Here is a 123,395-nt window from a genome sequence, read left to right as displayed (position 1 = left end):
TTAATATAAATTTTAAAGGACAAATTGGGCTCTCTTTTCATGCCTTATATGTATATATAAAAACACAATATTAGGTATGAATAAAATATTAACTTGGGAAAAACTATTAAAAAGGAAAACCTTTTATAATTTCTATATCGCAAGTGCAACTAAAGAAAAATAATTCAAAGTACATTTTCTTATTATTCCGGATTGCTGCATCATATGTCCAGCATTCTAATAAATTTTTTGCAGTTTTAGGATAACTATTGCAAGGAGTGCATTATTGTGTTAAAACTAACAAATACTTGAAAATATTGGATGGCTGAGACTACAACCTTAATAGCAGAACCCACACCCATTACAGAAACATTTATTTTGATAGAAGGAATGGTATTTAACCAAGAGCATTTTGACACTTTCAAATCTAACTTTCGACTACACTCTGCAAAATATGCTTGTTATAGTTATACTTTTGTATAGTTTTTACACACCTTTTGTTTTCAAGGGAAATTTCACACACCACATGGGAATGCATCCCATATTTATAATCTTCTAGAGCACCCAAGTACAACAATAACCCACATGTGCCAAGTCTTTGAGGGACTTGTTGTGTCAAATAAAAGACATGCCCTAATTTTGATAGGCCCCTTTCCTTTAGTCCCAGAGATGTTCGTTAGTAAAGTGATACTATATATCTGTGTCACCACACTGACTAGCATCATAGTTTGATACCATTTCTAACCCTAACCACCCCTAACTGCGCGCAGCATGAGCGTTTAGTCTGGGGCCACTAAATATAGCACAAGCTGACAGAATGAAGCTCCAAGTATCGTGTAATATAACCCCTGCTTGCAACTACACTGTAGGATGTGTCCTAAGGATACTAAGGGTTTATATTACATATTTTAAATATTATCCTCAGATCACTAATCTGTGACAGCTTTCAATACAGAAAAGCTAATTTGTTAATATAAAATATCAAAACCCTCTTCAGCACAACTTTGTATGTTCTCAGAAATGGGTGCAGTCTTTTGGCCGCAGCTAATTTGGTCTGAAAAGTTTTAAAATAGTATACATATTTCGGCACGGATGTAAACACCAACAGAGGTCTCCATTTTATATTTTTGTAAAAACTTTTCAAATCTATTGCCCCCCCAAAAAATACTTTTCAAATTATTTATCTTCATTAATCACCATTAAAGTCTATGGGAATCTTTGTAGATAAAGTGTTCTTGTCATTTAAAAACAAAAAAACAAACATATCCACAAATATTAAATTTGAGATTTAGTGTCAAGACATTTTAAATTTGAAAGGGTCTTAACACATACCACCATTCCAATTTACCTTTAAAACTACTTCCCACCTATCGGAGATAAACCCTAAGCCAAGGCCTTCCACCTAGCCTCAAATCTACACTATAACGCGATAATACAAAATATCTTATTCCAATATTTGACAAATGCACCAAAAGAAATAAAAAAATATTTTCAGATTCACGTACTGTTGACAAATATATTCATATTATATTTGCTTATACTTTGACATTTCTATTCGCCAATATACATGGGGACATAATACTTGGAATATGGGTTCATAGACTTAACAACCAATGAGGTATCCTGAAGTGTGGGAGGAACCAAAATCACATAAACAACATGGACAACAAGGGAAAGTCTCATCAGGTAATGAAAGAGGAAATATTTTGGAAAACATAAAAGACTACAATGTGTAAGGAATATTTATTTTCACTGAGATGATAAGGAACTGGCAGTAAGGGAGATCACAAAGACAAGGATTTTGTGGCCAGCATGATTTCGGATTAAAACTGCTCGGAGAGCAGGTCACATAATCTCTGGGACACCTCTTCTTTACTTGTGCGTATTGTAAGCCGGTACATCTGTGTGGAACAGAACAAAAAAAAATAAAAAATTATTGATCCTTTTCAACACCCATGCCTACCCGTAGGTCAAGCAAAATTGTAACAAGCACCTTACATATCTTCTGAAAAATGTTTACCTGAGCCTGCACATTGGGTTCAAGGCGCAGTAAGCATCCCACTTGTCGTGACTTTGTCTGGATGATTCCAGCTGCCACATAATTGGATGGGTTCGGATCGACATTTTCTAACAGAGCAGGACCAAATCCAATGAGCTATCGAAAGAGTGTCAGAAAACAAAATAATGAACTCTCAAGTATCTTAAATAAGTGATTACTACATTTTACAAATAAACACTATGCACATTCTGCACAGAAGCTTCTCAAAGATACCCTAGCCACTGCTGAAAAGGTATTTCCTTGTTGTAGCAGATTATACACACAAACTTGTCCAACCAATGAAGTTAAACATTTAGGCTAACTTTAAAAAAAAAAAAATGAAAATTAGAAATTATAAAAGCCGAATACATTTTTTTTTTATCTATATAGACATCTCCAATCTAGGCAGCATTATGCACTAACTGACCAGTCATTGACCTGTGAAGGCAGCAGAGAGTGGAAACAATATCTGTCTAATAATAGCTCTCACCTCCCCCTATCTCTACCTACATCGATATTAGTCACATATGATTTGGATGGACAAGGTAGCCTCTCATCACTGGCATTTCCTACAAAGATCCCCAGTCACTTTTTAAATGAACAGTACTTAGTAATCCTGAGCTCATTTTGCAACTATGTGAATTACATATTTACATTAGATACAGTGCAATGTGAAGTCAAGCTACATTTAAAGGGACACAGTAGGCACCCAGACCACTTCAGCTCATTGAAGTGGTCTGGGTGCAATGCAGGATGTCACTTAACCCTACAGTGGTAATTATGGCAGATTTTGAGAAACTGCAATAATTACCTTGCAGGGTTAAGTCCTCCTCTTGTGCCAGTTTACAAACAGCCGGCTGACGACGGCAGGGGACGAGCGGGGGCGGAGCTTGACCCAGCACCAAGGGACATCTGCGCTGGATACAGGTAAGTGACTGAAGAGGTTTTAATTCCTTCAGCAATGTGGGATGGGGGGTGGGAGGGAGTGGGGCACTGTATGATTCTACAGTGCCAGTAAAACTGGTTTGTTTTCCTGGCACTAGAGAATCCCTTTAAATGTAAAATGGAAAAAAAGACACAAATGTTCCATTGCATATTATGGTCTGTGTTTTGGGTGCATGGTACTATATGTAAATGCAGGATGTATAAAGAGCCCACCTTTGCCTTTGTGATTTCATTATCCATCGGATGATTTGCCTTAAATATATTCTGAACCTCTTGGTTGGGACTGCATGAGAAATTGCAAATAATAAAATCAAACAACATTTATACATACTTATGTATTCATAGTAAAATGAAATTACCAAGGTATAAACATGTACCAGTAACCAGTCTTTCTTGCCGAGTTCTAGTTGTATGTGTTAAACTGCCAAGAAGCAGGAAGTTCTTATAAACAACGTTTTCAAGCAAAGTTGCTCAAATTAGTTAAGCAGACACACAAACACTTGAATAATGAGTAAAATGTTTTTGGTTTCGTTTTGGTTTTGTTTTATGTCAGTGTGTATAAAAACCCCATTGATGGAAAAAAACAAGGCTTGTGCAAAAAATAAAAACCCCAAAAATTACATTATTTTTTTTTCTTTGTTATTATATGTGTTTTGAGCTCTTATACATTTTAGTGAAATAATTGTTACACCATACTGTTTCCATCACCTTCGTCTTTCCATCGCAGTTTTACACTATTGGAATTTCTTTATTTTATCTGCATGCTTCCACATCATCTGGATACCTGACTCCCTCGGATCCTATAAGGCCCACCAATTTTATTTCTCTCTTCAATCAAACTTGGACTATGGTTATTCACACACTTTTTATCAGGACTCTTTTCCATTTGTATTCATTTTATGTAAGTATGCATTGTTTTTATTATTTTATAATCACTCCTTGGCACGACCTATATTCTGTTTTTTTGCACCATACTTACTTGTTTTACTCTGTATATGTTGTGCAAAAAAATTAGTTTTAACTGGTTATTGCAACTGAATTTTTTTTTAATCTACAGCTGGACAAAACAATTCATCAAGAATTGTCCTGTGCAGTCTTATTCAATGAAAAAGACTCCACAGGTAAACACTGCGCTAATTGATTAATTTGGAAACAATCTCTTGCACAAGTCTGAAAATATCCTTATTTTTAACAGTGTTAGTTACAAAATTATTAGAAGGGCTATAAACATACATACATATATATATATATATATATATATATATATAATTAGTTTGTTGGTTAATGAATGCTTGCTTTAATTCCCATCATTGAGAGTGAAGAAATTAAAGTGGTCACACTGTGTAGGTTTATTAGCAAAAGTGACATCAACTCCTGTGTGCTGGGAAATAAATGCAGACCATACGGGCCAAATGATTATTGTGCAGGACATGGAAGGCTACCTGCTGAGCTGCTTCCAGCGCTGAAAGAAATCCTGAGCCGTCATTTCTGTAGGTTGAAAAAACTTGTTCAGAGTGATGGGCAACTTGACAGAAAAATTCTGGAACGTTCCTCCATATCTGGGGGTGAAGTTAATAAAAAGAAAGAAGAAGAAAAAAAAAATGCATGTTAAGAACGAAAAAGCAATAATGGTGAAAAGTAAAACTGACATTTCAATGTAAATCTTATAGAAATTGTAACAGGTGTGATCAGATAAAATGATCAATAAAATGGGATCTCATCTGCATTAACCTTTAAAATTTTCTATAATCGAGCACCATGTTCTCCACCATCGTAAAGCATTACATACTGGTTCTTTATTAGGAAGAAGAAAAAAAAAAAACAACAATGTTCTTTGTAGGTCTTTCACATGCTGATCGGCGATGATTCAGTATTATGTTAAACATAATTGTCGTGATAACCAATTTGAAACACAGGGGGAGATTTTAAAAACGTGTCGCCAAAGTTAAGTTGCAATGTGCTAGTGATATTACTTACACAAAACAATCTCTACAAATTCAGTTGGTTTCCATGATCATAGCTTTATGTTTAGGACTTTATCCAGTTTTGCAACACTATAATATTTCTCCCAATGACCTATTTTATTCTGTCAAAAAATAGGATTCTGTACCTGAACTGGATATTTAGAACAGGAACTTCCAAGAATTCTTGCACACATTCGATGTTAACCACTTGCTGCACCTGAGCCCCTCCATCAACGGTGGGTTCAACTGGTTTAGACTGAAGATTCAGATGTGAGTGGAAGTCAAGGAGAAATGAGCATAGCAAGTCTAATTTCCAAAGATTTCTTCTAGTTATTCACTTAGAATTTCCATATACAGGATATTTAACATTAGACTTCTTGCCTAAAGGGCTTTACAAACAAGCATGACTTACTAGTAGTTGGTGATTGCCCCTTCAGACATGTTTTTTTTAATAAAACCTAAATATAAAAATGCTTTTAATGTTTGTAAAGATCTCAAAGTGAGCAGTTATTGAACAAGTCTAAGATTTTTTTTTTTTTTTTTTAATTACCAAAAATAATCACACAAGGAATAATACTAACATTATAGTATAAAGTGTTATCCCCCACACGGCTATTTGTTTTTGAATGCATTAAATATATCCCAATTACACTGGGGCAATAGAGTATTACATAGGGATAAGCCAATAAAAAAAGGATATTGGAACTCAAATCATCAGAACATATTAAGGTAGGAGTGAAGTTCTGAAACTGAGCTGACACCTTGTTGCCATAGAAGATAAACATACGACCTGTAAAGGATAAAAAATTTAAAAAGCTCAACTTGAGATGGAAAAGGAAGACAAATCTAAACGCATACAAAGGAACAAGAACGAAAAATACATAAGCAATTTACTTGAACCATGCTCAAAATGCATGGGAGCTTGGCTTGTAGTGCATATGCTTAAAGGGACACTATAGTCACCAAAACAACTTTGGCTTAATGAAGCAGTTTTGGTGTATAGATCATGACCCTGCAGTCTCACTGCTCAATTCTCTGCCATTTAGAAGTTAAATTGCTTTGTTTATGAACCCTAGTCACACCTCCCTTCATGTGACTTGCAGAGTTTTCCTAAATACTTACTGTAAAGAGTCATATAATGTTTATCCTTCCTTTAGAAAGTTTCTATTTAATTTTAATGTTCATATCCCCTATGTTAATAGCTTGCTAGACCCTGCAATAGCCTCCTGTATGTGATTAAAGTTTAATTTACAGAAAAAGAGATACAATTATTTAAGGTAAATTACATCTGATTGAAAGTGAAAGCAGTTGTTTTTTTCATGCAGGCTGTGTCAATCAGAGAAAGGGGAGGTGTGACAAGGGCTGCATAAACAGAAAAAGTGATTTAACTCCTAAACGGCAGTGAATTGAGCAGTGAAACCTGAGAGGCATGGTCTACACACAAACTCTGCTTCATTAAGCTAAAGTTGTTTAGGTGACTATAGTGTTCCTTTAAAACGAATAGACAGCTTCAACACCAAAACCAGAGTCTCTCAATTCAGATCTGTAGAAAGTGTGTAAAATAGGAAGAGGGAATAGCGCTTCGAAAAATTTTTTAGATAGGTGCTTTCTCAGAGGTAGGAAAATATGTGGAGACAGAAGAATACAGTAAAATATAGCGTAGTTTCTCAATTCGTATCTTGCAATACTTTTTTTTTATTGGACAAACACAGGGCTCAACAAATTCCTGAAATCCCTAAAATTGATCCTGGGATTTGCAAGCCTGTTCAGCCCTTTAGATTAGAGGCAGGCGGTCTGCTCACGAAGAACTGAGGCGGGCAGGCAGTTGGACAGTTGACTCATTGAGAGCTGGAGGAAGGAGGCGGGTGGGCGGGCAGCTGTATGAGCATGTGTGCATGTGTGTATATGCTGTATATAGGCCTTCATGCATATTCTGGAACTCTTGAATGTGAATACATGCATTCTTAGTCCAAGTTATTATTCTACTCTCCCTTTCTAGTTCCATCTTCTGCACGGTTTGCTTGTTTATTTCCCTTATTATTTCAAGATTAAACCATTGCAAAATACTTTAAAACTCAACCCTGATAACAGCTTTAATTAGCTGAAGTTGTTGGGTGGTGGTAGTTTTAGTTAAAAGGGATATAAATCCAACAGCTATATCTGTATGGAAAAAAGATCTAAACATTGATATGAATATGAAACAATGGGGTTCTTCAATGATGGACGTTATGAAGAATATACATTCATTAAATTTGTTAGAAACACACTTTAAAGTCCTAAACAGATGGTACTTAGTACCGGATAAATTAAATAAAATATATTCCTCAATAAATCCTGTTTGCTGGAGATGTAGATATTCAAGAGGTAATTTTAGACATATTTGGTGGGATTGTCACAAACTAAGAAATCTTCGGTTGACAACACAAAAGTTTATATCTAAAGATCTAAAACTCGAGTTGAAAATATCCCCAGAGGTCGTTTTGTTACATTTAAATTGGCCATCTACGTTGTATGAATTAAAAGCAATTCTTATACATCTTTTTTTAGCTGTTAAAATAGTTGTTGAGATGGTGGAAAAAAGATCTAGAGGTCCCGTGGAAGAAAGTAAAAAATCAACTCGAGTTTCAGATAAAAATGGAGTTGATGTTGAGTAAACAAAAATTAAGTAAAAAAAAGTATCTGTTTGGTTGAAATGTTTAGAACTGATTAATTAGTACAGGAAATACTAGATAAGTAAATCTCTATTAATTGGAAGTAATACTAACAAATTGTGCATACCTTGAACATTGAAAATATATGAGTCATATTTAAAGCTCCTCAACCCTACTTAAGCAAAATTTTCAATTATGCTGCAATGCTGTCTTGTGTTATATTGCAAATGTGTATAATATATGTACTATTAGTTATGTAATGATAAATCTCATATCTTATAGAGGCCTCATTTTGTAAAATTTGTATGAATTGAATATTGATTATCAAAGTATAAATAAAAAAAAAACACACTTTTTTTTTTTTAAAGGGACACTATAGTCACCTGAACAACTTTAGCTTAATGAAGCAGTTTTGGTGTAAAGAACATGCCCCTGCAGCCTCACTGCTCAATCCTCTGCCATTTAGGAGTTAAATGTTTATGAACCCTAGTCACACCTCCCTGCATGTGACTTGCACAGCCTTCCATAAACACTTCCTGTAAAGAGAGCCCTATTTAGGCTTTCTTTATTGCAAGTTCTGTTTAATTAAGATTTTCTTATCCCCTGCTATGTTAATAGCTTGCTATGCCCTGCAAGAGCCTCCTGTATGTGATTAAAGTTCAATTTAGAGATTGAGATACAATTATTTAAGGTAAATTACATCTGTTTGAAAGTGAAACCAGTTTTTTTTTTCATGCAGCCTCTGTCAATCATAGCCAGGGGAGGTGTGGCTAGGGCTGCATAAACAGAATAAACAGAAACAAAGTGATTTAACTCCTAATTGACAGTAAATCGAGCTGTGAAATTGCAGGGGAATGATCTATACACTAAAAATGCTTTATTTAGCTAAAGTAATTTAGGTGACTATAGTGTTCCTTTAAAGCAAAATAAAGATGGACTTTAAATTCATATATGTACTGAAATAGTGTACATAACCGCTATGTATCCAAAATTTTGAATGTAGAAATAATTGTTACATTTTCCAACTTGATGAATGTGCATCTTTCTTCTAGGTATTTTAAGTTACAACAAAAAACTCAAAGTATAGAAATGTCAATTTATTAGGTAATAAGTTAAAATATAAATCAGGAGGGGAAAAAAGAAAAAAAATACATAAATGTAAATAACAAAAAAAAAAAAAAAAAGGAGGTGATCGTTTGATGTACACTCAGAGGGGAAAGCTACTATTTAATACTAATGAGATACAGTATTAATAGTTTGGCCTGATATCTTCAATGCACGGCCATTGTCCATTTAAAGAAGGGGAGACCGGGTGGATTGTTGTCACGGTGTTTAAATTCCCAACCAAGTTGCTGTGTGAGCCAAAACGTGCATTAAACTGTAGCCTTTTATTTAATTTTACTTTCACAACTATTAGGTTGTAATTCGGGTTCATTTTAGTGGAAGGAATTAGTATGGTGGGCGGTCATGTGTTGTTACGGTGCTCTATATGCATGTGTAGCAGAGCAGTTAGGGATAGAGTTTAGACGTTCGTTCAGGAATAGATAACTTTTCCTTTGACTTTTACGCTTGCATCTATTTTACTATGAGAACTGTTATTTTTAGTAATTATATTTGCTTCCGCTCAGTGACCATATCCTTTTACAATTAACGTAGCTGAGATTTAGCATTTCTTGTTAGCGTTATGATTTAATTTTTGCGTCTACAGTCAGCTGTGCCATTTCAATTTATATCCTAGATTTACTTTTAAGCATCAATCGTTTTATCATATCTGTATTCTTCCTAAGCTTTACATAGCTTTCTTTTGGACAAGTATTATAAGTTACATTGTTGCCAGTGGTTCAACACCTATACACTGTCAGCTTGTCAATCCTTTGAGGCTAAATACTTTGTAATTGTAGTCGAATGCTACATTTGCTGCCTTTCAGTTAGCTGAGCCTGTTATAGTTTCTTTTTATACATAGAAAACTTGTTCTCTCTAATTATTCGTAGAGTATATCATTACTATTAAAGAGTAACTTTTCCCTCTATGAGTGTATAGAACATGATCACTTCCTTTTTGCATTATTCACATTTATGTATTGGTTTCTGTTTTTTTCCCTCCTGATTGACATTTTAATCTATTACCTAAAGTGACGTTTATACTTTGATTTTTTTGTTGTGTTGACTTCACTTAACTAACTACCATTATTTAGTTATCACATTTTCTAGCTAATACAAGATTACTAGCTTTATAACAGTTACTTGAAATAAACCTTTATTTTTAGCATGAAGGCGAAAGAATGAAGGAAAGGAAAAACAATTAAAGGGATGCTATTCACATATAATGCTTTTAGTACAAACCGCTGCACCCCTTATCTATGATATAACTTTATTTGGTAAGAATACAAGATAATATATAAGTGTCAATGTTGCTAAAATGTTACGCTTACTTTTTCTACAAACAGAACTATCATGAATACACATTGGCACATAAAAGATTGTGGTAATATGGAAATGCAAACAATGCAAATTCAAAGTATTTTAAACCCCTACGGAGCACATTCTTTTAACCCATATGGCACTTGTTAATATCTGCTAAAATATTCCAGCCATATCACCATGCACATCCCCAATGCATTTTAATAAATGGAATATAAAAAAATAATCTTACCCAGATTTTGCCGAAATTCACATTTCAGTCCAATTTGGAGCAGCTGATTCTCAAATAGAACACCGTTATTCTTACATATAAACCTTTGTGAGGAGAACAGATTTAAACATGAAAATGGGGAAAGAAGAAAGAAAATGCAGAAAATATTAAAATAACTAAAGCAGTAAAATAGATAGGGGAAAAGGTGAACTATTTAAGTAGGGTTAAACTTACTCACAAATACAATTTACCTTAAATTAAACGACAGTGGTAAAATAAGATGTTTATGCCAATGAATTAACATATTCACTGCCAGAGGCTCCAGCACTGCTATGTTTTGTACTATGCAGGTCTGTATCGTGACATAAGAAAGATGAGCCATTATGCAGTGAGCATGTTGAATGGTTGGGTATAGCACACTCGAATACATAACACATGCAGGAATCATCACAGTGGTCCGGGGGCTGACCAATGGCATTGTATTCCTGGTCTATGATGAACGGGGGTGGTATGGATAGATTGCTAATTTTTGCATGTGAGAGATTGTCTGGTTAAAGCAGCAGTACATTGTCATAGTTTCTAAAACCACAAAACGTAAGAACTGAAAGGAGTTCAAGAGATGAAGAATTTGAACAATTTAAATTTGTTAAGTTCTTTACAGTAGTTTTTAATGGAGTTCAAAATAGAATATACCTACTTTGCTACAAATGTGTGCAATGTTTCCATATAATTGCATAGTTCTATTACGCAGATTAAAATAATGTAAATTAACTAAAATAAATTAGTCTTATATTGTTGCTGTGAGCAGCCATATTGCTTGTCTAGTAGTCTAGACAAAGGTGTGAAAAATTTGGTACTATCACAATTTACCCAGTAATTATTTATTTTGATGGATTTTTGTAAAATACTGCAAATATTAAAATGAAAAATTCTGAGATTATACTGTTGACTATACTGTATACAGACTCATAAAAGCTCTGCTATTTACCAAATCATAGATGATTTTAAAGATAAGTGTGCTTATGTGCCTATAACGAATATCCATCATTATACATTTTCAGTGCCATATCCATTTAAAGATGTATTTACTGAATTTAAAAGCTTCAATAAATTAGCATGCATATGGGATAAATAATGGTCACTCAATTCTAATCAGAATATGAAGATTGGCCAACAAACGGATCTCAAACACTTGTGTAATGAATGGCGATATTTATCAAGGCAAATAAAATATAGGTTCAATCACCATTGAAACAAACATTTACCTCATCATCTAGTACTTTGTTCCAAAACTGCTACAGTAATCTCTTGATATAGTTTCTAACAATATTTAGTGAGAGGAGACCAAGATAATGTGAAAATGGGAAACAGCAGTGTCACCCCAGTTTAGGCTAACCTAGTAAAACCTCCACAGAATGATTTAAAGCCAATGACAATTGTTTGAACTTGCCTATTCATAAACTAATTGATATCATTTGAAGACACTGTATAAATGTAAAGATCATGCAGATGAAGACATAGCATTTTATTTCCTTTTATGAAAAATTGACAATTTCTGTCCAATTTTAAAACTTGGACAGGCTGCTGCTTTAATGCCACATACAGTTGTACAGGATGAGGAAGCCAGACTATATAGGGCACAGGAGAATGGTGGTAGCAGAAATCAGGTAGTCCTCTCAGCATTGGAAGGGTTTGCTTACTTGTGGAAGAAATCCTCTCCATCATGCACAGAGGAGTCCGAATCCCCTGATACCCCTTCTGGGGGAGTTTGGACATCACTGTGCAGGGCATCGGGAGGCAATGGGGAAACAGAGGGCAGGGGAGAGGAGGCAGTAACATTGAGCAACGTTAGTCCCCTTATCCCAGAAAACAGTTGAATAACATTGTAGCTGTAATATACTTTCCTAAAAATCTGAAGATAGGGGTAAGATGGTGCATTTATGTTCTAGAACAGTTTGTCACACAGTTTTTAAAAAGGACTTTTTAATATGAATGTAAAAAAAGGATTTGATAGATTTGGAAAGCCTATCAATGTAAGTTGAATATGGAGGGGGGGAAATTAACATACCCAAAAAGGTGTAATTGGCTATCCAGATACAAAGCTGGACTATAAAAATGGAATCAGCATTACACTATTAAAAAAAACAAAACAAAAACCACTTTTACATCATGGACTATACAATCACACAAAAATAAATTCAGCGCGGAAGCAAAGTGATAATAGTCCAAAAGCAGCTGGAACACCAATACAGAGTCTCTATTTTCCGATCAGAAAATAAGATAAAAACAGGGCGGTAGGTGCAGCGCTTCAATAATCCTTGACAAGGTATATGTGAAGAGAACCAGAGAAGGAATAATAGTGTAGTATTTAAAACTGTAGTGGTGATAAATAAAATAAAAGATGTGCACTCACACTTTCCTGGAGCTTCAATACAGCTCCATTGTATGCGCCTGGGCGGAATAATCCCCGCCTACGGATCAAGTGCAGAGGCAATTCTTTGAAAATTTTTTCCTCTGCACTTGATCCATAGGCGGGGATTATTCCGCCCAGGCGCATACACTGGAGCTGTATTGAAGCTCCAGGAAAGTGTGAGTGCACATCTTTTATTTTATTTATCACCACTACAGTTTTAAATACTACACTATTATTCCTTCTCTGGTTCTCTTCACATATACCTTGTCAAGGATTACTGAAGCGCTGCACCTACCGCCCTGTTTTTATCCAACATCATGGACTATAGCTAAAGCTATAGAGTATATATATATATGAGTCAAGGTCTAAGGACATGCTAATAAAAAGTGTTTACGGATTACAGAATGTGAACAAACATGAGAGAAGTCCAGATCAGAATGCCCGATGTTTTTCAGATTTTGCACAGTCCTTGAATGCTTGAAGCTTTCTTACGAGTAAAGACTGACTAAAGTCAGAAATACATTGTCTGGATTTTATGGCTGAATAACTTTTTTTTAATTTTTTAACCTATTGTTGCCTGTGTGTAACCTTTACTTGCATAAGCACTTTCACACCAGGCACCTTGTGGAACATCCTGGGTAAAAGTTTCATGTCATATCTTTATTGTTTTATAGGTAGTATGCATGCCTATATTTTACTGTATGTCATCGCTAAGAAAAAAAAAAAAGTAGCTAACCAACTTTAGAGAACAATGCTTGGCATCCACAATTGAAACTCAGACAAGCTAAAGGGACACTGTAGGCGCCCAGACCATTTTAGCTAATTGTAGTGGTCTGGGTGCAGTGTCCCTTTGCACTTCGTGCTGCTATGTGCAACATTGCAAATCCAGATAAACTGCAATAATTACATTGCAGCTCTAAGTCTACCAGACAGCGACTAAAGAACTTCCTGAATCGAAAGGGACCTTTGGTCTGGTATCTGACGGTGGACGTCCTCCCGCCCTGCATGAGGACATCCAGCGTCAGATTTAGCACTGATTCAATGCTTTCCTATGGGGAGGTCTAACACACGCTCTGCAATTGCCACTCAGGCACGTTAGCACCCGCTCATCTCGGGCACTCGTAAAAGGTAAGTATATATAACCCTTTATTTACTAGGGAGAGTGGCACGAGGGAGGAGGGAGGTAGAGGGAGCTTTAGTGCCAGGAATACAGCTTGATTTTTCTGGCACTTATAGTATCCCTTTAAGCTACATTAGGAAACAAACACTCAAGTAGCAGACAGTCGTTATGGATGTCTGCCGTTAAAGAAAAATTGCCAGGTCGAAAAATGTTAAATGTACAATAATGCCTTTAACATAGAGAATAAAGACTTCCTTTGAGATTCCCTGATCAAAGAGCCACGTAGCAAGACACTTTTCCATGGTGTGAACTGAGATACATAAAATAATTTACAATACGGTCTTTGTGATACTAAGCAAATACAAAGGTAACGCATTTGACAATACATAGGAAAAATAAACAAAGGATAACTCCACAAGGGAATTTTTAGTTGTGGGAATTTGAGTTGGTTGTATTTTCTCTCATTTTTACTTTTCACCATATATTGTCAACGGGGATACTTTAGTTGCATCTTCAGGAGTTATTGGTATAGCTTTTTTTTTACTCAGATTTAGAAATTAAGCACTCCGTAACCAACATGTCTGCTTACTTTTTAAGGGAAAAAGTGTTTAGAGTGTGTAATATAGTTAGGAGAACAATATACCACCAGGGGAATAGGAAGTATTCCCATATATTTAGCTCACTCAGGAAGTAACTTTAATGCCAACATGGTAAGAACAAATAATCTAGAATCCCCAAAGTGCTAAAAAAAAAAAAAAAAAAAAAAATATACAGGCTAAATTAATTAGTTAAATTAATTGAAAAACAATACCTTGAAAAGTTATCTTCTGCACCTGAAGAAACAGCAGCAACAGGTAGGGAGGCATCAGCGAAGACATCGACCAATAACCCTGCAGCAGACGACGCCACAGGACTGGTAGCAGAAAGAGCACCCAGACCTAGAAGGTCAGCTGAAGGAGATGGAGTGGACTATGGAAAGAAGAGAAGATGTGTAAATATTCAGAGCTAAGACACAACTTGAACACAAAGTTAGAATATGAGAATAAACCTTATTAATTTACACTGCAGCATGCGGACAACAGTTCTCTCAACAATTCATTTTTCATGCATATGGCTTTCAGCAAAGCACTGGATGGTCTCACTGGCAGGCAATTAACTGTCGAGTCTAAAGACTTTACAGATACCATAAAGACTTAATTATGTACAGTTAAAATCTACCTGTGATCACAAAAAGAAAAGCCAATACAATACCAAAACAGTGGGTATATAGAGAGTTATAAAAGGAGTATAAATAGAACTGGGTAGAGAATGCCTAAAGACCATCCCAGCTTATAAGAAAAGAAAAAAATAGCAAAAAAATAAGAGGGTAAAAATGCAACTCTAGTAATATAACACTTGAATACCCTTAAGATACCTCATAACAAGGTAGAAAACAGGTTTGAGTAGGTATATATAAGGGACCACCTAAAATCATCCTCGGCTCATTAACAAAATGAGCTTGATCATAGCAAAAAGTAAAGAAATCCTAGTCTAAATACAATATGCAAGTATCCTAAAACTACCTCAGCAAACATTAAGGAAAGTGTGTGCCTACATAGCCAAAAAGAGAATACCCACTGAAGGGAGCAGAAAGAAAATAAAGGTGCTAAGTGCTACCCATGTGCATATGGAAACACACAACAACACTAGCAGTGCGACACAAATTTCAGTGTGCAAACAAACCTTCGTCAGTGGTAGTCAAAAGGTTGGCATTCACATGGCTTGTATTTAAAACTGGTGTTAAACAATTAGCCACATGTGCCAATCAATGATCAGTGTGAGAAGGCACAAATGCACCTATGAGTAGCAGGAAAACATGCTTAATAAGCATAGTCAGCTCGGCAGAGTGTCTAAATACTGGAACAGATACAGTTTAGGTGGTAAAATTAACATTATACTTGCAAATTAATGACCAATATTACAAATGTATAATGAATTTTCTTTAGAACACTATACAACGTTGCATAACATTTTCAATCAAAACCGTGCCTCCTAGAAAGAACATAATGCTTCACCAAAGCAAACAAATATGAGCAGGACATGCTGATGACAAACATATCATCCAGCTTAATAAACTGCTCAAAAAAGCTATGGAAAATTAAGAATAATGTAATCCACAGTATCTGTTCTCCCAGGCTTCATTAAAAAGGTAAGCATGCACTGGTAAGGAGTTCCATAAAGCTGAAAGTCAAGTCCAAAGCAAAGATACATAAAAGTATATTCACTTGTCTCGGTTATATAAACACCAAAAATAAAAATAAACAAAAATATAAAGAATGTGTTACAAAATATTAGAAGTCAAAATAACAAGCACACACAGGTTACTTGTACGGATAAACACAGGGTATTTGTACTGATAAAAGACCAGGTTATAAGACAATGTTAGTCTATGATCACAACATGCTTCAACTAAATAACCATCAGATGCATTAAAAAGGTGGATGCATTCTAACACCTCTTTCCACACCTACAGTCTAAAAAGAACCTGGAAGATTGGTGGGGTTGCAACAGGTTGATTAATGCCAGAAAGTGGGTAAGGGACACTCGAAGCCATGGAGGCCAGGAGAGATAATGGACGTGGACGCACTGCACATAGTAGCTGATCTTCAAACACACTGAAAGGAATGGAGCGTTGTTGTTGCTGTCAGGAAAATGAAGGAAGAAGAGGTGGGAAAAAGAGGGACAATTCATCTTTTTTTTTTTTTTCATGGGACATAAACATGACCAAGCATAACCATAGATATGTAACTCCATTCTGTCTTCTGGGATGGAGAGATACATTAGGGCTACATCATAATCCAAATTTGTTTGAAGGGAAGATAAGAACATATGTCAAAGTGGATGTCCGTATCAATATGGATGCCTGTCTATACCAGCCCAGTAGGATGTGGTCAAAGCATCTCTACCATGACCAGCAAGAACATCCCATGGAAAATCCAATCAAGCGTTGGCTCTAAAATGGCTCCCTCGTAACTGTGTGTGTGTGTATGTATATATATATATATATATATAATTAATCTAGTAGGATATAAGCAACATACAGTTTGTCACTCTGCATTACAATCTAACATTCCCTGCACGCCTGAACATCGGGCAAATGACCATTGGGCCACAATGGCACTGGGCTGAGGCCAAATGGGAAGATCAGAGGACCTCCCCTGCTGGCCTTTCTGTATGCCATGATGGGCAGATCGGGAGATCAAAGATGTCCCTCATCGGCCCACAGGAACATCACTGTGTCAGAGAGGAGTGGGAAAGGGGATCCGGGGGTTGTAGCCTGTAGCCTGCAGCTCTGCATGTTCTGGGACGGATCTTGCAAGAGTGAACTAACATTCACAAACTGCACACCTCACATACAGTGCACCCCTACACACACACATTCACCTCTGATTCCCAGTCCAACCCAGATTTCCTGAATATGCTCACTTAAAGAAAAATGTAGTATTAGAATAAAGGCACACTTTAGACATCTGGCCTATAACAAGCATCTCATATACACCTGCAAAAAATAAATATGTGATTTATTGAATAATGTCAAACACAAGACTGCAGCAAACTGTAGCAGAATCCAAAACTCTTGATATCAGTTAAACACAAACACATGTGCAATATTTCCCATTTAATGGAAAGCAAAAAGTGGGAGAATGAGCATTGCATCTCATTCACATGAACAAATAAAAGTATACATCACAGAAAAACAGGTGATTGAATATTGACAGTTTCATCAAGGTTCAGAAAATAACAGAAAAAAGGCCAGAGGGACATATGGTTCTGACAACCATTATAGGGGTTGAGTACACAAACGTCCGCATTTACTACATTGATTTCATGCAACCTGGATGGAACGGTTTAGCTGCGAGTGTTGGGTTGGGCTAATAGGTTTTAAAATTAAACTAGGTGACTGCACCTATAGAGTCTAAGCAACATAATCACTACAGCGATGTGCAGCAATGCAGCTATCTAGCAATGCATAACTGGACTGAAATAATGCATTGCAAGTGTTGAAAATGCACCCTGGATTTTGTGCCTTTAATGTCTGGTTTTACTTTAATTTTCTTTGACATTTCTATCATATTTCACTTGAAATATTTGAAAATAGTTAAAAGCTCAATATTGTAAACAGTGACAGTAGACAGAATTTCACAGGTACCCCCGGCAAGCAAACTGCTCCCAACAGATTCCTTTACACCAAATAATATGGCACGCAAATATACATACTGTGATTACTGTGTAAACATCAATATAGACTGCTCCAGAACCTTTCATATCAGACTCTTACCTAGCATTTCTCAGCAAGCGATCATTCTCAGAGTGCATCCCATGCTGGGATCTCTGCACAGACATACACAGCATTAGTAATGGTTATGTGTCTGCACTCCAAGCCTCTACTCACATACAGAGCATGTGAGTGAACGGAAGACTTGTGAATGTGAATTGGCTCTTCAGGTTCACCTGGTACTAAACACCTTCCACAGCACTAAATATGTAAATTATCATAAATGTAAATGGTAATTCTGTGTGGTCCAGGATTCCTGCTGCTCTTCACTCTAGCGTCGCTATTCTCAGCCTTGTCTGCTAAGTTTAGCCCTGTTTGGGTACCATACCTACATACATCACAACATATAAATTAAATTTCATGGGTTTTAATATAAGACAAAAGCATTTGTACCACGAAAGTAACACTTTTAGTGCCGCTTCCAATAAGAAATAGAGGGGGATCCCTCTGTCCCTCTTTTTTCTTATTGGAAGCAGCACTTAAAAGTGTTACTGTCGTGAAAAAAATACTGGCAAAAATGTAAAGGGACGCTATAGGCATTATAACGGCTTCATTTTACTAATTGGCTGAGAGTAAACATCGTCCATTGCTGGTAAGAAATTGTATGGCTAGAAGGAAGTGTGTAATCAATGACTAGCCATACCTTTAGTGGGGCTGGGCTGTGTGTGTTAAACCGCTTGAAAATGGTTCAACACTGAAGAGAGGGAAAGAGTTTGAGGACTCCAGGCAATATTTCCAAGCCAATAAGATCAAATAGTTATAGTGCCTACAATAACATTGCTATATTTCTATGCTATATAAGAAGTAACATTTATTTTAGATATTAAAATAAAGATCTGTCATTTAAAAACAGTGTAACAAGAGTAAAATAACTTTTTATTAAATACATAGCAAAACTGTAAAAACTGGCATTGCCCTTAAGTTCCAAAATCACCCTTATCACCAAGGGACAAGAGGAATTGCAACTAATCAGTTGTCTGGATGTCATTACATTTTGGTTCCTATTTTTGCACATCCACAAGACTAAGTGTAATGTAAAATGTTAAAAGTACTGTGTTTTGCTCTGCATTTTTTTTATTTTTTTGTAATTTGGAAACATTAGACTGTTTATCTGACACCACTATGCAAATTGCACAAGTCGATTTATTTTGCTTGCCTTTCATTAATAAAGACTTGACGATACAATGTATTTTACCCTGCATGCTAAATTGACGAAACACTTGAACTGTCAGAACCAAGACATATGATTTGATAGAAGCTTTCCACATATCTGCTGGGCTTTGTGAACAGCTCAGCCAGATTACAGATTTTTGACCATGGAATTCAGCCTATCCAAGTCCATTGTGAACTTTCATTCATTCCATATTTACCATCTATTACCCTATATAAACGATTTGGAAAGATAAAAAGGGTGCAGTATCAAGATGTTAGCACTTTGACACACACATACATACAATATATTATGTATATAGACATGGTGCCAATGGGATTACACATACCGCTGTGCTGGTAGGGGCGGGCTCAGTGCCCCCATTCACATCTGAAGTGCTTTTCTCCTTCTTGATTTCCTCTAAGTCTGTCACTGTGCTGGGTCCCTTCTTTTTCTTCAGTTTTGCCAGGATAGAAGATTCTCTTTCAGGGAAAGGGGGCATCTCCTCCAAAACAGTGGCCTTGGAAAAATATAAAAAGTCAACAAAAAAATGTGCACGGATACTTATTAACAAAGTGAAAACGCTAAGAAAATTCAGAAAATACCAAAACCATATAGCACATGCAAGTCCACTTCTCCTCCCTGAAGAAAAGAGCGGTCTGCAAATAAGGTGACTTCTGCTGAGAATTCATCAGTCCTCACAGATCATCATAATAATGGTATTCACAAATGTATACTTTGTGCAATCAGACAGTCATGGTGTTAAAAAGGATTACGCACAGGAGAACAAAAGTACTCCGTAATGCAGTTGTCCACAGGCAAAGGAATTTGGAACACTTAATATATTGCACTTTTGAATATAATGATTGTGGTGGAGTCCCATTTATTGTATGAATAGCGTGCCCTCGTGATGGAGAAGCATTGTCTGAGCAGGAAATCCTCTTAAAAACAATGGCTGCCTGAGGGTGCAAAATATAAGTGAATGTGAGGATGATGAATAGTGACAATAGTTGGTTAAAATATAAAAAGCACTTCATTTACTGGTGGTTACTTTTGAGCTTTGGCATGTAGAAAGAAATGCAGGACAAAAGGGTAAGTTGGAAAGTAATCACAGAATGCTACACTTAAAAGTATTATGGTACCAGACACTACCTGTGAATCAGTAAGCATAGATGACTATATCAATTTTATACTTCAAGCATCAACTTAATTAGTGCAGCCAGTTGAATGTTGGATCGAAGTTTGGAAGGCAAACGATCGGTTACTCCGAAATCTTTGTCATTTAATAAAGTGTGACCTGGCATTCATGAAAACAATACAATCTCTGGAATGTCAAATTTGACACAAACAGCATTGACAATTCACACTGTATTTAGCTTAAGTTAGGTCTCTGAATTTAGAAAATATGGAGACTGCTACACGAGAGCACAAAACATTTACATTATTAGTAGTTCTAACTAAAACCTACACTTAAGGGAAGGTTTTTAGCATTTAGTGAAAAAAGAAAGAAGTCAGTCTGCAACATTTTCCTTATTAATGTGGTTGAGCATCTTTGCTGGTGGGTTTGAGGTCAGACCTCACAAGACTATGAAAGCAGACATTAAACCACATAAGTGGGGGGATGGTTTTAATTTCTGAACTTCCGAGTGTGAAGAGCATGAAAACGTTTAATACTAAATATTCGCTATAAAGTGATTATTTCTAGGGTTCTATATTGGAAAATGTACCTTAGTCTGACAGTTCCCAAATGCCAGTAACATTATTTGAGATCAAGGTGTATACTACACAATCATTAACAATTTAATTTTTTTTAAGACAAGCACCATAACTACTACCGTTTGTGTTGTAATGCTTTTAAAGTTATTTGGCAAAAAAATAAATGGACTGCCTTTATCATAATTCCTTGTCAAATGCAGAAATTAAATTTTGTATTACCATGTCCAACTTTGGATGAGTACTTATCTAATCCAACAAGCTCATTGTAGTGGTTATGGTGTTTACATTTAATGGCTGAGACAGGCTCGACATTCACACCAAAGGACATACCAGAATGTCATTGCTAGCAATTGAGCTGAGACGCAGATACTCTACAGCTCTTTGCTGCAGTTCCACGTCGGCGTTCCTGAGCTGGCTGTCACTGCGGAGCACATCCTGGATAGTCTGCTTAATTTCAGGAAACAGGTTGATAAACTTGATATAAGCAGAAAGGAGCAGGGCCCGGGTGGGAACACTGCAAAGGTGGAACTTGGAGTGCAGCAAGTTAAATTGAATCAGAGGACTGGTTAAAAAAAAAAAAAAAAAAAAAAAAAGGTTGATTTTGAATAATTGTTATCATGACCTTGTTCCAACAGAGTCTGCACAGCATACTACAATACATCTATAGTTTTAAAGCCAAACTAAATAAAATTGACTTTTCAAAGTCTTTAAAATTGATGGGTGGCTATCTCAACATAGGAATGCGGGGTAAAGGCTTCCTTTTGAAGCCCGGGACCATAAAATAATGGATGGATTATATTGCATATTATAAGCTTGAACAAGCAATCAATTGGTGCCCTATATAGCCTGCCAACGCATTGGGTAGTTGTACATAAACTGGGGGACTACAATTATCTACTCCTGATACCATAATTCACAAAAAGGACGAGGTATGCCTGTTATCCACCATGTAACACACAAAAAGTAAAAATAAAGTTACTTGACAAAAACCTATGCCAATATTTCCTGTGATTCTATCTTCGTAAATACATGATTTGATAAAATAGTTTGACAAAAATGAATCTGTTCCTACCTAGAACGTGGGTCACCAGCAATGAGATTACCAAATTCCCCCAAGATGTATCCTCCAACCTTAACAAGATTTTCATGACATGCAGGAGCCTGAAGAGCCTGAATTACAATTTAAAGGAATATGTAAGCATACAGTGAAATTAGAGCGTCTCCTTACATACAAGGTTAAACACAAAGTGTATTTTGTATCACTTAATAACAGACCTCAAACACAGTCTTGGCAGCATATCCCTGCACATCATCTCTGTTGATAACAATCTGGATGACACGGTACCACACCTCCTCGCTTACATAGTCGCCAGCAATACGGATTAGGTTCAGGATTGTGTCCACATACCAGGTGTAATCTACAGCATACTTTTCCGCCAGAATTGCTACTTTTAGTACCTGTAAAAAAAACAAATACATTTTGTTTCTGAACTAGTTCTTTTTCGATACCTATTTACGGTCAAGTCGTACAGTGGAATGGTTTGTAATTTAAACATGCATGTATAAAATAAACTCAAACTTATGTAAGATATCATCATCATCCAGCAAGAAGTGCATCTACCAGAGATCTTGTGAATAATATGAATGGCTGTAGGTTGCAGTTAAGGATATCTATGAAACAGATAAGGCAGGCACAATTTCTCTATTGATGTGATACTTACAATCTCCTCTCTGATGGAGTAATCTGCAGTCTCCAAATAGTTGAGCATTTCAGCCACAATCTGCTGAGCATTGCTTCGGTCACACATCGCATACAAGAGATCCACCGCTCTCTGTCTCACACTCACATCCCGCTCTGTCTGCAAATAGAGATGATAGATAGATTTTTAGTACAATGATTTACGCATAAGATAACAGTTTCAAATAATGTGGGGCAAGAAAAAAAAAAATATGTAGCTTAACTGGTAAAATGAAATTGCAAAGAAAAACATATCTGTATATAAGTGTAAAAGACAAAGTGTTTCTAAGGTGATATACTAAATATAATAAAAGGGGGGAAAACATTACTGTATAAGGGAAGTAGGAAGATGAGCTAATGAGAACAGATTGCCATCAGAAGCACAAAAGTTATTTTCTGCAAATGTATCATTTTCGACTTGACAAAGCAGTTGTGCCAATAGAGTGCCAAGATCAGCTGAGCCAAGTCAGTCACTAAGCATGGGCGGGTCAGCTCAAGATAAACGATAAAGAGATACCTCCAGGGTTAATCACAGATAACATGAAGAGAGTGCACTGTACCGATGCTCAAAAGTTTAAAGTCTTAAAAAGAACTAATAGATCGACAGGTTCTGCACTTAATCTTTCAGTCCGTAAAAGCTGGTTGCGGATTTAAGATCAGGAGAGAGTTGTTTCACATCTCAACTTGAGCCAGTAAGACACACTGCAGCAGCATAGTGACAACATTAAGGGGATAAACGGTTTTTCCATTTTACTGAAAAAGCAATTATTAAACCTAAAATATGAATAGTTAAAATTGGGCTTTGAGCTCATTAGTCCTATGAAAATCAAAACTTTGGTAAATATGGTAAATATGTTGCTAGCATAATGTATATAACCAATTCATTTATTAAATCAGTAGAAAAGGCAAACATGGAAACCAAAAACAAGCTTAGATAAAAAAAAATTACATAAATATTCATACACAGGTAGCGCGTGATTTTATATATTTTTTTTTTATAATTCTCTCTTTTTGCAGTGTATTTAATAACAGATATGCCATTGTGGCCAATAGAGGATATATATAATCAAAATACTTCAATACAAGTGTGGTGGAATCTCGGTAAAAATAAATTTAGTAGGCCGAGATTACCACGTGGCATGTGTACGTGCATATGCTGACATATCGATCAGTTGGTTGCACGAGGCAAGATACGATCAGTAGTGTACGGAGCATGTGCAAGAATACAGGATGTAGTATTCCCCCTCCTCCATTGTGCTGGACAAGCCATGCGGTCAAACAGGAAGTTAATTCTTATTTGTATTGATTGGTCAAGAGAATGTGCGGGTGGAGCTTAATATGGGAGGAGTTATGTGCCTATATAAGGAGCCTGCACTATTGTCCGGGGCTCAGAACTTGCTGTATTTTGGTGACGCTAGTCCCTCTGAGTCCCGATCGGTGATCCAATAAAGAATCTCTTCCTTCCTGAAGAAACCTGTGTCCATCTCTCTGTGCTTTGCTTCCGTCAGTTTCTCCGGTATCATTTGGTGCATTGGCCGGGAAGCTCATCGTTCAACGGTAGCTGAGAGGCAGAGGCGTGAGACGGTCTATCTTTGCCCACGTTCTCTACGGCTGCACCCCTGAACTTCTGCGTGGACCTCCCTTCGTCTCGGCGCCACTGGTCTGTTGTCCAGGAGATCATCGGCCTCTACGTAAGAAGTGCTGGGGTGTCCCCGTCGATGAGTGTGAACTCAGGTTCAGGAACGAGGAGGTAAGACAACTGCTGTTTTAGACGGCAGAACCCACTAGGGGTATACCGATTGTGCGGTAGGCCCAAAGGGGTTTAAATCTGTGTATCTGCCCCCTCTGTCGGAGGGAAGGAGCGAAGGCGCACCGCTCGATCGAACGCTCTTTAGTCAGACCGTTTGATTTTGTTAGTCAGGCGGGGCTCTGGTGTAAATAGCCCTAGCCGGACACCGGTGTCTTGTCTAGACTAGCGTTCTAGGGTGTATATTTTGTTCGCTAGGTCGGAGGGACCGGGAGACTAAGCGGCGTCTGTGTAAATTCGGTTCGCTAGCTCTCATCCTATCTGGGCTAAGTGGGAAGGCGTGTAAATTTGGAACCCACTAGACTTTTGATAGTTATCGACTAAGAGGCGTCTGTGTAAATTCGGTCCTCTAGCTCGCTATATGTGGTGCTTGGGCAGTGTGGCTAACCAAAACGTATGTAGATTGTTTTTAGGTAGTCCATCAAGGTACTGGCCAATAGTTTAGTTGGGAATTGTAAATGTGATAAAGATTGTTTAGTAAAGTGTATATCTTGTTAGATAGCGCAAGCTCAGCCGTCTAGCGAGAGTGTTAATAGTGTGTTGCTGTATTATAGTGCACGGTACCATAACCCTGTATATTTACTGACACTGTATATAAGTACTAATCATTGTCGTCCATTGCATGTTTAACACCATAACCACTAATAATTGTATTGTGACCTTAACTTGTGCTTTGACCTATGCTAACCGTACTGTAACCGCTATTTGTAAAAGACGATGTTACTAGGGTGTGTTATAGACGGGTAATTCATATATAGAGAATTATAGCGTGGGTGACTGTATAGTTACGCCAAAGGGCATAATATTGATTATTTAGTGACTGGTGTAACAGCTGTGTGTGTACGGGAATTCCCTGAGTGTTTATTGTGTTATTGTATACGTTTCACTTGGTAACTGTACCACGTGGTGCTGTTGCCAGAGGAAACGGGTGTGACTGTTGAATAGTACGCGTGCATAGTATTCGTTGTCGACGACGTTCCATTGTTAAGTATGGGTGCGTCGCAGTCAACGATTCCGGATCCCTTAGGTTGTATGGTGAAGAATTTTAAAAAGGGATTCAAGACATGTGATTTTGGGGTTAAAATGTCTCCTGTACGTTTGGTCACTTTGTGTACTAGGGAGTGGCCTACTTTGGTTGCGGCATGGCCGCCACGTGGCAGTTTGGATCCAACTCTGGTACAGCGCTTACACGTGGCTGTATCGGGTAGGCCTGAACTTTACGGCCAGTTTCCTTATATTGATTGTTGGAGACAGGCCGTAAATGACTCGCCAAAATGGCTCCAGACATGCCACGAGGAGCAATGTCGCCTCATGGTAGCTAGGACTTGTTTGTCCACTAGGACTGGTGTTAGGCCCATTTTGGACACGCCCCCTGAGTCCGAGATCCCTTTGCCGCCCCCTTACTTTCCGTTAAGAGGAAGTGACGCAAATGCAGGAAGTCCTGCAACCCTCCCCTCATTACCCTCATCCACTTCCGCTTCCTCCTCCAGTACAGGATCCACCCCCCCTCGTACTAAATCTCCCCTTACGGAATCAGAACCAACCCCTATTAAAACCGAATATCCTGATTTGGCGCCACTTCAGACTTCCGGTCAAGCTTCTTCTAGCTCGGCTCGAAGTGTTTTATTTACAACCTTTTCCCAAAACCAAGCTCCCATATCCCCATACCCTATTTCTCCCCGACTGGAACCTATGACTGACGCCCCTCCACGTAGCCCCATACAGACCCGACAACTAACCGGTGCCCAACAATTAAAACACTATCAGATGCCTCTTCGTCTGAATCCTGGGCCAGCCTATATCGATGCCGCAGGCCAAATGGCACATGCTGACCCAGTCTTTGTATATGTCCCATTCACGACAACCGATCTCTTAAATTGGAAGACCCACAATTCCTCGTATACTGAGAAACCACAAGCTATGACTGATCTGTTCACCTCAATAGTACAGACACATAACCCGACATGGGCTGATTGCCAGCAGTTATTAATGACTTTGTTCAACAATGAGGAAAGGACAAGAATTAATCAAGCAGCCATTAAAGCACTAGAGGATAAAGCCCGTACTTTAAACCAAGCCAATCCATCAGCATGGGCCGCAACACATTATCCCAACACCGATCCCGATTGGAATGTAAATGGTGCTGATATGGTTCAACTCAGAGCCTATAGAGACGCTATAATTGCTGGCATGAAAGCCGGAGGAAAGAAAGCTATTAATATGTCGAAGACAGTTGAGGTGATTCAGAAAAGTGATGAAGCGCCCAGTGTCTTTTATGACCGATTATTGGAGGCGTACCGCTTGTATACCCCCTTTAATCCGGAAGATGCAGATAATTCCCGAATGGTGAACTCCGCCTTTGTCAGCCAAGCTTACGGAGATATTAAGCGCAAGCTACAAAAGTTAGAAGGGTTTGCAGGTATGTCTATCACCCAACTAATGGAGGTAGCAAATAAGGTATACATGAATAGGGAAACAGAAAGTAAGAAAGAGGAAGAGCGCAAGATGCGTAGAAAGGCAGACATGCTAGCGGTAGCGATCGCAGGCGTAGATAGACGGGGCCCAGATAGAGGCGATAGTAAGTGGAATGAGGAACCTCTAAGTAGAAATCAGTGCGCATACTGTAGGGAAGAAGGGCATTGGAGAAATGAGTGTCCTCGAAGAGAACAGTGTGAGAGAGACAGACCTAGGACAGGTTATGGAAACTTTAGAGGCAGAGCGAGAGGTAGAGGAGGCCCCGGAGGGAGTAATGGGAACAGAGGAAGTGTTAGGGAAGATAGGTATATCCCAGCAGCGCAAAGGTCCCGCGATAGAGAAGGCAGGGACTTTGTAGGATTGGCTGACACGGTCATGGAGGACTATTGATACCGACCGGGCTCCATCCCCCTTGGTCGAGCGGAGCCTATGGTCGATGTATCAATAGGGGGAAAAAGGAGTGCGTTCATGATCGACACTGGTGCTGAACATTCAGTGGTGACTAATCTAGTTGCTCCTCCATCTGGAAGGACTATTACTGTAATAGGAGCAACTGGAAGAAGTGCTGAAAAACCGGTTCTTAAAAGTCGACTCTGTACATTGGGAGGCCACGTAGTAAAACATCAATTCCTTTATATGCCTGAATGTCCAGTCCAATTGCTGGGACGTGATATGCTATCAAAATTACAAGCGCAGATTACGTTCCTACCAAATGGAACAACATCCTTAAAGTTTAATGGACCTTCAGGTATCATGACATTATCCGTACCAAAGGAAGAAGAGTGGCGACTTTATACAGTGTTGACTAGCCAAAACCCTAGGAGTGATGAGTCTTTATTCAACATACCAGGAGTTTGGGCAGAGAACAACCCACCAGGACTGGCCCGCAATATTCCACCTATTAAAATTGAACTAAAACTTGGGGTTTATCCAGTGAGCCTAAGACAATACCACATCCCGCAGAAGGCTAAGAAGAACATCCAATCTTATCTGGATAAGTTCATACGGTATGGTATCCTAAAATTCTGTACTTCCCCCTGGAACACCCCATTGCTGCCTGTTCAAAAGCCCGGTACAGATGAGTATCGACCTGTGCAGGACTTGAGAGCAGTCAATGATGCGGTTGTTAGTATACATCCAGTTGTACCCAATCCATATAACCTGCTTGCTTTAATTCCGGGCGGGGCTACTTACTTTACAGTCTTAGACCTCAAAGACGCCTTCTTTTGCCTCCGAATTGCCGCAGAAAGTCAATGTATTTTCGCTTTCCAATGGGAGAACGCTGTAACGGGCTCAAAACGCCAAATGACTTGGACAAGACTGCCCCAAGGGTTTAAAAATTCACCTACCCTATTTGGTTCAGCCCTAAGTCAAGATCTACTGGATTTCGAGTCCATCCCAGGAGAGTGTGTATTGTTACAGTATGTAGATGACTTGTTGATAGCAGCAGTTACAAAAGAAATCTGTCAGCAAGCAACGCACGATCTACTACACATTCTCTGGAAGGCAGGATACAAGGTGTCTAGAAAGAAGGCTCAGTTGTGTTTGCCAACTGTCAAATATCTGGGATTCCATATCTCTGAAGGTCAAAGAATTATGGGGCCAGAGAGAAAAGAAGCTGTCTGCCAAATACCGATACCCAAGAATAGAAGACAAGTGCGAGAATTCTTGGGGGCAGCAGGCTTCTGTAGGATATGGATTCCCAGCTACGCGATACTGGCAAAACCTCTGTACGCAGCTATCAAAGGTACAGAGCACGACCCCTTCTTATGGACTCAAGAACAGCAAACGGCATTTGAAGATGTGAAGAAGGCTTTGATGAGTGCCCCAGCATTAGGTCTACCTGATCACACACGACCATTCTACCTGTATGTACATGAGCAAAGAAGAATGGCTGTGGGAGTATTGACACAGTACTTGGGATCATGGCAAAGACCTGTTGCCTACATGTCTAAGCAATTGGATGCAGTGGCCAGCGGACTTCCACCTTGTCTAAGAGCTGTAGCTGCAGCCGCCCTGCTAGTAGCTGAAGCCGATAAACTCACTCTGGGTCAAGAACTTTATGTACGAGTCCCACATGCAGTACAGACGTTGTTGGATTACAAAGGAAATCATTGGTTTAGTAACAGCCGTATGACCAAGTATCAAGCAATGTTGTGTGAAAACCCAAGAGTGCATTTAGAGACTGTAAATACCTTAAATCCAGCTACCCTTTTGCCACAACCTACTGAAAGTCAACATGATTGTTTGGAAGTAATGGATGAAGTATTCTCAAGTAGACCAGATCTTCGTGATTTTCCCATCCAGAACCCCGATGTTCAATATTACACCGACGGCAGTAGTTATGTGAAAGAAGGGATCCGCTATGCAGGATATGCAGTAACAACAATAGACAAGGTGATAGAAGCTCGGCCACTGGCGAAAGGAACATCAGCACAAAAGGCAGAATTGATAGCACTGACACGAGCGTTACAATTGGCTGAAGGTTTAAGAGTGAACATCTACACGGACTCCAAATATGCGTTTTTAACCACTCATGCCCACGGAGCTTTGTATAAAGAAAGAGGACTACTGAATTCAGAAGGAAAAGAAATCAAATACGCAGCTGAAATCCTACAACTATTGGAAGCAGTGTGGGAGCCGAAAGAAGTCGGTATCATACATTGTCGAGCGCATCTGAGAGGAGATGGTGTTGTAACCAAGGGAAATCGGATGGCAGATAGTGCAGCCAAGCGTGCTGCTGAATCAGGAAGACAGGAGTATGTGGGGCATATAGCTGCTCTTATACCAACTCCACTGTCCCAATGGACTCCAGTTTATACAGCTCAAGAAGAGGAGTGGTTAAAGACTGAACAAGGAAAGTATTTGGAGAACAAGTGGTATCAGCTAGAAGATGGAAGAATAGTCATACCAGCATCACTAGCGGTAGAAATTGTCCAAAATTATCACAACGGGACACATTCTGGGAGAGACAGCACTGAAGAATCTCTCAGAAAACATTTCTACATACCAAGATTGTCCAACTTGACTCAGGCCATTGTACGAAGATGTGTAACGTGTGCTAAAAATAATGCAAGACAAGGACCAGTAAAGCCACCAGGAGTCCAGTTTATGGGGGGACTCCCCATGTCCGATTTACAAATTGACTTTACAGTGATGCCTAAATCGGGTGGACATCGTTACCTGCTGGTAATTGTGTGCACCTATTCAGGCTGGGTAGAAGCATGTCCTACTCGTACAGAGAAAGCAGGAGAAGTTGTGAGATTCCTGCTACGAGAAATAATACCCCGATATGGACTACCCTGTTCTATAGGATCGGACAATGGTCCAGCTTTCGTTCATCAGTGCCTACAACAACTGACTCATATGCTTGGTATAAAGTGGAGGCTTCATACGGCATATAGACCCCAGAGTTCTGGTAAGGTAGAGAGAATGAATAGAACTATTTGGAACGTTCTCCTACCCATAGCTTTATTGCGAATCCGCAGTACCCCTACCAGAAGGATGGGCCTCTCTCCTTTTGAAATCATGTATGGGCGACCACCTCCCGTACTTGGTAACTTAAGGGGGGACTTGAGTCAGTTGGGAGAAGGAATTACCCGGCAGCAGGTTGTAGAGTTGGGTAAGACTATGGAGGAGGTACAGAAATGGGTACAAGATAGATTACCTGTGAATATTTATCCCCCAATTCATAGTTACCATCCAGGAGACCAAGTGTGGATTAAAGAGTGGAATAATGTACAGTTAGGGCCCAAGTGGAGAGGTCCTTATGTTGTTCTTTTGTCTACCCCTACAGCGATAAAAGTAGCCGAAGTGACTCCGTGGATACATCACTCCAGGGTTAAACCAGCAGCAGTCGATTCTTGGCAAGTTACAGCAGATCCAGAGAATCCCTGCAAGATCCGATTAAAACGCACTACTCAGTCGGAGTAACGAGGAACTTTTGTGGATTACAAATTTTATTGTTACAGGGATTTGGTGAAGTGAGTGTTTTTAGACGCCCATAATAAAGCCTGTCCGCTCACCGACATATAGTGTATAAGCCAGGGAAAGTCTCGAAGGGACTCCTGTGAAGACGAGCAGAACTCCATTCCCTGCAGCCCTTACATCCTGGAAGCTGAGGTGCCTTCGCACAGACGAAGACTGAGGATGACGGCGAAAGATGTGTTGATGATAGTGTTTATTTATGTGTATTTTTATATTCAGGAAGGTAGAGGTACCGACACTCCTAGCTGTGAGGTATGCATTAAGACTACAAGAACAGGTAACCATATTTCCCAAACCCTAATTTGGCATTCACAATACGAGTGTAAAGGAGATGTATCGAGATGTAGATACCTAAATATAGACTATAGTGTGTGCCATTTAGGAGTAGGAGAACCTAAGTGCTTCAGTCCAGAGTATCAACCTCGTACAATTTGGTTGACTCTCAGGAATGGAGATCCTCAGGGGACCCTAATTAATAAGACAGTGTTAGAATCCGTACATTCTTCGGGTGTTCTGCTATTTGATGCGTGTAAAGCAATATCAAGTGGTAGAAAGCCGTGGAATGTATGTGGGGATCTTAGATGGGAGAGGACGTATGGGTCTAATGATAAATATATTTGTCCCAGTAGTAAAAATAAATATGTGAGTCCTAGATGCCCAAATAAAGACTATAACTTTTGCCCATATTGGTCTTGTGTGGGGTGGGCGACTTGGGGACAGACAGTAGACAAAGACATGATAGTGACTAAGTTGCCTACCAGCCCATATTGTAAGTCTATGGAATGTAATCCTATCCATATACTTATAAATAACCCCGATAAGTTCTTAGACAAATATGGCAATTTATTTGGGTTTCAGATATACGGGACGGGTTTAGATCCTGGGACAGTATTGTTTATAGGGATAGAGACTGATACGGTATCCTCCCAAACTCATCAAGTATACCATTCCTTTTATGAAGAGATGAGTATAGATAATAAGATCCCCCATAATGCTAAAAACCTGTTTATTGATTTAGCCGAAAGTATTGCCGGTAGTCTTAATGTTACCAACTGCTATGTGTGTGGAGGTACTAACATGGGAGACCAATGGCCTTGGGAAGCAAAGGAGGTAATGTCCGGTTCTGAGGCAGTTGACCAACTAATATCTACACAAGCCGATTATCATATGAGTGTTAGAGGTAAATCTGAGTGGAGATTAAAGACCTCCATCATAGGTTATGTTTGCATAGCAAGGAAAGGAATAATGTATAATACTTCTGTAGGAGAATTAACTTGTCTAGGGCAAAAAGCTTATGATGATGATACAAAGAATACAACCTGGTGGTCGGCTTCAAATGTCTCAGAACCACCTAACCCGTTTGCTAGATACGCCAATTTAAAGGATGTGTGGTTTGATTTATCCATCACATCTACCTGGAGAGCCCCAGCAAATTTGTACTGGATCTGTGGTAAGAAAGCCTATTCGGAGTTGCCACAGGACTGGGAAGGGGCATGTATGTTGGGTATGCTCAAACCATCCTTCTTCTTGTTACCTATTGAAACAGGTGAGACTTTAGGTGTTAAAGTGTATGATGTGAATCATAGGAAGAAAAGGGGACCCATAGAGATAGGCGCCTGGGAAGATGATGAATGGCCTCCCCAGCGTATTATAGATTATTATGGGCCAGCCACGTGGGCAGAAGATGGTACCTTTGGTTATAGAACCCCTATTTATATGCTCAACCGTATTATAAGATTACAGGCGGTGGTTGAGATTATTACTAACGAGACATCACAAGCGCTCAATCTTCTAGCGAAGCATAATACCAGGAGGAGGACAGCAGTCTACCAAAATAGATTAGCCTTGGATTACCTTTTGGCAGTAGAGGGAGGTGTATGTGGGAAGTTTAACCTGAGCAATTGCTGTCTTCAAATAGATGACGAAGGGCAAGCAATAGCTGAGCTTACTAGCCATATGGTTAAACTAGCGCATGTGCCTACTCAGGTATGGAAAGGGTATAATCCAAGCAGTTGGTTTGGTAGCTGGTATGAGTGGTTTGGAGGGCTTAAGGCAGTGGTAGGTGGAGTCCTACTGATTTTAATGTTGTGTCTACTCCTGCCGTGTCTTATACCCTTAGTAGTTAGGTCTGTGCAAAGCCTGATAGAAAATATAGCAGAGAGGAAGGCTGCTGCACAGATAATGGCAATTTATAAGTATAAGGCTCTAGATCAGGGAGAACCAATGCAGGAAGATGAGTGTTGAAGATTCACATCATAAGTTAAGTCTGGTCTGGTTCAAGGTAACTTGCGGTGTATGCAAACTAAGGTTAAGTGATGCCTCAAGTAATTGTGAAATATCAAGAGGCATCAAAGGGGGGAATGTGGTGGAATCTCGGTAAAAATAAATTTAGTAGGCCGAGATTACCATGTGGCATGTGTACGTGCATATGCTGACGTATCGATCAGTTGGTTGCACGAGGCAAGATACGATCAGTAGTGTACGGAGCATGTGCAAGAATACAGGATGTAGTATTCCCCCTCCTCCATTGTGCTGGACAAGCCATGCGGTCAAACAGGAAGTTAATTCTTATTTGTATTGATTGGTCAAGAGAATGTGCGGGTGGAGCTTAATATGGGAGGAGTTATGTGCCTATATAAGGAGCCTGCACTATTGTCCGGGGCTCAGAACTTGTGGTATTTTGGTGACGCTAGTCCCTCTGAGTCCCGATCGGTGATCCAATAAAGAATCTCTTCCTTCCTGAAGAAACCTGTGTCCATCTCTCTGTGCTTTGCTTCCGTCAGTTTCTCCGGTATCACAAGTGGTTATTTATACTTACTTGGCATGTGATGAAATTGCCCTTTTTTTTAGTTAATAAACATAAAAAACAGTAGCAAGTCAATGGCGTAAACTGAACATTTCACATGTGAAGAATTTGTACTGAACATGTAGTGTGAACTGCATGCATAATCATTGCAGTTGAGAGGGTGGTCAGTAGCGCGTGATTTTAACTAGGAACCTAGGGTAACAGGGATTCTTCAAATATAGAAGAAGTAAACACATGGCAGAACAAACACTCCATCACAAAACAGTTATTTTCTAGCTATGTGCACTATTGAAGCGTTATAATATTTATCCTTTATTGCTTACACCTACCTTCCTCTTGTCTTGATCATCTGTCCTGTGTCATTTAAAGCAGGCATTTGGAAAATATATGTTTAATCTTTTCAGTTTTACTATTAGATCGTATAGAAGCTTCTCACCTTTAGTGCATTGATCACTGTTTCAATGTGCGTCTTGACTGCCTCGTGAGAGAACTCTGAACTGGCCAGGGTGCACATGCTCTCCAAAGCTAAATAACGGAGATTGGTCTCCCGATGCTGCAGGAACTGGCCAAGTTGGTTACACGCTCGGACCAGCAGGTTGGGTTCACTGCAGGGCAGGGTAGAAGAAATGCAAGGGCCTTCAGAACAGCAGGGAGAAACAGTAAGTATACAGAAACACTAAGTATGGAATGGAACAGGCCTACTCAGCAGGTGACTACAGGCCAGATGTGTGAGATTTTAACCTTCTAGGAAGATAATAGCAATGTACTAGATTCATGTTAACTATAATGAGAACAATAATTTCCTCTTTAAAACTGCACTGTATTATAAGTCTGTGGTCAATGGTTAAGGTTAGTACAATTGGAATAGTAAATCAGTACATATGTTAGCAGCATCGAAAACAACCAAAAACAATTAACAATAAACAGAGTATACAAATACTATACTTCTACTAAAATGTCATTAACCTGCTCACCTGTCATGGTAGATAATAAGACTGATAGCCTCAAACAGAACTGCGTTCTTGGCATTTGAATGCTGCACCTTCTTGGATTTTGGTGGCTCTTGGGCCTTATTTAAAATTGTCTCCAAACACTCTGTTAGCCGGCCTCGAACTGCAGGGTCCTCTAAAAGACAATCGTGTTAAACAAACATAAATTTTGTGTTTAAACACACAAAAACCAAACACTATCGTACATCCTCAGAGATCCTGCAGCATTCTCCTTCAATCTAGTAAAATATCAATGCTGTCCTGAAAAAATGAAATTCAGCACTAAATGTACAAAGCAACGAAAGGCTTAAGACTGGCACAAACAACTAAAACTGATATTTGAGACAAAACCTTCAAAGTAGAATATATTTTTTTCCCATTTGAGAGACATTGGTCCTTAAAGGGACACTATAGTCATCTGAACAACTTTAGCTTAATGAAGCAGTTTTGGTGTATAGAACATGCCCCTGCAGCCTCACTGCTCAATCCTCTGCCATTTAGGAGTTAAATCCCTTTGTTTATGAACCCTAGTCACACCTCCCTGCATGTGACTTGCACAGCCTTCCATAAACACTTCCTGTAAAGAGAGCCCTATTTAGGGTTTCTTTATTGCAAGTTCTGTTTAATTAAGATTTTCTAATCCCCTGCTATGTTAATAGCTTGCTAGACCCTGCAAGAGCCTCCCATATGTGATTAAAGTTCAATTTAGAGATTGGGATTCAATTATTTAAGGTAAATTACATCTGTTTGAAAGTGAAACCAGTTTTTTTTTTCATGCAGGCTCTGTCAATCATAGCCAGGGGAGGTGTGGCTAGGGCTGCATAAACAGAAACAAAGTGATTTACCTCCTAAATGACAGGGGAATGATCTATACACTAAAACTAAAAGTGTTCCTTTAAGGGATGACGATAACCTTTTCTCGTTTGCAGCGCCAGTCTCGGCGCTGCCATTCTTCCTCCTTGGCTGAGATCACAGAGATTGATGTTCTCAGCCAATCCAATACTTTCCCGTAGGAGAGTATTGGGAAGCTGGCAAGCATAAGCTGCAAAATTCTGAGACCATCTAACTGAGATATAGTTTTACTCTGCGTTTTTGGAGGAAGTGGCTCTAGTGGCTGGCTGAGTGACAGCCATTAAAAGCATTTTAAACCCTGCAATGAAGACATTGTCGTTCTGCAGAAAGAAAATATTTTCAGATGTAGGGTTAAAACAAGGGTGACCCTTCATTGAGATGAAGTGGTCTGGGTGCCCATCGTGTTCCTTTAAATGGAGAATTTAAATGGAGAAGTGACATAGAAGAATTAAATAAGATTTTTGGAAATGAATATCTGAAATGAACAGTAAAAGAATGTGTGCGAAATATAAATATAGGAAATTAAGTTTTGGAGGAAAAATTATAAAATGTAGCATATACAATTACAGTTCTTGCAATACTAATTTATACATGGCCATCTTTATCCTCCTTTGTCTATGCGGATGACTTATATTTGTACTTTCCCATTTGATGTAAAATACATGGCAAATTAATTTAGTATCCTTGCAGTAACACATTTACTGTCAGCAGAATAAATTCTGCATTAATTGCACAGTGAGTCAACCTGCAATTTCCCTTGGTATCTGGCAGCGAGCTACATACACAACATTACCTGGGGGAGGATAACACTGTAACAGCCTTAGCAGCTTCACAGACAGCCAAGGAGCAGGAACAAAGTAGTAAGTGTAATCTTGCAAATCTGTAGAGGCTGAAGTGACAATCTGTGCACAGGAAAAAAAAACATTTGCATATTAATCTATAGGCAGAAGAAACGTAAGAATAAAGAGGTGTGACAGATAATTCAGTGCTGTTCACAATAGTTCTAGAATTTTACCAATATGAAACGCAAGAAAAACAATTTAAAGGGAAACTCCAGTGCCAGGAAAACATTCCGTTTTCCTGGCACTGGAGGTACCCTCTCCCTCCCACCCCCTAATCCCCGGTTACTGAAGGGGTGAAAACCCCTTCAGTCACTTACCTGAGGCAGCGACAATGTCCCTCATAGCTGTCTCCTCCTCTGTGCCGCTCCTTCTACTGTCTCCGTCGGCCGGTGGGCGAGACTGATCCCGCCCACCGGCCGAGGAGACCTAATGCGCATGCGCGGCAATACCGCGCATGCACATTAGGTCTCCCCATAGGAAAGCATTGAAAACGAATTTCAATGCTTTCCTATGGGGAAATGAGCGACGCTGGCGGTCCTCACACAGCGTAAGGACGTCCAGCAACGCACTAGCAAGGAAAATCCTTGCTAGAAATCAGGAAGTGACCTCTAGTGGCTGTCTAGTGGACAGCCACTAGAGGTGGAGTTAACCCTGCAAGGTAATTATTGCAGTTTATAAAACACTGCAATAATTACAGTTGCAGGGTTAGGAGTAGTGGGAGTTGGCACCCAGAACACTCCAATGGGCAGAAGTGGTCTGGGTGCCTGGAGTGTCCCTTTAAGCATTGGGGTGATTGCTGGAGAAGTATCTTGCTTATCTAGACGGTAAAGAAAGAATTATACAAAAAACAAACTATATTAGACATACTGTAGGAAAAATTATAATAAATATATTTTTACTTTTAATTCAATAAGGAGAATATCCTTATTATGGAATTGCAAACAAAAATCTTGTTTTTCTACAGTACATCTTTAATATACAGTTAAACGGTCCCTTTCTCGAACAATTCGAGTCTAATAAAAATGTTGAGTAAAAAATTTCTTGGTACACGAACGATCTTCGGTACACAAACAAATCATGCCACAAAAATGTTCAATTAGACAGATTTTAAAGGCCAAAAGAATAGTTACCTATCCCCATCCTATCTTCTCCTTTCCACGTACGCCATCACCTCTCATCATTACAGGTAAATTGAATTAACAGTTTTATTTGCTGTACATTGTGTTTATTATTTTTTTCCTTTTCTGATTTTATGCATGTAAGGCATTATTAAACTGTAAAATTTGTGTTAAAATGCAGTAATTTGGGGGGTCTGGAATAGATTAATCAAATTTACATTAATTCTTATGGGAAATGTTGATTTGTTTTTTTGTTTTTTTAATAAATCGGAACGCAAACAGCCTTCTGGAACGGATTAAGTTTGAGTTCCGAAGTTCCACTGTAGTTTGATTTTTTTCCTTTTTATTACTTTACTATCTAAATTGTCTGTGGTTATCAATTCTGGTAAATATGTTGGCAAAACTAGACAAGAGGATATTACAATTAAAGAATTTAAAGGACCACTATAGTGCCAGGAAAACACTTGTTTTCCTGGCTCTATAGGGTCATTGGGTCCCCCTCACCCTCTGGGTCCCCCTCCCGCCGGGCTCTAGGGGGAGGAAAGGGTTAATCCCTTACCCTTTTTCCCTGCACCGGGCTCCCTGGTGCTGGGGACTCTCCTCCTCCTTTCCCGTCATCGGCTAAATGCGCATGCGCGGCATGAGCCGCGTGCACATTCAGCCAGTCTCATAGGAAAGCATTCTCAATGCTTTCCTATGGACGCTGGCGTCTTCTCACTGTGAAAAATCACAGTGAGAAGTGCGGAAGCGGCGGTCAATGAGATAGCCACTAGAGGCTGCTATGAAACTGCTATGTTTACAGCAGAAAAGGTTAATCCTAGAGGGACCTGGCACCCAGACCACTTCATTAAGCAGAAGTGGTCTGGGTGTCTATAGTGGTCCTTTAACGTTTATTATTAGTGGAGCATGTAACTATGTTAACTAGTAATTATCTAAAATTGTTAAAAATGGCATTATTCACAAATAATTGTGGAGCATATACACTTATATATACACACACACACACACACATATATATATATATAAACTATATATACACTTTAGCAATTTTCTTAATGCAGTAAAATTTAGAATTTTAGGAAAAATGAAAATAAATACGCCTTAATTTAATAGGCTTTTCAAATTACTTAATACAGTTAAAAAAATAATCTAATTATTTATCTACAGAAGTTACTACTAAAGTCTATGTAGATAAAGCATTTGTAAAGCTTATTAAATTGAGGCCCAAGGTACATGCAACCTCTATAACAAGATACAGTTTGTACTACCCTGCTCAGTCGTGAGACAGCTAGGGATACAGAGGTCTTGAACTCTTCAGGATTCTTCTGTGCCAATGTAGTGATAAGACTGGTTGCAGCAGTTACTACACCCTGGGTGACAAAAGGAGTATTGTTAATGAAGCCAGTTACAATAAAGAGCTACTTACAAACTAAGTCAAGCCTAGTACTGTGAAAATAGCCTTCTACAGAAGAATGGTAAAAAAAAGAACAATCATAAATCACATTATTGAATAAAATATTGAAAACAAATTACCTATAACTTGTAACTGTTTCCCCCCATTTGATCCTCTTATTTTTTTTTATTTTTTTTTAAATGTATCTTAAACCCTTAGCAATTGACACCACAGTTTAGTTCTGGCACTGTTAAAGCAGACAGTTTCTGCGTCTGTCTATGCCGACAGGTGCAAAGGGTAGAGTTTACAACAATGACTAATAAGGAACTATGATGGAGGGACTCCAACCCAGGTTAGATGGAAATGCAACAATATGGCTTTCTGCATTTATTTTTAATATTCAGACTTCATAAGTACGTTTAGTAATATGAGAGATAAGTATTTTTAAAATTCTAATAAGTAATAGTTGCCCTTACAGAAATTAAAGCATGGCTTAAGAGCTGTATTTATCAATAACTGCTTCTTGAACATTTTATTTATTTATCAGTAGGACAACGGCTTTATTTTAATATTCAATGTGTCATGCCCAGCCATTTTCTCCTTCAATAAATCAGGAAGAAACCTAGTATTTCTGTTCTTTGATACATTTTCGCATTGTGAATTTCGTCTAGACAAATAAGTGCAGATAAATACAATGCAATCCCCACAAAAAAAAAAATACAAATCTTACCAGGTGCTGATCATTAAGAAGATGCACTACTCGTGACGTCCATTCGCTTGTGAGCACAAGGTCAGGTGAGGTGCGGTACAGACGCAAAAGACAAAGGGCTGCACTCTGTTTAACACTGTCCATCGTGTCCCTAGTGCACAAACATTGAAAAGAGATTAAAAACGGGTACATTATATCATAGGCAAGTAAAAACTACCATTACAGACATAATACGTTAAGCGTAATTTAGATAGAAAAAAAATATATAAAACAAATGCTGAAATGGCCTTTAAAAACATAAAGACAAAGGTAGTCTAGATTTATAGACATGAATAACTGTTTGCATAGACAGATGACCTGATCCCAGATTAGAAACTTTAATTTAAGCATCCTGAGCGTTTAAAAGACAATACCATTGAAATAAATATATTAATATAACCTTTATGTTGCATATAAAATGTTGGTTTTTTTTAATTTAAAAAAAATAAATAAAAAATGAAAAGACCTTGAGATCCAAAATGGAGGGTATAGCTGAAAACGTCAATCTCTGCACGTAGAAATGAGTACCCAAATGAACTTCATAGGCATCCCATAATCCCTAGCATTTGGGTGCAAAGACTTTTAGAAGGTAGCCTTATTACATGGAAGTAGCTGTTTAAAGCCTATAGCATAGCAGTAAATTCAGGAATTCCAAAATTATATACACACGCAATTTAAAACTAAAGTCAATAGCATATATTATATAAGTTTTAGAGAGAGATAGATGATATGCTATTGACTTAAATTGTAAATAGCTATGCCTACCTCCATGTAATAAGGCTACCTTCCAAAAGACTACCATATGTATACATACATGTACCCCCACCCACACATTACGCTACTTAAAAAGGCAACACATTAGGTTTAGGACAACCTAGCAAAAACACCACACACAAAAGTGCTACTTTATATGATTGCAATATCTAAATTACAGGATTTGAGGAGTTCATTGTAAAATTAATGACGTTCCCGGTTTATCAAAAGTTTCTATTGAGCACTGTACTTGCAACACAACTAAATGTGCAGCCTTACCCAGCCACCAGAACTCTAGGGATTTCACCAGCAAAAGCTTCAGCCATTTCTCGACTGCCCACATTTGCGATGCAGTGCAAAGCCAGGCCCATGAAAGTGGGGTTTCGGCTGGATAGGTCATTCTTTATGGCATTGTTGATGAGTCGAATCAGCTCACTGTTTGAGTTCACTAGTACGGAAATGAAAAGGTAACCCTGCGAAAAAACAGTTAATACAAAAGAATATTTGAAGACTGAAATTTATTTTAATCAGTAGAAATTTAGCTGTCTGAACCCTGCAGTTTCAAAACTGAAAATGTTTTGATGTTAGTTTTACTTTTATTAAAACCGCTAACCTACATTGCTATGCTCACAGCATTTTTTTTGCCCTGCTCTGTGTCACTGTGAGCTATCAAATGTATGTACTGGTAAAATATCACCTTACGGTTAAAGTGTAAGCAGGCCCCCTTTTTAAAGAAAAAAAAAAAAAAATTACAATTAAAGACCTCATATTTTTGCCGAGGACATCAAAGGAGTCAGCAATACTTGTTGTTCTACCCACACAAATACTTTACAATGGAGCACACAAGTCCCTACCTCACCTAACCAGTGTGAGTGCACAAATTATGGCTGTAGGTATAGGCAGACCATGAGCATGGTCATCAAGGTAACTAATCTCATGAAACAAACTGTCTGGGGCTAAACTACATATCCCAAGCAGCTCTGTCTAGCCCTAAAGCATGATTTCAAATTCCATAGAGCTGAAGAACCGTAATAAGGAACGTTGAGTGGCTACTATCTTGACATTTTACTCTGTATTTTTTTTTAATGGATTATCTATATGTTAAAATAAACATTGAGGGTCATGTCCAGCCTGGAGCACCCATTTAATGTTTCACCAACTCCTTTGATGAATGTGAATATATTCAAAAGGTTATCTAGGAGTTTTAGCAGAACACACTTAGAATTACATGTAGAGGGTTTTTTGTCTACATGAGTTTAGGACTGCTTTATTGCTGCTCTATGGGAGGAGGAGGATTGGATACTGTAACGGTTTTAAGAAACATGATTTCTGGGAGGGAGAGATATGCAGCAAACCTATTCATTCATAAGGAACTCATCACTGAGGGTTTTTTTTTTGTTTGTTTTTTTTTAAAGCAGGGAAGAAGAAAAAAAAAAAAAAAAAAAGAAGCCACAAGTCAGAAAGGTCAATTTTGAAGTGTACAAAAGCTAGTCTGCTGAAAGAACTACTCCAGGGCTATAAAATGAGTGTTTGCTTTTTGTTAAAGCATATCAACAGAGCAAATAGTCACAGAAGAGTAATAGCATTGGTAAACACGGGTTACAGTGACGCCTAAAAGGGACAGTTTACACTCACTTGCAAACTATCTTTAATGCTCAAAAGTGTCTGTATTTGGTGGAGGCTTCATTTCCACATTATCTACACATACTCCAAATGTAGCCGAGGTGAACGTTTTGCGTGTTGATGAGAGACCCATTATTTTGTTAAAATGCTCAACAGTTTGACAAATACTGAGGGGTCAGCACACCCTGACTCCTTGAACCATAACCCCCACAATAGCGTGTAATAGTTCTAGAAATTATAGTAACATTTTAATGACAGCAAAACTTCTCACTTTAGACTTTTAGAGCCTGAATCATTCACATCTCTTAATACATATTCTTATCAGTTGCACTTCTGAAATATTACAACCACTATTCAGCAGGAACATAGCACATACCAAATTATGTGTTATTTGCTGGAATAAAAACACAGAGGCAATCAAAAACATGGCACAGTATAACACGTTTAACAAAAAAAATATATATATATATATATAAACTCACAATCTGTTTCTCTGTATACTTGTTGGAGCTCAATAGGTTCACGGCTTCCATGTGACCAAAGTCGATGTCATGGCCAAGTAAGAAGATGAAGAGCAGCTTGCAGACATATTTCTTCTTGCTGTATCCATCCAAAGCTTTGTCTCCTTATGGTGAGGCAATGGGATACAATATGCATTGATGAAGGCATAGTGTGATTTAAATAAAAAAATGAAAAAAAGTAAAATAAAAAATCTATACAAACAAGACTCTTAATGTGCGTTTATAACCTTTCTTTTAGATATAAAAACATAAAAAAAAATTCTAGTGTTCTAAGAGCACTATATTAGGGGAATAAAGCATTATATACAGCAGTACGCCATCTTAATTTAATAGGGTTTCATCAATAAACAGGAAATTGTATCTTCTGGTTTCTAAAGACCATTTTTCTCCAGTCTTCCTCCACGCAAACGATGACAAAGATTAGTCATGATCAAATACTGCAGTCATTTCTTTATTCAATTATATTTTGTGGCTGAAAACATCCAACATATTTTATTGACCGAATGCTACAAAGACTGATGGATAAACTGAAATGGTTACCAAAATGTTATATAGCAATTCCTCAATAATGTATTGCTATTTGTGTTTAACCCCTTAAGGACACATGACATGTGTGACATGTCATGATTCCCTTTTATTCCAGAAGTTTGGTCCTTAAGGGGTGAACATGGCACTCATCTGGAAATTAGCTATTGAATAAAACATTGAAAATACGTAACAATGTGTGTGTTAAACCTTTTTTTCTACTTTTAAATGTATATTTATGAGCATAGTCAGACTCTGCAAGTATTTTGCTGTAAACATTGCCTTTTCAGAGAATAGGCAGTGTTTACATTACAGCCTAGGAACATTTCTAGTGGCCACTCCTCAGACAGAGGCATCTCTAGTGGCCTCTCCATGCTCATTGTACAGATGATCTCCAAGTGGGCAAAGCAAAGATGTAGCAATGAGTCTCTTTTACCACTGAATTAGAGGCAAGTAACAGTTTTTCATGAGGAAAGAGTGGTCCGACAATCTCAAATAACAGTCCAAAACACTCCGGAGTATAAAAATGTATTTATGTGTAACCCGGGAGTGTTGCTTTAAGTAATATTTTGTTTTAACTGTTTTTTAATTCTATTATTTCTTTGAATTTTAAAATCAGACAATCCACAAACAGTGACTGACAAGAAAACAAAAATAAGTCAAGCACTAAAGTAACTGAGCAGCAAACAACCCACAAATATTACTACAGTACAAAAAAGATAAAAGGTAGTAGCTGCATCATACAAGGCTGAACAACCATAAATTGGAAATATGTATGTAGCATAAGAAAATATATGTGGATCAAGGGGTACATAAATTACAATAAAGTGGAGACATTTCTTTAGTGAAGACCTTGGACTATAATCTTCAGCTTTTTCTTCCAAAACAGTCTTATGATGCTCCTCAACATGATATTACACGATAGAAGCCTAAAACAGTAAAAGTGAGACTTATTGTGTAGTGTCAGTATTACCAATATACTACACCAGGCATAGGCAACCATCGGCACTCCAGATGTTTTGGACTACATCTCCCATGATGCTTTGCCAGCATTATGGATGTCAGAGTATTATGGGGGATGTAGTCCGCAACATCTGGAGTGCCGAAGGATGCCTATCCCTGTAACTACACTATAGGTCTCCCTTTTGTAGTTTATGCTTCTGTCATTTTTAAATCAAATTGTGGATCATCGAAAATGTGCTCCTTTACATACATGCCTAACGGCACTAAAAGCTCTGCTTTGCTACAGAGGAAATGTACACTGCTATTTTTACAAAGACCTAGAAGGAACTCTAGGCACCATAACCACTACAGCTTATTAATATGGACATTGTGCAATGGACCCTGGGGGTTAAAAAGTTTTTAAGCAGCTTAACCAAGAATGTAAAAAAAAAAGTCCAACTAAATGTTAGGCACGTGTTGCTTCATGCCCTCGATATGTTCTTTACACATATAGACCACTGTTTTTACTGGAATCAAGGGAGAACATCTGCTATATCTTTAGAGAAATTCCATTCTAGAATTCTAGAAGTGAAGCCTGGATCTTAATGCCTTAACACATCACAGACATCTTATTTTATACTGTGGTGGTTACAGTAACAAAGCAATGTTTATTTAATTTATTTTTTGTTTTTCAAATCAAAGAATAGTATTAAAATTATCTATTTTGGAAATCTAGATAAACTTAAAAAAATTGCACTAGATTTAGGGCAGTGGACAAAACTTCTAGCAATAACTTGTCAAAAAAACATTATGTTAGAACGACAAACTACACCACTACAAATACAAAATGAGCACAGCAAAAAGTATGAGAGAAAGACACACACACACGTACGTGGACTTGTTCGTTCTATTTCTCTGGAAGACTGGAAGCAGAGATTATAAATTCCTCTACTTCAGTCGTGGACCTCCACTTGAAATGTTGTTACGGTTTTGTGAAAGCAAAGAATTTGCTTCACTTACACCTGTTTACCTGTAATTGTGACAAACTGTTTTGACTTTCACTGACCAGGAGTTCTAGTAAATTATATAAACAGATGACAACTCATTTATTTGCCATTTTTTATGGGAATAGCAAATATTATGTGATTTGTATAACATGATGCAAGGATCCCAAGATAACTGACTAGCTAAAAGGTTGCCTTTATCATTACATGCAACCTCTTCTGAGTTATAATCAAACCAGTATCAATAGAGATGACATAGAGCATATAACTTCAAAATCAAATGTCTATGTATCTTCACCAAAGCAGACATTGTAATTTACATTAAAAATAATAATTAAAGAAAGCCTCATTTTTAACTTGTGACAGGTCTGTTTTAAAATATGTAAAATGCATATGTGCAATTCTGAAAATTGTATACCAATTCAAAGTATTTATTGTACAATGAAAGAACATAGCATTTATTTTTAAAAGGGGAAGCATTTGTTGAATTCTGGCCAAGTGAGGCTGAATCTCAAATTCCTAACAGCGGGGAGGTTATCCTGGTGACTGAACAGAAATAATGCTGACTTTCTTCTTCCAGCAGCTACATGCTGCACAAAAATTTCGATTACCATTATTGAAGCTGCTGTTTAAAATCAACAAACAAAAACAAAAAAACTATTCAAATTATATTCCACCTATACTGCCCACTTAGTAGCTAAAACCATGGATATGTGTGCAATTTGCTTCACACAACTGTGTGCTAAATGTGAGTATTTATGCCTCGTATCAGAAGAAAAACAAAAACAACAAAACATTATGTACTGTAGAAGAGACACAAGAAATGGCTAAAAAAAATAAAATAAAGGAATTTAGTTTCTTGAGAAATTTTGCAGTTGTGACATTAAGAAGTTAATTCCCTAAACAAGTACTTACCGGTATATCGGTCTGTCAATTACTTGCTGTGATACAGCGGCCTTTAATGCCTGAAAACGCCTGCAGGGACTGTCTATAATCACCAGAACACCTACAATGAGCTGTATTTGTCCCTTTAATAAATGCTTTTCCCATAAACCTAAAAAATCAGCCATACTGCGGTAAGTTTCCATTTACACATAGCCTGGCCATCTATACAATAAATCCACAGATGCATCTAGAGTCTATCCCTGTTCTCTCCATTTTCTATGGGAAAGCAAAATATAATATCAAGTACCTTCATACTCCCTAATTGCAAGCTGTAGTAAAGGACACTTCACACCACTACCATGCACAATGGAGCTACCAATATCAACGCTATCACTAGAAAAAAAGAAAATCAAGCTCCATATGGATGGTGACACCGTTTCATTCAAATGTAGGAGATATTTACATTTCACCTCCATTCATTTTTTTTTTTTTTTTTAATTTTTTTTTTTTTTTTTAAATATAGGGGAAAGGATGGTCTTTTTACTACAGAATGCTACTAGATATGGAAAAAGTAGAAATGCAGCAGGGAAACTCATTTATTTAAAATGAAAAAATAAAAACACATCTGGAAGAGAAAAAAAAAAAACACATCAACAACACACATCATGATGTATATATGGCCCTGGTGTCTCCATTTATCTTGGAGGGCATCCTGTTTTTAGTTTTAGGAGTATTATCTCTGAGTTGTATTGTGATTTCTGCTGCCTCAGCTGCCGGAATGTAATCACGGTTCCCCCTGACCCCTTTCTCAGCAGTTCCTGCAGCCCAATCTACAGGCACACCCAGTGGTGTTCATATCCCTTCCTTAATTCTCTGCTGAATCTCGATTGTGAAATCTACTTTGAATGGTTTCCACTGTATTGATGTTATATGACAAATAGGGAACTGAGGAGTGTTGCAAAGCAGGTTAGGTTAGAATTATGTATTCAATAATGCACGCATATTACATATATATGAGATCAGTTCACACTAGATGTACATGGGTTAATACAGTTTTAGATTAGTAGAAAATTCCATGCGATATTACTAGAGATTCAAAAACCATAGCAACAGCAGAGGATGTGAAAGCACAAACATCGCTGCTGTTCGTTCATTTAGAGCTGCATTTAAAGACGAAAAAAAAAAACTACTGAAATTCAATAAATTCTCTTATTGGCAGATATAAAAGATAACATTTATATATTTTGTAGACCATTTAACAGCAGATTAAGGAATTCTGCCTTGCGTTCATTTTCGTAAAATAAAGATAAAAATATCACAAAAACAATGTATTTCATAAACAAGCCCCTGAAGTAGTTGGTATTGAAGCACTTATTACATATCAGTGATAATAAAACCGGTAAATAAATAAATATATATATATTTATACACACACACACACACACACGCATATATGTATATATAATTTATTAACAATTAAAAATAGTCTTTAACAAAGGGAAAAAAAACATGTTTAAAAATCTAGCATAGGGAAAAGTAACACCCTTTTTACTTACCCTTAAATTTGGAACGTATATTAGCCAGCTCTTTGTTTATCCTCTTTATTTCAGCTTCCTTGCTTTTACCTGTAAAAGCAAAAAAATAAATAAAAAATCCGAAATGCATCTTTAAATAGTGTTTTTTTTAAATGTGTTATAAAATGAAACTAAACAAGAGACATCATTGCATTACATATCTACTTGCACTCTCACTCCTATTAGCAACAATTTATTTCCGACTGGTTTAGACCCAGTTTCTAAGGGGAAACTGAAACCCCTAGTTCATTACACATTTAAAGGAAAAATCCAATTACTTGCAAAGCAACGCTTTTTTTTTTTTAATTTTATTTAAATGTCCATTAAGACACAAACGTAAGGTTTTCTTCTAATAGAATTAGCTGAAACTATATACATACATGATTTTAGTGCACATTCATTATAACAATCATCCGTACAGATTGCACGACAAATGTCCACTTTAAACAGAAAAAAAAAACAGACTTCTAAAAAGCAGCCCATATATTTCACTTCCTATGGTAAGTGACTTGATAAATACAGCTCACGAACCACAGTACACTGTATGTGCAATAGCAGTACTATCCCAAAGGAACATAATATATGTATCAATCATCCACAGCCAAACTGTGCAGTGAGGAGGAATCTACGGCATCCAAGCAGATAAGGTGAGAAAATAGGCTACACTGCCACTTTTATTTAAATATCAAAAACGTATAGAAGTGTGAAATCGTTTCCCAATCTTTATGCATTTCACCTATATATATCTATATATGCCAATGGGACTCAATAATATGGCAAACACTAACAACTCCCATTAGTTTGTATCAAGTTAAAAGAATCACCTAAGAAAATTGTCGCTCTCTGGCCAGTAAATAAAACACAATGCACGTTTTAATGGGATGCCCTATTAAAAAGTTAGAATTGTATTTATTTTATTGCATGTGCCTTGATTGAATTTAGCTTTCTTTCTAAACACTACATTGACTCAAGCCTGGAGAAACTAAACTTAGTGGAACCTGAACAGTTAGATCAACTAAGTCATTGTGAGCATATTACCAAGGTGTGATTCATTTAGATGGAAGCGAGAGATTAGCATAGGGCTTGTGTTTTCGTATAGCTATATCCTGTGAGTTTGTCTCCAGCACCACGTTCAACAGATACAGGACGCTTGGGAGGTATAACTGTTTTCAGTCGATAAGATTCTGTAATTAGGCCCATCATAATTGTCAGCACCAGGCCCAATGGGCCCCTATCTGGTCCTGAATTAAATGGATAAATGTTTTTATTTGAGGCATACTCAATTGTTTGTGGGCAGGTTTTATTGTAGTGCTTTTGAATTACTGACCAACATTTACAACCTCCACTGAGAAAACATAAGTATTTCTACTTGCTATGAAAAACAAATTGTGTTTGTTTTTTGGTAGCAGGACAACTATTTCATGCTGAAATGAAATGCTGCAGCAAGCATTCATATACTGAAAGAAATAAACTGTGCTTTCATTACAATTCATTCCATTATTGTTATCTCTCCTGCAGCATATGAATTAAAACCAAGCTCACGCAGTACTAGCTGAACACTGTATAACATTTGCAGATCTATTCAAAATTAAAAAGAGCGTTGACATTTCAACAAATAGAAACAAAAATTGGGTTAACAATATACATTTCATTTTTATACGTAACATCAAGTAGATTAATATGAACCCTGTTCATGCTATCACACCGTGTAATCAAGTTAAGAAGCAAAAAATAACTATCAGTCCTTGTTTTCATGATAAATGCACCCAGCCTGGCAGGTAATGTTGTTTCAATCAACTTGAAATGGGATTATCTGCAGGGATTTATACACCCCTCCCTGCCTTATTATGCCCCATGCACAACATCTGACCAGTACCAATTTAACATTTGATACTGCTAGCAAACTTATGGAGCTTCTTAAACTCCACATAAATGATGTCACAGGATATTCTCTCGGTCATTCCATAGCATAAAATGTTTGCCTATCAGCATTGCAGGATAAGTGTTCAGCATAAAAGGAAAAATCCTCTTGGGGGTGGGTGGTTTCTCCTGGTTTCTTTCAATAACAATGGCATGCATGCATTCATAATCAATGCATCAGGCAATATCTGCAATTGCTCAAGCGAGGACCAGTTGAATGACAATCAGCTGTCACTCTGTGTGCCTTGCTTGAGTAAGCATTTCTAAGATTCCCAATGTTGGGAAGTAGAATAGGAATTGGGAATGGGTCAGAAGAGAGAACATGTTTAACAGTATTAACGGAAGCACAACAGCTGACATAGGACTGTAGAGGGAAACATGTTTAGATGCAGCTTTAAAATGAGGCAATAAATGTAAACCTGTAAAACAAGCAACCTTGACAGGTTTCCATTTAAATCGAGAGAGAATATGAACTAAAGTGTATACAGAATAGGTAAATTTATTTAAACCTAAAGACAATGTACAAATACTAAGACAGTTATATATGAGCAGAGCCAGATTACCCACTAGGCACCCAAGGCAGCAACCTAAGGCCCAAGCTCAGACAGGAAGCCACTGAGCTGATGTCTGGGCCTGGAACTCAGACTCTGAACAAGCCCTCCTTGAGCCTGCAGGAAGATCAAAAAATCTCCCTGCACAACCCTGCAGTCCCTCCCTTCATTGAAGGAGCATTGTAGTCTGTACCAATATCAGAACGGCAAGGGCACTCTTAAAAGAGTCTATTCCACTGTCCTTTGGTAATGGTGCTCCCAACTTGCACCATTACAGTCGATAATGAATGCGGGGACGAGGCTCATCTTCCTGTCCGCCCGCACCTCCCATGCCTCCCCCTTCTGTCAGTCCCTACATTGGCTTCCTATAAGATATAGAGCTCAATTTAAAATTCTGGTTCTTACTTCAAATCTCTACATAATGCTGCTCCCACCTATCTATCCTCCCTTATACACAAGTATGTCCCATCTAGGCCCTTACGATCTGCTGAATACTTACTTCTATCTTCGGTCCGTACTCCCACCTCTGATGCTCGACTTCAAGATTTCTCAAGGGCTGCACCGTTCCTGTGGAACCTGCTCCCTCCTCCGTTAGATGCTCACCCAGTCTCCACTCCTTCAAAAAAATCTTTAAAAATCCACTTCTTCAAAAAAGCGTTTCAATTAAACTGTTAATAGCTCCCGACTGACTCCTCTTCTGCAACTGTCACTAGTCTAACACTATCCTTACCTTTTTGTGTCATTTTACCCCACTCCCTCTAGCATGTAAGCTCATTGAGCAGGGCCCTCAACACCTCTGTTCCTGTGTGTCCAACTTGTCTGGTTACAACTACATGTCTGTTCGTCCACCCATTGTAAAGCGCTGCGGAATTTGATGGCGCAATAGAAATGGCATAATAATAATAAAAAGTGATACCTGATATTGGCACAAATAATTAAGCTCCCTCAGTGGAGCACAAGGGATCCAGCTTACCTTCCACTGGGGGACAATGGAAGGTAAAGTCAGCTCCATTTCCCGTGTCAAGGAGAAGGGAGAATACTTTCTCCGGTAGAGCAAAAAAACAGGTGCAAAGGAGTACTGAGAACGGACAACAGCTCAAATAGGCTGCCTTTCAGTGGGTCTCCGCTCAGATCTAAAGCTGGTTTTATCTCATCTTGTGCCATTACAAAAAGAACCAAAGAACCAGGGCCCTTTGCATATCAGACAGATCCCACCCAAAACAGCGGTCCATATCCGAGATGCAGGCCGGCTCTATGCACGAAAGATACAGCAACCTCAGATGATTGTTTCAGCCTTGTTAGGTGTGGCAAAAGCCACTTCGCCACTGGGGATTGGAGGGGACTACTTGCCAGCCGTTTACCCTGTGACTATGGCCCCTTTAATTTATTATGGTTAAAAAACCCTATTTGTACTTATTATGCCTTTGGACAATAATTATTCAAACTTTTCATGCCAAAAATAGTTCCAGGGCATTCGCGGCTAAGTCCCCCTGAAATCTATTCGCGGTTTTGGTCCATGCAAACAAGATGGCCGCCACCACATGGTCGAATGGCACTTTAAATGGCTTCGGGAGTTCAAAGTGCCGTTAGACTAACCAGGTACATGACCTCCTGTCGGTCGGTATCCGAGTTAGTCGAGTAGCACACCCACAACAAGCAATTGCTGAACCTGGTGATTTCTGTAGTCTGTCTCTCTCCTATAGCCAGCATTACAGCTGCGTAGTGGGGGGAGTTAGTTCCTGGATCAAGGACCAGAGGAGGGTAGAGGCCAACTGCGCTCTGCACTGTTGCCAGTGCTTCTGCTTGGGTAGCCTGCAGGTAGCCAGGCCCTGGACAAAGGGAAAGGGGAGGGCAGAGGCCAGCAGCACTCTGCCCTAATGTCAGCTCTTCTGCTGGAAGGGTATGGTAGTCCCATCCACTAACTCCAGGGGCCGGCATGGGAATTGGCTCCGGAGGGGAGAAATTGCTTACCCCTTCCTCCTGGTATCCCTGCGAGTTTAGTTGGGGATCTGGACCGGTCGTCTAGCATCCCTGTAGATCCAGTACAGAGACCGCGGTCCTATCTGTACTATTGAGGTCAGGGTTGCTGTCCCCCTGTAGCTGGGGGGGGGACGACCGACTGCCCCTACTCCTTGTAGCTCGCTCTGCTGCTGGGGAGGGAGACAGATTGTCTCCACCCCCTGTAGGATACGCTGCCGCTGGTGAGAAAGGCTGGTTGCCTCCTCTCCCTGCAATTACACTGCCGCTGGTGAAAGAGACCGGTTGTCTCCTTTCCCAGAAACTCACGCTGCCGCTGGGGAGGAAGGATGACACCTTCTGCTCCCTGGGATGCACACTGCCCTGGGATGCACTCTGGGGAGAGAGGCCAGCTACCTCCTCTCCCTGCAATTTACACTGCCACTGGGGAGAGACCGGTTGTCTCATCTCCCTGAAACTCACTCTGCCGCTGGGACAAAACTCAATGCTCCTGGTGGTATACAGTCCATAAGCCCCATCATGTCAGACAGGTGGTGTTACACTTTTGAGCAAGCGAGCATAGTCATGTTCAAGCCCGCTCTCCAGGCAGGACAGATCCAGTTGTAATTCTGCCACCAATGTAAGCCCCAAGCTGTCTTCACGCTGGTCACGAATACACCCGTAGCGGGTACTGTCCAGGTTTTCAAACCCCATGGGATCCTCAAAGGCCTCCCACAACAGCCCAGGCCTGACATAGTCCTTTCCTATGAAGAGCTGGCAGGGGAGAAGAGCTGGCAGGGGAGTAGCCCAGGGTAGAGGTCATCTACATGCCACCGTAAGGCCCAGTATGATTCGTCTACCCATACCTCTATTCCGACCAACCACTGTAGTTCTCTTACCCACTCCACTAAGGGCTGCTCTCCCAGAAATGGCACCCTCAGGTAGAATTGGTCCTATCTGCATTGGTTGGAATCCGGGGAGATTTCTCCTAGGGCCTCCACCCAGAGTTCGGTTTGAAGAGTCACCCTCGATTCCAATTCTTCCTCCGCTGAGAGAGGGTAATCCAAACTGCACTGAACTTCCTGTAACCGCCGCCGAAGCTGGGTGTTGATGCTGCATACTGCCCGACGATACTTGCCTCGCATCACTAAAGTAGTGCTGGTTTTCCACGGCTAAGAAGCCATCCCATCGCTGCAACCAATATGACTGATCACCTGGCACTCCGACTGGGCACCTCCGCCAACAGATGCTTCCTAGCGGACGCCAAGGACCATAAGCACCGCACACAACAAGCACCACAGACTCCACAACCAAGCTTAGCTGGAATCTCACCGTGTTCCTCCCACCCAGGACCAACCTCTGATATCGAGGACCGTGTGGGAACGACCTCTCCTATTCCAGAGTTATAGCCGAGATCCCTCTAGGCACAACGACCAAGGGGTACACATCTGGATTACCCTTTTAATTTGGGGAGAGCAAAAAAAAAAAACAGGTGCAAAAGAGTAGGGAGAACGGACAACCGCTCAAATAGTCTGCCCTTCAGTGGGTACTTGCTCAGATTTCTGACACAGAAAATGGAACTGACTTAAGCTCCTCCTTTTGTCAAAGAAAGTCAAGCGTGTCCCCCCCCAAAAAAAACATCGTAAACCCTACTTTATCTTATGTTTTAAAGAAAACTAGATCAGATATAAATAAAAGAACAGATTGTGAAAAAGAGAAGAAGAAACAATAGAAGAAAGGTAAGTTCGAAGAGACAGCACCACTTTAGCTCCGCAATCTAAAAATTCAAGTTTCTACTGAACTTCAATATTTTACATTGCAGGATTAAAAGGACATGAAAACCTCACCCAGACTACTTAACCCCTTAAGGACACGATGGAAATATTCCGTCATGATTCCCGTTTATTCCAGAAGTTGTGTCCTTAAGGGGTTTTAATTGTGGTGAAGTGGTCTGTGTGACAACAGCAGTGTTCCTTTAATCTAGTTTTGTGAGATATTTTTTGAGATATTTTATATGTGTGTGTGTGTGTGTGTGTGTGTGTATACACACACACACACACACACACACACAAACACACACACAAAATATATTATATAATACATGAGGTCAATTATCAGTTAAATGTCTTATTGCATTAAATGCTTGTTAGCACAGAGTTTGCTTCTCAGGAAAGCAGAACTGTCACACATCTGTCAGGTGGAAAAGGTGTAAGCTCAGCTAGATTAGACAACCCTCAATCTGTACAATTTGGATGCAGACAAAAATACATTTCACAAAATGTGCCAGAATTAAAGTATCTGCATAACAGAAAATATAATAGAAATATCAATAAATGGGAGCAAAGGAAGCATAGACACGGAGAGCAGTTATAAGGGGTTTAATGCAATTAAAACAGAACTATACCAGACAATGAGAAATTAGGGAAAAAATCTGGGTGGAGAACAAATTCTTTAACTGTGTAATATAGTCCAACGGGCAGATTAATTAGTTGGAATTTGTGTTTGGGGAACAGTTACAGTACAACCAATAAAGGACTGTGCAAACTACTCAGCCATTCTACTGGGTTAATAAATATGAAAGAATTTAATTAGTATATCAATATTCTGGTCCTCTCTGGGCCTGTAACACCATCCTGAGGTTTAGAGATATAACCACATGACTGAATATTCACAGTGATATATGTATTTAGCTAAATTATTATTAAAGTTTCATTGAACATCATTAAGAGCCGAGGAGAAGGGTGAGCGAAAAATGTACCATCGTCCACAGTAGCCTACAAGCGCCATCCATTTTTTCGACAATTCAAAATATTGTGCTGTGAACAAAAAGTGACAAAACCGTAAACTCTTAAAGACACTAAAGTGTTAGGGATACAAATTTATATTCCTAATACTATATAGTCTTTGCATTTCTAGTTTGACTTAAAAAAAAAAAAGTTATTTACCTTTTCTACAGCTCACAGTTTACTTCCTCACATAATGTCATCCTGGAGGCATGCCACCCAGAGGAGCCATGCTCCCAAAGGATTCAGATTCTGCAGGTGCGCATAACATCTAGGTATGCCTGTGTCAGGATTACAAGTTGATCCAGCATGCAGGACTGTGTCATACCTAGGACTAAAGCTAATTTATAACCGGACCTTAGAATGGCCGGACTTAACGTCTCCAAGAATAGTCAAAATACTAGCCGAGGTCAGGGACACAGAATCAGACACAAAGATGAAGGAAAGCCAAAAGTCAAGGATACCAGATTTCAGGGAAGTCAAAACAAAGCCAAAGTCAAATACCAGAAAATCAAGATCAGGAACGCACTGTCGGATAACCATAAGCATGAAACCCCGACAGGGCAATGAGCAAGAGGAGAGTTGGGTATAAATACCCCTCCTGTGGATCCGATTGGCTGTAACCGGCCTTTTACCCAAAAGGCTGGTTTATTTCCATGAGCTTGATTGCTGCTCGGCACAACATCTCCTGTCAGGACAGTAATGTTGCTTAGCACAACTTTTCCTATCAGGACAGTAAATGCCATTAACCACATTTTTATGTGCGGATGAATACGTGACAACCTGGGTATGAGAGCCAGGAAGTAACAGTATCCAGAGGGCTTGGAGGCATCTGTAGGGATGTCTTGAAGCCGCCCTTTCAAGCCTTCTGAGTAAAATAAAAATATTTTGGAGGCTAATTCAAGGAGGGTGGGGGAAACTACTGTAAGCAGTGTAGTGAATACAGTGTTACTTTAAAGGAAGCTCCATAATCATTACAGCCTGCTGTGGTGATTATGGTGCCAGCAGTGACCAACTCCCTAACGGGGCAAGTAGTCAAAATGTTAAACTGATTGACAAACTACAGTGGGCTAACTGGGTGTCCGTCAGACGATCCGCTGCTGCCTCAAAGCTGGCTGTACAGGGAGGTGTGTTCGTAGGCTGAATGAGCCATCAGCGAATGAGCTGCCTCTGCACAAAAGCTTTTTGCAGTAAGTAGTCAGACTGCCTGGGGCTGTAGTAGTTATGGAATGTTCTTTTACATATTTTGTCATGCGTTATCTACTACTAAAGAAAAGTCTTAATCTAAACAAATAAAAGTAGTTTTATTTTTATTCCTCCTCTATATACATGCATATAATATGCTTACACACAGCCTCAAACTCCTCAATGCAGACACTCCTGTTTAATTTAGCATCTTGAGATTTTAGTTCTTGCCAATATCTATGGAGATGATGATCCCTTCTGTGCAGTTACAGATAGTTGTATTCACACCCATAGCTACTATAGATAAAAAGGACTTCAACTGACATATTTGGAGCGTAGCCAACTCAACTGACAATGTAACAAATTGAACAAAGTAACACTTCCTTAGCACAAGCAAATAAACTTGTCTTTCAAGTTGGCAAACACGAATATCATATGTAGCCAATGTACCTAGTACACCAGTACCAATGTCGATCTCATCACTCATTGAAACAGATTGTAAACATTTCCACCCCAGTTCCTCTAAAAATTTCTCTAACAAACATGTAAACGGAAAAGAAAGGATGCACTGGGATCAAGAGGTAAAAATTGAATAGTTCCTGTTTGAGTTTTATAAATAAATACCTGTTGATTGTCTCAGTTGTAGTTTGTGACCATTTTCATTTAATCCTCTGTATTCCAGTGCTGCCATCAGAAGGTGACAACCATGACGGTTGTCACGGGTCTGGCGGTCCTGAGGGGCCCAGTTACCCAGGCCCCACATTCCCCATCTGTAGTGGCGGAACTGCACCGGGGCCGTGCACTAATGTATATTTACTGTACGCTGCAGCAACTATATTTTTAATACATAACTATATTCCAAAAAATATCCACAAAGCACAATTTATGGCTCCACAAGAAAAGCAGTTGCAAATTATGTAACTTCAGAACAATAAAGCTTAAAGGGACACTATAGGCACCCAGACCACTTCAGCTTATTGAAGTGGTCTGGATGCAGTAACTGTCAGTTTAACGCTGCAATAGTAATTATTCCAGTTATCGAGAAACTGCAATAATTACATTGATTCAATGTTTTCCTAATGAGAGCGCCACGCATGCACATTAAGCCCCAGATGTCGGGGGAAGAAGAGTGGAGGTGGAGCCTGACCCAGAGCCAAGCAACATGAGCATTAGAGTCAGATAAGTGACAGAATGGTTTTTAACCCTTTCTGCGCTGTGGGAGTTCACTATAGTGCAAGGAACACAACTTTGCATTCCTAGACTATACTTTCCTTTTAATTTAATTGTTCTGGTGAGTATAGTCAGTCCTTGCTATTTGCTGTAAACAGTGCCTTTTTACATTGATGCCTAGGGAGACTTCGAATGGCAGACACTCAGATGGCCATTAGAGGTGCTTTGTGGGTCAGTGCAGCACTGTCAGTGTCTCTATACGCTCTGTATGGAGACTCTGAACTTTCCTCATAGAGATGCATTGAGTTAATGCATCTCTATGAGGAGATGCTAATTGGTCAGCATGGTGCTTGGCTCTGCTCCCCTGCCCCCTCCCCAGTCCCATTGGCAGAGACTTGAAGATCTCAGTCAATACAAAGCTCTCCTAGGAAAATCATTGGATCAGTTGAGATCATCAATTTTGATGTCGACCAAGGAAGTGGATCAGGGGCAGAGATAAAGATAAATATACAAATATAAAGATAAAAATTACAGCTTTTTAAGAGGGGGGAGCTATAGTTTTTAACACTATATGGTCAGGAATACACGTTTGTAGCCCTTTAAAATGTAGAAGATTGCCTTTTGCCCATAGAGGATTTGTACAGATTCCAGACCTCAAGAATTGTGTTTACTCACTTTAATACCTAGCATATTAAGCAGATCCCACAGAAGATAGCGGCTGCTATCTTGGACAGACAGCTTCAGATAAGTAAAACCTACCTTTCACTGCATCCCCTGGCAACCACACCGTATGCGATGATCACACCATCAGAGGTCTTTGCAAAAGACCAGATTTCAATGTAGAGCTCTTGAATGTGCAAGAAGACACATGGTAACCAATAATGCCAGAACATAACCACATGTTTTTCTGTTAAGCAGTTTCCATTTAACTCTAACTAAATTTTTGGAGCTTATGATTCATAGGAGAAAAAAAAATAAAAAAAGGAAAACGCACACACTGGTTAGGCCCAGCCAAAAATCTGGCTGTAGTGATCATACAATTGCAATTCTGTTAAAATTTTCACTCTGCTTCAAGGAAGCAAAGTGTAATTGTATTTTCTGGTCTGCTGCAGCTTCATGCGTTCATGGTTTAGCCAAATTTCAAATTCTGTTTATTTCTGTATAACGTTTGCACAAAATTGGCAGAAACACAGATGACTGTTAGAAGCATCGCACAGCCTACAAAATGAGCAATAGAGAATAACCAGGATATACAAGCACACAGGATTACCCTGCATAGCTATAAAAACACAAAAAGAAGAAGGACTTACTAGAGAAGATTAAGGCCAGATATGTATTACTTTCCATTCTGAATATCTCAAAGGATTGCTAGTGTTTCAGGGCCTTCAGTTAATTTCATTCACCCTCGTAAAAAAATGAAATCTCGACTCTCGTTTCTGTGGTATTTCAATACAAAAATCACCCAAATAAAATGTAACAGAGAGTCCTAGTTTCAAAAATAGCCTTATAAAAATTTCCAGCATGTTGCTGGGAATCAGTATTATATACCAAGATGTCAAAGTCCCTAGATGACATTGCACAAAGGAAGAAAAGGTAGGAAGTTTGTGGCACTCCTTGCATTATTGAATCTAAAATTCACAGGCACATCAAATACGGCATCTTGGAAAGGTGGGCCATCAGCAAGTTTTAAAAGGCAATACAGAGGCAATAGAAAGGACAAATCGATAGCAATAATCTTTAGTGTAATAAAGCAATGGGTGTTGAATTTGAATGCAGAAGGGCACACAGAAAATAAACAGGCCAATGCCCATTTATGGAAAACAAAGTCTGAATTTGTGTGTATAAAGGATTCACAACCATATTTAAAAGGGATACTATATGCATGAAAACAACTTTAGCTCAATAAACCAGTTTTAGTGTAAAGATCCTAGTTTCTTGTCAGATATTTTTTATTGAAAGGTTTTCAAGAGTAAAAAGAAAAGGCACAAACTACAATCCGGAAAAAAAATCATCATAAAGAGTTTTTTCGTTTGATATTGTCCTCCCAGATGTTCCAGTGATAAGTTAATGACTGAGTTGTGTTTGATGGCAATATGAGGTGCATCTCATAGCACGTACTCCCTAAGGCCAATGTTAATACTTTTTTTTATTAGAGGAATTAAGTCAGACCTCTAATAACGTGGTATTACTATAGTGGTCGCTATGAAGACGTGGCCTACCATTATCTTATCCACTTTGCTTTCGTTTTCAGGAAATGACTTTAATAAACATAGTTCTGGAGTCAAAGTCACAACAGAAGGTGATTATTGTATGTACGGTACATTCTTCCAAAAAAATTGTAAATGTGGACAATGCCACCACATGTGGAAATATGTGCCTGTTTGCCCACAGCCACACCAGCAGAGATTTGCAGAATTGGGGTATATTTTCTGGAGCCTGGATGGAGTCCGATACCAGATAAGGCTTTTGGTTCTCCAAATGAGCCGAACACTGGGTGATACCTTTCAAATTTAAAGTAATAGCCAACCAGTCATCAAGAGACATTTCTCTCTGGAGTTCCCTCTCCCATGCGACTATGTAATCCAATTTGGTTTGGGGCCTAGCATCAATATAGGAATAACAATGATTATAGTACGTTTCCTTCCTGGGTTATTAAAGGAACACTATAGTCACCTAAATTACTTTAGCTAAATAAAGCAGTTTTAGTGTATAGATCATTCCCCTGCAATTGCACTGCTCAATTCACTGTCATTTAGGAGTTAAATCACTTTGTTTCTGTTTATGCAGCACAATTGACAGAGCCTGCATGAAAAAAAAAACTGGTTTCACTTTCAAACATATATAATTTACCTTAAATAATTGTATCTCAATCTCTAAATTGAACTTTAATTACATACAGGAGACTCTTGCAGGGTCTAGCAAGCTATTAACATAGCAGGGGATAAGAAAAGTTTAATTAAACAGAACTTGCAATAAAGAAAGCCTAAATAGGGCTCTCTTTACAGGAAGTGTTTATGGAAGGCTGTGCAAGTCACATGCATGGAGGTGTGACTAGGGTTCATAAACAAAGGGATTTAACTCCTAAATGGCAGAGGATTGAGCAGTGAGGCTGCAGGGGCATGTTCTATACACCAAAACTGCTTCATTAAGCTAAAGTTGTTCAGGTGACTATAGTGTCCCTTTAATATAATTTTATTCTAGTTGGGACTCTAAAGGAGTATATTTTTGGTCAAGTATTGAGACTTCAAATATCTTGCTTAATCTAGTAACTACAATCTCGTATTTAGTGACATCTGATCTTCTAAATCATGTTTTAAACTAAATCTGTCAAATGGTAACAATGAATTATTTGAGAAAAAATTGTTCAGATTTTGTAAAGAGGGACCCCCAGAAATCAACATCAACCCCAGGACTATCATATTTTAAAATGGACACTGGCACGGCCCTGGACCACAAAACCGTTCCCTTTATCTGCCTAAACATTCTAACATTGTCCTGGTTGTGGGAAGTAATTTCCTGTTTTTTAGGGAGCAAATTGTGAGGTCACCATAACAGTTCTTTAATCGAATATGGATGTAACTTTTCTTTTTCAATTAATAACCACTGAGGTAGACCGGCAGTCAGATTAAACTTAAAGGCCGGTGCAGCATTCGTTGCAAAATAATAACTTTGAAAATCAGGTACACCCAAACCATCATTCGCCGTGAGATGCTGCAGTATAGATAATGTGATCCTACTAGGTTTGCCTGACCAAATATATTTTATTATAGCCAAATTAAGTTTCTTTAAAAAAGGAAAGTGGGATGGACAGTGGGATGGTGTCAGGGTTTCTTTGCTGTTTTAAACAGCAACCCTTTTCAGTTTCAGTGATTGAGTTTTCAGCTGCAATTACTATGAGCTCCTTCTGCTTGTTGCCACGGTTACTCACCTGTGAGTAGTAATCAACCCTGCTGCTAATCATTTCTGCCTATTTAAGCAGCTAAGCCCAGAACCTCCTTGCCCTTGCGTGGTTTCCTGTTTCCCAGAAGTCTCCTTGTTCCTGTGTTTCCTGTTTGTTCCTGGTTCCTGACTCCGGCCTTGTTCCTGACTCCGCTGCTCTCCGTGCTCCTGATCCCTGGCTTGTCTGACTACCCGCTCTGGTGACTGACCCCTGCTTGATTCCTGGACTTTGCTTTTTTTATTTATTTGTTATTTATCAATAAAGGTGTGTTTGCATCTAGTTCCGTCTCTGTCTGGTTCCTGGTCCCTGACATTACGCAAGGGCCATGAATACAGATGGTACAGGCAAGACACCTATACCTAACCTACTTACCCGGAGGGACCAGCAGAACCACCATTTGGACCAGTATGCCCATCTGGATCCAGTACCCGGCCAGCCTGCGATTGCGGCCGCCTCTGCCTCACTCCCTGTTCTAGCACCGGTTGTAGCCTCCAAACCTGTAGCGGCTAGAGAAATGACTGGGTCTGTCCCGCTCCCTCAGTATTTTGGGGGCAACCCAGCTCAGTGCAGAGAATTTATAAATCAGGTTAAAGGATACCTTGAAATCCTGCCCCAGGCATTTCCTACAGACAGTGACAAAGTTCACTTCATGATTTCTTTGCTGTCTGAAAAGGCCCTAGCTTGGGCAAAACCTCTCTGGGAGGCAGAGAAGCCTATTATTTACAATTACCTTGAATTTGTTGCGTCCTTCAAAAGGGTTTATGATATTCCAGCTCGCTCCACCCCTACTGCCGAACTACTCTTGTCTAATGCTCAGGGCACAAAAACTATTGTCGAGTATGCCAGTGAATGGTGGCTGGAACAACGAGACTCTCGTGGCTGCCTTTGCACAGGGTCTCTCCGATGTGTTTAAAAATGAGATTGCAGCCAGAGAATTACCTAAAGATCTCGAGGAACTGATATCATTTGTCACCCTCATTGACATCAGACTCCGAGAGAGATCCTCATCCAGGGAGCGCCTGCGGAGGCCTCTTGTAGATTTGGCACCAAGCTTTTCTAACCCACCCAAACCTCCCTCACCACCTCCCATGCCTCCTGGTCCTGAGTCCTCTGTCTGTGTGGAGCCAAGGCGGTTAGGCTTCTCACGCCTCTCGGTCGAGGAGAGAGCCTTTAGGAGGAGGGAGGGTCTGTGCCTATACTGCGGACACCACGGTCACATGTTAAAGTTTTGCCCGATTCGTCCGGCAAAGGGCCCGCACCCAAGATACTGTCAGGGGCAGATCTTGGGTGGTCTTTCTGCAGACCCAGAGATATGTGTGGGCAAACCCTTGGTGCCTATTAACCTCTCCTGGCCTGATTCATCCATTGAAACCCGGGCATTTCTTGATTCTGGGACCGCAGGCTTGTTTATAGATTGTGCATTTGCAGCAAAGCACTCTATACCCTTACAGTCTCGCAACTTTCCACTAGCCTTCGAAGCCATCGATGGCAGACCAATACAGCCAACCCACGTGACCCAAGAAACCGTGCCCATATCTCTGGCTGTAGGGGCTCTACATCATGAGACGATCCAATTCCAGGTCATTTCCTCTCCATATTACCAGGTTGTTTGGGGATACCCTTGGTTACAGAAGCATAACCCCACAATTGATTGGCGCAAAGCTGAGATATTATCATGGTCCCAGCAATGCACATTGTCCTGTCTCCAGAAACCGGTCAAAGTTTTGGGCGCATGTTCTGCCTCTTCCTTACCCGCTGAGTACCAAGAATTCCAAGATGTATTTGACAAAGGTCAAGCCAGCGTTCTGCCACCACACCGTCCGTATGACTGTGGTATCGAACTCCAACCTGGTGCCAATCCTCCCCGTGGCCGGATTTATCCACTGTCTGTAGCAGAGAATCGAGCCATGGAGGAGTATGTTACCGATGCACTGTCTAAGGGTTTTATTCGGAAGTCATCTTCTCCTGCTGGGGCCGGCTTTTTCTTTGTAAAAAAAAAAAAAAAGATGGCGAGTTGAGACCCTGTATCGATTATAGGGGTCTCAATCGCATTACTATTAAGAATGCCTACCCCATTCCATTAATCACGGAGTTATTTGACCGCCTCAAGGGAGCAACGGTCTTCACCAAACTTGATCTGAGAGGGGCATATAATCTCGTCCGGATAAAAGAGGACCACGAATGGAAAACCGCATTTAACACCAGGAGCGGCCATTACGAATACCTAGTAATGCCCTTTGGTCTTTGCAATGCTCCGGCGGTTTTCCAAGAATTTATAAATGACGTCCTGCGAGATATGCGGCAGCAATGTGTGGTGGTTTATCTTGATGATATTCTTATCCATTCCACATCTCTCGAACCATCACGCAGACGTTTCTCGTGTTCTACAGAGACTTAGAGAAAATAATCTGTTCTGCAAATTGGAGAAATGTGAGTTTAACTGCAAACAGGTCACATTCTTGGGATATGTTATCTCAGATGCTGGATTCTCTATGGATCCTGAGAAACTTTCGGCTGTACTAAAATGGCCTCGACCTACGGGTCTTCGCTCTATACAACGTTTTCTGGGCTTCGCCAATTATTATCGGAAGTTCATACGCAACTTTTCTTCCTTGGTTAAACCTCTCACGGACATGACCAGGAGAGATGCTGATCCACAGCATTGGTCACAAGAAGCCATTACTGCCTTTGAGTCTCTCAAAGTCGCCTTTGCTGCTGCTCCTATACTGGCACACCCTAACCCTGCCTTACCATTCATTCTCGAAGTCGATGCGTCTGAGACAGGAGTAGGCGCCCTCCTGTCTCAACGTCCTAACCCTGAGAGCCCCAGGCATCCGTGCGGGTATTTCTCGAGGAAATTGAACCCGGCGAAATGCAATTACCAGATTGGTGATAGAGAACTTCTAGCCATAATTCTAGCTCTCAAAGAATGGAGGCACCTTCTTGAGGGTACTTCAGTGCCAATCCTCATCCTCACAGACCACAAGAATCTTACATATCTTTCCGAAGCCAAGCGGCTTTCCCCCCGGCAAGCTAGATGGGCTCTATTCCTATCAAGATTCAATTATGTGGTTTCTTACTTGCCCGGTAAAAACATTCGGGCTGATGCCTTGTCTCGACAGTTCTCCCCTCCAACTAGAGAGGAGATAACCCCTACTCCTGTGATTCCTCCGGACCATATACTGGCAACCATCCGTACTAACCTCACCCCTAGGCGAGGAGATTCTGGCTGCACAAATTAATGCTCCTCCAGAGAAACCTAATGGCCGTTGTTTTGTACCTATTAACCTCCGTACGAAACTATTGAGTACATACCACGACCCCAAAGCAGCTGGACATCCAGGCAAAAACCAGTTAATCTGGTCTGTCTCCCGGCAATTTTGGTGGCCTAGTCTCCGTTCGGATGTTACCGCTTTTGTAGCTGCCTGTCCTGTGTGCGCTCAAAATAAAACCCCACGACGCCCTCCAGTGGGTCTCCTGCAAACCATACCTAATGGTGAACGACCCACTTGTCCATGGATTTTATCGTAGATCTTCCGGTCTCCTGTGGCAATACAGTCGTTCTCATGGTTGTTGACCGATTCTCGAAGATGTCGCATTGCATTCCCTTGAAAAAACTCCCAACTTCCCAGGAACTTGCAACAATTTTTGCTCGGGAGGTCTTTCGTTTGCATGGGTTACCCAAAGTGATAGTCTCAGATAGGGGTAGCCAGTTCCTGTCCAGATTTTGGAGAGCTTTTTGTACGCAAATGGGAGTTCAGCTTTCCTTCTCCTCGGCCTACCACCCGCAATCCAATGGTGCAGCGGAACGAGCTAACCAAACACTGGAACAGTTTCTGCGTTGCTACATTTCTGACCACCAGAACAACTGGTCTGATCTGCTACCCTGGGCGGAGTTTGCCCACAATAGTGCGATTAATGCCTCCTCCCGGCTATCCCCATTCTTGGCAAACTATGGGTTTCAACCGTCCATGTTGCCTGATACGTTCTTGCCACAGGGGATACCGGCATTGGAGGAACATCTCAGGGAACTCCGTTCCACTTGGGTGCAGCTTCAGAATTCTTTGCAACGCGCAATGCAGAACTACAAACTCCAGGCCGACCGCAGACGCCTTCCTGCACCTACCTATCAGGTCGGAGAGAGGGTCTGGCTGTCTTCCCGCAACCTACGCCTCCGTGTTCCCTCACAAAAACTGGCACCCCGATACGTTGGGCCATTTCGTATACTTCGAAGGGTTAACCCTGTAGCTTACGCACTTGACCTTCCTGCTAACATGCGCATCTCAAATGTTTTCCATGTTTCCCTCTTGAAACCATTGGTTTGTAATCGCTACACCACCTCAGTGCCATGTCCACATCCTGTTCTGATTGACAATCATGAGGAATATGAAATACGCAGCATCATTGGCTCACGGGTCTTCAGAGGACAGATCCAATATTTGGTGCACTGGAAAGGATACGGCCCAGAGGAACGCTCCTGGGTTCCAGCCTCTGATGTCCATGCACCATCCCTCCTTCGTTCCTATCACGCCCGCTTCCCCTTGAAGCCCGGACCCACCAACAGAGATGGGGGGAGTCGTTGAGGGGGAGGTACTGTCAGGGTTTCTTTGCTGTTTTAAACAGCAACCCTTTTCTGTTTCAGTGATTGAGTTTTCAGCTGCAATTACTATGAGCTCCTTCTGCTTGTTGCCACGGTTACTCACCTGTGAGTAGTAATCAACCCTGCTGCTAATCAGTTCTGCCTATTTAAGCAGCTAAGCCCAGAACCTCCTTGCCCTTGCGTGGTTTCCTGTTTCCCAGAAGTCTCCTTGTTCCTGTGTTTCCTGTTTGTTCCTGGTTCCTGACTCCGGCCTTGTTCCTGACTCCGCTGCTCTCCGTGCTCCCGATCCCTGGCTTGTCTGACTACCCGCTCTGGTGACTGACCCCTGCTTGATTCCTGGACTTTGCTTTTGTTATTTATCAATAAAGGTGTGTTTGCATCTAGTTCCGTCTCAGTCTGGTTCCTGGTCCCTGACAGATGGCCCTTTAAAAGCATAGTATTTTCAAGAGAATATTCATCTTTAATGAATGTATTTTATCCAGCCATGATATCTTCAGCTCTCGCCATCTGTCCATCTCCCTCTGTAGTTCTGGCCAGCCTTTTGCTAAGTTACACGCATACATGTTCGACAGGTGTTTGGTTAAGCTAATAGATCCTAGATTCTCAACTCGTGGTTCATGTACCCCGGGGGATGCACGCACCAAAGGCAGGGGGGGGTATGTCAAGAGGTGGTTGGCTGGGGGAGAATGGAGGCGGAGGCAGTGAGGGAGCTGTACTAATTATGATTTTTCCAGCACTGCGCCCTGGAGTCCTGTGGAAGCCGGGTCCCCTGCATCACTGCTAAATGGTTTACTCTCTGTTTAAGATAGATTCTGTGTCCCCAACAGCCTTGCCTCCAATGACAAAATGGCAGAAGCAGTCTGTCGCAAGCTATTAACAGAGCAGGAGATAAGAAAGTCTAAATTAAACACTGTGCAAAAAGAAAGCTGAAAAAAATTTCACTTTTTCACAAAGTGTGTAGGGAGGCTGTGTGAGTCATAGCCAGGGGAGGTGTGGCTAGGACTGTATAAACAAAGTAAATTAACACATAAATTGCAGAGATTTGGAGCATAGGATTCTGTCCCCTCAGCCTTGCAAATAGAGAGAGAAAGAAACACAGCACTCTATACATTTTTTTTTTAATGATTATGCCTGTAGTGGCAGCAATTCAGATACTAAGGGCTCCAAACTAAAGCAGATTAAATAACTCAAGTTTACGTCCGTCATCAGCTTCTAAAATGTGTCAAAGCCATGCATTGGGTCTATCCAATGCTTCTCTAGAAACATATTCAATTATTTTTATAGGGAAGTACTGCCCTGGTGGATTGCGGCAACTACCATGCATGTGCCAGGTGTCTGCAATGAAGTATTTGAAAGGGACAAAAAGATTCTTGAGAACATCATCGAGGGAAGATCAAGCTGCGATGAGGAGTTTGTTTCAGCACTGGAATTAGGGTTCCTCTAAGTACGAGCAGCCATATACAGACTTGCTACTTTTAAGTTGGTAAGATATTTATTTTAATGTAGGACCTTTAAAGAAATGACAAACTAGCCTTTATGCCTGGGACACTCCAAGCATCAATACAAAATACAAACTTGACAGGTAGATTGGATAGGTTTTGGTCTCATTGATATGCTTTAAAAAAAAAAATGTTATGCATGCACAAATCCTTGTAGTTTTTGCAAAAATTATACATAAAAAAATGCTGCACCATAAGTCTGCCTCCTTTACCACACCCGTCTCGTCATTCCAAAAAAGGATTTCCTTATCAACTATTTACACACTGCTCAGAAAGCAACTGCCAAAATTAACTGATCATTGTAATAGGCATTCCAATCCTAAGTGCAATGTAGAGCACTTTCAAATTTGGAAAAGTTTAATGAATGTGTTTTGCTCTGAGCTACTTTTTTATTTGAATTACAGGCCATTAATCTAAATCTACTTTTAAAAAATCCAGAGTTAAAAATTAAGGTTGTTGTTTGTAACACTGAAGCGTTCCTTTCAGGAGATGACAGTTGTCCCAATCATCTGCTTAGAAGATAGCACCTTTGCTGTGAATAAAAAAAATAAATAAAAAAACATTGCACATATCAGGTAGGCCAAATTAGCTAAGTGATGAAGCAATAAAATATTTTACAATCCCCATATCTGCAGTTAAAGGGATGCACATGCAGTTTATCTCAATGGTCTTACATATTCCCAACTTGCCCCGCTACAGTCTATAATGACTGCAGCAGCAAAGGTAATCTTCCTGTCCGCCCGCACCTCCAATGCCTCCCCCCTCTGTCAGTCCCTGCATTGGCTTCCAGTAAGAAATAGGGCTCACTTTAGTATTCCAGTTCTAGCTTATAAATCTTTACATACCGCTGCTCCTCCCTAATACACAAGTCTACGCCCCTATACGCTCCCAAAACCCCTAAAGCTCAACTTCAAGACTTTGAGGGATGCATTGTTGCTGTGGGACTCCCGTCCCTTCTCCGTTAGACTTTCATCCAGTATCAATTCCTTCAAAATAAAATCATTGAAAACCAATTTCTTCAGGAAAGCATTATCAATTAAACTGTTAATAGCTTTCCCTTCCCTCAACTTCTTGATTCCTCGCCTGCAACGGTCATAAAAAAATTATGTATATGAATAATATTCTGGCACCTACTTTTCTACCCTTACCTTGTGTCACTATATCCCACTCCCTCTCGCATGTAAGCTCATTTGAGAAGGGCTCTCAACACCCTCTGTTTCCTGTGCATCCAACTCGTCTGGTTACATGTCTGTTGGTCCATCCATTGTACAGCGCTATGGAATTTGTTGGCCCTTTACAAAAAATATTATTCACACATATAGTGATTTGTAATGTCTGCATTCAAACCTCACACCAATTCAGTTTAGAAAATTACAACAAATGTCAGTCCGGTTATTAAATTAATAGTTGTGCAAAATATGCCTAATTTCCTCGTAACATAGTATTCTTAGTCACTGTTACAAGACTGCTCAGAGGTGAATGCTGTATGAATAATGTTCAGTGTGTGTCTTTAAGTCTGTGGTGTCTGGCATTGTAAGCCTCTGTTTTCTGCCTTCCATCTCATCTATTGTAAAGTAGGACACACTGTACTCTGCTATCTGTGATCAGGGTAACTCAGTCATGGTACAGCAGCTCTGGCACTCTGACTGAACTTGCATGGAGTGAAAACCACTCACCCATGCAGAAGCCTTTCCAACAAAGATTACATTAGTTCAGTGTCATCCTCATTTCTTAAAAGCTCTAACCCAAGCCTCTAAATTATTTTAGCAGGAGACACAAAATATAATGTGATCCTGAATTAAGAAACTTGTTTAATAAATAAATCACAAATATATAATAAATTTAATTTTTACAAAAAAGGTAGAATTTAAAATGTGTTTTGTTTAACTATTATACAGCGCTGCAGAATATGTTGGTGCTCTATAAATATTTGTAAATGGTTTGTTGCACAAGAACAAGTAGGCTCCATACACTTAAAGCACACATAAGCATTCTTCAAAACACCATTGATATACCTACACTTTTGAACATGCTACACAAGTAAAAGATTGACAACAATTAGTACATGATTAGAGAAGCATATACGATGTAAATCTTAAGTGGACACTCGAGGTTCCATTATCACTTCATCTCATTTCAGTGGTTAGGACAACTGGAATCCCCTGGCACCATCCTACTGTTCAGAGTTAAATTATTTTTGATTGGATTGACAACGAATGGGGTTCCTGTCGGCCTGCACCCTGGTCCCATGAGCCAGCATCCCAATTTGTTGTGGTACTGGACGAGTAGAGATTACACAAGGTTAATGCCATAAACGTATTCTGCATCACAGAGATTACTCGTCAGGTTTAGATAAATAAATTTCCTGTCGGCAGAGGTGTTTATGAAGGCTAAAATGTGTTAAACTAAAGTGTTTGTTAAAGGGACACTATAGTCACCAGAACAGCAGCAGCTTATTGTATTTGTTCTGGTGAGTAGAATCCTTCCCTTCAGAATTTTTGCAGCAAACACTGTCTTTTCAGAGAAAATGCAGTATTTACATTACAGTCTAGGGATGGCTTCACTGGCCACTGCTGAGATGGCTACTAGAGGTATTTCCTGGAGCAGTGCTGCACATTGAGCAGCACTACCATTCAGTGTCTCCACCCTCTGCATGCAAACAACAAAACTTTCCTCATAGAGATGCATTGATTCAATGTATCTCTATGAGGAGATGCTGATTGACCATTGATGAGTTTGACTTGTGATGGCTCTGCCCGTGATCTGCCTCCTTGACAGTCTCAGCCAATCCTAAGTAAAAGCATTGTGATTGGCTCATAGAATCACTTCTGATAATGTCAGCCAAGCAGGCAGATCAGGGGCAGAGACAGCAGCTGTAGACTTTTACTATATTTAGGAGGGGAAAGGGAGCTAGATGGTGGTTTTAACACTATAGGGTCAGAAATACATGTTTGTGTTCCTCACCTTATAGTGTTCCTTTAAGACACTAATATACAGAGGAGATAATATTGATATGTTTATCAACTGCATCCAGTTATGGATTAGCCATGATTTACCTCCTAATGTTATCCCTAAACATGCTGAAGCCATTCAAGTGCAGTGATCTTAGACCAGAATACAGTCTGTCACTCCATTCTAACACTCTTCCATCAAAGAGTAGAGTTTTACCATCAATGCAGCAATTTGTTTTAATTGCAAAATATAACTTTGTGCATATGCACTTACATGGAATGACACATTTTGTCAAACAGATACTTGTATTCCATAATGCAAACATCATTGCAGACATAGAGTAGACAAAAACTGAATTGCCCAGATGTTGCTTTACTACAACTCCAATTATTTCCTGGCCATCTACTGCATTAAGAGAATTTTAAGAGTTGTAGGCCATTAAGATCTGGGGGCCAGATCTGGAGATCACTAGTTTACAGAGATCCCAGAATTAGAGACCATTAGTGTAGAGCAGTGGTTTCTAAACCAGTCCTTAAGGCACACCTACCAGTCTGGGATTTAGAAATTACCCAGTTTTTCCAAAAAGTGTTATTAGAAAGAAAGGAAAAAAAAACAAAAACAAACAAACAAACAAAAAAAACAAACAAAAAAAAAACAAAACAAAAAAAAAACAAAACAAAAAAAAAACAAAACAAAAAAAAAACACTCTGGCACAACTGGGTAATCCCTAAATCCTGGACTGGTAGACGGGCCTTGAAAACAGTTTCGGAAGCCACTGTTGTAGAGAGATCCCAGAATTAGAGATCATTAGTGTAGAGAAATACATGAATTAGAGCCCCCATATATTGATTCCATACAAAGCAAAATCACACAAGATATAGTTATATAAAAAAAAGTTAAAGCTGCACCATCGTCAAAAACAGTTATTATGCATTGTTCTGAGATTTGTAAAACTGGTTTGTGATTTATTAATTTTATAAAAATTGAAGAATGTATAACTATTCAAAATTTGCATGGAGGGACTTCCAAGTACTTCCCATCCACTATACCAGGGGTAGGCAACCTTCGGCTCTACAGATGTTGTGGACTACATCTCCCTTGATGCTTTGCCAGCAATATGGCTGTAAAAGCATTATGGGAGATGTAGTCCAAAACATCTGTAGAGCCGAAGGTTGCCTACCCCTGCACTATACAGTGTATTTCTAGGAGAAGATCAACTCAACTGTGCAAACCTAAAGTTATAAATGATTTCTTAATATAAAATAAGGACAATTCCATAACTGTAAATCCCACACTATTAAATTAAAAAATGTCCTTCAGCAGCCAATTCTGATTTGGTTAGAGAAACATTTTAGAGAGAAAAAATAAATCAGGTAGAAATCTAAAAGATTTGGTTTCCTAGTTCCAACAATTTAGGAAATGCATTATTATTTTTTTATTTTTTTTTAAATTACAGTTGTATTTTGGAAATCAATGCTTGGTGTCCAAAACGACAACAATGCACCAATTAGGAATTCATATAACAAAATGTAGAGCAGTATTCTTTACTAAACCTTTCCCTTTCCCCCCACACATCTGTTTGGTAAAGCTGTCTAAATCAGTGGCGGATCCAGAGCCTGACCTCGGGAGGGGCACTTGCAGATTATTTAGAGAATTAATCCAGACACAATAGCCACTACAGCTCAGTGTAGTGGTTATGGTGCCAGTAGTGCCGGGACCCCCTCCCAGAGTAAGTAGTCAAACCGTTTAAGAACAGTTTGACAACTTACCGGAGGTCTGCTTGGAAATGGGGCTGTAGTAGGGCATAGGAGCAGGGGTGCAGTGTGTGTGTGTTTGTGTAAGCAGGACTGTGTGAGCAGTGTGTGTGTGTGTGAAAGTTGCAGTGTGTACGTGATGACGGCAGTGTGTGTTAGGGGGGCAGTGTGTGTGTGTGTGCGTTGCAGTGTGAGTCGGGGGCAATGTATGTGTGTATGGGGCAGTGTATGTGTGTGGGGGGCCAATGTGTGTGTAGGGTGTGTGTGTGTATTGGGGGCAGTGTATGTGGGCAATGTGTGTGTATGGGGGCAGTGTATGTGTGTGTATGGGGGCAGTGTATGTGTGTGGGAGCAGTAGTGTATGTGTATGGTGGGCAATGTGTGTATGGGGGCAGTGTATGTATGTGGGGGCAATGTGTTTGTATGGGGGCAGTCTATGTATGTAGGGGCAATGTGTGTATGGGGGCAGTGTATGTATGTGGGGGCAATGTGTTTGTATGGGGGCAGTCTATGTATGTAGGGGCAATGTGTGTGTATGGGGCAGTGTATGTATGTGGGGGCAATGTGTGTGTATGGGGGCAATGTGTGTGTATGGGGGCAGTGTATGTATGTGGGGGGCAGTGTATGTATGTGGGGGGCAGTGTATGTATGTGGGGGGCAGTGTGTGTGTATGGGGGCAGTGTGTGTGTATGGGGGCAGTGTGTGTGTATGGGGGCAGTGTGTGTATGTGGGGGGCAGTGTATGTACGTGGGGGCAATGTGTGTGTGTGGGAGTAATGTGTGTGTATGGGGCAGTGTATGTGTATGGGGGGCAGTGTATGTGTGTGTGGGGCCAATGTGTGTAGGGTGTGTGTGTGTATTGGGGGCAGTGTATGTGGGCAATGTGTGTGTATGGGGGAAGTGTATGTGTGTGGGAGCAGTAGTGTATGTGTATGGTGGGCAATGTGTGTATGGGGCAGTGTATGTATGTGGGGGGCAACGTGCGTGTATGGGGGCAGTCTATGTATGTGGGTATGTGGGGGGCAATGTGTGTGTATGGGGCAGTGTATGTATGTGGGGGCAATGTGTGTGTGGGGGCAATGTGTGTGTGTGGGGGCAATGTGTGTGTGTGTGTGTGTGTGGGGGCAGTGTGTGTGTGTGTGGGGGCAGTGTGTGTGTGTGTGGGGGCAGTGTGTGTGTGTGGGGGCAGTGTGTGTGTGTGGGGGCAGTGTGTGTGTGTGGGGGGGCAGTGTGTGTGTGTGGGGGGGCAGTGTGTGTGTGTGGGGGGGCAGTGTGTGTGTGTGGGGGGGCAGTGTGTGTGTGGGGGGGCAGTGTGTGTGTGGGGGGGCAGTGTGTGTGTGGGGGGGCAGTGTGTGTGTGGGGGCAAGTGTGTGTGTGGGGGCAAGTGTGTGTGTGTGGGGGCAAGTGTGTGTGTGTGGGGGCAAGTGTGTGTGGGGGCAGTGTGTGTGTGTGTGGGGGCAGTGTGTGTGTGTGTGGGGGCAGTGTGTGTGTGTGTGTGGGGCAGTGTGTGTGTGTGTGTGTGGGGCAGTGTGTGTGTGTGTGTGTGTGGGGCAGTGTGTGTGTGTGTGGGGGCAGTGTGTGTGTGTGTGGGGGCAGTGTGTGTGTGTGGGGGCAGTGTGTGTGTGTGTGGGGGGGCAGTGTGTGTGTGTGTGGGGGCAGTGTGTGTGTGTGTGGGGGCAGTGTGTGTGTGTGTGGGGGCAGTGTGTGTGTGTGTGTGGGGCAGTGTGTGTGTGTGTGGGGGCAGTGTGTGTGTGTGGGGGCAATGTGTGTGTGTGGGGGCAATGTGTGTGTGTGTGGGGGGGGGGCAGTGTGTGTGTGTGTGGGGGCAGTGTGTGTGTGTGTGTGGGGGCAGTGTGTGTGTGTGTGTGGGGGCAGTGTGTGTGTGTGTGGGGGCAGTGTGTGTGTGTGGGGGCAGTGTGTGTGTGTGGGGGCAGTGTGTGTGTGGGGGCAGTGTGTGTGTGTGGGGGGGCAGTGTGTGTGTGTGGGGGGGCAGTGTGTGTGTGTGGGGGGGCAGTGTGTGTGTGTGGGGGGGCAGTGTGTGTGTGGGGGGGCAGTGTGTGTGTGTGGGGGCAGTGTGTGTGTGTGGGGGCAAGTGTGTGTGGGGGCAGTGTGTGTGTGTGTGGGGCAGTGTGTGTGTGTGTGTGGGGCAGTGTGTGTGTGTGTGGGGCAGTGTGTGTGTGTGTGTGGGGCAGTGTGTGTGTGTGTGTGTGTGGGGGCAGTGTGTGTGTGTGTGGGGGCAGTGTGTGTGTGTGGGGGCAGTGTGTGTGTGTGTGTGGGGGCAGTGTGTGTGTGTGTGGGGGCAGTGTGTGTGTGTGTGTGGGGCAGTGTGTGTGTGTGTGTGGGGGCAGTGTGTGTGTGTGTGTGGGGGCAGTGTGTGTGTGTGTGGGGGCAGTGTGTGTGTGTGTGGGGGCAGTGTGTGTGTGTGTGTGGGGGCAGTGTGTGTGTGTGTGGGCAGTGTGTGTGTGTGGGGGCAGTGTATGTATGTGGGTGGCAGTGTATGTATGTGGGTGGCAGTGTATGTATGTGGGGGGCAATGTGTGTGCCTGGGGGCAATATGTGGGCAATGTGTGTGTATGGGGGCAGTGTGTGTGTGTGGGGGCAGTGTGTGTGTGTGGGGGCAGTGTGTGTGTGTGGGGGCAGTGTGTGTGTGTGGGGGCAGTGTGTGTGTGTGGGGGCAGTGTGTGTGTGTGGGGGCAGTGTGTGTGTGTGGGGGCAGTGTGTGTGTGTGGGGGCAGTGTGTGTGTGGGTGGCAGTGTGTGTGTGTGGGTGGCAGTGTATGTATGTGGGGGCAATGTGTGTGCCTGGGGGCAATATGTGGGCAGTGTGTGTGTATGGGGGCAGTGTGTGTGTATGGGGGCAGTGTGTGTGTATGGGGGGGGCAGTGTATGTATGTGGGGGGCAGTATGTGTGCATGGGGGCAGTCTATGTATGTGGGGGGCAATGTGTGTGTATGGGGCAGTGTATGTGGGCAGTTTATGTATGTGAGGGCAGTGTATGTATGTGGGCAATGTGTGTGGGGGGGGCAGTGTGTGTGTGTATGGGGGGCAATGTGTGTGTGTGTGTGTGTGTGTGTGTAGGGTATGTATGTGATAAGGAGGGGGGGCTTGTTTTATGGTTTTTTTTTTTATTATTTGATAAAATGATTTTTAATTTGTATTTAAAATATACATAATGTCCCCCTTCCCTTCTTACCTTTGTTTAGGGAGGAGGGGGGACATTTCTTGATCCCTGGTGGTCCATGTGGTGAGAGTGAACTCTAGTCCCGGTCTCCAGGGCTAGAGTTCACTCTCGCGAGATCCGGAGCGTTGCCATGGCAACGCTCTGTGCTCGCGAGAGAAGGACCTCGGGTCCTCTCTCTCTCTCCCTCCCCTGCCGGCGGCCAGCAAACAGTGCCTGCGGACCGGGGAGGGAGATCTCTGATCTCCCCTCCGGTCCAAGAAGGCACATTGCAGGGCTGGCGCTTGGACAGCGCCAGCCCTACATTAGCCGGCAGGGGAGAGGGAGATTCTTGGGGGGGGCAATTGCCCCGTTCCCCCCCCCCCCCCCCCTGGATCCGCCAGTGGTCTAAATACACATTTATAAAGTACTGTTAAAATGGTGCATGTGCTTTGCTCCTGTAAGAAAAAACCACAACATTTTGCCGAATAAGTGCAAACAAGTCAGGAACTGCACAGAATCTGAAATACAAGAAAGTCAGCTCTAATCAGAAAAACATGGTTCGGGCTGAATTCCTCCACTGTATGTCAAATACTGCAAAGCCTGTGGCTTACCTTGCCTCAGCTATCAACTTTGCAGCCATTAACATGAATGTGCAGTCATCATGCACTGTATAAGTAGCGTCAAAATATTGATAATTTATTCCACATTGGCATGGATTGCTGGAGACTTTTTTTTACCAAATCGCAAGAAATGCGGTATAATGCTGTGTCGTCAGATTCATGCTTCTTGACAAGCAGGATGTTGCGTGCATAGCCAAGACAGAAAGGGAAAACTGTGTTCATGGTGTGAACATATGGAACCTGCTACTGACATGCTGTCAGCCATTTTGCTGTACATTGGGGTATTTCAGATGTTTGTAAACTAAATTTCCCATGAAGCTCAGGGGGCCTAAAGGGACACTATAGCGTGAGGAATACAGATCTGTAAACGCTACAGTGTTCCTGTACCTACTGGTAACAAAGCAAAATAATAAATAAAGTTAAAAAATAAAAATAAAAGCTTTATTCACCTCGTTCCAGCTCAGCTTTCCTTCCCTAGCAACATCACAGAAGCAGCAGGGCCTGCTCTGCAATGTCCACAGCAATGCTACTCATAGAGGAGTATTGGGGAGCTACTGCACACAAGATTTCCCATAATTGAATCAATGCTTTCCTTTAAAATATTGGTTTCACTTGACAAAATTTTACTCTGTTAGTGCCGTGGAAGCACCTCCTGTGGCTGTCAGTATGTCAGCCACAAGGCAAGGAGTTAAGCCTGCAATGTAAACATTACAGTTTCTCAAATACTGCAATATTTTACATTGCAGGGTTAAAGGTACAGGGACATTGAGATGAAGTAGTCTGGGTGACTCTACTGTACCTTTAAATACCTGCAATGCCAAAAGAGAAGAACATTTTCAGAAAAAGCGTTAACGAAAGATAGGTCTGTCTGGAGTTAAGACAAGTCCTAAAAAATAAATAATGTAATTGCATCTCCCTCTAAAATGGACTGGCAGTTAGTGTTATATTTTTGGCAGGATTTACTGTATTTAAAAAAAAACAAAAATGCAGATGCATGTATACATACAATGTAATCAGCACTACTGCCAGCTATTTATCAGTGCAAGATTATATATTTGCCAAGTTAAATTTACACCTGGAGATAAACTAAATTCCCACTGTATTATTAAAAATCAAATATTGCATTCAGACCTGGACAGGAAAAATGTAATTACTTTTTTTTTGCTGGAAGGTCTCTTTCTGAAATCTATAAGGGATACTTATGGCATAAATTATAAAAAATAAATAAATAAATAAATAAAAACAACACATTTATATTCCTTGGCAAAATATTAAAGGACACAGCCGGCTGATAGTGACTCAAACGCTGTGTTAAATGCATTATACGCAAGAAATAGCAGAAAGTCCCATTTGCTGCAAATATCCAGCTTCTGCAGGAAATGTGAAGTGGCAGAGGTTTCTCAGCCAATCCTTGTTCACCAAATAAAGGCTAGCTGGGAGAGCACTGGTGTCGCTCTATGTACTACTACGGCCAGCTTCGTCATCACTAGAGTTCGAAACCTGTACAGCTTAATCGCAGAATTTTAGTGATGAAGGTGGACCTGCCTAGCAGCAGGTTAGTTTGATTTAAGAGTCTGGATTCAAGTGGAAAGTAAATTATAGATGCCCCCCAGTGTTAATTTATTGACGGAGAAACTTTCAATAACAGCATGTGAAAGTTTTTTTTAACATGGAGAGGACCAGTAGAAAGAGATTACTGAAATGTATTAAGTCTCTCAATACTACAATTTTACAAAGAACCCCATAACCATTGATTTTGTTATATAATTAAAATGTTTTGTCCCTTATTACTCCCTCCTGTGGTCTACCTACATAATTATATCTGTGTTGTTAAAGGGACACTATAGGCACCATATTTCTTTCACCTCATTAAACGTGTTATAGTGTTTAAAGTCCCATGTTGCCATAATTTCATTCAGCATTAAACAGTTTTAATGTTTTAAATCTCAACGAGAGTCCTAAGCAGCCCTTCACCTCTGTGCTGCTTTGGTAAATTAGAGGTATTGGCCTGAGCAGCAATGGGCAGCTGTGATTGGCTGAGAGTGTCATCTGTTTTTAACCTATTAGAGCTCGCACTTCCTTGTATGACTACAAGGAAGTGCGTGACCTCTGCCTTAGCAACACTCCTGAAGGGGACAGAATGTGCATGGCCAAGGACCCTTATATTGTATTAAACTGCTCTAAAATGGTTTAAAGGACCACTATAGTGCCAAGATGGAGAGGAAGGGGTTAAACACTTACCTTTCTCCAGTGCCGGGCTCCCTCGGTGCTGGAGACTCTCCTTCTTTCCCCGTCATCGGCTGAATGCGCATGCGCAGCAAGAGCCGCGCGCGCATTCACCCAATCTCATAGGAAAGCATTCTCAATGCTTTCCTATGGACGCTGGCATCTTCTCACTGTGAAAACCACAGTGAGAAGCGCGGAAGCGCCTCTAGTGGCTGTCAATGAGACAGCCACTAGAGGCTGGATTAACCCTAAAGTAAACATAGCAGTTTCTCTGATACTGCTATGTTTACAGCAGGCAGGGTTAATCCTAGATGGACCTGGCACCCAGACCACTTTATTAAGCTGTAGTGGTCTGGTTGCCTATAGTGGTCCTTTAACACCGAATGGAGGGTAAGTGCCAGAGGACACCAGGCACTAGAACCTATACAAAGACATTAAATGGTTATAGTAACTACACTGTCCCTTTCAAGATATAATGTTTCAAGAGTGTGCTTACAAAGTTTCTTTGGGTTGAATAAAGGATGGGGCTAAATCTACTGTTTTTTCTGCCACCTAGCAACATTCCTGGTTAAAGGGACACTCCAGGCACCCAGACCACTTCTGCCCATTGGAGTAGTCTGGGTGCCAACTCCCACTACTCCTAACCCTGCAAGTGTAATTATTGCAGTTTTTTTATAAACTGCAATAATTACCTTGCAGGGTTAACTCCACCTCTAATGGCTGTCTACTAGACAGCCACTAGAGGGCACTTCTGTGTCCCTAGCACAGGAAACCTGTGCTAGAGCGTCGCTGGACGTCCTCACGCTGTGTGAGGACCTCCAGCGTCGCTCATTTCCCCATAGGAAAGCACTGAAATTATTTTTCAATGCTTTCCTATGGGGAGACGTAATGCCGCGTATGCGCATTAGGTCTCCTCAGCCGGTGGGCAGGATCAGTCTTGCCCACCGACCGACGCAATACAGAGGAGGAGCGGCACGGAGGAGGAGACAGCTGCGAGGGACATCGCCGCTGCCTCAGGTAAGTGACTGAAGGGGTTTTCACCTCTTCAGTAACCGGGGATTGGGGTGTGGGAGGGAGAGGGACCCTCCAGTGCCAGGAAAACTGATCATTTTCCTGACACTGGAGTTTCCCTTTGATGGGATATTTATAATGTAAATATCAGTTCTTGTGTTCCGTGTATTGGTATTATACCAATTAATAGTACATGACAAGTTTAATATATAGCATTCATATGCTACAGGAGAGAACTACATTAAATTAGGACAGTTTCCTTTAGGTTCCCGCCTAAGGGAGTTTGAGTATGCGTGGGATAGGCATAAGGCTATCCTAGACATAAGATAAGGACAGAGATAAATGAAAGTATTTAGAAAATTGGGCAGACTAGATGAGCCGAATGGTTCTTATCTGCCGTCGCAATCTATGTTTCTAAGAATAATATATTTCCATGCAGCATATGGCATATACATATTGCAAAGCAAAGCAGTGATCCATTACTTATATACTGTAAACCTGTCGATTTAAACGTTTCCATTAATAATTGGTTACATTGTAAATAAACTGCATTCCGATAAAACATTTTTATTTAGAACAATAAAATATTTTTCAATCTTTGCTGATTTCGTGTCACAAAAATTAGTTATTCTACCCAAGAGATAATTGCTGTCCAAGCACCCACCCACAAAACTGTATACATATGTATGAGATTGACAATGAAAAAGCAAAAAAAATAAAAAAAAATTTAAAACAAAAATTAGCCAGTCCTTGACTGGGTGTATATGGGCAAAGATAATCCAAGATGTTCATTTGCTTCCACCTAGAAAGATACATGTAAAACAAACGTATTGTATGCTCAGTTATGTACATACTATATTAGAGATAGGATTTATAGATCATTAAAGAAAATAATTACTAGATGAAATTCCTAGCCTTGAAGATGCATCCAAAAATATCAAGAGGTAAAAGAGGGAAACTCCCTTGTTGAAGCTGCGGTTAGATATGTCACTAGGGATGGGTGGGTCTCCAATAATGCAACTGAGAAATTAATTCAGAACAAGGCAAACCGCTTGCAGTGTAAACACACATTATATTCTATATTAATGGAGCTCTATGGCCATAGAGCAAACATTGCCCTTAGAAAATGTAGTTTAACCCCTTAGTAACCAGACCGTTTTTAAAAAAAAAATCTTACCGTTACCAGGACTGATTTTACATGTCTGCAGTGTTTCTGTTTAGCTGTAATTTTCCTCTTACTCATTTACTGTACCCAAACATAATATATAACGTTTTTCTCGCCATAATAATTTATAATATATTTTCATCATATTATATAATTTACTATAACAAAATTATAAAATCTGATGAAAAAATCTGAGAAAAAAAAAACCCACACCTTTTCGAACTTTGACCCCCAAAATCTGTTGGGCATCTACAACCGCCCAAAAACACCAATGCTAAAATAGTTTCTAAATTTTGTCCTGAGTTTACAAACACCCAATGTTAACATGTTCTTTGGTTGTTTTTTTTTTTTTTGCAAGTTATAGGGTTATAAGTACAAGTAGGACATTGCTGTTTCAAAATATATATTTTTAAAATGTATCAATAGTGACATTGTAACACTGTTATCTGTTATAAATCTCTGAATCACGCCTCACAAGTACATATTTTTTGAAAGTAGAAAACCCAGGGTATTCAATATGGGGTATTTACAGTCTTTTTTAGTAGCCAATTAGTCACAAACACTGGCCAAAGTTAGCATTTATATTTGTTTGTGTTAAAAATGCAAAAAACGGAGGGGGTGGGGCCTGCTCTCAGAACTGAAAGGTTGTTAGCCTCAACAGCTCCTGCCACTTTAGGCAGAAAAAGCAGTTTTCAACCACTATAACTGCTCCGAAATGGCACACAAAGGCGACCCAGCAACAGACAACACTGGGGCGCACACCCGAACCTAGGGCAAGGGCTACCAACAAATGCACACCCGAACCTAGAGCAAGGCCTACCAGCATGGCGAGTGCGGGGGAGACGGCCGCTCCCCTGCCGCAGCAAATAGCCATGAACCTGACCCTGGGCCTCCATTCCCCCTCCCCCCTGCCCCCTCTGGACCGGCAGGGGTTATCCTGGTCTTCCCCCACGCTCACATCGTACTGAGGTACTTGGAGAGTCCCACAAAATGGCGGATACCGCCTGCACCGCAGCCTGGAAGGAAACAGAAAACCGATTAAACATTAACTTTCAATCCATCTGGGAGAAGCTAGAGGCTGGCATGCGCTTACCGGAGGGCATGCTACACAGCCCGAAAGGAGTGGACACTCGCAGGGATGCAGAAAACCTCCCAGACTCCAGGCCAGTGCAAGTCTGGCGTCGAAGAGGGGCCAATCCTGGAACAAACACCGAGCGCTCCGATACAAGCAGCAACAGTCCGAAACCGACTATCAAGGCCACGGGAGTGCCCAAGACAGAGCGCATAGGATCACGTCGCCAACTAGCAGCGACCCGACATGTGTCTCAGCAAAGCACAGCCTACCCTCATCGACTAAGGTGACAGCGGGACATGAAGTCTAAAATGGCAGAAACACCAGGTCGACCATCTCGGACCAGCCGCACCCCCCCAACCACGATATGGGGCACTTTCAGCATTCAGTCAGTGAAACCTGTACCATGGCCTGCCAGTGGCATCGGATAAAGTGAGTGCCAAGGAAGATGGAGACTCTGCTTACCCTCAAACAACAGCCAGGTTGCATACCGCAATGACGAATGTACTCAATTCTATTAATTACTCACACTATCACTACACTCGAGGGATAGATTGTTCAAAATGTTTAACTCCTATCACTCTTAAGTTCTAGCGTTTTGTTTATAATTTGCTCATCAAACTTACTATCAAAGCTATTTTAACTAAGCCTGTGACGCTACAACCTTACAGTAAAGTCGGAATGTATATCTGAATTAGCACTTAGTAACTGAAGCGTTGATTTAACTTTTGATGACACTATATTACAGTATAATATAAAAAGTGCAATGTCTTGATATGTCGCACAACTGGTTTTACATGCTGACTGACACGCAGGCAATAGCTGTTGTGGCATTGCTTGTCTTGTAATATTCATGCACGATAAAATAAAGATTTTTTTTTTTTTTAAAGGCAAAAAACAATTATGAACGCTAACTTTGGCCAGTGTTTGTGACTAAGTGGCTACTAAAATAGACTGAACATACCCAATTTGCAATATCTTGGATTGTCTTATTTTGCAAATGGTATGCCATCACAGGGGTAATTCTCATCACTTTCACTGACAAAATCATCGCTGTAATATGTTTTGCTGTTTTGAAACAAATATGTACAGGTTTTAGGGTGTCATGGAAAGTTACAGTGCTAGCAAATTAAATTCTCTGGACTTTCTGCATGGGTTATCAGGCAGGTCCCTTAAATCAATAAAATTACTTAATGTAAAAATATTACATAAATATGCACGTAGAATTTAAATATATACATTTTTATATATTTGAAGTCTATTTGTATATTTATGAAAATATTTATGTAATTATGGATATATATATTTTGTATTATATATATATATATATATATATACACACATATACACACACACACACACACACACACACAGATATATATAATTTTATTCTAAGTGTATTTTGATATAAATATATATCTATATTAATAGCAAAATACAGTTCGCATAAAATTACATATATTATTTTTTAATTACGTATATATACACACGTGTGTAATATTAATTTTTATATTAATATATTAATAAAAATAATAAAATACACGTTAAAAAGGACACTGCAGGTACACTAACTGCTTAATCTTTACAAAGTTGTTTTAGTATCTGGAGTCACCTGGTGCTGACCTTTAGTGTTCAATCTTTTTGGAATGGTTTAATGGTAAACAAAGGTCCCCAGCAGACCATTCCTTCTGTGATTCTCAAACTAATAAGGAAGCATTAGCAGTGGTGGCACTAATGTAGTGAGGGCCCTAGTGCAAGAATTATTTTTGGGCCCCCAGTAGCATAAGAGTGGCGAAAAAAATATATCCCCATCTGCCATAACTCTCACAATGCTATGCCAGCTGGAGATCTACCATTTGCAGGGTTGTATTTGTGAGCAGTGTTTGTGAGTTTGAATATAAGCATGTTTTTGTCTAGAGTATGCCTATGCATGTAAGGGTGTTTTAACTGTTGCCATTGGAATATCGCGGTGTACTAGTGCGTAGTGTTTGTGTTCGAATGCGTGAATGTGTGTTTGTAAGTAGTTTGGGCTTTTATATGTAGGTGTGCTTTGTGTGTAGTGTTGGTATTTGTATAGAATATTAGCATTGTAATACAGGGGTGTGTTTGTACAGTGAGGGAAAAAAAGTATTTGATGCGCTGCTGATTTTGAACATTTGCCCACTGACAAAAAAAATTATCAGTCTACAATTTAAATGGTAGGTGTATTTTAACAGTGAGAGACAGAATAACAAAAAAAGAAAAACGCATTTCAAAAAAGTTACAAATTGATTTGCATGTCAATGAGTGAAATAAGTATTTGACCCCTATGATTTAGTACTTGGTGGCAAAACCCTTGTTGGCAATCACAGAGGTCAGATGTTTCTTGTAGTTTGCGACAAGGTTTGCACACATCTCAGGAGGGATTTTGTCCCACTCGTCTTTGCAGATCCTCTCCAAGTCATTAAGGCATTGAGGCTGACCTTCAGCTCCCGCCACAGATTTTCTATGGGATTAAGGTCTGGGGACTGGCTAGGCCACTCCTGTACCTTAATGTGCTTCTTCTTGAGCCACTCCTTTGTTTCCTTGGCTGTGTGTTTTGGGTCACTGTCATGCTGGAGTACCCATCCATGACCCATTTTCAATATCCTGGCTGAGGGAAGGAGGTTCTCACCCAAGAGTTGACGCTACATGGCCCCATCCATCGTCCCGTTGATGTGGTGTGGTTGTCCTGTCCAGTTAGCAGAAAAATACCCCCGAAGCATAATGTTTCCACCTCCATGTTTGATGGTGGGGATAGTGTGTTCTTGGGATCATAGGCAGCATTCCTCCTCCTCCAAACAGCTCGATTTTGGTCTCATCTGACCACAACACTTTCACTCAGTTCTCCTCTGAATCATTCAGATGTTCATTGGCAAACTTCAGACGGGCGTGTACATGTGCTTTCTTGAGCAGGGGGGCCTTAACAGCGTAGTGTGTTACCAATTGTTTTGTTGGTGACTATGGTCCCAGCTGCCATGAGTTCATTAACAAGATCCTTCTGTGCAGTTCTGGGCTGACTGTTCACCGTTCTCATGATCATTGAAACTCCACAAGGTGAGATCTTGCATGGAGCACCAGACTGAGGGAGAATGACAGTTATTTTGTGTTTCTTCCATTTGAGAATAAACTATTGTCAACTTCTCACCAAGCTGCGTGGCAATGGTCTTGAAGCCCATTCCAGCCTTGTTTGTGTCTACAATCTTGTCCCTGACATCCTTGGACAGCTCTTTGGTCTTGACCATGGTGGAGAGTTTGGAATTTGATTGCTTTTGTGCAGAGGTGTATTTTATACAGGTAACAAGCTGAGAGAGTGCCCCTAATCTCAGCTCATTAGCTGTATAAAAGACACCTGGGAGCCAGAAACCTTGCTGATTGATAGGAGATCAAATATGTATTTCACTCACTGACATGCAAATCAATTTCTAACTTTTTTTTTTATTACTCTGTCTCTCACTGTTAAAATACACCTACCATTAAAATTATATTGTCAGTGGACAAACGTTCAAAATCAGCAGGGGATCAAATACTACTCCCCCCCCCCCCCCCCCCCCCCCCCTCACTGTACAGGGTGGCCCATAAGTCTCTACCCATCCAGCACACAGATACACTGGATACATAAGATATATGGATGGGTAGGGAGTTATGGGGCATCCTCTATGTAATGTTTGCATTTGAGTGCATTTGTATGTCTGGATGTATTGCTAGCTTTTAAATGTGGATGTACAATTGTGTGTAGTATTGGTGTTAGAGTGAAAGGGTGTGAAAGACAAATAACAGAAGTCCCACAAAGTGCTAAAATAACAGGTTATGAAGATAAAGTTAAAATACCAGAATATCAAAGGGACACTACACACCATAGCCACAACAAGCTTATTGGTTTGAGATTAAGAAATCTTTTCATACCAACCACTTTTTAGCTCAGATTATTAATGCCATTCAAATTTGTTTAGATTTTAGAGAGAACACGTTTCCAAAGTGAATCTTCCATATTATGACTTGGGCAGCTGTAGGCCTAGGCTTTGCATACCGGGTGAAGCCACCAGAACCTTCACCATACATCCACACAAGCAACTCCTAAATATATAAATATGTATTACAATAAATAAAGCTGTACAGAGACATTGGCTGATGTTTTGTTGATGGGTAGGAGACACAGACTATTTCCTATGTGAAACAGGAACTAACTCAGGGAGATGATTGCTGATCTGTTTAAGAGTTTGAGATCCCTAATTGAAACCAGAAAAAGTGATTTTTTTTTACACTGCTATAAAATGGCTTGTGTTCTTTGGCAATGTGTAATCCACCCATATTAGAAAAATAGCACCTTCTAACCTCATCATATAGCAATATCCAATACCATATCAGCAAGCTCTAGAGCAGGACATGACAAAATTAGGAATCGGGCAATATTTACAACAGATACTGAAATCACGTTGCCAAATTATTTTATTAAAAACTATGGATGTATATTTTTATAGTCAACAATATATAAAATAAATAAATCTGAAATGCACAAAATCATACATGGCTATCAGGCTCATAAATTTGTCAAGCTGTGGAGTAGAGTAGAAATGTATAGTACCATATCACCACACTTAAAATCAGTATACACAAGTTCTGTTAAAATGCAACACCTGTATAAAATACCGATATGACAGTTCTCCACAGCACCGTACAAGAACAGCACATTACTAGTCTTAGAAGCAGTGTATAATAGCAATATAAGAGTGCTTAAAGGACCACTATAGTGCCAGGAAAACACTCGTTTTCCTGGCACTATAGTGCCCTGAGGGTGCCCCCACCCACAGGGACCCCCTCCCGCCGGGCTCTGGGGAGAGTAAAGGGTTAAAACTTACCTTTATTCCAGCGCCGGGCGGGGAGCTCTCCTCCTCCTCTCCGCCTCCGATCCTCCCTTTCGGCTTAATGCACATGTGCAGCAAGAGCTGCGCGCGCATTCAGCCAGTCTCATAGGAAAGCATTTACAATGCTTACCTATGGACGCTTGCGTGCTCTCACTGTGATTTTCACAGTGAGAAGCACGCAAGCGCCTCTAGCGGCTGTCAGTGAGACAGCCACTAGAGGATTTGGAGGCTGGATTAACCCCATTATAAACATAGCAGTTTCTCTGAAACTGCTATGTTTATAAAAAAAAAAAAAAGGGTTAATCCTAGAGGGACCTGGCACCCAGACCACTTCATTAAGCTGAAGTGGTCTGGGTGCCAAGAGTGGTCCTTTAACACTCCCATTCATCCAAATCTGCACTATCCAGCCTAGAACTGTTACACATAATATGTTACAGAAATGGTTATTAAAGTTAATTACAAAGTATGCTGATGAAACCTATGATGGATACTGTGAAACAACATAGACAGACTTGGCCATCACTGGCAAACAGATAATCATATTTTTATTAAGTGACTGAGTGCGGAAACTGCGTACAGGTTCTTTTTGCACCCCCTCTTTGTATGTAGGGCTATTACTGCTTTTATAGAAATGGTTTAATAAAATTTTAGATTCTAAAACTGATCTGGAGGAACACTTTTTTTTATCCATATGGATACCCTGACAGATGGCAATTGAGTTATTCTTGATACACATGGCCATCAGAGGCTTAAGAGCGAATTAAGAGATTTTAGAGAATTTCTACAAACCATCTTTTTTTGTCTAAAGTTAAAAAAAAAAATGTAAAAAAATGGGTACAGTGTTCTGTTGTATTGAAAAACATCATCACTCAGGATTGCTCATTAAAATTAGGAATTGCCCAAGGAAAATAAACGCTAGGCCAAAATAGGTGTGCGCAGTGGTGTATCCTGGTTTTGTGCTGCCCTAGGCAGGACAAAACTCAGGCGCCCCCCTACCTCCCACCCCCGCACCACTCCCACCCCCACCCAACCCTTCCCCCTGCCCCACCTTCTAAATACACACATTCACTGACAGATATGCATACACTAGCTCAGTGTTTCCCAACCCAGTCCTCAAGGCACACCTACCAGTCCAGGATTTAAGGATTACCCAGTTTTGTCTAAGGTGTTTTTAGAAAAAAAAAAGAACACCTTAGACAAAACTGGGTAATCCTTAAATCCTGGACTGGTAGGTGTGCCTTGAGGACTGGGTTGGGAAACACTGCACTAGCTAACAGACAAACACACACACACACACTAACAGACAGACACACTCACTCACTCACTCACATTAACACATTTTTTTATTTAACCCCCCCAGCCTCCTTAACTTTGGGAATGCTGGGGGGGGAGGGAGGGGGGTTCTCTTTCTCCCTGGGGGTCCAGTGGCTGCTGGGCGGGCGGCTGGGCGGGCGGCGGGGACGTCATATTCCGGCTCCCAGCCTCACTCGGCAGCGCGCGAGGGAGCTGAGCAGACAGCTCAGAGGAAGTGCTCCCTCGCCAGTGCTGCCCGCCCGCACAGCTTGTCAGTTAGCCGTGAGGCTAACAAGACATTTGGGGTGGCTTTTTTGCCGGCCCCTGGAAAATGCCTTGTTTGCCTCGCGGCTAAAACGTCCCTGGGTGTGTGGGTGTGTGTGTGTGTATAAATAATTATTATCGCCATTTATATAGCGCCAACAGAATCTGTAGTGCTTTACAATATTATAAGTTGGGGGATTTAACTATAAATAGGACAATTACAAGAATACTTACAGGAACGATAGATTGAAGAGGACCCTGCTCAAATGAGCTTACAGTCTAAAAGAGGTGGGGTGTAAAACACAATATACACACACATTGTTACATAAGTTGAAGAGACGTGTCCATCAAGTTAAGCCTCTCTTTTTTCTGTTGATCCAAAAGTAGGCAAAAACCCAGTATGAAGTACTTTCTTGGGGGGTTTTTTGCAGTAAACTAGGAAAAAAATCCTTCTTGACCCCAGAATGGAAGTCCAATTTATCCTTAAATCAAGAAGCTATTATCTCACAATTTAAAAAAAATACATTTTTGGATATTATGTTTTTGCAAGTATGCATCTAGTTACCATATAAACATCTGTACAGACTCCGATAAAACCACTTTTTTTAGGTAGAGAAACCACATCCTTATTGTTCTTACTGTAAACAGAACCTTTACCTTAGACTAAATCTCCTTTCTTCCAGTCTAAATGTGTGAATTCGTGTCCTATGTATAGAATAAATTTCCAGACAATGGTTTGCACTGGCCCCGGATAAATTTGTATAAGGTTATATCCCCTCTGAGGTGCCTTTAGTTTTCTAAACTAACGAGGTTTACATTTGTTAACCATTCCTCATAGCTTAAATGTTCCATTGCTTTTATTCATTGCCCACCTTTGCACTTTTTCTAGTGCCATAATATCCTTCTTTAGAACAGGTGCCTAAAATTGCACAGAATATTCAAGATGTGTGTGACGAAAGTAACCTCATCACTGGCTTTTGGAGGGGCCTGTTTGCCAGTCTCCTACCCTGTGATTATGGCCTTGTGACAAACTGAACCTTGCCAAGGGTTCTTTCTAGGGGCCTGTTGGTCAGCCTATTGCCTCAGGACTATGGGCCCTGCAATATACCTTGCACTTTAACCCCTTAAGGACACATGCCATGTCATGATTCCCTTTTATTCCAGAAGTTTGGTCCTTAAGGGGTTAAAAGGCTCTGTTCAAGTGAAGTATGTACTTTTGTACTCCAAATTCTCTTGAACTGTGCACGGTGGGTCAAAAATAAGACTTCCATGAAACTTTTGAACCTCTGCTCTGATCTGGGTGATTTTTGGATATGTTGTTCACCCAGATCAGGGGAAATGTTGTATTTTGGGGTACTTATGAGACTTTGTAAAATATGTGTTTTTTATGCTTGGAGATAATTACGATAATTACGTTAATTGTATCACAGGCAGAGAGGAGGGATTGTGTGCTGTATGTGGGAGTGTCAGGCATTGTTACATTGTTCCTATTGGTCTGTACAATTTGTGTCCTGTGCCCCATCAGGTCCAGTGGGTGTTCCTCTGGCCTAAAAATTGTATAAAAATCCAACCTGTACCATTAAACTCTCAGATCATCCTGCACCTTCATGAAGCTTTGGCTCATGTTTAGGGGATTGGAGAACTACACTCTGGGGATTCACTACAATCACTAAGCTCTTGTAAGAGCTGTTCCAGCTTTGCATCTCGGGACTAAGAGAGGCCTACCCACTGGAAGCTGGATCCTGGTCTTGGGTCCAGGGTGGATGGAGGACGGCGAGACCCCAACCAAGCTGCAGCGGTTTGTGGTGTTTATGGTGTTCCAGTGCAGTACTTTTGGTTTTCATGAGTACTAGGAAGCAGCGATTGATGGAGGTACCTGGTCTGGGTGCAGGCGGTCCGTCAAAATGTGGTCTTATCAGTGATTTATAAAGAGGCAAAATTATATTCTCATCCCTCAAATTAATTCTACGTTTTATATCCTACTTCCTCTAGCATGTAAGCTCATTGAGCCGGGCCCTCAACACCTCTGTTTCTGTGCGTCAAACTTGTCTGGTTACAATTACATGTTGTTAGTCCACCCATTGTAAAGCGTTACGGAACTATATAAATATAATAAATAACATAACAATGCCTTATTGGTCTTAGCCACTGCTGATTGACATTGCACATTATTGCCTAGTTTGTTGTCTATAACAATTCTCAAATCCTTGTGTGTTGTTATCCATAATCCACCACCATTTAGGGAAAAAGTTGCTTGTGCATATGCGCACACACGCACACACACATTCATGGTAAACGTGTATTTTAGGGTATTTTATGATTTGCCATTTTGATCAGGTGTGATTAAGTGGCACAATAAGCAAAATAACTCCAAATAATAAAATACGCTAAAATACACTGTTATCCCCACATTCTAGGCAAGACAAATACTATACGAGTTAGTTATTTTGCTTAAATCCCACCTGAACGAAACGGCAAATAATAAAATACGCTAAAATACACCTTTACCCACATTCACACACACACAGTTCTACAATATTTGTCCTTGACACATTGGGTAATGAAAAGCAGGGCCTTTTATGCCGGTTTGTTACGTTCCCTATTAATCCTCATCCTGAGGTACTAGTGCACTACATCATACAACAGTATTACATTTTTATAATTAAGTTAACTGCCCTCCAGGCATTCATTAATCCACTGACACAGAGGCATTATTCTTTGGCAACTTGCAAATAATATACTGTACTGGTTCTGACTCTTTTAGTGCCTGGATTGTATGCAGCATTAGAAGGTGAGTGAGGCAAGCATGAGTGTACATTGCTTTAACTAATCTGCCCTTTCTAAGCATAATTTACCAATTAATGTAATGTATTTTGGATAGATACAGCTCGCCAATAGCCGCTATTCACAAACCAACCTTTAAACATGCCAGCAAAATGGACATTTACCAATGCTTAGGTACCCCATCAGATCACAGTTTTACTGTAAAGCGCTGTGGAATAAGCTGGCGCTATATAAATACCAATAATAATAATAATAATAATACTCTGGCAATTGCTGTTTCATACACACACGTAAAAACCTATGACTTAACTATAGTGACCAAATTTACTGACTCAGCACAAACTAAGCCATACTCCTATGACAGCTAATCTTTGCCACTCTAGCTGTCGCCGACAGCATCACCCATATGTTTAATAGAAATGTGGTCTACAACAGCTGGCATATTTAATATTTGACATTAGCCTTAATGCTGGCACAACATCAAGGGAGTTGTAGCAACTGTGTGGGTCACCCCTGTATACCTGCTACACTGGTTTATTCATTACACATCAAATTGGTGTGAACTGAAAAACAAAAAGGCAAGATGTCGATTAAAACACCCTAGTTGTGACTACAGACGAGTTGAGGAATGTTTAAATAAACCCCATAGTCCCTCTTCATAGCAAACAACAGCTATGTACTACCACTAGTAATATATATATATATACACACATATATATATCAATACTCTATCCCCCCACATCCTAACCCAATGACCTCTACCATAGCGGATATAAAAAACACTATATCGCTGTCATTCATCCTCTCCATCACCCACTACTTAGATTTTACACCAGGCTAGAAGGTAGACCCACCCTAGCTAAAGCCCATATTATCTTTTCCCATCCTCATATCTGGCAAGCCATCATGGTTCTTGTTATTTTCCAACACTGAGGGGGATCCTTTTGGTCATTCTTCTTTCACACACTTATCCTTCATGCATAGACAGCAATTGCTCCTTTATTAGAAATCTCAATGTATCTTTCCTGGTAAAATATTGTGTGTGTGTGTATATATATATATATATATATATATATATATATATATATATATATATACACACACACTAATTTTTTTGTAACCTCAGTAAACATTGTTTCTAAAACTGCACCCTCAATAAACCAGTTAAAACACTGACACAATTTAATGATTTTTTTTCTTTTTTTTTTTAACAAAATGGCCATTTTTTCCCCCATTCCTTATCCAATAAAAAAATCTGAATTTTTGAGTCCTGTGGGACCCCCCTTGTTATTGCAGTAATTACCCCCAGGGATATTCAATCAATATTTATGATAATTAATCCCCATATTAATAATTATTCCATGCATTATGAAGGGCCCCCCATTCCCCCTCCCCGGGCAGTGGGTGATTGCCCCCCCTTTTGCAGGCAGGTAGTTGCCCCTGATGAGCAGTCATTGCCCCCCCTGTCCCCCCGGGATGTGTCCCCCCCGGTACTCACAGTTCCTGATATCCGATATGAAGACAGCCAGGCCCCGCATCCCATCTCCTTTGGACACGGCAGGCATCTTCCCCGCAGCCTATCGGGGGGCAACGCCCGGAGCAGCAAGGAAAGCCTGTGAGCCGACCCCCAGCCCGGTGAGTGCCCGCGGAGTGCCCGCTGAGTGCCCGGCCGTGTGACTGAGGCAGGCTGGCAGGAACGCGCTCGGCGGGCAATCAGGCTGTGTCTGTCCGCCGGCTCCTGCGCGCCCCCGACTCCCCAGCAGCCGCGAGCACGGTCCGGAGAGGGGCGGGCGGGTGCGCGCGCGGTGGGCGGGGAGAATGAGAGCGAGAGGGAGATAGAGATGGCCCAGGAGAGGGAGGGAGAGGATGAGAGGCTGCTGGCGGTGGGATGATAGAGAGTGACAGCGAGGTTAGGGGCTAATGAGAGAGAGAGGACAGGAAGCGCGGGCACGCGGGAGGGGAGGAGAGGGGGGGAGGGCGAGGGCGTGAGAGTTCCCGCCCCCTCTGCTACAAAATGGGGAGGGGCTATCAGTGACAGGTGTCAGGCTGCCTGTGTAGGAATGTAGATGCATTGTAGCAATGAGTGAGTGTGACTGTGTGTGGATACCAGTCAATGAGTGAGTGTGACTGTGTGTGCATGTCAGTCAGTCAGTAAGACTGTGTGAGGATACCAGTCAGTGAGTGTGACTGTGTAAGGATGTCAGTCAGTGAGTGTGACTATGTGTGGATACCAGTCAGTGAGTATGACTGTGTGAGGATGTCAGTCAGTCAGTAAGACTGTGTGTGGATACCAGTCAGTCAGTGTGACTGTATAAGGATGTCAGTCAGTGAGTGAGACTGTGTGTGGATGTCAGTCAGTGAGTGAGACTGTGTGTGGATGTCAGTGAGGAGTGAGACTGTTTGTGGATGCCAGTCAGTGAGTGAGTGTGACTTTGTGTGGATACCAGTCAGTGAGTGTGACTGTGTGTGGATAACAGTCAGTGAGTGAGTGTGACTATGTGTGGATACCAGTCAGTGAGTAAGACTGTGTGCGGATGTCAGTCAGTCAGTGAGACTGTGTGTGGATGTCAGTCAGTCAGTGAGACTATGTGTGGATACCAGTCAGTAAGACTGTGTGTGGATGTCAGTCAGTCAGTGTGACTATGGGTGGATATCAGTCAGTGAGTGAGACTGTGTAAGGATGTCAGTCAGTGAGTGAGACTGTGTGTGGATGTCAGTCAGTCAGCCAGTGAGACTGTGTAAGGATGTCAGTCAGTGAGTGAGACTGTGTGTGGATGTCAGTCAGTCAGTGAGACTGTGCGTGGATGTCAGTCAGTGAGACTGTGCGTGGATGTCAGTCAGTGAGACTGTGCGTGGATGTCAGTCAGTGAGACTGTGCGTGGATGTCAGTCAGTGAGACTGTGCGTGGATGTCAGTCAGTGAGACTGTGCGTGGATGTCAGTCAGTGAAACTGTGCGTGGATGTCAGTCAGTGAGACTGTGCGTGGATGTCAGTCAGTGAGACTGTGTGTGGATATCAGTCAGTGAGTGAGACTGTGTAAGGATGTTAGTGAGTGAGTGAGAGAGACTGTGTGTGGATGCCAGTGAGTGAGTGTGACTGTGTGTGGATACTAGTCAGTGGAATTTTTCCCACCCAGTAAGTAGCTCATGAAGCAGACATTAGGCTGTTAGAATAGGACCTGCCAAAGATGGGGCACATTGACGTTGTGGCAGGCTTACGCAATGTATGATCATATAATGTAACTAAACCCCCATTGTTTTTTGCCTAGATTATATCTGTCAGCACCTATGTTTCTGTTTAGTGGATAAGGGAGTGTGCTGGATTTTCTTTTTTATTGTATAAATTGGCTCCCAGCAGCACCCTGATTATGCATGTCTAGGTGAGTTCAACCAGCACCCTGATTTCTTAAATATATTTGAGCGTCAAACCAACTCCTTGATTTTGCACCCCTCCTTTGTCACAGGTGCCTCATCCCAGGGCCCCATTTAGCCAAGATGCAGACATTAGACTGTTAGAGTAGGACCGACCAAAGATGGGGAACATTGACATTGTGGCAGGCTTATGCAAGGTATGATCATACAATGTAGCTAAACCCTCGTGTTTTTTGCCTAGATTAGGTGCTTAAAAAAAATGAACAAAATCTGTCAGCACGTTGCTGTTTAGTGCATAAGGGAGTGCGCTGGATTTTCTTTTTTATTGTGTGTGGATAACAGTCAGTGAGTGAGACTGTAAGGATGTCAGTAGTGAGTGAGTGTGACTGTGTGTGGATGTCAGCGAGTGAGTGTGACTACGGATGGATACCAGTCAGTGAGTGTGATTGTGTTTGGATGTCAGTCAGTGTGACTGTGTGTGGATACCAGTAAGTGAGTGAGACTGTGTGTGAATGCCAGTCAGTCAGTGTGACTGTGTAAGGTTTGGAGTCAGTGAGTGTGACTGTGTGTGAATGCCAGTCAGTCAGTGTGACTGTGTGGGAATGCAAGTCAGTCAGTGAGTGTGACTGTGTGTGGATACCAGTCAGTGAGTGTGACTGTGTGTGAATGCCAGTTAGTGAGTGAGTGTGACTGTGTGTGGATGCCAGTCAGTAAGTTTGACTGTAGCGGAGCTCTGATGCCCGACTAGGTATCTCCGCTGACTCTTTTGTGACTATAATCCTTTCCCCCCAGCAACTAAATGACACATGGTTCTGGGAGTCAACTGAGGTTTATTGAGGCACACACTGCCTTTTGTGCACAGACCCTCAGCATGAGGTCTCCATAGAAAAGAATACAAACCCCGCCCAGGCATCTCTGTGTCTGAGAGTATTGAGTCATTTTTAATATTATGTATCCCTACCATCCCAAGTGGTGTCGCTGTGCTGCTAAGGGATATCACCAAGAAAAGAAAATTATAGTAAGTAGGCTGGTGGTGTTCTCCTTTGGGCAGATGAGGCTGTTGTTATATTGTTGGAAGCTGTTTGCTGATTCGTGGAGGCTGTCCAGTGTTCTTGGACGATCGCCGCAGGGTGGTTGCTCTTTTGCATGTGGTATATGCCGTTCCACAGTGGAGAGCACCGCTGTTTTTGCCAAGGAGTGAGAAGGAGGGACGCCACCAGTGAAAGACACGGAAGTGCGTCTTGCAATGCACTTCCATTTTTCAACAGCCAGCCAATGAGTGACAACTACAGAGAAGGAGATGCTGGATTACAACCACGGAACAGGTGACTGAAGGATTGTAATGAGCCAGTAAGAAGCCGGGCACCCACCGGACCACCTATTTAATGGGACTCATGGGTGGGCAGAGTTAGGCTGTTTTTCATGCATTACTGTTATTGTTTTAACTTTTTCGCCCCTGAGGAAATCTCATTTTTGAAACAAAACACGTAGGGCCTATTGCTATATTTTATATCTTATTTATTTTACTGCCAAATAAAAGGTGCTTAAGTTACCTACTACTCGGAGTCCTAATTGGTTTCTATTTGACAGTGGTGACTACAGAACCTAAGAGGAGATTAGAGGCCCCCCCCCATTTCTATTGGGGGAGACACCCTTGGAGCACTTTCTAATTTTAACTTTTGTGAGTGTAATTTGTCGCTGTGTGTATCTGTACCCAACTGTATTACACTATTTTTTTGTTTATTTATCTGTTTCTAGGTTATTTCAGATGTATCAAATTTGTGTCTATATCTAGGAAATTAAGAATAAATGTTCTCTTTTCCATATCCATACCCATGGTAGCACAACAATGGGTAACCCAAGTAATAGGGAGTTAGAAAGAAATACATAGACACTGAATAATGCTCAATATATTTAAAAACAAATCCAACCAAAACCATTGAGACACAATATTTTAAACACACTTTTTTTTTCAATTTGACAATTTTTATTGTGTTCTCCACAATAACATAAAGGACAGACACGATTAGAATTAACATTACAAGTTAGTGGAAACCATGAACACACTTTTGCCAAAAGTATCTCCTTTAGCAGTTAGAACGTCCAACTTATAACATCTGATAAAGGTATTACTAGAAAAAGTGGCTGCTTTAAAAATAGCCTCTCGAGGAACACTAGCAGCAGCTGGCTATAATGCTGGTACCATTCTAGTGGAATGGGCTTTAAGTCAATAGGGAACAGGAACGATAGCAGTTTGATAAGCCTGTAGTCTACCTAACAGACTCCTGTGAAGATTCCTTTCCTAGACGAATTCAACATGACAAATGGTCTGGAAGAGGCCCTAAAAGTTGGAATTATTTTAATATAAATCATCAAACATCTAACCAAGTCGAAAGAACAAAGCGCTGAATCTTCATCAAGACCCTGAATTCCCAAGGAGATGGCTGGAAAAACATTTCCTCATTAAGAAGAAAGAGCAAAGTCTCTTTGGGTCTGAATTCAGGGATAGTTCTGAGGATAACTCTATACTGATTAAATACAGTAAATGGTTCCTCAGAGAATAAAGTCTGCAACCCAGACATTCTTCTACGTAAAATACAATCTATAGACAAGTATATAAGTGTAAAAAAATCACTACAATAAATAATATATAGGTGACAAAATATATACTTATCTCAGTATTTCAAATGAGACAGCCTCCCAGGTCATCACCCAGATCGGATGACCTTTACACAGCAAAATATAGAACAACAGGAATATTTGGGATACGGCTGAGAGATCTATAATTGAAACATAAAAGTGTACATAGTGTAAATCTACATAGAGTAATTAGTAAGTGATCATGAAATGCACTCACGAGATGTAGATGAAAAGATAGCGTTTCAAAGGTGCCTCCCCCGGTAATGATGGGGGGCTGATGCCTTTCTCCACTTGCTCCAGACAATAGATGAGAAAAACAGGACTTCCAGGTGGTGGAAAAGATAAAACAATTTATTAAGGATGAAAAAAATCACCCAGCAATAAAAATAGGAATAGGAATAGGAATACAGGCTTTTAAAAAGAGGTCCTGTTTTAAAAGCCTGTATTCCTATTTTTATTGCTGGGTGATTTTTTTCATCCTTAATAAATTGTTTTATCTTTTCCACCACCTGGAAGTCCTGTTTTTCTCATCTATTGTCTGGAGCAAGTGGAGAAAGGCATCAGCCCCCCATCATTACCGGGGGAGGCACCTTTGAAACGCTATCTTTTCATCTACATCTCGTGAGTGCATTTCATGATCACTTACTAATTACTCTATGTAGATTTACACTATGTACACTTTTATGTTTCAATTATAGATCTCTCAGCCGTATCCCAAATATTCCTGTTGTTCTATATTCTTCTACGTAAGGCAAGAGGCACTTATAGTAAGAAAATGCAGGAATACAGAGTACATAGGCTCAATTGATTTTACTTCAAGACCTTTAAAACCAGAGGAGTATCCCATAGAGGAGAAACTTGCTTGAATGGATTTTAAAAACAGCAGTTAGAAACCTTGATACATCTGAATCAAAAGACAAGTTATGACTGGTTAAGGCAGAGACATGGACCTTTAAAATGTTGTAGCTCAGACCTTTATCAAACTGGATTGCATGCAGACATTCTACAACAGGGGTGCCAAAAAGATAGATCCCGGATGTTCTAAAACTACAGCTTCCATGATGCTTTGTCAATCTAAACGCATTTTAAAGGCATGCAAATCATCATAGAAGTTGTAGTTCTACAACATTTAGGGATCTATTGGGTATCCCTGTTCTAGAATGTCTTCCGATGGAGACTTTTGAAGATTATCCCTCTATGAACTGCAAAACCCAGAAGTCAACCAAGCAGGATACGGATGCAGTCTGTGGATCCAGCAGTAGGAACCTTACCTGTACCGAAAACCTCACACGAGTTGGGGACCGATCGGCTTACAGCGTTCATCTCTCAGAGTGAGGTCTGAGACGCACGCCAACGTCACCGACAGCCGACAGCTAGAGAGATCACTGTGACACAAAGTATCCACATCCATCCTAGCCGGTCCCTGTGGCAAATTCCAAAGAAGGACTACTACTCTGCTGGTAACATTCTTGCACATCGTTCCTGGCTTGTATTTTTAATATTTTAATATATACATTTTTTATCAATAAACTTCTTGTTATTTACAATCATCTTTTAAATCCATTTTTAAAAAGTGGTTTCTATTTTAAAGCGATACCTAATTTTATTGCACTATAGGAAGCAGTTCCAAATACTGTATTCCTATATTATATATGGTTTACATCTTTTTCTATTAAGTACATTATTTTGGTGTATATTTCATTTAGTCTGTTTTTAACAGATTTAAAGACGTACGCACCATATATGGTTGCATTGCACTATACAGTCAGGATACTTAACTCTATTACATCATAGAGAACAGTTCCATATACTATTTCTCTATTACATATGGTTTACATCTTTATCTATAAAGTATAGTACTTGGTGTATACTTTACCTATTCTGCCTGTAGCAGATTTAAAGGTGTACACACCACACACTACCGCTGCACTTTTTCCTGAAATACTTGATTTTGTTTTAGTTTATTTTTGGCATTATCAATTTTAACATAATTTTATTGGCGATATAACACAACAGCCATTTTAGGTGGACCAGCTCCTGGAACATTTACACCAACTTAGGTTGTCATTTTCACTATTCCAGAAAGCCAGCCAAACACGGTAGTATGTTGAGGATGTGGATACTCAAACACTCACCTCCCTGGGGTCCAGTGTGAGGAAGCTCCTCACTCCTCCTGCCCGCTGTTTAGTATGCCGGGTTCGGAATGATGTCATGTTCTGGCTCCCAGCATCACAGAGGGCGTGCAAGGGAGGAGTGAGAGACTGCAAGCACAGCCTTCCTCGCCGCCTGCATTCTCCTGGTCACCGGCATTTGATGGCAGAGCAGGCACGTCATCAAGGTAAGAAGGTGCCTGCTCTGCCATAGTGAAGGACAACTTACGGGGCGCCCTGAGGTGGCTAGATGGCCACCTTCTGGGCCCCTGTTACAGTGGCCCCCTGGAAGAGCGGCCCGGCGCTGAGGGAGGGCAGCTCAAGAGCCACTCGCCCAGCGCTGCGGCCCAAGACATTGGGAACCCACCAGAAAATATCCCGGTGGGCGCCACCAGCAGGCCGGCGTCCAAGGTGAATGCCTAGTTCGCCTAACGGTGGCGCCGGCCCTGGTGGGTAAACGTTGAAAATCAGCAGGGGATCAAATACTTTCCATCGCTGTAGGTTCTTCAGATGTACCTGTCCACTTTATTGCTCTTGTGATTAGCCATCAAGATCACATTTGGTATAACTCATCTGTCTCTAATCAAATTAAGCGACAGAGACTATTTTCCTATTTGGACTTCGGAGTCCCGAGAGTGGGGGATGCACGAAGCACTCCTCCTGGCCACCAGCAGTGTCCACAGTTCTTTAGTGGCATGCCACCAGTGCAAGGCATGCCACGCTCTCTCCTCGCCCTCCAGCCCCCGCAGCCGCTCTCTGTGGTTTGTGGCAAGCAGGGAAAGGGTGGCGCATCCTGTCCGCAAGCATGCTGGGTGGTATGTACTGTGTGTCCCCTACTCTGTTCTAGGATTTTCCCAGGGTGTCAGGACCCTGGGGGACCCATCCGGGTAATCCTAGGAGCAGTGTGGGGAACAGTTGATTTGAATGTTCAAACTGGCATAGCATCCCACCCACTTAGAGGTAACCTTCTGTCTTCCTGATCCTGCCTGAAACCGTGGTTAAACCCTGACTGCGTATTCCTGCCTTGGTTAACCCATGCCTGCCTGTTCCTGCCTTGGTTAACCCTTGCCTGCCTGTACCTGTTGTGGTTCACCCTTGCCTACCTGAACATGCCGTGGTTCACCCTTGCCTTATTTATTACCTGTCAAAGACTTAATACTTTTGTTTTGCTGATCCTACCATTAATATACCTAATTAAGGACATAGAAATATTGCATGTGACGGCAGATAAGAACAATTCGGCCCATGTAGTCTGCCCTATTTTCTAAATACTTTCATTAGTCCCTGGCTTTACCATATAGTTAGGATAGCCTTATGACTATGCCACGCATGCTTAAACTCCTTTCCTGTTCTAACCTCTACCACTTCAGCTGGAAGGCTATTCCATGCATCCACTACCCTCTCAGTAAAGTAATACTTCCTGATCTTATTTCTAAACCTTTGCTCCTTTAATTTAAGACTATGTCCCGTGGTTGTGGTAATTTTTCTTCTTTTAAATATAGTCTCCTCCTTTACTGTGCTGATTCCCTTTATGTATTTACATGTTTCTATCATATTCCCCCTGTCTAGTCTTTCTTCCAAGCTATACATGTTAAATTCCTTTAAAGGACCACTATAGTCAGGGCCGGCGCTAACATTAAGGCAGACTAGGCAGCCGCCTAGGGCGCCCCTTGGGAAGGGGCGCCGCCAGGAGCACCGGCCCCCCTAATGCTGCAGCCGCCCTCTGGAGGCTGCAGCTTCGCCCGGGCTGGTGCGTCCATGAGGGCGCACCGCCCGGGCGCAACATGAGGAGAGGGGCTGACAGGAGGGAAGCGCTCAGCGCTCCCTCCTGTCACTCCCTCACTGTAGCGTGGCCGAGCCCTGTATGATCCGCCGGTACAGAGAGCATTTGTCTCCTGTACCCGGACGGACTAACAGGAAGTGAACACTGAGTGTTCACTTCCTTTTAGTCCGGCCGGGTACAGGAAACAAAAGATCCCTGTACCCGCGGACAGTACAGAGCTCGGCCACGCTACAACATAGGTAGGGGAGGGTGGGGGGAGAAATAAATGGAGAGGGAGGGAGGGGGGGAGAAATAAATGGAGAGGGAGGGAGGGGGAAATAAATGGAAAGGGAGGGAGGGGGGACAGGAGAAATAAATGGAGAGGGAGTGGGGGGAAATAAATGGAGAGGGAGGGGGGAGGAGAAATAAATGGAGAGAGAGGGGGGAGGAGAAATAAATGGAGAGGGAGGGGGGAGAAATAAATGGAGAGGGAGGGGGGGGAGAAATAAATGGACAGGGAGGGAGGGAGAAATAAATGGACAGGGAGGGGGGAATAAATGGACAGGGAGAATAAATGGACAGGGAGGGGGGGAATAAATGGACGGGGGAATAAATGGACAGGGGGGGGGATAAATGGACGGGGGGGGAATAAGTGGACAGGGGGGGAATAAATTGAAAGGGGGGGAAATAAATTGACAAGGTGGTGGGAAGTAATTGACAGGGAGTGGAATTGACGGGGTTAGGAGGGGGAATGAGAGTGGGGAGGGGAGAAGAGAGTAACAAGGGAGGGGGGAGAAGAGAGGGACACGCAGGGGAGAAGAGAGTGACAAGGGAGGGGGGAGAAGAGAGGGACAAGAGGGGGGAGAAGAGAAGGACAAGAGGGGGAGAAGAGAGGGACAAGGGGGGGAGAAGAGAGGGACGAGGGGGGAGAAGAGAGGGACAAGGGGGGAGAAGAGAGGGACAAGGGGGGAGAAGAGAGGGACAAGGGGGAGAAGAGAGGGACAAGGGGGGGAGAAGAGAGGGACAAGGGGGGGAGAAGAGAGGGACAAGGGGGAGAGAAGAGAGGGACAAGGGGGGGAGAGAAGAGAGGGACAACGGGGGGAGAGTGACGAGGGGGGGAGAGAAGAGAGTGACGAGGAAGGGAGAGGGGGAGAAGAGAGTGACAAGGGAGGAGGGAGAGATTGAAATCCATAAAAAAAAAAAAATGCACCCCGTGCACACAGAAAAACACCCAATGCATTACACACACAGACACACACAAACACAAGCAATTCAACCCTTACATACAATGCATCCCTTACACACACAGAAACACACAATGCATTCCTTACACACACTCAATGCACCCCTTACAGACGCACACACTGCATCCCGTACATACACAGAAACACACATTGCAGCCCTTACACATACAAACACAGATTCACACAATGCATTCCTTACACACATATCAGGACATCCCTTACTCCTGTGAACAAACTATTTGGTGGAACATGAAGGTGGACCCTGGGGCCCAGACCATGAGCTGTGTAAAGGGCCTTTAAAAAAATGGAGCTGCTTTCCGTTCTCCCAGAACACAAACAGCCTCCAGAGAGCCTGTTCTACACCAGACGAGTGGAGCCAGACTGCAGCTAGAGCCCATCACCATCCTCATCTGATTGTAAGTAGGCAATCTAGTATATTATTCGTGGCACTAATCTCTAATTTACCTCACATTAAAGGGACACTTTAGCCCAGTGGCGTACATACCAGGGTCGCAGGGGTCGCGGCTGCGACCGGGCCCGGCCCACCAGGGGGCCCGGCCGCCCCTGCGACCCGGTATGTACGCACTGGGCCAGCCTCTTCTCCTGGGGGCCCCAGGAGCCGGCCACCTCAGGGCCCCCCGAGGCTGGCCCTGCTTACACCCGGCGGGCAGTCAGGCTGGCCGGTGCGCGAGGGAGCACTCTCCCCTGAGTGCTTCCTCTTCAGCTCCCTCGCGCACCGCAATGATACTGGAGCCGGAAGATGACGTCATCTTCCGGCGCCGGTATCAGTACGCGGCGCGCGAGGGAGCTGAAGAGGAAGCACTCAGGGGAGAGTGCTCCCTCGCGCACCGGCCAGCCTGACTGCCCGCCGGGTGACCTCAGCACTCCAAAAGGTAAGGTGGCTGGGGGGATTAAATTTAAAAAAAAAACATGTGTAAGTGAGTGTTAGTGTGAGTGTGTGAGTGTGAGTGTTAGTGTGTGTGAGTGAGTGTAAGTGTGTGTGAGTGAGTGTGAGTGTTAATGTGTGTGAGTGAGTGTGAGTGTTAGTGTGTGTGAGTGAGTGTGAGTGTTAGAGTGAGTGTGAGTGTTAGTGTGTGAGTGTTAGTGTGTGTGAGTATAAGTGTGTGTGAGTGTAAGTGTGTGTGAGTGAGTGTGTGTTAATGTGTGTGAGTGAGTGTGAGTGTTAGTGTGTAAGTGTGAGTGTAAGTGTGAGTGTAAGTGTAAGTGTGAGTGTTAGTGTGTGAGTGTTAGTGTGTGAGTGTTAGTGTGTGAGTGTTAGTGTGTGAGTGTTAGTGTGTAAGTATGTGTGTTAGTGTGTGTGTGTGTTAGTGTGTGTGAGTGAGTGCTTGAGTGTTAGTGTGTGTGAGTGAGTGTTAGTGTGTGTGAGTGTGTTAGTGTGAGTGTGTTAGTGTGAGTGTTGGTGTTTGTGTTAGAGTGTGTGTGTGTGTGTCTGCTAGTGAGTGTCAGTGAATGTGTTACTGTGTGTGTCTGTTACTGAGTGTGTTTGTGTGTGTGTGTTAGTGAGTCTGTTTGATGTCTGTTAGTGAGTGTGTGTTTGTCAGTGAGAGTGTATGTTTTGTAAGTGAGTGTGTATGCATGTCTGCCGCTGAGTGTGTCTCTGTCAGTAAATGTGTGTGTCTGTTAGCTAGTGTGTATGCATTTGTTCGTGAGAGTGTGTGTGTCTTCAGCACTTACCTTTCTCCAGCGCCGGACTCCCATGGCGCTGGGGATCCCTCCACCTCTCAGCTCCGAATGCGCCTGCACGGCAAGAGCCGCGCACTCATTCAAACCGCCCATAGGAAAGCATTACTCAATGCTTTCCTATGGACGTTCAGTGTCTTAAAATGGCGGAAGCGCCTCTAGCGGCTTTCAGTGAGACAGCCACTAGAGGCTGGATTAACCCTCAGTGAAACATAACAGTTTCTCTGAAACTGCTATGCTTTCAGCTGCAGGGTTAAAACTAGAGGGACCTGACACCCAGACCACTTCATTGAGCTGATGTGATCTGGGTGTCTGTAGTGGTCCTTTAAGTGTGTGTGCATCTGCATGCACTGGCGTACATACCGTGGTCGCAGCCCTGCGACCAGGTGCCCGCCGCCATGTGTTGCTGCCCCGGCCCGCGCAGAGTAAGCGCGAGGGGGGGGGGGGCCCACGGATCAATTTTCGCACCGGGGCCCCATGGGTCATGTGTACGCCACTGCTTTAGGCCCCAGAACCACTGCAGCTTAATGTAGTGGTTCTGGTGTCTATAGCCTGTCCCTGCAGGACTTTTAATGTAAACACGGCGGCACTGCAGCACTTGCGTTAGTTAACATGGGGCATTGTGATGTCATATGGGGGGGGGGGGCGGCAAACTTTACTTTTGCCTAGGGCGTCAAAAATCCTTGCACCGGCCCTGACTATAGTGCCAGGAAAACATACTCGTTTTCCTAGCACTATAGTGCCCTGAGGGTGCCCCCGCCCTCAGTGCCCCCCTCCTGCCGGGCTATAGGGTGAGGAAGGGGTTAAATTTACCTCTTTCTCCAGCGCCGGGTGGGGGACTCTCCTCCTCCTCGGCTGAATGCGCATGTGCGGCATGAGCCGCGCAGGCATTCAGCCAGTCCATAGGAAAGCATTCACAATCCTTTCCTATGGACGCTGGCGTCTTCTCACTGTGAAAAATCACAGTGAGAAGCGCGGAAGCGCCTCTAGCTGCTGTCAATGAGACAGCCACCAGAGGCTGGATTAACACTATTATAAACATAGCAGTTTCTCTGAAACTGCTATGTTTAAAGAAAAAAGGGTTAAACCTAGCTGGACCTGGCACCCAGACCACTTCATTAAGCTGAAGTGGTCTGGGTGCCTATAGTGGTCCTTTAACCTTTCCTTGTAAGTTTTATTCTGCAATCCATGAACCAGTTTAGTAGCCCTTCTCTGAACGCTCTCTAAAGTATCAATATCCTTCTGGAGATACGGTCTCCAGTGCTGTGTATAATACTCCAAGTGAGGTCTCTCCAGTGGTCTGTACAATGGTATGAGCACTTCTCTCTTTCTACTGCTAATACCTTTCCCTATAAAACCAAGCATTTTGCTACCGTAGCATTTACTGCTGCTCTATTACATTGTCTGTATTACATTGTCTGCCTACTTTTTAAGTCATCAGAAATAATTACTCCTAAATCCCTTTCCTCAGATGTTGAGGTTAGGACTCTATCAAATATTCTGTACTCTGACCTTGGGTTTTTACATCTAAGATGCATTATCTTGCACTTATCCACATTAAATGTCAGTTGCCACAACTCTGACCATTTTTCTAGTTTACCTAAATCATTTGCCATTTGGCTTATCCCTCCTAAAAAGACATGCCTTACCACCAAGACCTTCTGCAATATCACTAATAATTTTTTTTTTTTAAAGAGAATGGGCCCAAGTACAGATCCCTGAGGTTCCCCACTGGTGACAAGCCCATGCTTCGAATATACTCCATTGACTACAACCCTCTGTTGCCTGTCACTCAGCCACTGCTTTACAAATTCAACAATATTGGAATCCAAACTTAAAGATTACAGTTTATTGATACGCCTTCTATGTGCAACAGTGTCAAGTGCCTTACTGAAATCTAGGTAAGCAATGTCTACTGCACCACCCTGATCGATTATTTTAGTTACCCAATAAAAAAATCAATAAGATTAGTTTGGCATGATCTCCCTGAAGGAAAAACAAATGTTGCCTCTGATCTTGAAATCCATGTGATTTTAGATGTTCAACAATCCTATACTTTAACATGGTTTCCATTACTTTCCCCAGCACTGAAACAAGGCTTATTGGCCTGTAGTTGCCAGACTCCTCCCTACTACCTTTCTTGTGAATGGGCACAACCTTCGCTAACTTTCAATCTTCTGGGACTACTCCTGTTAGCAATGATTGGTTAAATAAATCTGGTAATGGTTTTGCTAGTACACCACTAAGCTCTTTTAATATTTTTGGGTGTATTCCATTAGGCCCCACTGACTTATTTGTCTTTTACTTTAGACAGTTGAAATAGAACCTCTTCCTCTGTAAATGTACATGTAACAAATGACTAATTTGTCCTTTTTCCTAACTGACGCCCCTTTCCTTCATTTTCATCTGAAAATACTGAACAAAAATATTAAATGAGGCAGTCAGCTAGACCTTTATCCTCTTCTACATACCTCCCTTCTGTTGTTTTTAATCTAACTAATCCCTGTTTTATTTTCCTTTTCTCATAGACATTACTTTGCTTTGCTCGACCTGGCCTTGCACTCTTTGATTTTGTTCTTGGACTTTTTAGTAATGTAATTTGTTTTATCAATAAAAACTTTAAGTTAAGTGACTGTGCTTTGTCCAAATCTCTGCATACTGAGCCCATTCACCCTAAACTCGTGACACCTAGTCCAAAGAGCAAACCATTATAAGGACTTGGAATTCTTGGATGATCTGTTGCCTCTTGTTGAGGACTTTCATCCTCTCAATGGTTAATGTCTCACATATTCACTCCCTGGACGATATGCTCTGCTTTCTATAAAGGAACCATAAACTGTCGTCCTTCTATCATAAATTACAACAGTTGTTTGTTTGTTTTTTTGTCAGTCCCTGTCTACCACTTCTGTAGCCCCTGTGCCCACTCTCAGCCCCTGTTCCCCTTTTTATATCCTCTGTGCCCCCTTTTAATTCCACTTCCCATCCCTTCTATAGCCCCTGTGCCCTCCCTTCTACAGCCCCTTCCCACCCCTTCTATTGCCCCTGTGCCCCTGCCCACCCCTTCTACAGCCCCTGTGCCACCTTTACATCCCATATTGCCCACTCTACACCCCATGCACCCCACTCTACAGCCAATGCTCCCCACTCTACAGCCCATGCCCCCCTTTTACACCCCTATCACCCTTCCATAGCCTCTGCCCCCTTTACAGTTCCCACCCCCCTTTACAGTCCCTGTGCCCTCCCTTCTACAGCCCATGTGTCCTCCCTTCTGTAACCCCTGTGTCCCCCATCATAGCCCCTGTGTCCCCCCTCTACAGCCCCTTTGTCCCTCCCGATACAGGCCCTGTTCCCCCCCCCCACAGCCCCCGTGCCCCCCGCACAGACCTTGTCTCCTCTTGTACATCCCCTGTCCCCCACCACAGCCCCTGACCCAGTTTTCAAGCCCCTGTGCCCCCATGTACAGTCTCATTCCACCAGGAATCATGTGGTCTCAGTTCAGCTGTGTTTTTTTTGTTTTTGTTTTTTGAGGGGGGCGGGAAAATGCTACTTTGCCTGTGTAGACAAAAATCCTTGCACCGGCCCTGCCTAGATACTGAAGTTAGGACTCCAGCAGGATGGAATCCTGTAACTGCTGCCACGTGAGCTGTGGCCAAGTTTAAATCCACCCTATGTTTCATAGCATTTCTGAAAGATCCCGCATTGTCCGCTGTTAGAGTAATGTGCTTAGGCAGCTTGACCACAGCAGCATCCACCTTAGTGGGATGAATCCCAAGAAGCCACTTCTGTAGTCTCAGAAGGATTTAGCCAAGCAATTCTGCCCTGGTCTGTCTGTGTTTTATCTGTTTTGGCCCATTCCTCCATTTTCAGGTTCTTAATAGTATCATGGACTGGAAAAACGGTTTTACTTTTCTTGATATCTGCAAAATAGCATCTGGAAGAAGGATCTGCAGACTCTTGATATCATATATGTTTGGAAGGGAGGTTGTTGTGGGGTTGTGTGTGTAGATGGGGCTGTTTGCAGTGTAGTGTGTTTGTAAATAGGGGCTGTAATGTGTGTATAGGGGGATGTGTGTATAGGGAGGCTGTAGTGTGTTTTGGATGGGAATGGGCTGTTGGGTGTATTTAGAGTTATAGAGGTTAGTTTGTGTGTTTGGGTGGGATAGATTTTGTAGGGGGAAATTTGAGCTGTAGTGTGTATAGGAGATGTTTTTGGGCCTATCGTTTGTGTGGGAAAGATAACGATCAAAGTGTATGTATGAGGAGAATAGGAGCTGAAGTGTGTGTTTGAGGTTGATAAGGACTGTTGTGTGGGTTGAGGGAACACATGAGCTGTTGAACATGTTTTTGGTAAGTTGGGGACTGTAGTGCGTGAATAAAGGGTGTGGTGGAAGGAATAAGAGCTTTAGTGAGAGAATAGGGTCTGTAGTGGAGGCATGTAAATAAAGCTACATTTTTAATTAAAAAAAACAAAGGATTATTTCCCCCACCATGAGACTTCATTTGGGTCATGAAGGGTGGAATCCTGATCCCTGGTGGTCCAGTGGGACATACCACATGTCTGCACTTCCAGTCCGAGCTGACTCTTCTTTTAGGAATGCCTAAGAGCGTTGCCGTAGTAACCTGCTGCACACTCAGATAACATAGAAGCAGTAAAAAAAACGTGCTCTGCAGCCGTTATAGGCGCAGACCAAGTTCTCTGCTTCCCTTCTACTTTTCGACATCATGGCAGCGTGGCCTGTGAAGGAGAATTCTCTTATTTTCCTAATGGCCATTAAGCACCCTCTCTTAGCCAGTGCTTGAGTAGTATTGTCCTGCAGAGATCCCTAGATTTAGAGGAAAATGTTCAGCATAGTGAATGCATACAGAGTTAAGGAGAAATAAAACAATGTTTCTATTACTGATCATCACATGCAATGTGTGCCTTGGCTGTGTCTTGGACTATCCTGGGTTGTGATGTCAATAAAAATTCCAAGATTGTACTAACAATGTGACGAAAAGTCATGCTTTTATTAATGACATTGAAACTTATATTCTGCTGTCACTTTTTCTTTAACTCCTCCCTGTTGCCTGACAAAGGCCCTAAGGGGTCGAAAAGTTATGTGGCTCTTGGGTCCAATAAAAATTGCCTATCGTTTGGAACAATTTGGAGTGCATGGATTATTTTCTACAAGATGGAAATTTTCCGTCATGTTTGTCCTTGCGTTTTCCGTCATTTACTAAAGTTAACCCCAGATCCCGGCAATTGCTGCGATTGCGGGGTTGATTAACACTCCTCCGGTCTGCCTCGGTATCCAAGGCAGACTGGGAGCACCCGACTGCGCTGTCCCTGCAGCTGTGATCGCTCTAACAGGCACATGTGCTGCAGGGACTCCCTGCCCACCTCCATGCGCTTCCGCAGTGTGAAGTACATTGAGACAGATCAGTGCTGATCTTCTCACTGCGCAAAAAAAAAAAAAAGCGTTAAAGTTAAATCCCACCCTCCTTTCCCCCATCTTTATTAAAATTAACCCCTTCACTGCCATTTGCTCACTCACTACAGTGATCAAAATACTAATAATAATAGTATTTTACTGTGATCGGATTTTTTTTTTTAACCCCTGAGGGCTAACTTTTATTTATTATTTCGTCCTTGGGGGTTACATTTATTTTAATAATTAATTTAAATATTTTAAAATTATATATTTAGCTAGCTGAGGTGGGTGGAAGTTAGTGGGGAATTGGGGGATTTGGTGTTATGTTAGGCTAGCCAGGGATTAATGTTAAAAAAAGGTTTAAAAAAAAGTTTTAAAAAGTAGTTTTTTTTTTAAGTTTAAGTTAAAGTCTTAAAGTTTAAGTTTAAGATTAAAAAAAGTTTTTAAAAAATACCACCCCCCTTTACCCAGTCCTAATAAAAATTAACCCCTTCCCTGTCAGTTGATCACGACCTACATTGATCAAAATAGAGATCACTGTATTATACTGTGATCTGATTTATTTATTTTTTACCCCTGAGGGCTTACTTTTATTTTATTTTTTTTAATCCTCATGGGTTACATAGTTACATAGTTAGATAGCTGAAAAGAGACTTGCGTCCATCAAGTTCAGCCTTCCTCACATTTGTTTTTTGCTGTTGATCCAAAAGGAAAAAAAAAAACCCCAGTTTGAAGCACAATTTTGCAACAAGCTAGGACAAAAAATTCCTTCTTGACCCCAGAATGGCAGTCAGATTTATCCTTGAATCAAGCAGTTATTACCCTACATTGAAAGATTATATCCTTGAATATTCTGTCTTTGCAAGTATGCATCTAGTAGCTGTTTGAACATCTGTATGGACTCTGATAAAACCACTTCTTCAGGCAGAGAATTCCACATCCTGATTGTTCTTACAGTAAAAAAACCTTTCCTTTGCCTTAGACGAAATCTTCTTTCTTCCAGTCTAAACGCATGGCCTCGTGTCCTATGTAAAGTCCGGTTTGTGAATAGATTTCCACACAATGGTTTGTATTCAATTTACTTCATTAATTTTAATATTTCAAAATCATATATTTTGATAGATGTGGTGGGTGGGAGTTATGGGAAATTGGGGAATTGGGGAATTTACTGTTAGTGCTGCTTTCTGCTAGGGGTTAACAGTAAAAAAAAAGTTTATACAATTTTTAAAAGTGTAAAAAAAATACAGAAAAAATGCTCATTACCACTACACCTGGAACAAACTAGCGAAAAAATGATCCCACGCTAAGTTTCAAAATATGCCTTTTGAAATACCTCTGTTGTATTCTTTTAAAAATGGTATGCGTTTGTGGGGAAGTTTGAATAGCAAACCAGCTAAACTACTCCAAAATGGAACATGAACACAGCGTAACTTTAAAGTTAGAAAAAAACTGAATGGCTGCATCTCAAATGTGCCCCTTCAACATCCACATATACCTGGCAAAGGTGCATATGGGGTATTGTTGTACTCAGCCGACATAGCTGAGCAACATATGAAATATTATACAGCCGTAGCACACATAAGATTTGCAAAATGTACTGTGCAAACTCACTTTGTGTGTCAAAAAGGCAGAAAAAATGCTTATTACACATGGTACAAGCTAGCGGAGAAATGATCCCACACTAAGGTTCAAAATATGCCTTTCAAAATACCCTGGGATGTTTTCTTTAAGAAATGGTATGCCTTTATGGGGTAGTTGGAATATATAGCCTGCTAAAATACTCCAAATTGAGACATAGACACTGTCAGGACGAAACAGTGGCCCAACACGCAGAATTAAGTAAAACATGTAACAAAGACAAACAGTAACAGCGTATTACCAGGCCTTAGAATGGCCGGAATTAACGTAATAGAATAAACAGTCACGAGCCGGTCAGGGATACCAGAAATACGGGAAGTCAAGCCAAGCCAAGATCAAAAACCAATAAACAGAATGAGGTATGCGTTCTCGGATAACCAACAGGATGGAAACCACGACAGGGCACTGAACAACTGCAGGTTTGGGTTTAAATAACCCAGTATACCATGCTATTGGCTAATTTGGGTCCCATGACCCCAGAACATGCGTGCATGGCGAAAAAATGATGCCGCACGCACATTCACATCACTAGTGATATCATTGTGGGCAGCGTTACTATATAGCGCTGCCTTGCAGCAGCCGGCGTCCTTCCAAATGCTGAACCCGGCCGCTGTATTAAGGAGGAAGAGGCTCTGGAGGTAAGGTGAGTAACCTCTTCCTCCTTTAGTGTGACCGCACCGATCAAATGCAGTCACATCTTGCGATAGTGTGACACTGAAGTGCCGATATACAACTTAAAAAGGACTAAGTTTGGAAGAGTCATGCGTAGCGTTGTTCCGGGCAAATTCCGCTCGGGGTAAGAGGTCAACCCAATTATCCTGGGAAGCGTTAATGAAACAATGTATAAATACTTCCAGGGACTGATTTGCCCATTCAGCAGCCCCATTAGTTTGGGCGTGATAAGATGAAGAAAAAGACAAGTCGATACCCAATTCTTACAAAAAGATTTCCAGAATCTCGAAATGAACTGAGAACCTCTGTTATAAACAATGTTTTTAGGAATCCCATGTAACCTCACTATTTCCTTAGGGAAAATCTGAGCACGGTCATTTAATTGGGACAAAATGGGCCATTTTAGAGAATTGATCTATGACTATGAGTATAGTGTTTTATCCCTTTGACACAGGCAACTCCACAATTAAGTCCATGGCTATATGACACCATGGAATGAGAGGCACAAGCAGCAGTTGTAACAACCCACATTTCAATTTGTGTGGAACAAGTCTGGCAAGTATTGACATACGTGATAACATCAACCTTAAGAGAGGGCCACCAGAACTTTCTGGTTACCGCTGAAATGGTTTTGTGTGTACCTGGGTGCCCAGCTGTAAAGTTATTATGAAACATAGCAAGAATCTTCCTTCTTTCAGTTTCAGGAACGAACAGGAGACCTGAAGGTTTATTACTAGGTGCCTGAGGTTGAGCCGTGATTATGACACCAAGAAGAGGTGAAGACAAAGAAAGGACAGTGGAAGCCAAAATACATTCTGGAGGAATAATCAGAGTGTTCTCTTGCTCCGGTTCTTCCTCCATCTCAAACTGTCTAGATAATGCATCAGCCTTTATGTTTCTAGTACCTATAAGTTATGATATAATTGAAACGAGAAAGAAGCAGAGGCCATCTAGCCTGTCTGGATGACATTCTTTTAACCTCCCCGATATATTCTAGGTTTTTATGATCGGTTATGATGATCAGGAGGTCTTTGGATCCTTCCAATAGATGTCTCCACTCTTTAAGTGCCAATATGATAGCCAATAGCTCTCTGTTACCTATGTCATTATTTATTTCCGCTGAAGATATATATTTTTTTTTTTTAGAAAATAAGCCACATGGGTGCAGGTTTGTCATGACTTTCTCTGTGGGACAGTATAGCACCAACTTCTGTTTCAGAGGCATCTACTTCTAATATGAACGATCTGCTGGAATCAGCATGAGCAAGTATAGGGGCTGAAGCAAACGAAGCCTTGAGTTGTTCAAAGGCACTAATGGCTTCTCTTGGCCATAATGTACGTTTAACCGTCTTACGTGTTATATTGGTGATTGGGGCTATTATCGTAGAATATTTTTTTATAAATGTGGGATGCTGGAGCTGTAAGTTAAAATTCAGCCAGGTCTCTTAAAGGGGCAGCCACGCCTTGCTGTCTGCAGGGCTGGGGGTGCACCGTGACAGTGAGATGCTGTAAAACAGTGGGGGCATTACATAGCCCATGACTAGGTATTCGTAATGCCAATTATGGGTATTAAACAATGTTTTCCATTCATGTCCTTCCTTGATTCTAACTAGATTTTAAGCGCTCCTTAAATCCAGTTTAGTAAATATCTTAGCCCCTAAGTTTAGTCATTCCTTATGGTGATTTTATTAAGCGCCCTGTAATCAAGACAAGGACGCAGATCACCCTCTTTTTTAGATACAAAGAAAAATCCTGCTCCTCTGCGTACCCAATTCTTTTGTTATAGGATTTACACATCTGTTAAAACATCCATCACCCGACTTTAGTATCTCCCCTTTCCTCCAATCTATACATGGATCATGTTTGATTAGCCATGGAAAACCAAGTGCAATGGGACAAGAGGGTGAGGAGATAACCTGAAAAGTGATCTGCTCCTTATGCAAGGCACCTACTTGCAATGAAACAGGTAAGGTCTCATGGGTAATGAGCGGATTCCTAAGAGGTCTATCATCTTTGGCCTCATTGGCTAAAGGTGTTGACCTCTACTTTAGAGGTATTTTGTATGTGGACACAAAGTGAGCATCAATAAAGCTTTCTGCTGCTCCTGAGTCTAATAGGGCTTTGCAATTGATCTCAAGGCTGTGTAACAAAATGGTAACAGACAGGAGGAGTCTCAAAAGAGGCATAGTGGGGGACATATACATAACACCTAAGGCCGGTCCCCTAATGGTACTTAAGTGCAAGAGACTTCCGGACGAATCGGGCAATATACCCTCATATGTCCCTTCTTGCCACAATACATACACAGACCCTCACTCCTCCTAAGTTGTATCTCTGCTTCAGATAACCTCATAACTTCCATTTGCATAGGTTCAGGTTCAGGTGCATAGGTTCAGCAGCTACAATAGGGGGTTTGTGAACAACAGGGTTGGAGAAGTGGGTAGCGAGAAAAGTACTATTTCTTCTAGGTTTGTTTCTGATCCTTTTTCTTAGCCTGTTATTTATCTATCATATAAGTTATATACTTGTTAAGTTTTTCTGGCAAGTCTCTGGCAGCAACCTCATCTAGAATGGTATCGGACAGGCCTTCAGCGAAAACGGTGATGAGGACACTGTTTGTCCAATCCACCTCTGAGGCAAGGGTACGAAACTCAATTGCATAATCAGCAACAGAGCGATTGCTCTGTCTTATGTGCATTAGGACATCCTTTTCCTTACCTAATGGCTCAAAAGTTAGCTTGAACTCGGCTAGGACTTCCGCATAATCATATCGATAGACTTGTTGCTCTCCCATAAAGGCTTTGCCCAGGTTAATGCCTTCCCTATCAACTGATTCATCAGATAACTAATCTTGGATCTATCTGAAGGAAAGTAGCCGGGGCAGGCCTCAAAGTGGTACTCGATTTGGTTAAGGAAACCATTCCTGAGTATTACCACCGAAATGAGAGGGTGGTGAGAAGGATACAGACAGAGCCTTGTAAACTATGGGTACAACAGCAACAGGAGGGGATGGAGGTTGTCATTGATCCTCCAGTTGGAGGTGAGCAGTATGGACCAACAATGTCTGAAAGGCCTGGGGAACTCGATCCATACGGTGATCATTATCTTCCAGCCTTCTTTCGCAAGCCAACATGTGTTGACTTAACTCTGCAGGGTCCATGACCCTGTCGTAATGTAAGGACGAACCAGTGGCCCAACACACAGAATTAAAGGGACACTATAGTCACCTGAACAACTTCAGCTTAATGAGGTTGTTCAGATGAGAACTATAGCTCCCTGCAGCCTTTCTCATGTAAACACTGTATTTTCTGAGAAAATACAGTGTTTACATTGAAAGCTAGGAAAAACCCCAGTTGCAGTCACTCAGAGTGAACCAGAGGGACTTCGAAGTTGATGGAGGCATAATATGCCTCCACCCACTCAGATCTGCTTTCAGCAGAGCACAGGGCAGCACTGTGCACAGCATCCTCTGATCTCCTCCCTCTGCATGCAGACACTGAACTTTCCTCATTGAGATTCATTGATTCAATTCATCTCTATGAGGAGATGCTGACTGGCCAGGGCGGTGTTTCAATCATGCTGGCTCTGCCCCTGATCTGCCTCTTTGTCCGTCTCAGCCAATCCTATGGGGAAGCACTGTGATTGGATCAGGCTACCACATGTCAGCAGACTGCTTGTTTTTCTGAGTCTAATAGCATGAAGATTTACAGCTTCAGGCTTGAATACAACAAGACTTTTTACTATATTTATGGAGGCATGAGAGGCCCAGAGAGGTAGATGGTGGTGTTAACACTATAGGGTCAGGAATACATGTTTGTGTTCCCGATCCTATAGTGATCCTTTAAGTAAAACACATAACAAAGACAAACAGTAACAACATATTCCCGGGCCTTAGAATGGCTGGAAGTAATGTAATAGAATATACAGTCACGTCATACGGGGGTATTGCAGTACTCAGATGACATAGCTGAGCAACATATGAAGTATTATACAGCCGTAGCACACGTAAGGTTTGCAAAATATACTGTGTAAACTCACTTTGTGTGTCAAAAAACAGAGAAAATGCTTATTACACTTGGTACAAGCTAGCGGACACATGATCCCACGCTAAGGTTCAAAATATGCCTTTTGAAATACCCTGGGATGTCTGCTTAAATATATAGCCTGCTAAAATACTCCAAAATGGGACATGGACACAGCATAAAAATTCAAAGTTTGAAAAAAACTGCAATGGCTGTGTCTGAAATGTGCCCCTTCAACCTTCACATATACCTGGTAACTGAGCATACTTAGAGGGGATTTATGATCAGTGGCGTCACTGGGGGGGGGGGGGGGGCAGAGGGGGCCATGCCCCCCCCTACATTACGCAGTGCCCCCCCTTGTGCCCCCCCAATTCAAATTAAAGTCGGGAGCTCTGCGTCTCCCTTCTCACGCTGCAGCAGCACTGTAACTGGTGGACTTTTCCTGCCTGCGGCCAGAGGGGGCGCTGTGTGCTGGGAGGACTTCCTCCAGGATCACAGAGAGCAGCGCAGGGGAGAGACAAGATAGAAGATCAGCTCTGCACAGAGGCATCCAGGCAGCTGCTGGTAAGTGTTACTCAGACTGTGGGGTGGGGAGTGGGTCAGTCTGTGTGTGTATGGGTCAGTCTGTGTGTGTATGGATCAGTCTGTGTATATGGATCAGTCTATGTGTGTATGGATCAGTCTATGTGTGTATGGATCAGTCTGTGTGTGTATGGATCAGTCTGTGTATTTATGGATCAGTCTGTCTATGTATGGATCAGTCTGTGTGTGTATGGATCAGTCTGTATGTATGGGTCAGTCTGTGTATGTATGGATCAGTCTGTGTGTATGGATCAGCCTGTGTGTATGGGTCAGTCTGTGTATGTATGGGTCAGTCTGTGTATGTATGGATCAGTCTGTGTATGTATGGATCAGTCTGTGTATGTATGGGTCAGTCTGTGTGTGTATGGATCAGTCTGTGTATGTATGGGTCAGTCTGTGTGTGTATGGATCAGTCTGTATGTATGGATCAGTCTGTGTGTGTATGGATCAGTCTGTATGTATGGGTCAGTCTGTGTATGTATGGATCAGTCTGTGTGTATGGATCAGTCTGTGTGTATGGGTCAGTCTGTGTATGTATGGGTCAGTCTGTGTATGTATGGATCAGTCTGTGTATGTATTATTATTATTATTATTATTGCCATTTATATAGCGCCAACAGATTCCGTAGCGCTTTACAATATTTTGAGAGGGGGGATGTAACAATAAATAAGACAATTACAAGAAAACTTACAGGAACAATAGGTTGAAGAGAACCCTGCTCAAATGAGCTTACAGTCTATAGGAGGTGGGGTATTAGAAACATTAGGATAGGAAATATCAGGTAGGAGTGAAGCAGAGCTGGAGAAGAGAGCAAAGCACTATCCCATAGGAGAGAGCAAGAGACAGGTATGTAAGGGAGAGATTACTCTGGGAGGCCATACGCTTTCCTGAAGAGATGGGTTTTAAGGCCCTTCTTAAATGATTGAAGACTAGGGGAGAGTCTGATGGCAGTAGGCAAGTTATTCCAAAGGAGAGGAGCCGCCCGTGAGAGGTCCTGCAAGCGCGGGTTGGCTGTACGGGTGCGAGCAGCGGTCAGGAGGTGGTCGCGGGCAGAGCGGAGGGTACGAGGAGGGGCATACCTCTGGATCAGTGAAGAGATATAAGAGGGGCTGGAATTGTTCAGTGCTTTAAATGTATGAGTTAGCACTTTGAATTGACTCCGATAGGATACAGGGAGCCAATGTAAGGACTGGCAGAGGGGCGAGGTGTGAGAGGACCGACTGGATAGGAAAATCAGTCCAGCTGCAGCATTCATTACAGACTGTAGCGGGGCAGTACGGCTTTTGGGGAGACCAATCAGGAGAGAGTTACAGTAATCCACGCGGGAAATTACTAGAGCATGGACAAACTCCTTGGTAGCATCTTGCGTAAGAAAGGGGCGGATGCGGGCTATGTTTTTGAGTTGGAACCTACAGGACTTGGCAACAAACTGGATGTGAGACTCAAAGGTGAGACCAGAGTCAAGTATGACGCCAAGACAGCGCGCTTGTAGGGATGGACTTATGTGGATATCACTGACTTGAAGGGAGAGTGAGAGAGGAGGATCAGTATTAGGAGGAGGAAAGACAAGGAGTTCAGTTTTAGAGAGGTTAAGTTTGAGAAAGCGTGACGACATCCAGTCAGAGATGGAAGAGAGGCAAGCAGTGACACGTTGCAGGACGGCCGGGGAGAGGTCCGGTGAGGAGAGGTATATCTGAGTGTCATCAGCGTACAGGTGGTAGTTGAATCCAAAAGAGGCAATACGTTTTCCAAGAGAGGCAGTATAAAGAGAAAATAGAAGGGGACCAAGGACAGAGCCTTGGGGAACTCCAACCGAGACAGGGCGAGGGGAGGAGGTATCCTTGGAAAAGGAGACACTAAATGAGCGTTGGGAGAGATAGGAGGAAAACCAAGAGAGGACAGAGTCACAGAGACCGAGTGATTGAAGAGTTTGAAGGAGGAGAGCATGATCAACTGTGTCAAAGGCAGCAGAGAGGTCAAGGAGAATTAATATGGAGTAGTGACCTTTGGATTTAGCAGAGATTAGGTCATTAGTCACTTTGATAAGAGCGGTCTCAGTAGAGTGGAGAGGGCGGAAGCCAGACTGAAGAGGGTCAAGGAGAGAGTTGGAATTAAGGAAGTGAGACACACGGGTAAAGACAAGTCTTTCCAAAAGCTTTGATGAGTAAGAGAGCAGGGATATGGGACGATAGTTAGAGGGGGAGGACGGGTCAAGAGATGGTTTTTTCAGGATAGGTATTACAGTGGCATGTTTAAGGTCAGCAGGAACAGTGCCAGAAGAGAGAGAGCAGTTAAAGATGTGTGTTAGGATAGGCACAAGACAAGGGGAGAGAGATCTGATAAGGTGAGATGGGACAGGATCAAGTGGGCAAGTGGTGGGGCGAGAGGAACGGAGAAGTGCAGCCACCTCTTGTTCAGTAGCTGGGGAGAAAGTCTGAAGGGTAGGGAAAGCATGATTTATGTGTGGTTGAGAAAGAGAACGGCAAGGAGGGGAGAATTGTTTCCTTAGCTGTTCAATCTTGTCAGTAAAGTAATATGCAAAGCTATCAGCTGTAAGGTTAGTTTTGGGGGTGGCCACAGCAGGGCGGAGAAGGGAATTAAAAGTGTCAAAGAGACGTCTGGGATTGCGGGAGCATGAACTAATGAGAGAGGAAAAGTAGGACTGTTTGGCGAGGGCAAGGGCTGCGCTGTATGAAAGCAACATGAATCTATAATGAAGATAGTCTGCCTGGGTGTGGGACTTCCTCCAGGAGCGTTCAGCACAGCGGGAGCAACTCTGCAGGTAGCGTGTTGATTTATTATGCCAAGGTTGGGGTCGTGTTCTCCTCGAGGTGCATGTTTGGAGTGGGGTTGCAGTGTTCAAGGCAGATGTGAGGGTAGTGTTATATGTGGAGATGGCCAGTGAGGGACAGGAGAGGGAAGGGATGGATAGCAGTTGTGAATCAATGTCAGCCGACAGCTGCTGGAGGTCAATAGAATTCAGGTTCCTCCTGAGTTGAGGGGGGTTAGGCTGAGGTTGTTGGGTGAAGGGGTAATTGAGAGCAAACGATAAGAGGTGGATGTATGGATCAGTCTGTGTATGTATGGGTCAGTCTGTGTGTGTATGGATCAGTCTGTGTATGTATGGGTCAGTCTGTGTGTAGGGGGGGTCAGTCTGTGTGTGTATAGGTCAGTCTGTGTTTAGGGGGGTCAGTCTGTGTATGTATGGATCAGTCAGTGTGTATGGATCAGTCTGTGTGTAGGGGGGGTCAGTCTGTGTGTGTATGGATCAGTCTGTGTATGTATGGGCCAGTCTGTGTGTAGGGGGGTCAGGCTGTGTGTGTATGGATCAGTCTGTGTATGTATGGGTCAGTCTGTGTGTAGGGGGGTAAGTCTGTGTGTGTATGGATCAGTCTGTGTATGTATGGGTCAGTCTGTGTGTAGGGGGTCAGTCTGTGTGTAGGGGGGTCATCCTGTGAGTGTATGGGTCAGTCAGTTAGTGTATGTGTGGGGGGGTAAGTCTGTGTGTAGGGGGGATCAGTCTGTGTGTGGGGGAGCCAGTCTGTGAGTGTATGGGTCAGCCAGTGAGTGTATGGGTGTGGGGGGGGGGGGGGGGGGAAAGGGGGTCAGTCTGTGTATGTATGGGTCAGTCTGTGAGTGTATGGGTCAGTCTGTATATGGGTGTGGGGCATCAGTCTGTGTATGTATGGGTTAGTCTGTGTAAGGGAACAGTCTGTGTGTGGGGGGCAGAGTGTGTGTGTATGGGTATGTCGGTGTATGGGTCTGTCTGTGTATGTGTATGGGTCAGTCTGTGGGTTTGTATGGGTCAGTCTCTGTAAGTGCTTGAGCTCCAAGAGACAGAACTCTCATCTCGTGACCCCCCCTGTACCCGATGGATAGGCAGCCTTCTCAACCACCATGGATCTGATTGTGACACCCCTCCCTGCAAGGTAAGATGAGGGAAAGGGGAATACAGTATTCTTTTTTTTTGTAAACAACTATTAAAGTAAAAATTGTAAAGCTGTTCACTGTCCCACTCTCTACACCCCCTGAACACAGTACACCCTCACAGACAGTGAACCCCCCCACATACAGTACACTCCTACCAACACAGAGTACACCTTTGCATACACACACAGTGCACACCTCACACATCATCTCTTCACCTTTAGCCCCACAAACACATGCATACATACATACATGCTTTACCCCATTACACACCATATCTCATATATATATTAATTAAAGGACCACTATAGGCACCCAGACAACTTCACCACTTCATCTCAATGAAGTGGTCTGGGTGCCAGGCCACTCTAGTGTTAAACCCTGCAGCTGTAAACATAGCAGTTTCAGAGAAACTGCTATGTTTACACTAGGGTTAATCCAGCCTCTAGTGGCTGTCTTACAGACAGTCGCTAGAGGCGCTTCCGCGCTTCTCACTGTGAAAATCACAGTGAGAAGACGCTGACGTCCATAGGAAAGCATTGAGAAAAGCTTTCCTATGGGTGGTTTGAATGTGCGCGCGGGTCTTGCCCCGCATGCGCATTTGGCGCTGACATTGGCCGAAGGAGGAGAGTTCCCAGCGCCGAGGGAGCCTGGCGCTGGAGAAAGGTAAGTGTTTCTAACCCCTTCAGCCAAGCGGGATTTGAACCCTGAGGGTGGGGGGGACCTAAAGACCCTATAGTGCCAGGAAAATTAGTTTGTTTTCCTGGCACTATAGTGGTCCTTTAAATATATATATATATAATAACAACAACTACAACAACTCCTTAATAAGCACACAGTGCAACCCCAATACACATATAATGCACACATGCACACACTTTACAGGCCCTTCCAGCACACACACACACGCATATTTTCTCACACAATCACAATTTAATATTTTTCTTTCAATTTAAATCCACCCAGCCTTTGGGAGAACTGAGTGGATCTTTCCCTGGCGTCCAGTGTGTCTACTCCCAGTCTTCCTGCAGTTTCTCTCTGCTCCTCTGCGCGCTCTCTGAAGTGATGCTGGGGGCGGAGTGACGTCATGTTACTAAACAGCGCACAAGGGAGCAGAGAGGAACTTCAGGAAGGTTACTGCTCCCTCACGCACCATCTCCATGCTCCCTGCGGCGGCCGGCTCTAATGTTTCCTGCGCGGCTTAGCAAAGGGCTGACAAATGCAAGGTGCCAGGGTGAAATGTCTAGTCATCATGGCGACCTGGCACCTGGAATTTGACGAGCCCTCTGTGTGTGTATGTATGTGCCCCCCTTATTTTGTCTCTGGCCCCTTATGAGCCCCCCCTAAGTATGAATCCTGGAGACGCCACTGGACTCAATAGGTTATTCCCACCAGGTATGCGACCCAGAGATTTGAAAAAATTGTGGAGGCAGGGGTTTAAGTAAATGGTTCTGTTGTCAATTTTACGAATCTAAAAAAATTAATGCACTTTGACTAAGGCTTTTCCAGGTATATCCAAATCCATAAAAAAACAAACCCAAAAGGAATGGTGTGGTGTGCTATGTAAACATATGTGAAGATCACCAATCGATTAATATACATACACTGATTACAGGTCTCCCGAAATATACTGGTAGTACTCCAATTAGGAAATAGTAATTCCAGCATTTAATCACTTTAAAAACATAAATATAAAACAAAACATAGTGTAAAGCCATAAGATGCAATAACAAAAGATAAGGTAATTATTGCACTCACAAACAATCCGCCACTAATAGTGGCCAGAAAGGCACATCAATAGGTCAAAAGACCTGCCACAGAGGGACTCCAAGATGTTCTCAGTCAGCTCCTAGAAACACCAAGGTTCCGGATCCCAAGGAGTAATAGAAGAGTGAGTTCTGGATGTAGATGATCCAAATGGAGTGAGTGGAAAATTCTGAAGGCTCCAAATGTGTCCGACCGGTTTCGTCCTCAGGACTTTTTCAAGGTAGAGCTGGATACAGTCCCCACAATTCAAACTTATAAACCCCACCAATCAATGTACACATGGATTCCCCACATGGGTTGAACCAAATCAGGTTTGTATGAAATCAGACTCCCACCAGGGTAATGGCTGCCGGCATCATATATGGCGACTATGATAGGTAGCCATTAGGTCACGCCTTCTGGGTTTACAATCCAGTGACCAACCATAGAATTCATTCCCCAGACAGATCATGAAGTAGGGAAAGAACAAAATTACAACATAATTAAAAACATCATAGTAATAACATCAATAACGGCGATCCATTCGTAGACCCCAAAAAATGGCCACACGAATATACAACGGCGACCAAAGTCTTGCATATCCAAATCCAGGATTTTGCCCAAACTGCAGGGATAAGAGATCATTTTCTCTCTAACTTTATGATATTCAAAAGTAACTGATATTATTATTCTTGCCTTTGTTTTTGCAATGCACCATTTTCACTTACTGTATGGAATTGCCACACATTCTAGTGTTTTGTTGCCTCTATTGTAAATCTCTTTAGAAAAAAAAACAACAAAACTTTTTACTGCAAAAAAATAATATTTTTTTTGCCCCTTATTCATGTCTACCAATTGCCACATTTTTTACTCTCCAAACACCCCTCTCTTTCCATTTCACTCCTCCTGCTCTGTCACCCCACTGAGCTCTCTTACTCTATATCCCACTTGTTTTGTCTTCCTCAATGTATAGCTTTGCATTATACCCGTGCTGTGCATGGAAACTCAAAACGCACTAACCTAGCTTAACAAAATCATTGCAGCATTTGAGCAAAGCTTGTCATTGGTTTATAAACTTGAACAGTAACATGGATAAAGTGAAAGTTCTGCATGCTGTTGCGAGCTGCAGATAGGCTGAGCTTTATAGCGCAGGGAGTGTTCTGTATTTTGACAAATTATTTGAATCCCCTGAGAAATAAAATGGGGACTGCTCTTACAGTGCACCATCAACACTTCAGTAAATTGTAATGAATTGGAGCATGGAATGGTCTTTTATCTTTTATGTACTGTACAATAATAATACATAGCATAATATCCGGGATATGTTTTTTTTATTTTTTTTTTATTTTAATACAAAACGATACTTTGATAAAATATGTCAGTAATTTTTACAAGTACCGTATTCATCGGCGTATAACACGCACCGGCGTATAACACGCACCTCATTTTCAGAAGGAAATTCCAGGAAATTTCCACCCCTCCTATAGTATCCCCCCCCCCCCTCATCCCATAGTGTTCCTCCCCCTTTCCATAGTATTATCCACCCCCTCTCCATAGTATTATCCACCCCCTCCCATAGTATTCTCCCCCCTCCCATAGTATTCTCCCCCTCTCCCATAGTATTCTCCCCCCTCCCATAGTGTTCCCCCCCTCATCCCATAGTGTTCCCCCCCTTTCCATAGTATTCTTCCCCCCCATAGTGTCCCCCCAATTTCCATAGTATTATTCCCCCCCATAGTATTCTTCCCCCTCCCATAGTGTTCTTTCTCCCCCCTCCCATAGTGTCCCCCCCCCCCTCCCATAGTGTCCCCTAGTGCACTCTCCCTCTTGTCCCATAATTACTTACCTGTCTTGAAGCGTGGGCCGGCTTCACAGCGCGCACCGCGGTACTGGAACTTAAATTTCAGGTTCCGGTTTCCGGCGGGACTGGAAGGAAGTGTGCACACAATAGTGTGCACACTTCCTTTCAGTCCCGCCGGAAACCGGAACCTGAAATTTAAGTTCCAGTACCGCGGTGCGCGCTGAACACCGGCCCACGCTTCAAGACAGGTAAGTAAATATGGGATATCGGCGTATAACACGCACCCATGATTTTCCCCCTATTTTCAGGGAGAAAAAGTGCGTGTTATACGCCGATAAATACGGTAATACAATGTTAATATACATCATTTTCTCCTGTAACGTATCTTGTTTTGCCGCTGTTGCATGATGTAACTGTGCACATGGGATAGATCCTAA

At 41.7% G+C, this 123,395-nt stretch overlaps 1 protein-coding gene across 4 annotated transcripts; it reads right to left on the bottom strand.

The window, feature by feature from the left end:
• Positions 1–1,708: 1,708 nt before the first annotated feature.
• Positions 1,709–92,213, bottom strand: AP2A2 (adaptor related protein complex 2 subunit alpha 2). Of its 4 annotated transcripts, XM_063438058.1 has the most exons (24): positions 91,790–92,213; positions 47,488–47,556; positions 42,537–42,679; positions 40,711–40,904; positions 39,661–39,790; positions 38,806–38,907; positions 36,371–36,479; positions 34,711–34,861; positions 34,173–34,341; positions 22,645–22,782; positions 22,199–22,381; positions 21,996–22,093; positions 21,254–21,485; positions 19,557–19,727; positions 16,267–16,422; positions 14,554–14,711; positions 11,910–11,987; positions 10,231–10,313; positions 5,627–5,716; positions 5,073–5,196; positions 4,405–4,521; positions 3,176–3,245; positions 2,000–2,134; positions 1,709–1,880 (listed from the first exon to the last, which is right to left on the bottom strand). In XM_063438058.1, exons 1-24 carry the CDS (start codon positions 91,854–91,856, stop codon positions 1,803–1,805), a joined length of 3,045 nt encoding a protein of 1,014 aa, XP_063294128.1. In that variant the 5' UTR covers positions 91,857–92,213; the 3' UTR covers positions 1,709–1,802. The 4 variants fall into 4 exon arrangements, with proteins under 4 accessions (XP_063294128.1, XP_063294129.1, XP_063294130.1 ...); XM_063438059.1 differs by lacking the exon at positions 11,910–11,987 and having other exon boundaries at positions 91,790–92,212; XM_063438060.1 differs by lacking the exon at positions 16,267–16,422 and having other exon boundaries at positions 91,790–92,211.
• Positions 92,214–123,395: the final 31,182 nt, after the last annotated feature.

The sequence above is a fragment of the Pelobates fuscus genome, chromosome 12 (genome assembly GCF_036172605.1).
Source record: "Pelobates fuscus isolate aPelFus1 chromosome 12, aPelFus1.pri, whole genome shotgun sequence".
NCBI lineage: Eukaryota > Metazoa > Chordata > Amphibia > Anura > Pelobatidae > Pelobates > Pelobates fuscus.
The sequence above is the reverse complement of the archived record's forward strand: the minus strand, read 5'-3'. Positions and strand labels throughout refer to the sequence as shown.

Excerpts from the sequence above, each read along its gene's own strand:
- AP2A2 (XM_063438058.1), bottom strand. The coding sequence starts at position 91,856 with ATGCCTGCCGTGTCCAAAGGAGATGGGATGCGGGGCCTGGCTGTCTTC. Across the intron at positions 38,908-39,660 it reads TTCTTAATGATCAGCACCTG|GGTGTAGTAACTGCTGCAAC; the intron begins GTAAGATTTGTA and ends TTTGTCACCCAG. Across the intron at positions 22,382-22,644 it reads ACTCCATCAGAGAGGAGATT|GTACTAAAAGTAGCAATTCT; the intron begins GTAAGTATCACA and ends TTTTTTTTACAG.